This window comes from Rhamphochromis longiceps, linkage group LG7 (assembly GCF_057381845.1).
Source record: "Rhamphochromis longiceps isolate RC_006_pf linkage group LG7, R_longiceps_female_GT1.1, whole genome shotgun sequence".
In the NCBI taxonomy this organism is placed as follows: domain Eukaryota; kingdom Metazoa; phylum Chordata; class Actinopteri; order Cichliformes; family Cichlidae; genus Rhamphochromis; species Rhamphochromis longiceps.
Window position 1 is genome coordinate 16,688,608 of NC_140563.1, and position 120,199 is coordinate 16,808,806.

The following is a 120,199-nucleotide window of genomic DNA, read 5'->3' on the forward strand; positions in this document are numbered from 1 at the left end:
TGACCTAATCACCACATGCTAGAAAAGTTTAACATGAAGGGTAAGGGCTGCCTGCTCACTGAGTTTATTAGTGGATCCGTATGTCATGAGGCAAATGCAGTAACCCTGGTTCAAATATTCCCTGAGGCCAGTTATTTCCTTCCCCCGGTCTTTCTCCCAGCTTTCCTGGCTTCTCTCTCTCTCTTGGCTGTTATACCTGTCACTTAAGTGTCAACCCAGGGTGGAAACATTAAATTCAAATGTCAGCATACCCAAGATGATGATCCATGTGGAACAGAGGAAAATGAAAGAACAGCATTGCTTTGTATACAAAGTTTTCCACAAGTATAGGATAAGAACAAATATTCAATGTTATTATTTTAGTGTACATGCTTTTTAATATATATACATATGTGTGTGTGTGTGTGTGTGTGTGTGTGTGTGTGTGTGTGTGTGTGTGTGTGTGTGTGTGTGTGTGTGTGTGTGTGTGTGTGTGTGTTCATCTCTGGTAACACTGAGATTTCATGATTTTTCTTGGGAGTGACCAGCAGGGACAGGATTGAAAATCAGAGGGACAGCTCAGGTTGAGTGGTTTGGAGACAAACCTAGAGAGAAAAGCTTGATGTGGTTTGGACATGTGCAGAGGTGGAGTGCCACAGAAAAGATTCATGGATGTTGTGACGAAGGACATGCAGAGCATTGGTGTGACAGAGGAGGAGGCTGGGGTTAGAGCAAGATGGAGGCAGATGATCTGCTGTGGCCATCCCTAAAGGGAGCGGACAGAAGAAGGAGACCATCTCCGGTAACACCGACAGGACTGCTAAAAGTAAACATCCCCAAAAACTAATAAAGAACTGTACAGAGCTGGTAATGTTACACTAAAATCTGATATCTGAGAGAAGCAAGCCAGGTCACTGTGCTGTTGCTCTTATGTTCTCATCTTGGAGAGCCCAAAATATGACACCACTCTCCAAACCATCTAAATATGCCTCAGTTCATTCCCACCAATTTAGGTGTTTAGAGGTCAAGTGTGTTTGGTTCTTTTGTATTTATTTGTATTTTCAGTAAAATGCAAATTCTCCGCTGTTTACATTTTTCATAACGTTTAGATGGATTGTTGCTGTTTTATACGATCCTCGGTCTATCACGAGAACCAAAAAAAGACAGATTTGTGGGATTTATGAGTATGGATTTAAACTCCAACTTGCAGAAATTGATTTTTTTTTTTTACATCTAGTTTTGAAATGTTAAACTGTTGGAAGGCGCTCCTTTAGTTGTCCATAAAGATTAACTACTCAAGTGCAGACATCTGGGGAGACTTCCTCAGCAACTGTGATGCTTATGACTCTGCCTGCACACAGCAAACACTTGATGGCTTAAAAGGAGAGTTTGTGAAGTGCCACTTAATATACTGATCATCACCTACTGTAAGTGTGAAAGTCCAGGCATGTCGCTCCATCTGTTAAGAAGAAGCAGTGATTATTAGCTCGCGTTAGGGTTGTTGTCACTGCTAGAGCTGGCCAAAAAGCAATGTGTTCAAAGATTAACCTTAAAGCTTGGAAGATTTGTGCCAATGTTTGAGAGGGGGAGGGGGTCAGAGTACTGCATGTATTATTCAAAAACACTTATTTAATCATCAAAAAGAAAGAAAGAAATGCATTATTGACCAGTTGCTCCGCAAATAACTATGACTTTATTTGTTTGAAAGCACCGGATAGCAGTGGTAAGAATCGGATAACAAGCAAGGGCGCCGATGCAGTCTCCTCGTCTGTCTCTGATCCTCCTGACTTTCTCATCCCGAGAGTATAACCGTCATCTGTGGGCTAAGATCAGTGTCTTAGCTGAGAAGATCTTCTTTCCTCATATGCAAGCTATGCAAGTGTTTTATTTTGTGGGTACAGTCACAGGACGATCACGAATGGTGACAACCACGTATTTAATGATTGGTTGTTTTTTTTCTTCTATGGAAGATCAGAAAGACGTGCTCTATTCACACTAAGTTTTCTATAAAGATAATTTTGCATTTCTGCCACATTGGTTCTGTTAGACTGGACAAAAGTTGCACAGTTTTTGTTCAGTGTAATTTTGCAGAAATATTTCAATGATTTTTTTTTTCCTGTGGATGGCTGAAGGAGAATAGAACAGTCTGGCAGACTGTGGCATAACACTCTTTCTTATTTACATAATATGTCAAATTCACTGGAGAAGCAATGATATTAGAGTCCACTGGTGCTTTTGCAGCTTTTATTTAAATGTTGGGGGGGGGGGGGGGTTCTTGCTTCTCCATCACAGCAAGAACATTTTTTCTCACTTAACATAGTGAGATTACATATCCACTATGACAGAAAATAATACACAATCGACATAATCTTCCCTTTGCCTGGAACAGTGAGGAAAGAGATGAGCAGGTAGCTGATAGTGAAATAAATATATAAATTTCAGAATCAATTTTCCTCAAAAGTGTATGTCACAGAGTTCATCAAGCGCCATCTCTGACCTTAGAACTTGAGGCGAGTGAGCGCACCTACATGAATGAATGTGACAATTACGTTCAGGCTGCACTGCGCTTGCTGATCAGATCAGCCCTGTGTTTACATTCCTGATGCCTCCCATTCATCACGTGAAAAGAAGACTATTTTTTAAGCGCTAAGCATCACTATGAATGAATTATGCGATCGTTTTATAGCTGAACGTGGCAGAAGTCCTTTTTGATTTGCACTCCAAAGATAAAGAGGTGTGTAATTCAGCAGTGCTTTTGCTTATTTTTGTCACGGTTCTGGGTCCGTCGGACCCAGTAGTTTGAGTTTTATTATGTTTTAGTTTGCATCAGGGATTGTTTTCTTGTTCTCTTGTAGTGTTGATTATGATGATGTTTATTACTTGAGTTTCATGTTTCTGTGGTGTTTAGGATTTGTTCTTCAGTTGTGTCTGCTTAGTATTTGTCTAGCTCCATGTGCCATTTTCTGTCTGTCTCTCTATGTCGAGTTTGTGTCTTAGTGTGATGGTTGCTTGTTCCTGTTTTATTGTGATGGTCTGCGTCTCATGTGAGTGTGTTCAGTTTTACCTTTGTCTCGTCTTGTTGATTATTCCCAGCTGTGTCCACCACCTGTGTGTAATTCCCCTGTGATTCTCTGTGTATTTAAGTCATGTCTGCCGTCATTGTAGTTGCTGGTCCGTCTGTGTTTCCACCCTGCGTCATCTGTGTGTTTCCCTGCCGTCACCATCTTGTACCGTCGTCCACCTTGCTTCATGTTTGAGTTCCGGTTTGTACTCAGTAGTTTAGTTGTCTCCAGTCTAGTTTAGTTCGTGCTCCATTTGCTGTTTGTCTATATTTATTTCGTGTCCAATAAACCACCTTCACTCCTCCACTACTGCCTGCAATTGGATCCTCATTTATTATTTTTATACGGCTCATCTCACTCGCCGTGACAATTTTATCCATTTTATTTTTTAGACCTAGTCAGCCTCGTTGATTTGTATTGAATCTGGCAGAGATGCAAAACTCTTTATTATCTGCTTTGACTGGCTAAGAGCCTCAATAAGTGGATTGCATACATGTACAGATAGTAGTGCTATAATACGTAGATATGTAGATTAACTGAAATGTCATCTTTCCAACTTTCTTAGATTTTGCAGGTATTATGGGGATTACTGAAACATGCTGCAGAACACAACCATTCAGAAAGCGATGATAGCGCAACCATCAAATGGTCTCTGGCAAATCCTGTAGAGACCATATGTCAAGCAGTATCTTTGAAAGAGTTACAGCTGGGTATTTTCCTCGCACGTTCACATTTTCCTTCAGTACTGATGGCTATAAAAAAATAAATAAGAATAAAACTGGGCTAGTCTCTTGGCGCTAGGGGTTCCAGAAATACCTGCAGGTGATAACTAGCTGAGACTTTGTAGCAGGTGTCCTGTCACCTTCACCATTATCATAGCTGTGAGTGGAGGTGGTAATTAACTGTTTGCCTTTTTTTAGAATGTTGCCATGACAGCTCTCCCTGTCTCTCTCTCTCTTTTCACCACTATTTTCTCAATAACTGTCACCTACTTCCAAATGTCTCTGCTTCTACATTTTTACCCTCTAGCTATGTGCCATTACACTTGTTCCTCGTTGTTACATATTTTTTTTAAAATAAAGTCTGCACAATGCAGTTAAAATAGAATCATCTCATCTTACAAATGTGTGTGCATGTGTTTGTGTTTTCTTCAAATAAGGATGGTTTTGATGGGCTGACAATGTCATCCATCACGGTCAGGTCAGTTCATGCACTCTGCCCAGTGGGTGGTGGCCTGCAGGTAACAACAGCTGCAGCACAGTGTCTCAGTTGTCATCGGGGTACTGAACATCAGTGCGACAAGCCCTGCCCATGTCAGCCTGTTGTAATTCAATGGGCACACACGTAAAAACATCCCTGTTCTTGTTGTGCTCTGAGCCCTTTAAAGCCTGTTCTTTGATCGATGTTGATATCCAGGCATGTGGGTTTTAAATTACAGTCTTGCAAAAGAAGAGAAGATTTTTTTTATAGTTGGGTTTATTTATAACAGTTTGAAATGATTAGTAATTATTTGTTAGCTGAGAGACAAATGCTTAAAGGGGAACTATTAGAGTCATTTCTGGCTCCATATTTTTATTCTTGAACTCATCACAGGTCATCACAGCGGGCGGCTCCGCATATCGGATTTGGCTGATTTTTTACGCCCGCTGCCCTTCATGACACAACCCCCAAGGGATTGGTGTCTCCTCCGGGGGGCTTTCACTTGTCCTTGTTTATCTTACCTACTGAGCTTGTACTCGTGCAGCCCTTCAGTCCATCCACAGTCCAAAACAAGTCGTTTTAGCTCCATTCTCTTGAAGCCAATTTTCTTCTGACTGGCTGCACCTTGCAGGCAGTAGATTTGAAGAGCATAAGGGAGGGCTTGCTGTGTTGACAGCTAGAGCTGTGTGCCTGACATGACTATATGAAGTATATCTGCTCTCACTGACATGATTCAGAGCCAAGAAGAAAAAAAAAAATGGAGAGGTCTGACTCCCGATCTTTTCCTCACTGGGATTACTTGCACATATGCTGCCCACAGGATTTGAAACTTTTACCATGTTTAACATGACCATCCTCCATTGTTACAGTGCAAAGATGACAGAAAATACTGAAAAGCATATCAGATCTCTTCGAATTCTCAGAGTTTCTGCAGAAATCCTCGTAATTTTTACGGTCCACAAAGCTATTCTTGCGACCTTTTTCTTTTTAGCTCTTCCTCTTGTCTCATTCAAATGCACTTACTGCAAGTTGCTTTGGGCAAACGTAATTGTCCCGGGAATGTAATGTTAAGGTTCAGCCATGTATTGTGCTCAGAGGGAAATGGAACACTTAGAAATGATTCTCAAATAATCTGTAATCTACTGTACCCGTGGATTTGTTTTTTCTGTGGAAAGATGATTCGGTGTTGCTGCTGTTGGCTTCGAGGTTTCCTGCTCTGTGTGGATTTAGTCATATGCATCTTACAGCGAATAAGCATGTGGTACTACCTCTGCTTGTGCTTGTCTCCCTTCTGTAGCACTATAGCTAGATGCTGAAATTCCACTGTCTTAATGCGGGGATGAGGATGAAAAACGGGTGTATAGAGAGTGCAGGTGGGATGATGGGGTGACATTACTCTGTAATTTAGTGAGTGAGTAGCCCCGTGAACACCAGGCTGCGGCACACAAAAATGAACTCACTTCATATCGTTATGTATTAAACTCCTATTAGGTCAGTCCCAAATCATTCCGGCCCACTTCAACCCCTGACTGTGCTACCTCCCTTACTACAGATGAGTTTTTTTGTGATGACAGTTTGTCATTCAGAGTCAGTCACTGGTGAGTGAGCACCATCATAGCCATGATGGACAGGTCCCTTCGAGGGGACCCTTTCCCCCAAAGGAGCAGAAGCTCAGACTTGTCCAGGTCGAGTTTTCAGGCAGTCCATCTCAATCTGCTCTCAGATGTCAGCCAGGCAGGCATCAATCTGCATGGAGTGTAGCGTATCTGGGAGCAGATAGGTCAAGGAATATGAGGACAGAAGAGTCTGTAGCGGAATGAAGCTCTCGTGCTACTGCGAGGATAGGCAAACTAAACTGGTGGGGATCTAAGAGGTAAGCAATTCTGTTTTGGCCATTTGTGGGTCCAGTGTGTGTTGACAGTGTGATAGTGATAGCGGCAAATTTGACAGGAGTAGAAAAACCAGACAGGTTTTGATAGGGTTGGTCCAAAAGGAGAGAAGGTTGGAGGTGACAGACTAGTGGAGGATAGATAAATGGTAGCAGGTGGGAGCAACTGGAAGTCTAAATAGGAGGCGGGGTATAAGATTGGATTATTTTAAATGGAATTAGATTGTCCAGGTGTTACTGAATGAGCACGTTGTTACCAGTACAAATTGTCACATTAAAAATTATGTCTAACCTCTCTAGTTCAGTGACAAATGAAGTAATAACATGAAAATAGTGTCACGGCGAAATATTTGTTATTTAAAAACCAGGATAACAGATATTAATATTGTGACTGAAAATACTAGTGCAGCATCATCAAAAGGTGAGTATTAGTTGAAGAAGGAGATGATGCTTGAGTAATGATATCTCAGGTCTGCGAAAGCTCTCCTGTGCATCTGCTTGAACACTGGTGATGGAGAACAAAGGCGATAAAGAGCAGACATGCCAGCATTAACATGCTACTGTAAATCACTCAGGCTTTGGGGGCCTATTTTGTAGATTGCTTGCAAGGCTCAAGCGCTTGTTATCTGTACATGTTTTCACCATCAGAGAGTAAAAGGTTATATCTTCTGTATTTCATCTTCAGCTGGTTGATTGAACTTGATTTGATCCTGTATTCTTCTGTGCTGAAATTGATCTACCACAATGATGTCTAAAGTGTGCTGTGTTAAATCTAGCAGACCATAACTCAGACAGCACTGTAGCACATTTTAATGGTTTTACTGCTGGGAGTGTGCGAATGAGGATGATCTGTTTGGTTGTTAAGGATGTTTTACTGAATTAGACACACAGCCCCTGTGGAAATGCAAAATAGCTGTTTTCAAATCATGCAGACTCTTAATTCTAAATCTCTAAAGCAGGGGAGTCAAAAAAGTCAGTCAAAATTGGCCTGTAAAGACTCCAATCCAGCTAACTGAATGGCTTTAGAAAATGTGAAGGGGCGCATACATTTTGGACTTTCAGCTTTTGCTCCTCTATCATGGTCATTCAAAGAATCCTTTCTTTTATTTACCACAGCAGCATGTCTCTATCATGTAGAAAAACTGAGACGTACTGTTGATTTTGCATTTCTTATCTTAAGATATCTCTGGGATAAGATGTGTAGTTAAACTCTTTTACACTGACAGGAGGGAACGTTTGACTGCTCCAGCCCTCTTAAGATCAAAGTGGGCTGCATGTGGCTCATGATGTAAAATGAGTTTGACATCCTGCTCTAAAGAGACACGTATGTTTGCAGGAGCGCTACTAAAACTGACAGTAAATTTCATTCTCGTGATTCCCGCCAGACATCCGCGAGAAGCCGATATTCTGCAACAGCATTGATTTTTTTTTTCTTTCTTTTTTTTTTTGGTACGGTCTCAAATTACAAACTTCAGCTGGTGTTTTTGGAAATCTTTGTTGAATGTACTATATACACTTGATGGACAGACCCGATATCAAGGATTTAGCCATACCAGCGGGCTTAGAGCAGCAGCTTATTAGGTTTTCATTAATGTCTCCAAAGATTCAATAAAAGATAAAGCATCCAGATCTGAAGCAGTGCTTGCCCCTCTTCTTCTGTGTCCTTGGCACAGACTAATTCTCACTCATGCTGGCATATTTATGGTGTGAAGCACAGGTTGACTGCCAGGTTAAAAGATTTACTTTTGAATTTAAGAGGATGTTTGGAGTGAGGGGGGCTTGAAAGAAAGTTCATATTATGTGGTTGGGAAATAGGCCTGTATATATTGTGAGGCTATAAATTTACCAGTCTTCAGATATTTTTACTACACTGTTTACACCGTGACAGCTGTCACTTTTATAAAGGTAGCTTCGGATGCAGAAGGTCTTTGTGCACTATGTTCTAAAGTACTGAGGGCAGCAGCTTTATGGCAGTATTCGATTTTTCAGCCATTCTATGAACTCAAGGAATGTCACAATTGATCTGCCTGCCAGCCTGTCCAGAATAAAATCTCTATTTATTGGACGTACTGCTGAAATTTGTCATTTCTACGACATAAATCTGGATGTTTTTTGACAATGCCTCGATTTTTCAACCAAAGCTTTCAAGTACAGTTAATCTTTGCATATTTTATGGGTTTGTTGGATTGCCAAAAGTTATTTATTTTACTTATGCACAGTTTTCAGGTCAGAATTGATCTAACATCTATCTTAGGTCCATTGATGAAATTCCCTTTTGCTGTAACTGGTGTTAAGTAAGTAAGTAAGTAAAGTTTATTTATATAGCACCTTTCACAGACATGTGTCATAAAGTGCTTTACAAGAAAGGTAGGAAAACACAATACCGTCATAAAAACATCATAAAAACCCCGGTCTAATTAAAAGCTTTTTGACATAAAAATGTCTTTAGCTGCGTTTTGAAGGCAGAAATAGAGGAAGTGCATTCCAAACAGCTTGGAAAGATCGGTCCCCTCGAGTTCTGAAAAGAGTGTGGGGGACCACTAAAAGGTTTGGATTCGCTGACCTCAGGTTACGAGAAGAGGTACGTGTACAAATCAAATCAGCAATATAGGGAGGGGCCTGTCCCCGTAATGCTCTAAAGGTTAAAACTAAAATTTTAAAATGGAACCTAAATCTGATTGGTAGCCAGTGTAGCGACATTAAAACAGGGGTCATATGAGCTCCCTTGTTCGAGCGGGTCAGTAGCTTCGCTGCAGAGTTTTGAACAACCTGTAGACGAGCTAGCCCTTTCTTGTTTAGACAAGTAAACAGACTGTTACGGTAGTCGAGTGTTGTAGAGACAAAAGCATGGATTATCATCTCAAGTTCACTTGTTGACATGATAGATCTAAGTTTTGAAAAGTTCCTCAAGTGAAAAAAGCAGATTCTTACTATCTGATTTAAATTTCCCTCCAAAGAAAAAGCTTAATCAAAAATAGCATTTAGATTTCTAAGGTTATGCTTCTGTGAGGAACCTAAATCACCCAGTCGCTGTTTAATATCAGACATTGCACTGTCTGGTGCAATAATCAAAGTTTCTGAACTTTGATCTTATGAACTTCAGAAGGCTTAAATGAGTAGTATAGCTGAATATCGTCAGCAAAAAGATGATAAGATACATCAGGAAACTACAGTATTATCTAGCCTAAAGGAAGGATGTATATTGAAAACAGAATAGGTCCCAGCACGGAGCCCTGAGGAGCTCCCCACAGCAGCTATGTAGATTTTGACATAATCTGGTTTGCAGATACACTAAAACTCCTTTCAGATATGTAGGATGAAAACCAGTCTAGAACAGAGCCAGACATCCGAACCAGGTCTCTCAGTCTGTTTATCAGGATGGTATGATTAACTGTGTCAAAGAAAGAGGTAAGGTCTAACAAGACTAGGACTGTGATGATAAGCTGGTGTTAGTAGGCCAAAGGGCTAAGCACACAAGATGAACAGTTGTTTCCATCATTCTTTGTCATTATACGCATGATCTGCTGCCTCACAGACCTGCTACCGCTGCTGAAGACTTACAATATGCTGACAGGCTGCAGGGTCCTGTGTTCGAGTCTTGCTTCCTGTTCACCCTCTATTCTCCAATCAAAAAAAGGTTGATATATTCCTTTAAATACTGTATAGGAATACTTAAAATGACATGTACTTTAACAGAGGCTTTGGTCTACAATGAACCCCCCTGCTTTGTGCAAAGGCATTGTCATTGCCTGTCTATGGAAGCATACAAACACCACTACACACAGTCATTAGCGCTGAAATTCTCCTTTTAATTCATATGTAAATTGCTGGAGCCTGATTAAGTCAGGATTAAGATAATGAAATTAAACAGCAAAGGTTCAGAGATGGTAAAAAGGTTTTGAGAAGAGTGTGTAAGGCACCTGTGGGAGTTTAGTAACAACAATGTCTGGATGTCTCAGAGCAGCAGTGTTGTTAACCTGTATTGTTACCCTTCTCTGCGGCTTCCTGGGCTTTTGTTTGGGATATTTAGTATCGTTATGTAGTGTAACACAATAAAGGACCCACGCGCACAGGGTTGTAGGTTGAGTATTATTATTTTCAGAGTGTCTTTGCGGCAGCTTTCAGCTCACCTCCCCTTCTGTTTCACGGTGCACACAGTTTTGTCTTCTTATTCCAGCGACATATTCAAATGGAGAGACATGATCAAATGATGGAGGTCAGATGTGTGAGTCAGCCTCCCCTGACACCACACCCTGAACTCACTGCTCCACCCCTCCAGCTGAGCCACAAACCACACCCCACAACATGCTGATTAAAATGATTTCCTTCACAGATTCATAGTCAAATTAATCTCTCTCTTACTCTCACTTATTAGCAGTGCATCAGATGGTAGCTTATGTATTAGTTAATGAGTCACTCACACTTGAATTTATTTAAATTATTGCTAACATATGTCGAAATACAATATATAAGTCAATTACTGAGCTTCAAAGTCAATACTTGGTATGAACACAGCCTGAACTCTCTTACGTTTCTTTAAGTAGTCTTCTTGAAGGACATCCAAAGCTCCACTTTGCCTTTTTTTTTCTGTTCTCTGTCAAGATGATCCCACACTGCTTCAATAATATTAAGGTCCAGGCTCTGGGCTCTGGGGAGGCCAGTCCATGCCTAATAGTACCAGTATTCAGTTGTGCGTTTGGGTTCATTGTCATGCTGGAAAATTAAGCTATTGCCAGTGTGGCGTGATCCACATGGTATTGCATAACAGATGAAAATCTGACAGCATTTTTTTTCCACTCATACTTCTATCAGTTTTAACAAATCTGCTTCTCACAAAGGCTCCTGAGCAAATAAGAGGGCAATAACATTATGTTGAGGTAGTAGTGATTTAATTTAATAAAAGCATTTTTTTAATCCACCTAAACATATGAGAACAATCAATGAATTATATTTCCCAGTGAGACCACATTCTACCAGTATTTTATGGCACCTTATAGAAAAACTATTTATTAAGCATCCATTCACTCTCAGTGAACCCACTGGAACATAATGTGAGCAGAGTCTGATGCCTGACTCCATACGTCTCTCTTTCATGTCTTGAAGTCTCATTAGCTGCGTGCTCTAGGGCTATTGATCTCGAACAGACGTTAATTACATTATCAAAGCTCGAGTTCTATCCTTCGTTATAGTAAACACAGGAAATGAGCATATGAGGCTGGTTTTAGTCATGTACTGACTCGGGCCTCTAAGTGAACCTCCAGTTTCACTGCTTGAATAATATTAATCAATTAATATACGAGCAGCAATAAAAGCTCCTTGTATCTTGTTTAATATTTTCCTGTGAGAGATGCCTTTTGCTTTCTAGCTTCCTCTCTCTTACTTCCTTTACATTTGCAGTGAACTAACAGTATTTTTTCTTGATTGTTAGTTTTTGAGAATGAATCACTGCACCACTTCCTGTCCCAGTCCCAAGATCCACGCTCATTCTGTGGGTTGTTATTATTATATGTTGAATACAACACATAACAGGCAGTAAGCTGATTGGTATCACTTCTAAATACATTACCACTGAGTAGACTGATCATAAATGTCATCTGTGACAATTAAAGATTAATGGATTCAACAATCATACATCGTTAATGATACTTTAAATAGAATATCTACATTGTGTTACTGTGTTCCAGCAGCGTATTGGACCTAATGCAAGTTTTTCTTAGTTAAAGGCTAATTCATCAGTACAAAAGCTCTTTTCCCGTCCTGTTAGCACAGCTGATAAAAGGAGTAATAAATCTGGCTAGCTGGATGCCCGGAAGCATTACCCTGGTACAAATGTCTCAAAGTGGGGGAAAAAAGGCTTGTTTTAAAACTGTCAGAACACTCTCGGGGTTAAGAAATGCAGGCTACTTTTATCAAGGACATTTCCAAATTTCGTACAAACATTATATACTACTCTATTCACAGAACACCACAAAATGGGAAAATGGGTCTAACCTTAATGGAAGAAATGATGTCTTCTCTGGTTGAGAAGCAGTTGCCTCACATGACTTCAGCTGGCAGCTTTGTTAAACGGTACCTGCAAACCATCAGGATGTAGGCCTTCTCGCTGTAGTAGGACATAAAAAGAGTTGGAGTGACCCATGAAGCGAGGGATTAAGATAAACACAAGAAGACAAAGATAAAGAAGAAAAAGATATTAACAGCAGACAAATTAGATTCTAGATGCTTGGATCAAAATTAAGGACATCTGTGAACAGACAAAGACATGCTAGAGGAGTGCTTGAAGTCTTTTTGTTGGGAAGTCTAGATATTTACTGAATTATCCTGATATTTTGACCTGTACTGTAGTGGATCACAGTTGTTTTGGTGATTCTTTGAGTTTTTATGTCTCCTGATAGATTTTAACAACACTCACTAGATGAAGTGACGCAAAAATGACACATTCTAACAACTGTCCTCAGGTTTTCATGATGTTGACATTTTACTTTGTACCATAAGCAGCTTAAATTATATATTAATTAACAAAATTAATGTTTTAATTTTTCATTGCCCTTCTCATTCTCTGATCATTTCAGCCCCAGTTTACTTGGTTTTTAAAAGGTTCTGTAACCCAATTGTGACACAACTTTTTTTTCATACTCCAAACTCAGTCACGCAGAAAGTGTGCGTTGTTAACATTAACAGCTATCGCACATAATCCAGGGCAGCAGCTACTCTTTGAGCATTAGTGTAGATTAGTCTGAAACAGCGGCTTCTCTGGAGCAATGTTCAACTCGTGTGATTTCTGTCCTTTCAGCTGTTCTGTTGTTCAGCTGTCAGAGCAAAGTGCAAATTCTATCAGCAGGAGTTTATTCAATCCAGTTTTCCCCAGCCTGAAACCTGTGGACCGAGAAAATGGAACGATTTTCCCCCCTTTCACAGTGTTCACGCACCATCCAATTAGAGCGCCGAAACACAAGGGACAGCGCAATAGGCAGGCAGAAATGTGGGCAGTGTTAAAGGACAAAAGAATGGTAGTACGGCAGGTCATAGAATATTATTAGAGAAGGAAGGACACACAAAGAGGCGCAGAAGTGGTGTCCTTGAATGCCAATTATGTGCTTGTATATGAAAATTAATTGAATACATTAACAAATGAAAGTTCACTCTGTAAGTACATGTGTTTTCTATGTGGTGCAAAAACTGAGTATTTTAGAGCTAGGACCAATGTATTGCCCAAGATTTTCTTTTGGTTACTAAATCAGATATAAATGTTCAACTGCTCATTATTGCAAATATCCAATTAGCCAATCACATCTCACAACCAGCTCTAGTGTTTACAGAAAATGGTCCAAAAAAGGGAGTAAAATCTCCAGTGAAAGACAGGTCTCTGGGTGAACATGTCTGGTTGATGACCTGATAGGAAAAGACCTATAACTGAAAAAAACGATTACTCAAACTAAACTAAACAACCAAGGTATGCGGAAGAGCATCTGTGAACACACACCACGATAAACATCGAAGCAGAAGACCACACAGGTACACTGCTGTGAGCTAAGAACAGGAAACAGACTACAATTCCCATGGTTTTACTACAACTCAGCAACAGAAGAGGCCTTCCAGCTGTTCTGTTTTTCAGCTGTAATAGCTAATTCTATCAGTTCAATTCAGTTTTATTTACAGAGGCTTATATCACGGCTGTGTGTGTCGAGATGGGCCAAAATCTCTGAGGAATGTTTGAGACTTTAAATAGTAAAAACACTCAAATATCTTTTAAATCGATGTTTTCTTTCAACTGCATTAGGATTGATTTTAAAAGTCCAAGCTGTCTTATAATTTAATTATATACACTTAAATCTATAGATCAAGTTCCAAATCTCTGACATGAATAAAAATGATTAGTGTTGTTGCGATTTGGCACTACATGAATTGAATCGAACTGAGTAGTGCGCAGGATAGTGGATTTCTTGGTTTTTATACCATACGTGAATTCTAGGGTGCATGTCTTTGTGGCATGCACTTTCCCACCAGACAGATCTCCTGCTACATGCTGCCACTGCATCAAAAGGCGTCCCCTGAATCATCGTTAACCTCAGCGAGCAGAGATTTCGTGATGATAGGTGTCGGTCCTTCCCACACAGCACTGATGGAAAGGACCAACACCTTCTTCTTCCAGCGGTCAATTTTAAATCACAGGGGGTGACTGCGTTTCTGCTTGAGTAAGGCAAAAGTGGCAAGTTAACAGTCGCTATTCTTTTCTGGACTCTTTGCAGGTAGAACAAAAGCAAAGTGACAAATATCTTTTAGGGTCGGTGCTGAGCTTATCCATCACTTTGGTAGCAGAGCTGTCAAAAATCGGAGTGTTCGGCAGCCAAATTGGGATTTATGTTTTGTATTTTAGGGCAACTAAAAGAAATAAAAGTACTGACTTTTCTCTGACGCAACTAAAGTGTAGTTTTTTTTGTCTATTTCTAGTATCAGTTAAATAAAAAAGAAAAACACAGCAATGTGTTTTTCAGCAATGTGAAATTGGTAATATTAAAGTGCTTTTCAGTAGACTTAACACGGCTGAAAAAAGATGCAGGGGCATCTCACTCTTCCAAACCTTTTATTTAATATGCATCAACTCCTAATGAGAAGTTTGTGCATATTAGATAAAGATCACGAGCTCGTCTTTTTCTTAAATCCCAACCTTTAACTGTTTTTTATGTTCTCCGAGTCAGACTGTTGCGAGTGATAGCTTTGCATTTTAAAGCAGCATTTAAAATTATTCACTGTGCAAGTAAAGTTCAAGGAGAATTAAGCAACCAAGAAATTTTGTAGTAGGATGGGGGAAAAACACTCAGTGCAGCAATATATCCTATCACATTCTCTTGTGACATGTTATATACAAACTGTATGTTTTTGTAAATACATACAGACGTTCTAAAGAGAACTCTAGTCCCAATTTTAGTAATATCACCATAATGACCAACTGACTGTAAAGAAGAAACTCAAATAACAAGGGAAAACATTTCACTAAGCTAATTAAGCTGGCACATTATTGGAATTATACTTATTATTATTATTATTATTATTATTATTATTATTGCAATAACATTGATAATCCTTATACACACTGATGGAATGTAATGAATAAATCCACAAGTTTTGCTTTTTTTGGCCTTTGTAGTGTTGTGTTTATTTCTTGTATTGTACAAGTATCATGATGTAACCAAAATCAATCAAAAATTGAGTCTTGAAAATACATCATGAGATTTGGAGAATACTTGGTCACTTTGTTACAAATACCTTGTCAGTACCGAATTTGACCCTTTTACCTTTTGCATAGTTTCAACAAGGTGCTGGAAACATTCCTCAGAGATTTCGGCCCATATTGACATATTGGCATCACACAGTTGCACATCCATGATAGAAATCCCCTGTTTCATCACATCAAAAAATGGGTACACTGTCATAAAGGGATGGGCATATTCAGCCACAATAAGCCTGTTTGGCTCTGGTATTTAAACAATCCAGCCTCAGTTTCCTGCTGTTAGCTGACTGGAGAGGTCTTCTGCTGTCTGTTGCCAATCTGCTTCGTGAATGGATGTGTTGTATATATTTAGAGATGTTCTTCTGCACACGGTCTCACTATTTTCCTGTGATCTCTCACATCAACCAGGCATTTTCTGTTGCTCACTAGATGTTTTCTCCTTTTCAGACCATTCTCTGAAAACATTTGAGATGGCTATGTGGGAAAATCCTGGTAGATCTAAACTTTCTGAAACACTCAGACTAGCACCAACCAACAGCCATGCCATGTTCAAAGTCACTTAAACCCAATTTCTTTCCTGTTCTGATGCTCAGTTTGATCTTCAGAAAGTTGTGCCTAAAAGCATCGAGCTGCAGTCATGCGACTGGCTGATTAGACGTTTGCCTTGAGGAGGAGTTGAATGTGTGCGCCTCACAAACTGGCCAGTGAGTATATCGTGATAGTATCGTATCTTGTGCTCCCTTAATTCAAACATCTATCAAACAGACATGATTGTGTGGACTGGTGGGGAATAAGTGGACCTAGATTGCCTAAAAAGCACCCTTTTGTAGCTCACTTAAGTGACACATACGTCTTTCCCGTCACTACTGACAACCCAGTGAGCCTGCAAACATGTTCAGCTCTCTTCAGATGCCAAGGCAAAAGTGAGCTGCTGCTGATGGCTGTAAAGACTTGCCTTTTTACAAGTCATCTCCTTTTTTTTCCCTAAATCGTCAAAGCATCTCACACTGCGACATGTGACAAATAGGCCTCTTGCATGCATTCAGCAATCTACTCACATAATATCACACAATGTTTGTCCCACAGAGCTTCTTTTTTGTGTTTTACCAGATTTTAAAATGTGTAATGCTTAGTGTGTGTTAGTGGGGGGGGGGGGGGGGGGGGGGGAAGGCAGCCATGTATCCATAAGAAAAATGTCATTAACACATTACTGCCAAACACTTTGCTCTTACAAAGACACCAAGAGTCTGCTATCTCTCAGTGAATTACTAAAGCTAATTGCCCCTAATTAGAAAGCCTTGATTAAGGTGCAGCTTTTGATTCAGGAGGAAGCCAGCAGTGATGATCCCCTGAGTTTCTCGCCATTCTAATTTTTCATTTTAGTATTCGTCATTTCTTCCTGCAAAAATAAAGGGGCTTTATGCATGAAGGCAAGTCATTTGTCCATGATTGCAATTTTTCTGGATGGCTGTGTGGATTGCAACTCAGCGACCTCTCACATGAATTGTCTCTATCTTTATTCGTTTTCTAGAAAAATCATCCAAGATGGCATTTTTGTACGATTTTTTTAAGGGTTTCCATCCTTTTGTTAAACGTGAGAGCAGCAGACCTTTAAAATCCAAATGTGAGAGGACACAGCTTATGGGTTTTTACTGTTAGGTGTCAGGTTTGCTCACTGTCCACACCTTAATGTTCATAAATAAGACACCACAGCCGTTTCTGTGTTATCCTTATGGCAGTGATACATTGTTTTAATTTACAGAGCAGTGACAAGATTTGAAAAATGCTTTTAATTTTCCACCACAATTATGACATTCTTTAATTCTCCTTTCAGACGTACAGCAGCGTTCAGCCAGAAGCACGTCAGACTCAACTTTTCATTCCCCTCAAAACACCATAAAGTATTAAACATCAACTATTTTAGAGCAGTCTGCTATGGATATGCTATAATTAGATTCCTATGCTTGAAAGGCCTGCAGGGTGTTGATCATTGTTATTTTATGAGGCATGTTTTTCTCGCCAGTTTTAAAATTACCATTTTGTGCTAGCAGCCAAACAGGGACCCACAAAAATTTTTATAAGCATAAAAATGCTTTTATTTGAGCACCAATCACCCGAGGACTATATTACTCTTTTATTGTTTAATTACAGTAAGGAGAAAGGAAAATCATTTTCTTTCTGTTTTTCATGCTGAAGCATCATTTTGTAAAATTCACACATGCTTTTATACATGTTCCCTTTATGATGACCTAGAAATCAGGGTATTTTTTATAAAGAGAAGATTGACATGGAAGAATCAAAAAGCAACTGTCTCTTTACAAAAACTGGGTGATTGCACCCTCTGGTGGTAACCATACATATATATATGTAACGCCTAAAATGATTGCTTAGATTAGACAGACAGACAGACAAACGGGCGCATGCCAAGGTCAGATTCCACTGAGCATAAGATTCAGCTAAAACCTTTAACGCTGCTGTCATTCAGCACAAGAATGAATTCGGCACACTTCCAACTTTGTACATGGTGGCTTTGGTGTGGTAGACAAACAAAAGATTAAACTGCATTAACCTGTGATGAAACTGTCAGTCTTTCCCAGTTGGACTTTCAGCTCAGTGAATATTAAGAGCTTTTAAAACTTGCTCATGTAGGAAACTGATAATTACTCAAAGGATTACCAGAACAAGCTATAAACACGTCAAAATATATTCACACTTAAAGCCAATCACCAAAGAAACACACAGCTGGAGAGAATTTTAAAAAATTATTTATAATATGATACAAGGATATTTTGTGCAAGAGGTTGTTGGTGCTGTAAAACCTGTACATTATGAACAAAAGCATTTAAAACTTAAGAGAAACCTGAAAGCAGAGCATGGCTGCTGGGCCACGATTGTGTCAAATGGCTAACTGTCAAGAGACGAGCTGTATTATACAGTTTCCCCCTGTATACAATGGCTGTATAGGATTAGATTACATATTTATATAAAGTGCAGAAGAAATAAACACTTACAGTGAAAGCCTGAAGTGCTTTATGACTGAGTATAAACCCACCACCGCATGCGGAAAGCCCTGTCATCATGTGACCGGGTGGTCGGGCAAAAACGACCTAAAGACTTGCAGGGCAGTAATCACAAACTGTTCGCCATAGTTCAGCGGCAGAATATGCTGTATACTGTAATACAAAATGTTTTAATAGATTATCTATCTGTGCAATATACTGAATATTAAAAATATCACTATGAACAGGTTTGAAAAAGTTATCTGAAATTCCCCCTTTTGTCTTTTTTTTTTTTTGACTGAAGCATAGCACCACAGGCTCTCATGTTTTCCCACCACTAGATATGAAATAACCTGAAATTCATTCTTATTTCAGAGGAATAAGACCATTTTTGACATTAAAGATATAAGAAAATATATGCACTGTTAGTGACTAGATTAAATGCTTTGTATATATATCTCATAACTCTGTTTTGTCACTATAATGTTTCATGGTTATAAAAAGCAAGTGAATTCAGCATCACAGTCGAGTCTCAAGAATACAGGAGAGCAAAGAGGCATCAAGCGGTCCATCAGACTCTGTCCAGCACCTCTCCATGCCAAAACAACAGCAGCCAGGGATGTGGGTAGATTATCTAGGTCTGCTGGGAACCCTGTGCAAAGACAACAGGAGTTGTAGATACACAGCAGACTGGACCCATGTTTAAAACCATAAAAATGCAATGTCAGTGTGCAATGTGGAATCGGTTGTGAAATAGAAATCGGTGCGTGATATCTGATTTTGGTCCTTACCGAGTTGGTTCTTTTACGTTTCCAACAGTCTGGATTGAGCCTTTTCTGCTCTTCGGCCAGGGCCTTGGCCTCCATGGTGTACATCCTCCTCTCCTCGTTCTTCATCTTCTTCCACTTGTCACCCAGAATGACACTAATGGCTCTGGAGCGAAAGGTTAGAGACAAATCGAGATTCAGTTTTTCAGATTTTTGACATGCCAGAATGTGTCTTTGTTTTCCTTTTAACACCGTCCCGTTTGCTCCTTCTGTCCAGGATATAGAAAAAGCGGCCCGCATACGTTTGATTAAGAAGTGAAACTAAATGTCTTTAGAAAAAAAATGTAATTTAATTTAATCTAAACACTGTCAGCTGTCAGTGCTAAATCTGTGACAGAGTTTTAGAGTGGAACCCCAAGGTGTAGATTAGCCTCATCTACATCTAATGTTTCATGTCCACTCTAACTTTTGACCTAAGAAAATAAAAACAGCTACACTTGGTTTTACTATTGCTTTTTTAACAATTAAAGCTGGTAAGCCATCTGTGGGTGGAGAATAAAGCCTTAATTATAATGTGCTGGGAGACGTGTGTCTTCATACAGGGTTTGGGTTCCTAAATGAGAATAGAGTTTTAGTCCTTCTGGTTTTCTACGACTTGTTTACAGCTTGTCTACATATCAGAAATTCTAACCCACCACTGAATGAACAGCTTCTCTATCAGAAGCATGACCCACAGTGGCTCTGCTGTTTTGTTTTGTTTTTTTGTTTGTTTTGGGGGGAAAGTTTGGGTTTCTTGGAGTGTTATTTTATCCTTGCTGTCAGGGCTACAGTGGCCAATAAGGAATTATCTTTGTGTTCAACTACAAGGCAACCTCTAACACAAGTTGGCGTGGGAAGGGAGACACAAAGCGACCATAAAGCTGTGGGCATTTTGAATCATGTGAAACTGTTCCACATGTTCCTCCGTTGACCTGGGGTCACAATAACCCATTTGGCAAACAGGTCAAAGGGATACATTTTGATCCAAGGTCACAGAAAAATTCAAACTAAAGGTCTGATAAAAATTAAATAATTAAAAACATCTAACCAAAGAACATCTAACCATGACAGGGGGTTGGTTTATCAAGTCACTTAATGCTCACCTATGACTCATTCAAGCATTTAAAAAAAAAAAAAATTTTTTTTTAAAAATCCATCTTGAGCAAATCTGAAAGTCATGTCCCTGAAAAAAGTGCATCAAAGCTCTGGCTGTTAAGTTAATCCATCTATTGCTCAATGAAACCTCATCAGAAGTTATCTCAATTGCACTCAAGAGTCCATTATTAAGGAAGGGAAACAAGGAGGAAAGGCTGAGGTATGCCAAATCAGAAGTAGAAGTAAAGTGAAAATCAGTGAGAACAGGTCTGATGGATCCAAATGTAAAAGTTCAGGTTCAAATCATCGTCAATATGCACAGAGGAGGTAAAACATAGAGTGTCTACAGCCACCTGTAAAGTATGGTGGAGGCTCTGTCATGGTTTGGTGCTGCATTTTAGCCAGTGCTATTGGAGATCTTGTCAAAACTGATAAAATTATGAAAGGTAATGACAGATTTTGATCACAATAGAACACGAACAGTCATGGTTTGGGCTCCCCAGAGCTCTGACCTCAACATTGTTGAAGCAGTGTGTGATCATCTTGAAAGAAAACAAAACAAAAGAAAACATGCAACATCCAAAAAAAGAGCCTTGAATGTCCTTCAAGAAGCCTGGAGAACTATTCCTAAAGAAATGACCAAAAAAAAAAAAAAAAAAAAAAAAAAAAGAGTTCAGTCTGTATTGAAAAATAAAGATGTTGATACCAAATATTGGCTTTCAGCCTTGTTAGAATTGTACAGACTGAGTCTTTGCCTTACATAATCTATATATTTCCAACTATGTTTGCACGTTTCATGAAATTATTGCACTTTTTTCATATTTTCCTAGCAAAATATAGAAAAATTAGTGGTGGCACAAGACTTATGCACAGTGCTGTAACTGGGAATATCTGTAAGTATATTGTATTTCAGTGACATTTGCACACCTGTTGTCCTTTCCAGGATACATCTGTGTGTACTCCACCCTGTACTTCTTGGCAAAGAGCATGAAGGCATTCATTGGCCGCTTGCATTTCGTAGGTGTGGCACCACTGGCTATCCCTGAGTTGTGGCTCCTGTTCGATTTGCTACTGGAGGAGTGAGGGGAGCTGGAGCGCTCGAGTTTATCACAGTCTGGACTGACAGCACCCCCACTGGACAAGGAGGCCCTCCGTTGACGAGCCATGCTGCTCAGAACATACACCGCTGAGGAATCTAGTGGGGTAAAGTCATAGCTGCAGGAGACAGAAAGGAAGGATTCAATTAACCAATCAATAACCAGAACCTTCTTCTGGTGTGTGGAACAAACAGTATTTCTAAACAGCCAGGTTTCATGTGAAAATATTTACAACTACTTTGACTTATCATGTATCCAAGTGAATGTGAAACGACTGCAAAAAAATTACATGACCATCTAAAGAGCATACCTTCTGAAAGTGTCAAAGACAACTGAGTCATCACAGTTAATGGCATCTGGGTGGTTTGGCGGCAGGCACACATCACCCAGCTGCATCTCATAGCAAGGGATCCCATGGTGCACCACAGTAAGACTTGGATAAAAGGAAGACCACCCTGAAACAGGATATTATATATTAGTTTGATCCTAAAGGTGTTTACTGAAATGCAAAAACTAAATAGATTGGATTCAGCAAATTGTTTAAGTGGAAGATTCTAACAGCAAAGATCAATTTAAAAGGAAAGAACATGTGTTTTTGTACCTTTGTTTTTGACAAAAAAGGGGTGATCCAATCGGCATTCAGCTGTTAGCAGGCCTTCATCTTGTGAGCCCGGGTCAAAGGTCAGTTTCAGAACTGCCTGCCCAAAGGATAATGTCTCCTCGTGGTTCACCAGTTTAAGCCCATCAGAGCCATATCTCTGTAAAGGAAACATAAATGCAGATAAGAAATGTTTCTATTAACTGGAAAAACGTGCATGACAAATTCACTACCAGAGAAGAATTAGTGTAGATACAAATCAGTGTCCAACTGCTTAAAGACTCAGTACGCGAGACACCCACAGTGCTTAATGTAATAGACCACCTGTGATTAAATTATTTTTTTTTTAATTAAAAAAAAATTTAAAAACCAAATATTTTTAGAAATCTGTCAAAAACTAAAAATAACTGAATTCATGTTTTTATACCCAAACTTCAGCCACCACTGGAGAATTTAGAAATTACTCAAGCGTAATATTTGACCACTAAAGCTCATTTTTCTGTTCGGGAATGCAGTTAAATTTATTTTAATTAACAAATAATAATTTGCTTTAATATTATTAATATTTATTTATTATTTATTTATTTTGCAAAACCGGAAATTTGAAAATTTGTGGAGTAAAGACACTAAATTGATTAAACAGTTTGTACACACTGGTGGATCGACCATTACAGAAACATAAAAGATCATTTTAGTTATTACCAATACTGTTAATTTAGGACAGCTGTGGCATAAACCTTACTTGGGTGATAGTCTAATAAATTAGTTAATTACTTTACACCAACACACACATATATATATATATATATAAAAACGACCATTGCTGCAAATCATTTGAGACTCATTTGTGCACACAGTTACTCAAATTTACTGTCAGTCACTTTCTATAAAGTACAAAGTAAACTACATATTATAAAGCACCTTATACAAGTGTCCACAATGATTTACTCATCTAGTCAGACTATCAGAATTTGTAAGACATACTAAAGGCACCATACGTTGCCATACCTTGAAAGAGGATGAGGATGGAGGCATGCTTTCATCATCTGAGTCATCATCCGAATCCCCGAGTTCATCAGCTTCCTGCCACTCCACATTTGGACCTCGATGGAAGCGCAGACGAGTCCCTGAATAGCAACAGAACAATGAAGCATGACAAATTAGCATAAGTGTGCTGATGTTGCAGAGAGGATGCTAGAAACTGGATGCAATGCTGCTGTTTGGACACCAGAGGTAAGAACTGGTCTTCTTTGCAATTTGTGCTAATCCTAGTGGAAGAAAATGTTAACAAAATCATCCTGAATGAATCTCTAGTTGTCCTCAGCACATTTTGAAGGATTTTCCTGCCTTCATCAAGTGATGACATTTGAAAAAAAAAGTGAATTTTGCATTCATGTTTAAATATCAAGCAAACACTATGAGGAATTTTCAAGACAATTGTTTCAAGTACTTCAAACGTTCACCATTAACTCCAACATGTGTGACTGAATTGACTTCTAGGTGTGTGTGTGTATGCACTGACGGATGCATATGGTCATGTATTCTTATTTATGCACCTTTTAGGAAACAATGCCAGGCTGTGGAGGGCCAAGAGTGAGACCATGCCATGTCTTCATCATCAGAAAACGATGATGACATTGAGAAAACCCCAGACTCTGATTCACTGCTGGCCTGTTTTTGATAATTAAGAAAGACAAATTACAATCATATCAGCATTGAGACAGGTTGAAAATCCATGCTGAGTCTGTCAGAATGAATGATTATCAGGTTTTTGAGTGAGAATGTTAGAAATGAAAGGTTACCCTGACACGCCTGCGCTCCCTGAGGTGGCCTCTGGACGGGTTGGGTGCACTACTGGCTAACGGGGGCCGGGCATAGGAATGTAAACTATTGCTGTTGCCAAAGATGTGAACTGGAGATGATCTGAAAAACAGTGATAATGTCACAAACATCAGTAGTTAGTTTGTTACGCAAGTAGATATATTTGTCACACACTCAAATGCACTTATATGCAGCTTTATGTGATTCTTTTGTAATTAAAACAGATTTTGCTCAGTCTTGGTCATAATGTTGCATGTCCCAACTGCAGTTAAAAATCTGCACAATTTTAGGGGCTATTTTTGCTGTTGTTCTGCTAAACTGCTACTCTTAATCTTGTGAAATTACCCCCAGGTGTACTGGGGTGTACTGTTACTACATGTGTAAAGGCGTCTCTGTGTTTACATCACACATGCAGGCATTCCTTAAACATCTACAAACCTTTTGTGTGGGGCGTCCTTCAGTAGAGGGCTCTGAGGACTGGTGGCTATGTTGGCCAACTCGGCAAGCCAGTTGGTGCTAGGAGAGCAGCTGAGCTCCTGGTGAGACACTGCTCCAACTTGAAATAACCTCGGAGACCTCTGGTCCTCCTCCACCTCCTGCAGCTCTGGCATGTCGTCTAAGGAGATAATTCAGTACTTTTCATACGCATATCTGAAGGGTTCGGTTTGCTTAACTGCAGACTGCACATTCTTTTTGGCTAGTTTTACCATACTCCATGTGGCACCCAGGAGGGGAAGGCAGGTCCTCATTACACTTGAGCGGATCGAACGACTCGTCCATTTTCAAGATGTTCGGTTTCCTCTCTTTCAAAATAAAAAACGGGCTACTGTCCAGCTTACTCAGCATCCATCGTCATACTCTGACACATCATCTGGTTTTGGGCAAAACCAAAAGACAAAGTTAGAGCTAAAATGGAGCTACTGCTGTCATCTGAATCAGGGCTGTGCAATAACCAGTTGCACTTGAAGCCCTTGAGGCAACTGTTGTTGTAATTTTGCACTATATATAAATATATAAATAAAAATTTAGCTCCGTTGAATTGAAATATGAACTAAATCAAAATAAAGTCTTTGCAGTTATAAAGTTGTATGTATGTCTGCGTTTGTTTGTTTTTTTATGGTAATATGGTTTGAAAGAATAATCAACTGAAAGAAAAACACGACTATAACACCCATGAGCTATCAAAGATCATCACCACAGCAAAACAAAAACGCCACAGTTAGTACTGAATCATTGCATATCACGTATGACATCAATATTACGGAAAAGGCACAAAGCCTTTGGGAACTCCTTTGTCTCTGAATCGACACAGCAAACCTCTGTGAATAGTCATGTGACTCCCTGCGTGGAGGCCTTGTTTATAAACTTAAAAGGGTTTGACGCATGCGTACCAGAGCTCATTCATTCATAACTGCGCAGCGAAAGCGAAAAATACCAGAAATTCGTCTTAAAAAGTGTCTTACCGACGGTGGAAAACATCGTTTTTGAAAACAAAAGTATGTGAGTGTCAATGACAAAGTAAAATATATCATTCTTATTGGGAATTTATATTGTGTTAATCGACAAACAATGTATGGAAAATCGTTAAAATATAAAGGTGACCGTGACTTCCTGAATTTAACACATTTAAATGAAAAACTGACGAACACTAACGGTCTGCCAACCGATCAAAGGCCGCAGGTTCGGAGACACCGTTGTTTCGACTTCGTAAGCAAGGATACACGAACAACATAATACCGTTCAGAAAACGCTTCAACAGTCTTATATTGTCGAAAAAGACGGTTGGGGACTCGGCCTGCTCTTTCTCCAACATTTAAATGCAGCAGTACTTTCCTTCGCTCAAACCTCGAAGCTCTGGGGTCTAACACTGTAAACAAAAGAATGTCAACAAGTTGAGGCATGACGCAACATCTTTGCCCCGTTCAAAATGAATGACACGAAAACCTATAGAAGCATTTTGACGGCATTTTCACACTATTCAAAGCATATTCTACTAATTTGAAGACTTGTTTTAATACAAACAACTGCTGTCGGATGGGTTTCTTGCAACAAAAACAACGAGCGTCACAACGGAGAAAAAAAAAGCCCCACTGTCGATCTCAATCTTTTAGTCGACGTCAAATTAACGCGTGACAACCTCGCTTAAACATTATACAATAATTGCAAAGACACGAGTCTCACGTGGACCGAGTTAAAAATTACTTTCAACCGTTTATTTCTTCGAAAAAACTCACCAACTTCCCACTTACCAGAGCTGTCGACATCAAGTAACTCTGTGGCATTCACTCGAGGGGAGGGATTGAATGGCTCCAGAGGAAGCTCCCCATTGGTGCGTAACAACGTCAACAAGACGAATTCGGATATTCTATTGGTTGATATGTTTGAGAAAAATAGGAGAGGTGTCCCCTAGTTTGTTGTTTATCCTCTCATTGGATAAAAGTACACGCCTGTTACTAGCCAGTAACAGCTGATTGGCAATAAAAGGAACAATACATGACTATTTTTTATCTGCAGTGTTGCAGTTACAGCAAGAATCACATGGACACATCGTTTTAAAGATTAAATTCTCTTTTTCGTAACGAAATAATCTCGTAGAAGATATGGGGACTGCCATGAATAATGAGTGGGTCAGTAAGAAACTGACTCTTTCATTCTTTTAACAAATACTAACCGGAAGCACAAATACAAAAAAAAAAACTTTATTGACATGAAAAGTGAAACATACAGTACTTTTAGCCAGTATTGTGGGTATGCCTTCAAAAATGACCAGTCCTACGGGGAAGGGTGGGGGATAAAATCTGCATGTTTAACCAGTTAAACCATGTAAGCTGCAGACAAAATACAGAAGACCTCAGTTACTTTAAAAAGAGAGAAGTAGTAAGAGAGAGGACCCACTTTAGATTCCTGTTGAGCGTAAAACTGTAGAAGTTGTTGGCAGAGGTAGACAGCAAATATGGATGTCATAATAATGTATGTTTCACCTATGCAAAAACAGTATTACCTAAATTTTACATTGAAACACAGAAAAATGAGTTGCCTTAAGATGTTGCCTGTAATGACTACTGTCTTGTTGGGCAACTTATGAAGTTTAAAGTGGGCCTATTATAATAACAGTAAATACTCCGTTTTAAAATTATACAGCAATGTGTTGTGTGTTGTTACAAAACTATCAGCTATCTCTCTGAACTTTGCTTTTTTGAAAAAAGAAAGAGCATAGTACTCAGCTAACTGCCACAAACACTTAGCAACAGTGATACGTGGTTTATGAGCATGTATTCCAGGGACTCCATCTTATGCTAAACAGGAATGTATTTTTGTAGAAATTTTAGGATACTGCCAAGTTTTTTTGTTTTTTCATAATCAAAATGTCAAAGATTTTATCCTTTACAAACCGTTTACCCTTTCTCAGGTTTGGGCCCTTTTGTACATGTGACGTTTGCTCGCACTTATCCAGTAAGAAATCAGCTTTGGCTTTTGACTTTGACACGCAATGTTTAGAAATTTACAAACGATATATATAATGTTGTACGTGTGGCTATAACACTGTGGAGAAAATGTGAAAGTAAAAAAAAAAATGCTCAAATTACAAACAAGTAATGCACCCAACACCAACAAGTAAAATGCACACTTACATTTTTTTTTTTTTTTTTTGTAAGGTGAGTGTTGTGGAAAATGTAATTTAAACAAGCTTTAAGCAACTCTGCTTTGGCTTTACTTTTCGGCCATAACCTTCCGACAACGTGTGTTTTATATATCTGACGCTCAAATGGTTTATGTAGGTGGATATTCACATTTCTTGTAAGAAAATCTGTTTAAGTGGTTACAAGCCTTTTTCCATCCACCCATTTACAGTCCACTGCAGTCGCTTCATGCAGTCTGTTGCTCAATTTCAGGGCTACTTCCAAACAGGGTCACCAGCTGCTCCTCATAGTTAGCAATGTTTCTCTTCATGATGTCCATGCATGGGCCTAGCAATCTCTCAAAGGCTTGAACATCCATGACTGATAAAGAAGAAAACAGATACAGTCAGGACTTGGAGGTGAATTTGAAAAGGATGGTACAAAATAATATGTGTTTTACTGGGAGATGTGCATCTTTGGCGCGATATATGAACGAACGAGCACAAAACTGCACAAAATTTACCCAAGCATTTGACACTCCCCACAGCATAGGCAGATGCAGCTCTGGGTTTGTTTGTGACGAGAGCAAGCTCCCCAAAATACTGGCCCCTGGAGCATGTAGCGATGTCCACCTCCTCTTCTTCTTGGTCTGTTTTTGTCTAGCAGAGAAAAAGAAATGCGTACTCTAAGTTTCCAGAGATTTTTTTTTTTAATCAAAGGCTTGTCTAAAGGGTGGCGGTGCAAACTTACCCGACTTCTCTTCATAGTGATTCTAACCTGGCCAGATTCGACAATGTAGAAGCAATCCGCTAAATCACCCTATGACAAAAAGCAACACAGCAATTGCAAAGGAGCACAAAAACATGTAGAATTTAAAAAAAAAAAAAGTCCAATAAAAGCAGATTGTACGAAGACATTATTCACCTGAGCAATGATCTGCTGCGAGTCGCTGTACACCCTGGTGGATAGCACGTCAACTACCTTCATTCTCTCTGACACCTGTGCATGAAACATATTTGGTTTGCAAATGTTTTACTGTAAATATGTAGTACACTGTGTAAATGCTGGAGGACAATGTTAATCTTGACCTCTAAAGATGTAAGCAGGGGTAGAGTTTCAATGAATGCCTCATACAGCTTCCTCTTCTTGGCATTGTTTTTCACTATGATCCTCCTGAATGTCAGACGATCCTGAAACAGATTTAAAATAAGGCTTCATTAAACACAATTTCTGATGACACTGACCCTGGGGTTAGACAAAAACTAACAATTCACACATTATAAAATATTATTCATAATAGTGCTATACAGTAATAAAAATAATAATAAACATAATGATGAAAAATCCCCAACCAAGAAGTCCAGACTGATCTCATGTTGTGTTGTGTTGTGTGCAGTGCCGATGTGGGACAGTTTCCAAATTCGTTATACTATTGCACCAGGTATGACTGTGCAATGACAATAAAGAGTTATCTTATCTATCTTATCAAATAGCTCACATAAAACAATAGTGTGCACTTATAGTTTGAATTTAAGAAAAGAAAAGAAACAGCACCATCCATGTGTCATTATGTGAATGAAATGAATGAAAGGACACCAAGCCTGAACACAAAGAAAGGAAAAATATCACAGACAGCATGGTCAACAAAGCTTGCAGTAACATACTGTGCTGCAGGAAACATATGTGACTGCAGAGGGCGCCCTATAGCTGACAAACCTTTTTCCCCTCACCCAAAGGCGCAAGCAAGGCTGGAACCTCATGGTTTAAAGGTTGCTAAAGTTGGACCCACTTCAAGTTCATATCCTATCGCTTGTTTACAAAATGAACAAGGGCCATAAATAAATTTTCGACTGTTTGACTGGATGCATTTTTTGGCAGCACTCTTCCTCCTTGACCTAAACCAATTGGTGGTCAAAAGGGGCTTCCTGTTTGAGATTAGAGACTCAAATAAAAACAACCTACAAGTCCTCAGGTGAGCACAGGACATGGCAGCAACCTACCCAGCTGCACTGAGAGGACTTAACTGAGACGTTACCCGCAGTTCAGCGATGGCTCTCATAGTCACTAATAAACAGCAGCTTCTCAGAAACAAGTCAGACTGCGACTGGATACTTAACTGGATGTTTTGCCAGTTTTCCTTAAGTAAAATAGCATCCATGCTGAAATGTAACAATAAAACGAACAGAGCCTGGAGGTAAAACAGCTGCTTTCGCCTTAATTTGTGTTCACCTAATGATGGTTTCCACACCGTCGCAGATAAACTCCCTGCTTACTTAAATCATGACAGCTGACAGCACAGCATGCTATAAAAACCCGATTAAGGATCCAACTGTGCCATTGCAGTGGGGTGCGGTGTAATGGTTTACTCACTAGGCACCAAAGGGCTCCAGGTGAAGTGGCGATTATTGTGGCCGCCCTGGGGGTGTTGTACATCAGCGCCAGTTCTCCAAAGCTGCCTCGGTTGTCATAGCAGCCCACCAACTTTTCCGTGCCATCAACCTTCACGAAAATGTTAAACGTGCCACTGAATGGAAAGGCAGCGGGGAAAAAATATCTTCAGTTAGCACAAAACAATGATTTCAGCAATTATTTAGCAACTGTGTTCACTTTTTCAAGTTAAATAACCAACTATGATGCGATTTGAAATTCACGAGCAAGTTAAACCCACCTTTCGATAACGTAGAAGTTGTCCCCGTCATCATCTTGATCAATGATATGTTCCCCTTCCGTGCAGAACTTCTCGAACATGGCATCCAGCACCTGAGACATCTCTTCCTGTCATGGGGGCGGGGACAGCAGTCAGACAGTGAAAGAATCATGCAGAATGCACTCAGAGTTTGTTTTCGAGTTTCCAAAACAAATAAATAAATAACTATCTCTAAAAAAAATTAGGCACGGTGTACTGGGCATGCAGCAAAAAAAAAAAGAAGAAATTTACTGGCCTTGGGCCATGTTTCCCTTTGTTTAATTTAGGATATGGCAGGGCACAAACCAGAGAAGAGCTTATGGAATAATCCACTCACTGGATCCAAATTCTTGAACAGAAGAATGTCCCTACATGCTTCCTGTAGTCTCTGTCTCTGCTCGTCAGTTTTGGGGTAAGTGACCTAAAACAGATCACGAATCACACTTATAACCTCTGAACAGTTAAACCAGTTGTGTAAAAACAATAATCACTGGATGGATGCAGTTTACCCTTGGCTCTTTATCCTCATCATCTTCATCAGGATTGAATGCTTCAGCACACACTGCATGACACAAACACACGAATCACATTTACATTTCTCTTATTGATGAGCAGCAGCTATTTTGTCCATATAGTGTTTTCGACTCTGGGGCAGTTTTCTTGTTATTAGCGACAGTAGATGTTAAAGGTGTTTGTAAATAGAATTGTTAATTGATCCCTTATTAATTGCTTGTTTCTTCCCGTCCGCGAATTATAACGCTGAAGTATACTAGCATCTCTAGGGTCTCTGAGAGCTCACTTCCAGTGGAACTGTCTACCAGGTCTTTATTTGAAAAAGCTTCACTTTTTCTTTAAATGAACTTTTAGATGAATAACGACACCTTACATAACATCTGAAAAACAAATGTTCATCTTCAGGTGGCCCACGGCACAGACTTCATCCCAGTCAAACAAAAAAGGCAAATTCCAGGGATGATTCAGGACCAGTTCAAGCAATAAATCTTTCAATAAAAACAACTTTTCTCATCTTGAGTACAGGAATATGCGGTGATGGATGACAGCACTCTTACCACATTTCCTTCCTATATGTTAACAGAAAGATGGGGTAGTGGTATAAAAAACTTTCAACTTGACATAGGCTAACGTGGAATATGGTAAGTGACCAGCTTAATGTTAACTTAATTGAATCTGTTTTCATTTCATGTGCAAGATTTACGGTTTGCTAAGTAAAAGATGTTCGTTCCCCGTCTGAAGTGATAAGAGGTAAGGTAAATACCCAAGTTATTAATAAATAATTCTTTCCATTCAGAAAGGCAAACCAAGCAGCTATCCAAACACAACTAAGTTATGTGAAGCCGCAACTTTACTATTGCTACATTACTCACTGACGGGTTCGAGACAAAGTGGCTTCACAAGCTGTAACATATCAACACTATTACAATAAGTGGAAGACGGTAACAAAAGACAGATGGAAAAATACTTAAGTATCACTTGTACTGAAGCCAATCTGACGCAGCCTCGCTAGTCATGTGTCACAGAAGGCTTTATTTAATGTTTTCAGCTCAGACACTGTCCAGAGTTTCCCTCCTTGACACAACAGGAAGATGGTAACTCACCTGATGCTCTTCGGATGAATCTGTTTATCACAGGGGCTGGAGAAAAGAAAAAGAAAGATATATATCTGTATTTTTTTTTTTAAAGCATGTTAGATTTCACCATAAAAGATATCCATCCATCACAAACTGTTATTGCTAGTAAGGTTTGAGGCCGTTGTATTTCGTTATCTACAGCACAAGTGGAGCATTCTCATTAGGGTCTATATTCATCCGAGTAAAAACTGAATGGGGGACAGCTGCTTTGAAGTGGATTTTAGCCTTTGAATCAAATTTAAATGAGAAAAACAGTGCCAAGCTGCTACACAATAGGTCAGTATGAAATATACATTAGATAGGTCTCGTCCATTAATGGCCTGCCAGCCAGTGATGACTGGGGAATCTCATTGAAATATGGGAGGCATTAATGGTGGTTGGTTGGTTGGGGGGGCACAACAATGACCCAAAACACAGACGTTTAACAACTGCATGCGAGGCATTTCTCCTTATGTAACCATTGCAGCCAGTCTTGCAGAAGCCACCACTCATTGGGATGCTGTGTCAGAGCTCTGGGTTGCTTCTGGCTGCACCTCATTACACTCTGGCAGCAGTCACTGTGTTAAATACTTCAGGAAATGTAGGCCTGTCGACAGCACATTGTGTACTGCCTGCATCTATATAACAGCTAAAGCTATAGGCCTTTATATTTTACAAGCTTTGTCTTTTTTGGGGGTACATATGAAGGGGAGGCCCACCGGGCCTGCACCTGAGACAGAAAACATTTAAACGGTCCAGATGTTTTTATGACTATCATAATTATTTATAAAGCAAAATAAGCCGCAGTGTGCAGGTGCTATTCTCTGAGCAGAAACGTGAAGAGCATAACACGTTCGTGAACCAGCATTGAGCCTCGGTGACCATATATGGCAAATGACAGAGCCGTTGTAAATGTATGGCGGCAGCATCAGCGCGCTCGATGTGGATTTTCATTCTCTCCCACGGCCATCCATCCATCCATACATGCTCACAATTCAAAGCAAAGCATCTCGAGTCAAGTTCAGCATCCCCCCATGACAGAAACACGCACGGTGAATGTGTTAGCCCACCTATGAATTCCTCGTCATCGTCGTCGTCCTCCTCTCCGTTTTCCGAATCGATCTGCATGGCTTCGTCAATGAAATTGACCGCTTTCCCAAGTCTCGGGGCCGAATTTTGGTCATTGCCAAATGAGGCCTCTTTGGTCTCGTTCTCCTTAAGCTGGGTGAAATACTGTAGCGCAAACTCGAGCAAGTCCCTGGGCTGATTCCTCAACACTTCCACGGTAAAGCTCTGTAACAGCTCCGTCAGTCCTTCAGGAATTTCTATACTCATTCCTGTTATCAGTCTATGGATGTGGACAAAACCGGTTTGCTGCGAATTTCAGTGATTCAAAAGCACCCAGATCAGGTTTTCTTCCCGTCGTGTTTTTTGGTTGGCTTTTTTTTTTTAAAAGATGCCGAAATCAGCAGACGGGTGTGTAGTCAGACCACCCGCTCAGCAAGCCCTCCACAGCGGATCCTCTCTTTTTCTTGAATGAAAATGGCTCTGGATTTTTGGTCCGAACATCTTCTGCTGCTTCTGGCTAGGAAACCCACGCATGTGACCCAGGAATCCATGGCAACCACCTATCCAGAGATTGCGTACGAGCAGCAGCGGCGCAGAAACTGCAGTCAGTCGCAAAATACAAATGATGGGAAAGAGAAGCCCTGGGGAAGGCTCTTTCAGTCATAGATCGATTTTTCACTAACAGAGATTAGATCAAATATCCTGCGGTCTGGCATGTATGTTTGCCGTGGTTGTTCGCTCATACTTACCCTAAACGATTAAAAATGTGATTAAATAAGAAGGGCAACATCGCATATTATTTAAAAAGAAAAAACAACAACAGCAGCAGACATAGCAAGGATAAAGACAAAAAGGTACTGCCATGCAATGATAAACACTGAATCTGAGGGAAATGTACTATTTTTTGTTTACATGTAATTCATATTTAAACAGGTAAACATTAAAACCTAAGGCCTCTGTAAAGACCTACAAATCAATAAAGATTCGTTCTGTATTTTTATTTAGGCTTTCTTCTTTTTAAAGGCGCTAATAAGAAAAGATCGTTTATGATAGTTTAGAGAGTTTGGAGGCTCATTTCTTAGGGAGAAAATAATAATACATGTGCTGGATATTTTAATGTCACGGGACCTGTCAGAACACTTTGACCACGCCAGAATGAAGTTTCATTTCAGAATCAAACGTTCCCCCGTGATATCACGGACTTGTGTAGCTGAACATTTAGAAAAACGGCTCAGACAAAGAAAAAATAAGTCTAGGTCTCAAACTAAAGGCCATTAATCATAGACTTCATATGGGCATCTATCAAGAGATGAACTAATGATGCTTTTCTGTGGGTCACAATATGACTGAGCCACAAAAATGTACATCCATAATATGAGTTCAAATTTGGTTGACACTTTCTCATTCCAGAAACATTTGTAGGAGTGACATGAGTTCACAAGCCTGCAAAACTACATTCTGTCAAACAGCTAATCCAAAGAGCTTAGCAGAACAAGGGGAAGTAGAGCAAAACAAGGGGGTAAGGGTTAAACTGGAATGCAGAGCAAGTGGGAAGTCTGCCCACTTGCTGAGGTTGGGTGACCTCAGGTGAGTTTTAGTCATGGCATGTGGTGGCACTACTACTACAGTGTGAGAAATCCCCCCCAAAAAATCCCGTCTCATATTGTGTTGGAATTTCAAGGCTTCCAGCAGAGAGAAGGTTAGTTTGAGGGAACAGATAATAATTGTGCTAAAGGAGCACAGCTATTATCTGCCATGGTTATCATTCCACTGTGGCTCCACTATGACACCCCTCCCCCTGCTGTGGCCCATATCTGTCACCCTTTATTAAGAAAGGCGCAGCATTTTCTCACTCCGGCGAATGGGAGCATGTCGATGGAGCGACCTGTAATGCTCCACTGCTGCAGTTTAGCTGTTAGCTTTCAAACTCACTATTTCAGACCACTGTGAACTATAAGACACCCCCCCCCCCCCCCCACACACACACACACACATCTGAATACAGCACAACGCCATCATTTCATACTGTAAGAGTCAGCTGCACAAACACACACACTGTGCGTCAGCCCTGTTCACTGAACCATAGATCCTGAAGACTGTTTCTACTTTAAGCTTCACAACAGACCAGTGGAGCTTGCATTGGTGTAATTGTTAACTACACTTAAACAGCGAATATATATATATATATATATATATATATATATATATATATATATATATATATATATATATATATAAAGAAGATAAAAGAACACATAACTTCTAGCTACTCTTCATCAGACGTAGATTGGTTTTTTTAGGCCTGCAATTTTTTCTTTTGTTCTTCACTGGCATTCTTGCACGTGTATTTAAACTGAAGAAATGGGGGGAAACATGTCTTTTTGCAATACTTAAATAATACTTGCCAAGTGAAGTGGGGCGATATCAGCTTCGAAAGGGCTCCGTGTTTTTATTCTTTGGCTTTAACTCAAAAATGTAAAGCTGAAACCTCTTAAGTCAATTTAATGACGTAATGATTGAGTACGTCCTTCTTTAATTCATTGGCTGCTAGAACCCATTTTGAATGTATTAGTGCCACCTACTGGACATCCCACTACATTACAATGTATTGTTAAACTAGTTAAACAGTTGATGTTGCTTCCTGTTTCAAGTGCCATTAAGTTGCCGTCTTTCCTGAGTGTGTTGGAACAAATGTATTCCTTGGGTATTACTAAGGGTAAAATAAGCTTACTGTGTAAAATTAGATAATTAATTCAGTGGTGAAGCTGTTCCACATCCTTGTGGGTTTCATTGGTGCTTTCCTGTAAACCTTGAAAAGCCTGTGGTCTGCATGTTTAGGTCATTGTAACAGATTCTGAGATAAACCCACACAAGTAGATTTTATTAGATTTAGCATTTAGTGTACAATATTAATATAGTCAAAATCACTATATCCAACAATTAAGGCTAGGCACCTAGTTCTGCTCACGTTCATGAAAGAAAGAAAGGAAAGAAAGGAAGGAAAGAAAGGAAAGAAAGGAAAGAAAGAAAGAAAGAAAAAAGGGCATGGCTCAATGAAGACATCCTGTACAAGATGCATCAGTCTTCATGACATTTTACCAGTAAGCCATCTCCCTGGGGTTGCTGTAGAGAAGCCACAGGGGTGTCACCCTCAGTGCACTTAATTTTTTTTTTTTTTTAAATGCATCCTTCCTCATTAAATTTGCATAAATGTGCAACCGAAAAGAACAGTAAAGTATCCTAAGTGTAGAACAGCTCATGTCACCATGACTCTTTAATAAGAATAATAATAAGAATCACTTTATTTATCCCGAGGGAAATTCTTTTGTCATGTACATGCTCAAAGTAGCAGGAGAGACAGAGGAACAGATGAATAAGATATACAATATATACAATAAGAATAGTAGTATACAGTAATATACCGGTACAGTAGGATAGTGCAAGACATAGTATCAAATAACTCTAACGAAGTAATATATATAACTATAACCTGGAGAATAAAGAACTATCAGTGCAGGCGATTCTAGAAAGTGGCAGTATTGTGCAATAGAATAAAGGGAGTAGCAGCGTATGATGGGGGGATGAAACAAATATTCAATAAGGTACTGTTGGATAATATTGCACGGTCTGAAAGGTAACACAATAACGCTGGTAATAGTCTCAGGAAAATCACCTACAGAGTGAGGAAGAGTTATACAGTCTTATTGCCACCGGTAACGCGTTACTGTAATCCGATTACTTTTTTCAAGTAACGAGTAAAGTAAGGGATTACTATTGCAAAAACGGTAATTAGATTACAGTTACTTTCCCGTAGGAACGCTGCGTTACTAAAACCGTGATTTCTTTTTGTGAGAACATCTCATGACATTGGTGACAACAGCTGTGTGCAGATCAACAACGGATCATATGAGTGCGGGAGAGAGTATGAACATGCCGTGTTTAAAGCGTGGAAGTACTGACCTTACTTTGAGTTTGATTCCATAAAAACTGACAAAAACATTAGTGTCCATTGTGCGTGGGAAGAAAACTTCTTTTTACACCGAAGAAAAACCCCTAAACTTCCAAGCAAGCACAGAGTGCGCTATGACATAATGGGAAACTCACGGAGAAACTAGCGGATTCTTCCACTGACCGCTGCGGCACACCTGCACCAGGGTAAACCTCCGCCTACATCACTCCTGCTTTACAGGTGAAAATAGAGCAAAAGGACCGCTAGTCTTTGATGTTATTTATTTTCTGCTGTGTTTTACTTGCATCTATTTGAAAGAGTGTAAACACAAAAAATATTTTATTTTATGTGCTGGAATGTGCAGAAAATAGGTTTAAATATTAAACAAATTTCTTCCAGTCAGAGAATATTGCATATAATTAAATTTTTGCTTGATGCATAAAGTTAAAAGATTAAAACTAATAAAACAAGTTTTAAAAGGGGACCTTTCCGTTTGATTACATTTTGTATGATGGATTATGCAGAAAAAGTAGAATTGGGCTGAAAGATCTATCGCTTTTTCACCTATTCAGGTTGTAAATTGTGTTTTTAAAAACTAAGTAATTAATTACTTTTGAAAATAAGTAATCAGTAAAGTAACGGGATTACTTTTGGGGGGGAAGTAATCAGTAATTAGTTACTGATTACTTTTTTCAAGTAACTTGACCAACACTGGCCACCGGTACAAAGGATTTACTGTGGCAGTCAGTTCTGCATTTCGGGGCAATGAGTCTTTTGCTGGGTTTGCTCCGATGGTCCATCATGGGGGTGTGCATGGGGTGACAGGGGTTGTCCATGATAGAAAGCTTTTTTTTTTCTTTTTTTTTTTTTTTAAAAGCATTCTCCTCTCAGACACATCCAGGTTCTCAAGTCTGACACCCAGGACAGAACCAGCCTTTTTAATCAGTTTGTTCAGCCTGTTGGCATCAGCTGTCTTCACCCCACTTCCCCAGCACACTGCTGCAAAGAACACGACGCTTTCCAACACCGAGTGATAGAACATGGTCAGCATTTTCCTACCAACATTGAAAGACCTGAGTCGCCTCAGTAGGAAAAGCCGACTCTGCCCTTTTTTGAAGATAGCATTGGCGTGCTTGGTCCAGTCCAGTTTACAGGCCAAGTGTACCCCCCCAGGTACCGGTAGTCCTCAACGATCTCCACATCAGCCCCTCTGATGGTGACAGGGTTAGGAGGAGCCTGCTTCCTAAAGTCCATAATCAGTTTTTTTTCCCCTTTGTGATGTTAAGTTGTAGGTGGTTTAGCTCACACCACTCGACACAGCTCTCCACCACACTCCTGTACTCCTCCTGTCCATCCCTGATTCAGCCCACAATGGCAGAGTCACCTACCAGTGGGGCGTCCACCTGCATTTCCATGAGCTTATTTACATCGCTTCAGTCTGAAAACAAACTGTAAAAAGTGTCATGGCACCCTATGCATGAGTAGATGTATTACACTGCAAGCTACAGCCAGACCGTACTTTTGATATGTTGGGATTAAGATGACTGAAAAAAAGAATAGTAGCCAAGACCTGTCTGAAAGCAACTCTTTCAGTTTTGAATAAAACCAGAAACGATGCAAACATTTTTCCACGAAACATTTATTTGATCAATAGACAGGATCACATCTTTCCATAAACAGGTCAGTTAAATATTAACAAATTTACAGTCATGAGGAATGTAATACAAAAGAAACAAAAACAAATATTCGCTTTAAAAAACCCCAACCCAGGGACCCCACCCAAAATAATGTGACCACGGTGGCACTGAAACAGAGACTTAAGTCCATTTTCCAGCGCCACTGTTACACGCTCTTCCCTTCAGTGCTTCACAGTTCATCCTTGTCTTTTGTCTGCAAGCATGATTAGAGAAAGGTCAGAAGAGTAAACCACTTCAACATCTAGATTCTTAATTTTACATTGTCCTCAAGCAAGAGTGTGTGAAGTCTTCTTACCGTTTCTTCGTCATCATCCTCATCCACAGTCTCCTCTTTATCTTCAGAGTCATCTTCTGCTGGTCCTTCAGGCTCCTCCTCAGGTTCTTCTTCAATCTATAAAAGAGCCATGATTATTAAACATATCCTACAGTCTTAAAAATCACTGCACAAATACTTAACATTTTACAAAGAAGATTTAAAAAGCAGAGACAAGACTAAACTCAAAAAAGGCTCACTGCTGGAAGAGGAATCATTAGTTCAGACACCAAGACATCTGCTATGCAAATTAGTACACCATACAAGAGCTGCAGTGACTTGCCTGTTCATCTAGTGGTACATTCAAGCTGAGTCGGAGCATGCGCTCTATTCTGTCTCCATAAGCTTTTGTATCAGCGAGCTGGTATCCTGAGCGCAGTGTGGCTGTCTCAAACAGAACCACAGCCAGATCTGATGCAGTCTGGTCCTCAGCATCAGTCTGGGGGGTGTGAGGAAAAGAAACTGTTCAACTATGTGCTCTGATTGGTCCATTTTAAGTTTATTCATGTAATGAACTACATTTACTAAGTAATTTGATGGTAGTCTTAGTAAAGGACCATTACTATAGTACAGATAGACAAAAATGACAGTGGTTAAACTCACATTGACTCTATTAAGCAACTGCTTGACAAGAGGATGTTTGGGGTTGAGTTCTAGTGTTTTCTTCTGGCTGGCGTAATAACTGGAAAGATTAAATGGAAATACAGATTTAGAACAAAGCAATAGCAGTGGAAGTAATAAATGCAAAGATGAGCCCAGGATTAACACTCACTTTGTGGAAATGTCCTTTCCTGTCTGGTAGGCCTGTGCCTTCATGATCCTCTCCATGTTCCCTGACCAGCCGTACTGGCTGGCAACCAAGGCGCAGGGTGAGTTGGTTAGCCTCTGAGAGAGAACAGCCTTCTCAATCTGTTGGGGAATAAAAAAAGCAATGCATTAAATGTTGCAGACATAAATGAGCAGGTAGAGCCAAAATTAACTGCTTCTACAGCTGGCGCTCATGCCCCATTCTTTTAATGTCACAGAATTACCTTGTCCTTTAGAGCTTTGTCCTTCAGCCAAGTTGTGAGAGGTTCGAACTCCTTCTCCAGGGCCTCCCTCTTCTCCTTGGTCTTTTCACTCTCGTCAAATTTGACACCTTCCTTGGCCACGTTCTGGAAGCGTTTTCCATCAAACTCTGGCAGTGCCTGGATGCAGTACTCATCCACAGGCTCTGTCAGGTAGATGACCTCATAGCCCTTCTTCAGCAGCTTCTCAACAAAGGGAGAAGACTCAGCCTGTAGTGGATGGAAGAACAAGAGACATGAGAATTTCAGCTAGTGTAGGATAGTTTACACTTCTTTCTCCTGACCAATAAACACACATTCACTCACCTCTTTCCTGCTGGTGCCAGCCATGAAATAGATCTTATCCTGCTTCTCTTTCATGCGCTCCACATACTGTTCCAGGCTGGCCAGGTCTGTTTCACTGTTGGAGGTCTGGAAGCGCAGCAGCTTAGCGAGACGGGTCCTGTTGGAGTGATCCTCGATCACACCCAGCTTGATGTTTGTGCCAAACTCCTTCCAGAACTTATCGTTGTATTGTTCCTCTGCAATCTTCTTAATCATGTCCAGAGTCTTACGGACCAACTTCTTGCGGATAACCTGAAAAAGATAAAGTAGGTAATGACCATTTCATACTGCATTAAATCTAGCGTTAGTTATTCAGAATCTTTAATTTATGGTTTCATTTAACCATGTTCTAGTGCCCCCTGTTATTCCTGAAAGCACTTTATGATTTGCACTACATAAAAATTGCTTTGTTGCTTCATTATCCATTTTAATCAAAGGCTTCATTGGTTAATGATGACTAAATGATGGAATGGGAAGCGAACAGGGCTGCACGTTGAGCTCACCTTGAGCAGTTTGTGCTGCTGCAGAGTTTCTCTGGACACATTCAGAGGAAGGTCGTCAGAGTCGACCTAACAAAATAAAGTTTCCCTTAATCACAGTGCAGGTGATAATGTAGAGACCAAGCACATAACATTAGCATGAGACCAAATAAGAGTTAAAAATAACTCACCACTCCCTTGATGAAGTTCAGGTACTTGGGCATCATGTCATTGAAGTCGTCTGTGATGAAAACTCTCCTGACAAACAGCTGCGAATGGAAGGCATTTACTTTGAAACTCAGTTTTTGGGGAATTGCTGAAAAAGTTGAATAAATCTGATACCAAATATTGCTTAGAGTACACACCTTGATGTAATCGTTCTTCTTGGAGCCATACTCGTCAAACAGCCCACGGGGAGCTGAAGTGGGCACAAACAGGATGGACTTAAAAGTGACCTCACCCTCAGCTGTGAAGTGGATGTGAGCCATAGGGTCATCATTGTCCTGTTGGAAGATGGGTAAAGTTTATAAAAATCAGACATTAGTATACCAGCCTATAGAGCCGGTTTGATAAAGTATGTGTGCCTACCTTTGAGAAGGTCTTGTAGAAAGCCTTGTACTCATCTTCCTCAACCTCCTTAGCAGGCCTCTGCCAGATGGGCTTGATATCATTCATCAGTTCCCAGTCCCACACAGTCTTCTCAACCTACACATCACACAATTATATAACTTTTGAAAAATATACATTTTAGATCAGACATATTTTCACAGACTTCTATTTGAGTAAAATAGTCCACAAATCTTAATGACTCAGTGGGACTTTAACCCACCATAAAAACTGTTAATGATCACACTCACACATAGTCTCAACCACCATTTCTTCATCAACATACCTTCTTTGTTTTTGGTTTGTCTTTGTCTTCTTCTTCCTCCTCTACTTCAGCCTCATCTTCAGAAGCCTCTTTCTCTGGTTCCTCTGCTGCCTCAGCATCTTCATCAATGGGCTCTTCAACCGTCTCAGTCTTGAATGTTAAAAGAAATTATGCAACCGTTTGTTCATTTCCATATTTGTCAGTTTCAGTCTGGAATTAAGTCTGACTCATAGTGTTGAAGGAAATGACAAAGTAGTCACCTTGCTGGCCCACACATAGATGGGGAAGTTGATGAACTGAGAGTATTTCTTGACAAGGTTCTTGATGGTCTCCAGCTCCAGGTAGTCTGAGGCCTCCTCCTTTAGGACAAGTCTGCAATTAAACAAAGACAAGATTAAATGTAAAATTCCAGGCTTTAACATTTCAGACTCATGTAGCAGCATGAAAATACTCTGCAGTTCTTCTTCAATAGAGGCTGTACATTAACAACACATAGACATTAACTACGATTTCATAAGCTTTGACAAATAAAATGAGCCACGCATTGAAATTAATTTCACAAGAGCTGTTTAAAAAGATCAAGAAACCAAATCTGGTGTGGGCAAATGTTAGCACATAAATAACATACGTGATGGTGGTTCCTCTACCCAGTGTGTCCCCACGGGGGTCCTCAATGACAGAGAACTGATTTGAGTCAGACTCCCAGATGTGCTGTGTGTCATTGTTGTGCTTGGATGTCACAATGACCTTGTCAGCAACAAGGAAGGCAGAGTAGAAACCGACACCAAACTGTCCGATCAGCTCTGAGGTAGACTGTTCCTCTTCCTGCATCTCGGTCATCTTGTTAAGGAATTCGCTGGTGCCTGACTTGGCAATGGTTCCCAAGTTCTTTACTAGCTCCTCCTTGGTCATTCCAATACCAGTGTCAGTGATGTGCAGCATGTTCTTCTCCTTATCAGACTGGGGATAGAAATAATGAAATTCAATTAGTAGATGCACAGCTTTTCCATTAAAGGTGTCAGCATTCAGTAAGTTAATGCATACCTTTATTTTGATGGTCAGCTCTTCATTTGTGGCCATTGCATCCTCGTTGGTTAGGGACAACAAGCGGATCTTATCCAGAGCATCCGATGCATTGGAAATCAGCTCCCTAAGGAAGATCTGCAGCACAAAACAAAGTGATGAACTCTGTGAGAAATGTCTTAAATAAAAATATGTAGACACAGGTTTGAGTAAAGATTATTCCTGCCCACCTCCTTGTTCTTGTAGAGAGAGTTGATGATCAGCTTCATCATACGGTTAACTTCAGCCTGAAAGGCATGTTTTTCAGACTTTTCCCTGAGTTCCTTAATCTGAGCTGCATTCAAACCGTCCAACTGGATTGCCTCCTCCTCTCTGAAGGCAGACAGATGCAAATACAAACAGGGTAAGAGAGGAGAACGACAGCAAATCTTTGCTGCCAAACAAATCTGTTGTCCTTTCAGATAAGACTGAAGATGAAAGCAAGATACATACAACTTCCTATTATTACAGGCAACTTTACAGTAAAACTTACACACCTCTGCCTCCACTGTAACGCCAAAGTGGCCCTGAGCACTTGTACACAAGCTTTATCTTCTTGACCTTGTTCTGCTAAGATTTAGTGGACTTTTCCCTGATACAGTAACTGCAGTTTTCTAGAAAGATATATGGACTTACGGAAAGTAACACCTACCTCTGCACCACTTCATCGTCTGTTCTGGAGCCATCCCTGCTTTTACCCAAGTCCTCCTCTACTGTCCCGTCAACGTCAAATTCATCATCTGCCTTTACAGCGGCTGTCAAGGGAGAAGTTGCTCGATTAAAATTCATTATCAATTACCGGGAACATGTGGTAATTTTAGACTCATTAAGTTTTTAAAGCACTGTGCAAACACATGCTCACAGTCACCAAATTAATTAAGACGTAACGTCTGACCGTGTCAGCCTTTTAATCATTATTTAAACGTGCATGTATGCAACAGTGGAGGTTAGCTAACATGAGACAGCTTCAACACAGGTGGTGTTTCTGCTAGAAAGTTCTGGAAAGGCAAGGAGATTAACGGACACTGGCGTTACTCTAAAATAACAGGTAAATTAAATACGCTCTCCGTTGCTTTGACACCTGCAAGCCTTTTAAAGTCAAGTACAGAGAGAACGTACAAACTCCACAGTGAATGAAAAGAAAAGCAAAAACCAAGTTAGTGCTAGCATACGGGCTAAAGGTAGCTAAAATAATGAATAATTAAAAAAATACCACTACTCACCAAATGCTAAGAGTGCAAAAAGAAGCCCTATCACCCAGACTCGTTTCATTGTGAGATGCTTCCTGACTGACTGCCTGCCTGACGACTTGAGCCTTCAGTTGCTGAGACAATAGCCGGGAGATCAGCGCATGCAGCACTGGCTTTTACAACGAGGAATGACTAGCTGTCTCTCCCACCAAAAGAGTCCACTCGCCTTACCCCGTGACTACCGACCAATGGCTGTGCACCACGCACGACCGTCGACCAATCACAATACAGTCTACGGTACATGTTGTCCAATCAGTTTCTTCAACATATGCCTAGACCCGAAAATCGTGGCTGGACACCATTGGCTAGGAATGAATAATCAGCACATCACTTCCTAAAATTTACCTTTCATTGTAGGGAAAACATCACTGACAGCACTTTCAGTTAAAGTTCCAGAGCCAAGGAACACACTTAGGATTAATAATAGAAAGACGGCGAGTGTTTGGTTTATGGCTCCAAGGCCGTTTCAGTCTCTACAAAAGTAAATGATGCAATATTTCTTGCTGTGTATATGGCGCGTTATTCTGGAATTTTGCATTCCCTTTCCTTTAAATGACTGGATGCATCGTAATGCTGTGGAAGCATAAATTATAATGAATGAGTCTATTTCAAGTTAGTCACCGAATCTAATCCACTTGGTGGCGCTATATAGTTAGCAAGCTGAAATGGCAAATGCTAATGTTTCAGGAACTAGTTCTAAGTGTTCTCCCGCAGATCAGGATATCATTATTGTGCTGCTTGCTCAGTTTGTTTTGTATCAGGGGTGTTAGCGATCGTGTCAGCAGCGACATTTAATGTGAATCTTATTTTAAAAAAATGACAACCATCGTCAATACTGAACATCTCAAATGTATTACACTTGACTGTCTGACCAGTGTCAGCTCCTATTAAGTGTGATGTTTCTCCAAATGTGAATGGAAAAAAGATCAGAATTAACAATTTAAAGATAAATAATAAAATACTGGGCTAGTACTTTTTTGTTATAAGGTCAATAGTTTGATTTACTACATTACAGTAAGTCATAGTTCTATCTTAAAAATGATTTTTCCAGTCTAATACAATTTTCATAAAGCATCTTTTAAACAACAAAGATTACCGAAGTTCTGTACACAAAAAGGTGGATTACATAATAAAATACAAGATATACACATGTGCGCACATGCCCACACACATCAACCTAAAAGGACTGCAAAAAAACACAAAACAGCCTTAATGCCTTCAACTCTTATGCTGGGTCAAAGCAAAAGAAGAAAAGCTCGTTTCAAAGGTGGACTCAAACAAATGTTGCGCTTATGGCTGAGATAGCTTGATTCAAACATACAATGCAACATCAAAAATCAATTGTAAAATACACAGGAACCAGTGAAGGGAGGTCAGGACAGGGGGAATATGCTCCATTTTATGGGTTCTATTAAGAAGGTGAGGAGCTGCATTTTCTTTTTTTTAAGCAGAATTAATTTGTTTACCCAATTTTAAGTCATAATCCTTCTGCTTACCCAATCCAAGATCATAATCCACAATTCAATGTGAACCTACACAGGAAAAACATGCAAACTCCACACAGAAAGGTCTCAGCTGGCTGGTGGATTCAAACTCTGGACCTTCTTGCGTTTAAGTGTCAGTGGTAACCACTACGCTGCTATATCATTATTAGTCTCTATTAGTCTTAGTCTCTGTTCACAACGATTGATTAATTTAGAAAGCACAGTGGATTCTAAATCAGACAATCAATATGTGCTTGAAGTGCACACTTTCATCTTTAATTCACTGTGTTTAACAAACCCTTTGCAGACACTGTTTAGAAATTACAGCACTTTTTATACATAGTGCCCCATTTTCAGGAGCTTCATGGCCAGGTGAGGCCTGTTCCCTCATTACTCCATGACAAATCAAGGAGATCTGCAGTTCATTCCAAAGAGATATTGATGCAAGTGAAAAAACAACAACAATCATTACACTAAAACCCAAATACATCCATCAGAGAGATGGCAAAACCTTCAGGAGTGGCCAGATCAATGAACTGATACCTTCTTAAAAAGAAATACACTGGCGAGTTCAGCAAAACCAAAAGACCTGAAAGACCACAAAATAAAGTGGATGATCACAGACTTCTTTCCTTGGATAACTTTGATGAAAGGTTGAGTCTTTTCATTTGAAAAGCTCTCATACGTATGTGAGATACTTAATATCTATCTGAAAATGTTAAATGTTTGGACCGAGAGATTTTGCATTTTCTTTTCCTTTTTTGGTATCAACTAATGAGGCAGACTAATTATGTGATTGGTTTGGTAAGAGCATCCCAGAGAGGAATGATAAGTTATCAATTAAGGAATAGCTTTCCACTTACATTAATATAGAGTAAACTGAACCAGACAATGTTTGTTGTCTTTGGATATAAACCTTGAATTTGGAAAAATTAGCCAAGTCCCAGAGTATCTAGTGATATAAGACTCTAAGCCTGTTCACATGGGATTTCACAATTTCTGCTATGTAGCTAGTCCATCTAGCTAATATTAGATAGATGTGATGTCATCTGCTAAAAAAGTAAGAAGCACATACTGTATTAGCCTAATAGCTATATTGTGAGCTATCTGGAGGTGAAATAATGACTTTTGGTGTTGCACTGATCAAAAGTCTTGAGCCTTCTCTCCACCTCTGCATAGGAGGTGAAAGTTTTAGTAGCGTTTGCATGCATATGTGCACGTCATACTTTCAGTCTGTAAACACGATAGTGCCAAAGGTTTTGAATGAATTATGATAAAACTTTGTAGGGGTGTAGATGATGTCATGTTCACAATCCATTAAAATGTAGCTCACATCCACCAAGGTCTTCAAGGTCAGCTTAAGAATTAATTTATCAAAAATCATCCTGTCATGTCACATTTTACCTCTGACCTCTCCCTCAAGATCAGTAGATTATTCCGGAGGTCAAATTGATATAGAGCTACTGCAGTTGTTAGTTGGTTAGATATATGGGGCAGCAAGGTGGCATGGTGGTGGCACTGTTGCCTCGCAGCAAGCCTGAGTTCATTTCCACCATCAGGCCGGGGCCTTTCTGTGTGGAGTTTGCTTATTCTCCACGTGTTTGCGTGGGTTCTCTCCGGGTACTGCAACACACGTACACACCTGCTAAGTAGTGTTGACGGTGAGTATTACACCAACTCATCTTGACAATGCTGTACAAGCATACAGCGAATGAGTGCTGATCTTTATCCACTAAGCGGCACTATTTAGCTACTGACTTAAAATATACACCTTATAGTAAACACAAATGATAGAAAAAACACTGGTGCAAGTTTCTCCCACGAATGTGCATATTATTCTACTGCTTGCTCATTCTGTTTACATGTTTATGTGGGCAGCGGAACAAACAGAAGCTAAAAGACACACAACTCTTTCTGATAATCCTCGTCCCAAAAGGATAGATAGATAGATAGATAGATAGATAGATAGATAGATAGATAGATAGATAGATAGATAGATAGATAGATAGATAGATAGATAGATAGATAGATAGATTTGATTCAGCATTCAGTCTTTTATTGCTCTCATATTTTATTGGATTTCTACTCTCTAATAACACATTTACTACGTGTTGGCTACCTGTGATCCCAAATGATGGAAGGGCAGTAAGGAGCAAGCATAAAGTATTAGAAATATGCATCTTATATGCATTTATAAATATAGTCAGGCTATGGGAGGCACTGAACGTCAAACGCACGAGCTCCTGATTGGCTGGCTGGTCGTAACCTTACCAAACAGGGAAGTGACGTAAGAGCAACTACACAGCGACAGTTTCTGTTTTTGCCGAGGGAGCCCGTTGCCGCATGCAGTCGGCTGGGGAGTACACCGCAACCTCCGCACGGTCCGCCACGCTCTGAACAAAGCTATGGCGCCCTGGTCTTTGCCGCTCTGTTCTCTTCTGAAACACACGGACTGTCTGCAGAAGGCCAATATTTTTTGTAATGTCGTACAGGGGTTACACCACCACTACCATCCGGTAAGGTCTCGGTTATGGAAACGGAATTTCAGAGCGGTGTCCCAGGGAGTTGGTCAGCTACTCTCCCACGAGCCCAGAGCCGGAAAGTGCGCAGCATCTGTTTGTAGCAGCTCCTTAGACGGTCAGAACACGACAGAGAGGCTGTGGTCTGTTTACGATGAGACCAAAAGACAAACTGGAGGTAAGGTCACTGTTCACAGTGAGGCGGCTCCTCATTAATAATTACAGCCCTGCCCTAAATACAAAGCTGCTGTTTCTTTATAACTCTGTCATGGCTTGTGTTTCCTGCTGACTAACTACATCTCGCCATTGCTCTATATTAATAGCTTCTCAGACAGCAGACTCTAAATGTGGAAAATAGGTTGTACCTGTAACTTGATTTATTTGTGTATCACTGATGCTAACTGTTAGGTATTTTAGCACTACGGTTAGCATTTACTGGATATTGTTTTATAGTGACATTATGCAGGAAAACTCTGTCATTCAATAAGGCCCCTTTGTTTTAGTTATTTTTCTCTTTGACCCAAGAATTGATGTGTGAGAATCACAGGCTGGTACAAGGTTGAAATACCACAGAGATCACTCCCTCAGCTACATTAGTTTCTTAATCTTTTAGATGCCTGTTGAAGGCCAAATGGTTTGTTTCAGATTTCACTAATGAAAGAACTCTTCGTTTTGTGCCTTGAAAATATGTCGCTGAGATAATCACAATTGTAGCTGAACTGATAAACTACACAAAGGATGCTTCTTCACCCATGGGCAGGAAGACGCTCCCTTATCTTGGTCTGTACTGGTTTAAACTGATAATCTGCTGTCTCATGAATTTTACCCTCTATATAAACTGTTGTACTTGTGAATAAAGTTGAGTCAATTTGGGAAGACAACCTGAAGCAGTCTCTGTTTTCTTGTTCTCCCAAGCTGCTCCCGAGCTCGTACTAACACGCTGAATGGCATGCTTGAATGTTGCTTGAGAATATATTTGACTGTGTTACAGACTAAGGGACATTCTCTGCTGATAGGTGAAGGTACATTCTCTGCTGATAGATGTCCACGCCTCGAAGGAAGTCGATCCACGGATTAGGCCTTGGAAACCGTTTCCTTCACTAACAAATCCCCAATGTCTACATTTCGGAACCTTAAAACCTGCATGTTTTTATTTATTGCATTACTGATTAATGATCTTTTTTAAAGGTCAGAATTTGTTGGGAAGTTGACATTGAAGGGTTAAATCAACGCTGTGCTGATGTTTGACTGAGGTGTTCTTTTACACACCTTTTGTCCACTCCTGAATGAGAGTAACCTTGGGAGTTGGTGTGATTAGCACTGTTGCCTCACAGCAAGAAGCTTCCCGGTTTCCTCCACATGTTTTAGCTTCCTTCCACATTCCAAAGACATTCATGTCAGGTGAGTTGGTGACTCTAAACTGGCCATGGATGTGAGATAGATAAAATATTTTAGGTGCATAGAATCAAGAGCTGTATGAATGCATCCCCCCCCCCCCCCTTTTCTAATGTATTAGTTTTTACATGTTTGTCACAATTACATATTTTCAGATCCTCAAAAACTTATATTCACTTCTTCCGATTACTATAAATGATTTTAATAATGCTATAAATAAAATAGACGTGACAGTCAATGTAGGCAATATACTTATTAATTATAGATGAAATATATACAATAATGCAAGAATTTATTATAAATATTTTTTAAAAACACAGATGTTAATAATTGCTGTACATGTGTCTGTGCAAAGTTTTGCTGAGATTGGCCCACTTGTTAAGAAAGAGGTAGGATATATACAGATACATTCCTCATCTGTATTATTGTTTATATTTCTGAATTCAAATAAGCTGAAGAAAGCTCTTGTGTTTTTATTTTTCTTCTCAGATCTGATCTCCGTTATAACTGCCAACTCTGTCGACCCAGACACTATTTTTGCCAACAATGAGATGAGTCTGCGAGACATAGAGATCTACGGGTTCGACTACGACTACACTCTGGCATTCTACTCCAGCCATCTCCACACTCTCATCTTCAACATAGCACGGGACATCCTCGTCACTAACCACCGGGTGTGTGTTGTGAATGATTCTACAACCTGACACTACTGATTAAGTCACCCCTCCGCTCCACCATAACTGGTTGCCCACACATGGCCACCCATCCCTGAGCCCGGTTCTGTCCGGCTTCTTCCTTTGAAAAGGGAGTTTTTTTCTTTCCACTGTCACCAAATGCTTACTCGTATGGGTCATCTGATTGTTTGGGTTTAGGGTCTTTACCAAACAATCCAAAGCGTCTTGAGGCGGTGGTTGTTGTGCATTGGCTAAAAACAAAGCAAGTTAATTTATGTAACATATTCTTAAAGGTTGTCAGTGTGCTAAGGTCTAAAAGAAGCTACAACCCTGTTTAAGCTCCATGTGCAAAAGTACATTTACCTTTGTGGGTAATTTATGTTGCTCATTGGTTTTAAGTAAACCTAATGCTTTTCTTGTCACTAAATGTAAACCTTTGTTTTTTTTAAAGTATCCAGAGGGCCTGCGAAAGTACGAATACATTCCAAGTTTTGCTGTAAGAGGACTTCACTATGACGTCCAAAAGGTGAGAGTGGAGCTTCCATTGTCTTAAACTGTTTAGACAATCTAAGAACGATGTGAGGACCATCGGTATGATGATTATATTTAATCATTTTTAGGCATTACTGATGAAGATAGATGCTTTTCACTATATCCAGTTGGGAACTGTATACAGGTATGTGTGCACTTTGTTAATTCCATGTCTGAGTAGTGACCATTTATATGACGATACAAATGACATGCTGTTTAGGAATTTACATTGTTTAATGTTTTTGATTCAGAGGTCTTCATCCAGTTCCTGACGAAGAAGTAATTGCCATGTATGAAGGCTGCCATGTTCCTCTGGAGATCATGAGTGACTTCTATGGCAAGGTGATCAGCACTTCCACACTGTCATGTCTCCACACAGATACTGTAACAAACATAATAATTATGATAATGACTAGGGCTGGGCTATATCATACCGTTCACGGTAATACCGGTATAATGTTGGGCAATGATAGGAAAATGAAATATCGCGACAGAATATGGGTAAAACGGGCATGCGCCGTGCCTTTGCTTACATATGAACATGGCGGCGACGCAGAATGAGAAGAGCGAAAGCGGATCGTTGAATGAAACGGATGAACCAGAATTGGTTTGTAAAAATGCTGCAACTTCAGTGGTGTGGAACTGGTTTGGCTTTCATCCGTCAGATACACAACAAAACACTATTTTTGGTAGAGCATGCTAGCGGGCCGTCGTTATTACCGTGTTTTTTGGAAAATACGGCACACTTAAAATCAATCCTTTGATTTTTCTGAAAATCGACAGTGCCCCTTATAATCCCGTGTACCTTGTTTATGAATTCTGGTTGTGTTTACTGACCTCGAAATGATTTTATGTCGTACACGGCGCTCGAGAGTCTGTCAAATGTTTCAGTACGACTTTGCTAAGCTACAAAGCCGCACAGCTTGATGGATTGTCGGAGCATTACGGTTATCGTAGGCAGGAGCCTCGCGGAGTGATACGTACTGTGCTTCAACATAATATTACCGTATTGTATGTGTATAACCTCTTTTTAAGTTTTGTGGATATTATACATGGTTATGCTGAGGATATGTCGGCCAGTTTTCACTGGAAATGCCTTTTGGTTAAACTGTCAGCAAGGAATTTGCATTTGCACTGTTAATTTTTTATATAACTTTAATGCGCTTAAAACAGCTGCTTGTTTAAGTGAAAATACATTGATGGGTTTTTTTTGCAATTATAAAGTTGAGGAGTTGTAAAGTGTTTTGTCTAGTGTCAATTATATCATCAGTTATATCGTTATCGCAGATTTTCAAATGTATATCGTGATAAATATTTTTGGTCATATCGCCCTGCTCTAATAATGCAGAGTTCACATGGCCATACGATGAAACAGTTCATGGACATATTCTCCCTGCCTGAGATGACCCTTCTGTCGTGTGTCAACGACTTCTTCATGAGGCACAACATCGACTATGAGCCAGTCCATCTCTACAAAGATGTAAAGGTCAGCTGTCTTGTTATCGCTGTACCTTGTTTTAATGCAATGATTTAACAGCACTCTCTTTTTCCTGACTGGATCTCGAAAAAGGCCAGTGTGTGTGTGATGAGAATAAATCCAGCCACATGTTCATGACTGTAACTGTATTTACATGTTTCCAGGGAGTGCTGTGGTACTCCAGCCATTCGGTTCCATCTTATATTTAGATCTGAAAAGCAATGTCTAATTTTAGTCAAGCATGCTCGCTTGCAGCCATGTGCGTCTGTTCTCTGGTGGCTCCACGACTTCACAGGGAGACCGGCGAAAAATCTGATCTGCGTTCTCCCTTTGAGGCCAACTGTCATGGTGGGCTTCTCAGTTCTGTGTCACACTGTAGGGTATTTGTCAGATCGCTGTCTTTAAAAAGTCCTCACACTGACTCTCTGTTCCGCTAATGCTTCTCATGTTTGCTCAAGGACACCCCCTTCCTCCTTTTTTTAATTACTTTCAAGCCCATTTTATTATTTTTTACTTCTTTTGTGCATCAAACAATCTTTGTATATGTTAAACATCCTAAGTTTTCCCTGAGGGGATCAGGATTTCAGGGGAAAGTTTACTCGCACACTCATTGATTCAAACACTTTCTCAGTGTGTCACCAAAGAAACTAAACTCTGGGGCTTTCTTTCTTGATATTCATTTGTATTCACAGATGCACTTGCTTTGTGCTTCTAAGTCAACTGTTTATATTCACAGCAAAGTTGCTATTGGACCTGAATGTTAACATAGCGTCGCTGAAGTTATAACTTGTGGCTAAGGGCTGTTTACTTTTCTTCACAGGAAGCTATTAGGGATGTTCATGTCAAGGGCATAATGTACCGAGCTGTGGAGGCGGATATTGGTAATTTTACTTTGATTTATATTACTTAGTTTGAACTAATGAAAGAAACGATATGGCCACATCTGAATAGTTGCCAAGAAATAAAAACACAATTTAGGCTTAATGAAGCTGTGATTTACAATTAAAAGCATAGGGTTTCTTTTCCCCCTCTCTCTTTTCAGAGAAGTACATTTGCTATGGTGAGCAAAGCCACGCTGTGCTGAAGAAGCTGTCAGCGCAAGGAAAAAAGATGTTCCTCATTACCAATAGCCCTTTTGACTTTGTGTAAGTGAGAGCAAACAGAGTGCAAGTGTTTGTTGATGTGATTAATTAAAAATGTCGTGTATTGGTGTACTAATGTTTAATTGGTGCCGCTTTATAATGCCCCAAGTTTTATGGATGGGCAAACACACATCAGCAGGCTGGTGTTTGTAATTCATTGTAAATCATTCACTGTGAAGCCTTTTGAAGTGTCTTTTTTTCCAGAAATATAACAAGCTTGTGCGTATCCAACCTCGAAAGGTTGAAAAATCACTGAAATTATGTCTTTGATATAATATTTTGTTACACTGAGTTATCAGGATGGGCCTGATGTGTGCTACAATGTGCACGATCTCGTGTTTTTATTAATGTCGTAATTGGAAGAATGGGCTTCATAACTGTGTTAGTAAATGTGTAAATGTTAAAATGAGATGTTGATATTTTAATTAACAGGCAATCTAAGTTGTGCCCAGCTGGGTTTGGATTTGACTGTCCTCCATTTTTATGAATTAACAGGTGGACCAATTTGCAAGTTTAACTGAGTTTGCGCTAGCCTAGTGCTGCATTGACATGCTAACCCTAAGCTTAGTGTTATTGCACCCTCATAACGAGCTCTAAGGCGTTGCTGACAAAGTAAAAAGCGGAATCTTTGTTTGCTGCAGGGATCGAGGAATGAACTTCATCGTAGGAAAAGACTGGAGGGACTTGTTTGATGTTGTCATTGTTCAAGCTGATAAACCTAGTTTCTTTAATGACAGGAGGAAGTAAGTAATATGCTTCTCATACTATCTTCATGTTATGTTTTAGGGCACTTAAATAACACATGCCAGTGTGGCTACATTGTGTTGATCGTTGTATAAAAATGTGCATCGCTTTACTAAATATCCAATTTGCCGTTTTGTTTTAGACCTTTCAGGCGAGTGACAGACAAAGGTGTGCTGCTGTGGGACAGAATTCACAGGCTGGAAAAAGGGCAGATCTATAAACAGGTACTGTGCTCATTTAACAATTCTAATAAATCCCACTGGATACACTGCATGATGAAACAAATGGTTAATCTTTCTTTCTGTATGACTTTGGTATTCAGGGAAACCTTTATGAATTCCTCAGGCTGACCGGCTGGAGAGGATCCAAAGTACTCTACTTTGGAGATCACATCTACAGCGACTTGGCAGTAAGTTGCATATTTATAACAAAGCATTAAAACTACACCAAGGCCTGCAGTGTTAAAAATTATTGTACTATGAATACAAACAAAGAGTGGAACCCCGCTTTGACCATGCAGTGCTTTGATAATGCTCCATTTAGTGTGTTTTCCCAGAACTCAAAGGTCTCAGGCTGGATTATTCTTTACAACAATCTAAGTCTTACCTGTTCTGGAAGAAGACAACAGGGTTTGAAATATACAACTAAATGCACTGAAGCCTAGTTACTTAGACGCTGCATTGGGTTTGGCTGATAAATTAAAGGGAGACTTTTTAATAAGAGCACAGCATCAGGTCAGTTAAACTTTGGGGTATTGATCTGGTCAGTTAAGTAGCAGAGGGGGTTGTTAATAGGTTTTAGTTGCTTTCATGTTAATTACATTAACAACAGGTGCACTAGTGGAGCAACAATAAATCTACCCCCAAAACAGGAATGGTATTACAGGTGGAGGCCACAGAGATTTTTTTCCCTCCTCATATTTTCTGTCTGTTTTTCACTAGTTTTGCAGTAGTCCCACTCCTCCTCCTCCTGCTCCTCCTCCTCCTCCAAGTCCTCCAGTCATACATGCAATTTCCATAAGGTTTACTGTGTCTCCCAGCACAGTCTCAGGAGCATGGAGGAGATTCCAGGAGACAGGCAGTTACTCTAAGAGGGCCAGACAGGGCTGTAGATCTGTTTTTGCACAAAAGAGCAGATACAGAGGAACAGGATGAGAATGCCAGAGCTGCAAAATGACCTCCAGCAGGCCATTGGTGTGAATCTGACCAGACAAGTAGAAACAGACTCCATGAGAGTGGCTTGAGGACTCAATTGGCATTTGCCATAGAATACCAGAAGGGCACCCTGTGCTTTTCACAGATGAGGTTCACCCTGAGCACCTGACAGACATAAAAGGGTCTGGTTTGGGCTTTATAATTGTGGAGAACGTTATGCTGCCTCTAATATTGTTCGGCATGACTGGTTTGGTGGTGGGTCAGTGAGGTCTGGGGAGGTATATCCATTGAGGCAGGGACAGATCTCTACAGGCTAGCCGACGGCACCATGATTCCCATTAGCTATCAGGATGAAATCCCTGGACCCATTGTGAGAACCTACTCTGATGCAGTGGGTGCTGGGTTCCTCCTGGTACATGACAATGCCTCATGTGTGAGAGTATGCAGGCATTTCCTGGAGGATTACATAATTGATACCACTGACTGACCTCAATGTTCGGCTGATCTGAATCCAGCAGAACACCTCTGGGACATTATGTTTTAGTCCATCCAACGCAGCCAGATTGAACGTTAACTGTCCAGGAGTTCAGTAATGCCCTTGTTCAGATCTGGGAGATTCCCCAACCGTTGTCTCATTAGAAGCATGGCCCAATGTTGTCAGGCATGCATGTAACCACATGGGCACCATACAAACTACTGAGTGTAGATTGATCATTTTGATTTTCATCAAATGATCTGGCTTCCTTTCATTCCTAACACATTACACAGTAGGTATCAGTACAGATATCCAGTAGGATTTTTTCCCCCCATTGACATTTGATGTGTTTTTAAAGTGATCACTTAAGTTTGTATGACACACCTGCTGTAAAGATAGATAGATAGAACTTTATTAATCCCTCGGGTAGGTTCCTCCGGGAAATTCACTCATGAGTAGCACAGCACATCACCACCTCTTATCTTTTCATGCCTGTAACTCAGGAACTGGCAACAGCTTGGACAAAGCAGGTTACATATATGTATAAACTTGATTAGCAGTAAAAGCTGATTATGAGAGGTAGATTTTATATCGTTGGCATGATGCCTTGCAGGTGGCAGGCAGCCAGGAGTCAGTTATGTCGTCTTGCTTGTTTAGAGAGATGGAAGCTGGTATTTTGTAGTTTACACTAGTCACAGCTTACACTCAGGCTGTCTGGCTGTGGAATGACCTCATTGCTGCAAGTGGGCACAGAGTAGAAACATTTCTGAGTTTCCTCTTTTTAATTACTCAAGTCCAAAACATGTTCCCGCTTTGGATGTGTTGCAGATGGCATTTTCAGAGGTCATGTTCCTCTTAACTAGCAGATGAAATTGTTATAGTTTAGTTCTGGTTATCTGTCTTTACTTAGACATACTACCGTAAGTACTGAAACACTGTGTGTTCTGTGTTTATTATTGTTTAATCAGAATCAGAATCGTGTTTATTGGCCAAATATGTGCAGACACATACAGGGAATTTGGTTCCTGTAGATGGTGGCTCTCAAGCACAAGCACAGCAATGTAACACACACACACACACACACACACACACACACACACACACACACACACACACACACACACACACACACACACAAAGCTGTGTAAACCAACTATAAATAACTAATCTAAACTTATATACATAAAATACAGAAATGAAATGAGGTGGAATGAATACTACAAAATGTACATAAGGTGCAGTTTCAGTCTGGCAGTGGGAGCAGTGTGACAGGTCAACTGTTAAGAAGGGAGATGGCGAGGGGAAAGAAACTTTTCCTATGTCGGGTGGTCCTGGTCTGCAGGCTTCTGTACCGTCTGCCAGAGGGCAGCAGATCAAAAAGTCTGTGTCCAGGGTGTGAGGGGTCTGTGATGATTTTCCCTGCCCGTTTCCTGGTTCTTGAGAGGTACAGATCCTGGATGGAGGGCAAGGGGGCGCTGATGATCCTTTCTGCTGCCCGTACAGTCCGCTGCAGTCTGCTCCTGTCCTGTTTAGTGGCTGCACCATACCAGACAGTGATGGAGGAGCACACGACAGACTCAAATGATTTATTTCCTCCATACCCTGTGCTAAAGATTCACGGCTCAAGCCCCAGACTGAAGGAGTATATTTCTAAATTATTGGCCTATCATGATCATGAAGATGGATCTACTGATCTTTTGTTCAACAGGATCTAACACTGAAACATGGCTGGAGGACGGGTGCCATCATTCCTGAGCTGAGGAAGGAGATTAAGATCATGAATACACCAGAGTACGTCCACATGATGACCTGGTTACAGTCACTGACTGGACTTATTGAACAGATGCAGGTCAGAAACCTAGTATATCATCCCTCCTCTTAGTTTTTTATTTGTATTATTATTGTTATTGTACTTTATAAACTTTAATTTCATTCTTAAAGTTTTTTTGGTTCACATTTATGCACTGCTCTCTAACAGGTGCACAGGGATCCAACGTCTCGAGCTGTGGTCGAGGAGTGGATCAAAGAAAGAGAAGCCATGAAGTAATAACAAAATGTTTTATTTATCTAAAACCATTTTGGATAATTTTTAGAGATATTGTGGAATCGATCTAACCATATCTCGATGGTTGTGTTTTCATATATTACAGGCCTCATACCAAGGACATCTTCAATGCTCAGTTTGGAAGTCTCTTTCGAACATACCACAACCCCACTTACTTCTCACGCCGACTCTCGCGCTTCGCTGACATCTACATGGCCTCCATCAGCTGCCTGCTCAACTACGACTTCCAGCACACCTTTTTCCCTCGCCGTACTCCTCTGCAGCACGAAGCCTCCTACTGGCCCGAGCACGGTTCTGCCGGTTTAGGTGCCTCCTCTCCAGCTCCACAGGACCAAAGCAGAGTGTGATTAGCAACAGAAAACCACCGTAAAAAGCAAAACGCAGAGGCTGAATGATCTCAATCATTCGTTCATTTATTTAATTTTATTTTCTTCAGCATGCCACATTTTGAAGTGAGCTCCAATGGTGACAGTTGATGTAAACTGTTTATGAAATTTGTGCTTTAAATTAGTAATTTATGTCCTTGTAAAACAACAAGTCTTAAGATGAGTAGTTTGTGTTTGACAGAATTGTTTAATTAAACGAATAGATGATTTTATGCAGTACAAACAACAGGGGGCAGTCACGCACCGTTTTAGTTTTCTCCTATTTCGAGCTGTGAATTGCACACAAATCATCTATGCCTTTTATGTCCTTTGCATCTGTGGGTGTAATGGATATTTACAGTTACATTACAGACTGCGTTGCCTTAATCCCTTTGTTTACGTTACTGCAGTATTTACTTTTTGCAACACCCTGATATAACTTTGTTGCAATTAGCTTTTTCAGAAAAACATTTGCCAGCCACAATCTCCGTTGATGTCATTATTTGCTGCACATTGTCAAGCAAACTGCACTTTGATGTTCTGAGACGTTTAATAGTTTTAGGAGTTCTCACACAGTACAGCCTGTATGTCTCATTTTAGCACGTGAGAAATGTTCAATTTTCTCAGGAGAAAAAAAAAATTGAACATCATCGCTATATTTAGCATGAATGTTGCTTTTTGATGTGTGAAGGAAGCTGCGTTTTGGGTTTGTTAGGTTTTAGACTTTTGTAGGAGATGAGTAAAATGTTTTGTGCTGTAACCGTGGCTATATTTCATATATATATATATATATATATATATGTATATATATATGCTGGAGTTTTTAAAAAAGGAATATCAAAGGGAAAATTACAGTGGCCACAACCATGACCTCATAGTCTTGGTCTGTAGTTTAAATGATGTGTTTATGAAGTGTTTACTTACGGTCTATTTCATTATTTATTAAACTGGAAATGGCCTGATCCTAACCCAGTGATTATGTCGTCATTTAAAAGGGCATGATCTGATCTGCCGACTTAATTAGCACGTATGTGTTCACTGAATGAGTAATCCATTCATTCTTTGCTTATGTTATTGGTATTATTACCTATACAAACAACAAAAGGTTTCATAGTTGAAATTTAATTTTCAGGACTAATTGCACCGGTGTTAATAACCACTCGAGTTTCTAATTACAGTTATAGCAGAGGGTTTATTGGGATTAATCCCCCACCCAAATCGTGTTACTGACTAATTTACCGTATTGCATCTGGGGCTTTAACTGTCAGGCAGGTGCAGGCTCTGGGATCTTAGAAAGAAAAAAAAAAAGCCTAGTGCTTTGACAGGGATCAAAAATGATCAAACCAATGATATTGGCTCCTGAGCTGAGGAGAGAGTATCTGGGGGTTCAGTCCCTGACCTCATAGATGCTTCATTAAGGCTGGATAGTTTGGGCACCATGGACACTAACAGCACACCTCTGAGCTCCAGCTCTCCATTCCCTTCCATCCAAACTGAGGTGGTGACCGTACCACCAACCATCTTCCCTCATGTGGGCTACAGCATCCTTTCTTTCCTCATGTTCATCAACACGGTGCTATCAGTGTTTAACAACAGTGTGGTCATAGCCGTGATGCTGAGGAATTCGGCTCTCCTACAGCCAATGAACGTTTTGATCCTCAGCCTCGCTGTGTCTGACCTCATGATAGGCCTTTGTGGCTCCCTGGTGGTCACCATCACAAACTACCAAGGCTCCTATTTTATTGGACACACAGCCTGTGTGCTCCAGGGATTTTCAGTCAATTACTTTGGTAAGTTTAGTTGTTATATGCGGTGTTTTTGTATGTGTGTGTTTCTGGAGTTCAGACTTTCTGTCTGTCTTACTGCCTTTGGTCCATAAAATCACATTATATTCTACCATTCTTATGCAGGTGACACTCAGTTGTATCTATCATTTTACTCTGATGATGTAAATTCTGTTCTCAAACTAATGAGCTGCATTGATTGCCGTATGCCTTGAAACTTTTTACAACTGGACAGGGACAAGACAGAAATACTTGTAGTTTCTTATTTATTATCCCTGTCTCTGAAACACAGTGAGCAGTGAGCTGAGTCAGGGACCTTGGCATTATTTTGGACAGTGATCTCAGTTTTGATAATTACTCATTTAACCAGAACTGCTTTCTAGCACTCAAAAATATATTAAAAGTTGGAAAATTCTTATCTCAAACTGACTTTGAGAAACTGGTTCATGCTGTCATATCAAGGATGTTCGAATATTATAACGCTGTGTTTTCAGGACACTCCAAATCATCAGTAGAATTACTTCAACTCATTAAAAACGCAGCAACCAGAATTCTTAAAGGTATGAAGGACAATGATACCCCACTATTGAAGGCACTGCACTGGCTCCCAGTACAGCATGGAATTACCTTTTAAATCTTTTTAATAGATCACAAAGCTCTTAATGGTTTGAACACCCCCAGTACATCTCTGACTTGCTCACTGTTTATGACCGAGTCAGACCTCTCTGGTGATCAGGTGTAGATCTTGACGTTCCTAGAATCAGATCCAAATATGCTGATGGTGCTTCTTTTAGATACTGTTGTCCTGCTCTTTGGAACAAGCTGCCTGCTGACCTGAGATCAGTTACATCTGTGGCAACATTCAAAAATAGACTCAAAACCTTTTTTGTTCAAACAGACCTACACACAGAGGTTTATATGTTTGTTTCTTCTGTTAAGCACATTGAGTTTACACATAATAAAATGTAGTGTATGAATCCAGTTGCCACTGTCATTCTGTCACAGTGAGACATACTAATTAAAATTACTAATGCTTTAGATTTCAGTGCCAAATCACAACAACAGTTGCCCAGGGAGCTTCATATTATAAGGTAAAGACCCTTACAATAATCGAGAGAAAATTATCCTTGTAAGCAAGCATTTAACAGTGGAAAGGAAAAACTCAATTTTAACAGGAAGAAACCTCCAGAAGAACCAGACTTAGGGAGGAGCCTGAAAGCTGAAGGCTCTGCTTCCCATTCTGCTTTTAAATATCCTGGGAACCAAGAAACATTAGAAAATCTTACATTTTTGGAGCATCTTTTTTAGCATTTCAAGAAATGACTTTTGTTTCTTTTGTGTTTTATGAATGTTTTCTTTGCATGTAGAGTTTAGTCACGTATCAGATTTATCAGATATCTTCTTCATGACACCCGAGCATACTCAAAAATCATTGGAGTTGATAACTCTATAAAAGAAAAGAAATCCGAGTATGCCTTGAACTGTCTAAATGTCAGTTATGTTTTCTTGTTGTTGTCTTGTCTAGGTTTGGTGTCTCTCTGCACTCTTACTCTTCTTGCCTATGAGCGATACAATGTGGTATGCAAGCCAAAAGCTGGTTTAAAGATGAGGATGCGGAGAAGCATCTTTGGCTTGCTGTTTGTCTGGATCTTCTGCTTGTTTTGGGCTGTGGCGCCATTATTTGGCTGGAGCTCCTACGGACCTGAGGGGGTCCAGACATCCTGCTCACTGGCCTGGGAAGAGAGATCATGGAGCAACTACAGCTATCTCATTTTCTACACACTCCTCTGCTTCATTATTCCAGTTGCAATCATCATCTACTGCTACTTTAAACTGCTGAAATCCATGAATAAGGTGGGTGTGTAATAGCTTTTGCTTATTCATTACACCATTTAAGCAACATTTAAAATTCATGCATCTATCTATGTTTGCTTGCAGTCTACCGCATGCATAGTAAAACAAGTAATTAGCTTTTAATGTGGCCCAACGTTGCTCTCTTCTAGCTGAACAGGAGTGTGGAGCTACAAGGTGGGCGTTCCAGCCAGAAAGAGAATGATCATGCCATCAGTATGGTGTTGGCTATGGTAGTAGCATTTTTTGCCTGCTGGCTGCCCTACACAGCATTGTCATTGGTGGTAGTTATAGATCCAGAGCTGCACATTCCTCCTCTAGTTGCCACCATGCCAATGTACTTTGCCAAGACGAGTCCAATCTACAACCCCATCATCTACTTCTTTTCCAACAAACAGGTAAAAGCACACAGGTACTGTAGAACTGAGATAAAATCTTGATTGTGAACAAAGATTGAAGAAACACTGTTTGTGAAATTATTGCTCATATTTCCTGACAGTTCTTGTTCTTGGTTGTTTTTTTTTTCCTATCAGTTCCGTGATTGTGCTCTGGAGGTGCTGTCTTGTGGCCGTTACATTCCTCATGGGTCCACCAGTGTCAGCATCCGCATGCACTCTGTGAACAAGGGGAGCTGGCTGTCCTCCTTTGGCAGAAGCGTCAACACACACAGCAAGGTGTTGCCTCTGTGACAAAAAAAAGCTGTCATGGTTGTCAGCGTTCACTGGTGCCTCATCAAGAAGACAGACCAGGACACCTACAGACTCGAGTCTGTCACAGAGGTACCAACGTTGTTAGAGAACAGAATCAGCTCAGAGGCTGACAGGGATATTCAGAAGGTTGGACAAAAAAACGGGAAACTTCACAATAAAATGCTGTAATGCAACCCAATACCATGTAAATGTTGTGTTATTTTTTTGTTTTAAATGTATTTTCCTGACTAGAATATTATATTGCGTGGTTATTTTGTAGTCTCTTCTTTTGATCTGTAACATTTTACTAACAAAACCAGTGATGATTTTTACTTATGAATTGAAGGAGATATATAACAAACAGAAATACACTACATAAAAAATGTATGTGGTTTTCAATTTCTTTCCATTTTTAAACACACTATGGTTAAACACACCCAGACTGCAGAGAAAGACTGCGGGAAACTGAAATCCTAGACTTTTTTTCTTTTCTTTTTTTTGCATAAATTTAATGCAGTGGATCTTTTTCTACTCATTTTACTCATATAAGACGTCATTTCCTATTTTTCTTCCTAATATTGTTGAACTGTTGGGTAATGAATTGTTAATTCATGCATATAGTAGACTGTGTGACCCTTTTTACATTAGGAGGACTGTTCTGGGAATAGGTGATCTGTTTTTATGGAAACTATACAGCACACCATCCTCCTGTGTGATAGCATTATGCAACAACAACAAAAAAATTTGAATTAAAGTCAACAGTAGCCAGCTCCGTGGTCTAATCAATACTGACAGCTTGGTCAAATAATTTTATTTGTTTTTGGATTATGCAATAAGTCCTTCCTTTTCCCAACTCTCACACTTTCCAAACGTCTGCTGCACAAAAACATTGCTCCGGCATTATTTCTTTGTCGAGCGCCTTTGTGAATACACAATGTACTCGGTAAAATTATTATTTTTATTCTAGGGAAATAGCAAAGAAAAAATAATATGCTTAAATCAGTTTTTCTCTACCCACAAAATCGCATTAGGAAAACATGAGAAATTTCGGTGCACTTGTTAAGCAAGCTTGCTGCACAGCTCACCTTGTGCATGTTTTAACAATGAGTAGTCAGTCAGGCAGTAAAAGACTTTCATTTTACTTGGTTAGCCTGGTCTGTGGTCTGGCAATTTTTCATTTGTATTATTTTGTGCTTTTTCGTCTGTGTAGACAGTTCAAAGGGGCATTAGGCGGTTCAGAGAAGGGTAACATAATAACATCTCTGGGTCTGATTCAAAGGCAGGACATCGTGTCCCACGTGACACGTTCCTGAAGCAACGATGAGTCACGAAGAGAAAAATGCATTGCTGATTAACGATGGAGTAAAAGCACCCAGTTGAGGAGAATTTTTTTTCACTCTTGAGTTGGTGCTAACAAACAGGATAATTAATTTAAATCAATCACTGTAACAATCCATCATTAGTTTTACTCAAAAATTACTATGTGACAAGTCAAACTTCAGCTTTGAGCAGCTGGACCGTTCCGTCTGTGAGCAGCAGATCAGTTTTTCAGTGGTCCTAGTCAATGAAATCCAGCCACACAGTCTCAGGCTTCAGGAACAGCCACAAGCACGGCGAAAGAGCTAGTTTCCCCTTTGGCGCACTGTAGTTATAAAACTGTAGCAGTATTTTTAAATTAAATCTACACGTCACATTACATCACATTACACTGTGCACAGCTGAGTGATATCTTTCAGGTAATTGTTTAGTGCTCTGCTACAATATTTTACATTGTCTTTTTTTTGTCTGTATGTAAGCTTTGTTATATTAGTGTGAATCTGTTTCACTCTCTTGCTCACATTGTTCCCACCCACCTGTTTGGTGCGCTGTAAATATTGCAGATGGGCATCTGCTTCGGAATAAAGTGTTTTTGATCTTTTATCTTGTGGTTATAAGCTGCACATTGTCTTTGGCGTCCAGATATTGTCAGATGTGCGATAACTGATTTTGTTCTTTTCCAGAACTTCTGATTTGATTCCATATGTTACTGGAAGATATTTGATCAGCCTAATATGTTAGATGATCAAAAGCAAAATGCATTATATATTAATCTAATCCCAGATTTGGTGTAGTCCATAGCTTGCATATTTGAAGCAAAGAGCATTTCACACTTTATCTCCAAACAGGATTACACAGTGTCGTGCAATAATCCTGCAGCATTGCTCGCTTTATATCCTGAGCCAATTCAAGAACTCCCAAGTCATCCATCTGGCATGCTTAATGCAAAGCTTTTAACCTTTGTGGTGCACTGTATTAATATGACACGGACAGCTGTTCAGTTCGCACATATGCGCACAGTATCCTGTGCATTACAGTGCCATGCCGTCATCATCGCCGCATTATAGATTTGAACCCCTGCCTGGTTTTTTTGTGTTTTTTTTGCAGTTATATCAGGATTGAGACAATGGTGACGTAATTGCTATTTAATTAACAGCCATCGTTTCCCCCCAGTTGTCTCTGCTGTGAATACACTGCAGAGCTTTTAATGAATGTGAACACTGAGGACTCCCAGGTGACCCGCCGGTGCTGTCGAGTGATAATGAAAAGGGCGGATTCTTTGGCGCAAATTGTCTGAGCTACAGGTTTACCAGTTAATATTATTCATTCAGTGGCGATAAGGGACGCAGGCTTGACGTGCGTTTGGTCAGCGTGGAAAGAGTGATGATAAAGAACTAAATATGTTGGCTCTTTGAATCCAGAGATGAGAGGCGAGCCCACACCTGCACTAGACTCTGGGAACAATACAGCCTTGGAGGAATACGTTGAAATCGCATTTGTGCTGGCGAACAGCTTTATTCTCTCCAGCACTTCTGTTGTGGGGGCTGCGGCAAATGTTTTTGTCATACTGGCGGTGTATCGGCAAAAGTCCCTGCAAACTTCCAATAACGCGCTGGTGGTCAGTCTGGCTGTTATAGACTTTCTGAGATGTGTAATCGATTGCCCGGTTCTCTTAACCATCGTTGTGAGTGTGTATCGAAACAGAAAAGTGGACAGTTTCATCTGTGATGTACAAATGGCCTCTTTTTCATTCAGCTGCTGTATCCAGTTGTTAACACTGGCGTGCATAAGTGCAGAGAGATACCAGGCCATTGCACAGCCCTTCAAAGCCAATCAAAGGAAAAGGCGAATTAAGGCGCTGATTCCTCTCACATGGACCTTCGCTATTCTGGTGTCTGCTTTTTGTGTGATATTTTTGAGGGACTCACCTTTGCATATGAAATGCCAACGACAACAGAGAGAAACGTTATTCTCTTTTGACAAATTTGGGCTTTACATGCTATTCCCACTGTGGGCAGCGTGTTTTGGTGTCATCATTGGATTCTACGCTCGCATATTTGCCCTGGTGAGATCACACAGCCGTAAAATATTTGACAAAGGTACTTTTACTCTTGCTACAAAAGACAAAAATGAAGAGAAGCCGGAGACAGAAAAAGCCGCAGTGGTGGAAAATGAATGTGGAAGATTTGAGCAAAACCCCACTTTGAGCTTAGGCAATGCTCAGACACAAGCTGAATCAAATTCACCCAAAGAAAAATCAGTACAATCTGTCTCCATCAATTCAGAGGATAAGAAAGAATTTAAAGATACAGTGAAGATGAGCAATGCAGAAACAAAACAAGCTCGGCCCCTTCCAGTACAGGCTACAGTGCTTACTGAGAAAAAACCTTTAAAAACAGAGCAGTCAAACCCCCATGTCATGAAGGTTGAAGTGAATCTGTCAAATGGAGATGCTGATTCAAATGTTAAGAGCTTAACCACAAAGCGGGCGTCAGTCAGTTTCAACACACAGGAACAGTCCAAAGACAGACTGAAGTCTGAAGAAGAATCCAAAGAAAACAGCCTCCTGCAGCCCCCATCATTGCCTGCACCAAATGTAAATTCTCAGTCTACTACTATCTTACTGACAGAGCCTGACCAAGCCCTAAACAACAATGAAGGAGAAACACTGACTGTTGCCTCACAGGCTCAGGTGACCGCTTCACCTCCAGTCTCAAGCAACGTCCCCGAAACAGAAGCAATGCAACTCCCTGCAGCGGTAGAAGGGGCTGTTTGCATGATGCCTTCAAAAGCAAGTAAAGAGAGAGCAAACAAAAAGAAAGAGGGCAAAATGGCTAAACGTGCTGGCTATATAATTCTAACCTTCCTCTTATTCTGGTTACCACTGATCACAACGATCCTGGTGAATTACTTGGTTCACAAAAACACAAACTCACAGGTAAGTGCCTGCAGAAATAGGCTTGTGATTTCTCTCTATTATTGCAGGGTCGTTACCTTACAATACAAAACACGTCGGGGGGGGGGGGGGGGCTGTTGCTGTGATTTAGTGCTATGTAAATGAAATGGGATTCACATGAAAATCTCTGTTGTGTTATACAAAGTTAATCTAAAGATCTCTTAATTCTTAAAATTGCCTATTGTTTTTCAGATAATTATCATTGAAGACATGGAGGTCCTGTCAGTGTCTGTTGCCTGCATCACGTCACTAAGTGACCCAATCATATACGCTGCAGTAAACCCTCAGTTTTCTTCAGAATTTTATCGGCTGAAAAACAGGATGAAGTCCATATTTCATAAGAAAAGATAGACTTTCCACCCCTATAAACATCTTTTAAGTGGCTCTAGACCCAATGACTGTATTCATATTCGCTGTGCAAGTGAATATAGAATTTAATAACGTTTGTCTAGTCATTGTCCAAATATTAACTAAATTAAATCCCAGTTGTCAAAGTGGGATTTTTCTTTTTTTTTATTTGGGTATAAGAAGCTTATTATTTTATATGCCGCTGCGTTATCTTAGATTTTATGCAGGCTGACTTCTCAGCAGTTACTAAACACTGCAGAGCAGAGGCAGTGCATGCTGTGAGAAGCTGCCTGGACTAACGCAATCAGCTCTGCAGGGGGGGTCGGTGCTGCGCTCTCTGTCAAACAATCACAGAGGCCTGCAGTCTGCCTCCAGAGACCCTGCAGCCGCGACCCACCGCTGGGCCAGTCAGGTCTTCACATGTCCTCCAGCAGCACCTAATTATTATGCCATCCTGTTATAAAAGATGCTCTTTGAGTGGTCATGAAAAAAACATTATCAGATCTACCTAATTATTTTCTTTCTTTTTTTGTAAGAAAAGAAAAGACATGGGTCATTTAATGGATGTTTCCATAGAGCTACAGTATTTATTCTATCCACTGCACCAAATGCACAATGTGTGTGATCATTTGTCCCCTTTTCCCTTGCCGCTTACATATGTGGTCCGTGACAAGACTTGTGTTTCATTAAAAGCAGAATTTACATCATGACATACCAGGCTCACTTGTTTCCTTCCCACCAATCTCGTTTTTACTGACAAACCAACAAGAAGCAGAGACATACTTTAATAAAACAGAATTCGGCAATGAGAGCATGCAAATCCTTAATTCAACCAGTTAACAGACAGAAAGAGAATGCCAACAAGTGTCAACTAAATCTAGAAATAAGAGAGGAGCCAGCTTCAAATGCGGTTGAGAAAGTCCTAACTGAGATATTTACAACATGAAAAGTGTACAAAATGGCCCTTTGACACAGTAAACTCCACTGAGGCTTGCTTTTGAATATCATAAGAATTGGTAAGTCATTGGGATTGATGCTCAAAACTCTCTCATATAGTTTTCAGTCCAAATACCACGTGTCCACATTAGGGTTAGTATTAGTTAAGTGCTGCCGAGAACATTGACTTATGTTTCTACCTTGTGACCTAACTAATATATACCCTGTATAGTTCTCAGTATCAATTATTAACCAACGACAGCGGCTGTCACACAGATCCATATCAGGATGTCAAATATGTAAGCTAACACAGAATTCGTCATTTGACTTTCACTTTGCACATTTCACAAACATGGTCAGGATGCGTAGTATATTTTACTCGTCATCGAGCGATGTTTTTCAACTAGTTAATGAGTCAGTTAATGAATATTCACAACAGTTATCCATTCTGGTGGATGTACGATTTTTGGAATTTACAACAGTGAGGGGAGCGTTAGAAAACATGTCATTGAAGGGGGTTGGGGTTCAAAACAATCGATGTAACAAGCAGTGAGTGAAACGAATGTCCCGCGATGTGTAAAGGAGACTGATTTAATATTCACAAAGATCGCCTTCAGGCAATGAATATGTGTGCTTTGTCATCAGAGGCCATCGAGAATGACCTTTAAACATTCGCATTTCCTCCTTAAATCATAGACAACAAATATGACTACATTACATAATCAAAAATAAAGTTGTTTTTCTTTTTTCCTCAGTATTTTTAGGCAACGACGATGACCACGCGTTCCTCGCCCTCTTCCTTGCTCTTGCTGTGCTTGATGGAGCAAGATCTGCTGGTTCACTTCCAAGGCAGCTGTCCACATCATACTAATACCATGCAGAGTTTGACATCAGATGAGATAACAACTTCAAAAAAACCCTTGACCTCTGTTAATCTTATAATCCTTCTTAGATTATGGCAGGTTGATGCTCGGTGGTCCCTCTCCTCAGCATCTGGTGCTTCTTGAGACCAGTTAGCCAACCAGATAGGCGTGACATCTACAAGGCAGATACTCGGACAATGTTGCTCTGAGAGTATGCTGTGGTGGTGGAGCCGTCCCCGTCTGATGAAGTCACCACCGGGGCAGATAAGCTGACCATGGAGGGAGTGATGTAAGGTTCATCACATTTCAAGGGCACGGTCTCGTCGAGTTTAGCGTTCAGGCTGGCGCGACTGTGAAAGAAAACAAAGGAATTAAAAGAGGCTGAAAGGTCTGAGCTTGCAAAATGTACACGGCACAAACCTGTTATTTAATATGTTCTTGTACAACGTATACACGAGTGAGGATTGTATACAGGCATGAATACACGCCCTCTTTATGAAGTGGTTCATCCTGTGATGCGTATGCTGTAAAAATCCTACATTTTTAATTTACTGTCCGAGAACAGTCCTTTATTGTAAATACTGAAATGATGTTCCACACACGGTAGACGTTTTCAGAGCAATAGCACCAGACTACTCCACCCAGTTTGGAATCGCAGATTCTTTTTTTTTGACATTCTGAAGTAACAAGAACTGCAGATCATTTATATTGTACTTGCCTATGGGAATGGGTTTGCTCAGGGGAATCTGCTGCCACCCGTTGTAATGAAGAGGAAGGGTATTTAATTTGTGGTACTCACAGGGGGGGAGAAAAAAGACCTGTTACTCTGCATAATCCACTGAATGTGCTTTCAACAGTTTTCATGAGAGCAATTAGGCAGGAAGCAGTTCCAGTGAAAAACAGTGAGGATTATTCCGAGATAACAGGAATACTGTGCTGGGATAACAGCATTAACTACAGCACGTTAGTGCGTTTATGTCAATACAACCTACATACTGTATATATGCCAGCTGTACTGTCGATCTTTTTTTTCTTTCCTTGTGCTTGTAGCTGCTTGTTCATTTGTTGCTCTTTGCTGTTGCTGCATATCTCCACATTTATTGAGGAGGGAAGAGGTGACATCACTTGTAGATGTATGATCAAATCAAAAAACACACAAGTCATTCATTTAATTTCTCAGCATCCCAAAAAGCACTGTGAAGTCAGAGAGACTACATACCTGTTAGCCACTGGCCTCTCTCTTATCTGTATGGTGCTGAGCTCCTGGTTATTTGTGCTGGGCAGGCTGAAGCTGCTCTTCTTTCTATGGCGTCGAGAGCAGCATGAGCCCAGGCCGTGCGGAGACGAGGACACGGAGGAGGTCCGGGAGCCGGACTTGTTCATTACGGAGACCTCCATGCAGTTTGCCTGAAAGGTCTGCTCGTCCACAAACTCGTGATTCTGGAGAAGGAAAAAAAATTGGATTCAGTGTTGCTTATGAATCACTCTATTACATCGATGATTGGCTCTGCTCAATGATGAGTAAAGATGTTTCACAGTAAAGCCTAAACAGACTGAACAGAATCCACTGCAAAATTGTTTAATAATTGGAAAATGAATCATCAAGGGAATAGAAATATATTGGCCCAGATGTCCATATTAAGTGCCATCTGTGAGAACATTCACAACTGTTATCGCTGTGAAAAACGAGCAGAACTTGAAGGTCAGCCTTCAAGTGTGTTTCGGGCCCCGCCAGCAGGTGGCAGAGAGCGGCTGTGCAAGATCTGATGCCGTGCCTTGAATCTTATAGCTCACCTCTGTCACTCTTGGTCTGCTCTCTGTCTGTTATCTATAATGCACACTGTAAAAGACCTGATGTAAACCTTTTCATCGCCACGGGAATAGTGTGAAACCATTTTTTGGAACTTTTCCCAGATGAGAGGCAAGCCGGTTAATAGGAGAGGGATCATCTCATGACATGAAAAACTGATTCACTCCCTGCATACGTCTGTTTGCAGAGTTTAGATCTGCACTAGTGTAAACCTCATGTCAGAGCAAAGAATAAAAGAGGCCCCTGCATCTCTAAATTATTGATACAGTAAAATGAAGTACGCCGGTTTGTTTAGATGAAATAATCCTTGTGGATGGCAGAGCCTATCTTTAGCATGTCGCTGGCTCGGGGACTCAACATTTCCCAGCCCCATTTAAAGCTATTTTTAACTTAGCTGAACAGGAAATAGATTGTACAGTCTGAGCATAGATGAAAAAAAAAGTCACTTTGTTTCTATTTGCAACTCACTGTAACAGGTTGGAACTACTGATGATACAGCGCAGACTGTAGGAGTAATGCAATGAAAGGAGCTTTTTTCCCCCCCACAGAGAGCTATTTTAAACCGTGTGAAGTCTGTTACCAAGATAGTAAAAAATGAAAAGTACCAAAGCTTTCATCTTCCAATCGACATGGCTTTAAGGTCTTCTAAGATTTTTTTTGTCTGTTTTTTTTACCGTGGTCTTTTCCAGGCAGTGCAGCAGATGATGATGCTGGCTCTCGAAAGGAGGGCTGGGGGCCTTCCCCACCAGGGCTTGTCCTGCCTCCTTGGAAGCCTTGATAGAGTTAAAAGAGAAAAACAAAACAAAACAAAGAGAAAACCACAGCAGTGTAGATGAGCAGGGTTACATTCTGCTAGTAGACAGTCAACAGCAAGTAGCTCGGCGATGTAGTGGCGAGGACGCAAAAGCACCGAGAGTTGAAATGCTGATCTGTAGCATGGCAGCCAGTCCACTGAACCTAGTGACACGGCGACGTTTTAGGGGTGGGTGCACAGAAACTGCGACTAATCGCAGCGTCTTTACGCTGAGAACACTGGTTTTCTTATTCTTTCACAAATTTGATGATAAGAAGCAGGAAAAGTCCAATTCGAGGTGAAATCGCTTTCAATGCGGCAGCAGTGGCACACCTAGACACAGATCAAACACAGCGTACCAAACACAGCAACAGCATTCTGCACCATAATGTCACCACACATATGAGACACACTTTATGAAGCTTTGCGCGGCTCTGGGATGGACGGTATGCTGTATTAGTCTGCACTACAACCTGGGATGCTCTAGAAAATACGCACAAAACACACAGCAGATCCAAAAAAACACCCCCCCCCCCCCTCCCCCTTCAAAAAAACCCCTCCCCAAATCAAACAGCAACAAAAAACAAACCAAAACAGAGTTTAGAGGAGATGTGGGCTGAGCGGACAGCCTCCACAGGTGACATACTGTCATGTAAGCCTTTGTCTCCCTCCTTCCCCTCCAAACCCTGTTGGACAGACATGCAGAGCTTGGTTAATGAGTAAGTGTGAGTGTAATGGCTGAGGCTCCACCAGAAGGCAAGTATGCCTGCCTGGTCCTCCTGCTGCATGGACAGAGAGAGGGAGTGTTGACAAGGAATGTCAATGCTGCAGCTGAGAGGGTTGATGTAAGAGAGGACGATCACACTGAAGCACTGGAATGACAGCAGCCCCTGTGTTACAGCATGAAAAGCTTCCCCGTGTGTGTGTGTGTGTGTGCGTGTGTGTGTGTATAGTGTGTGGTGGCATGCCCCCCCACCCCCGACCACCCTACCCACACCCCTGAGCAGAGTGACATGCAAGCATCAGCGAGGCCCCGGTCAGTCAGCCCCCACCCCCCACCCTCAAGCCGCTGCTTGGCCCCCAATCCGGTTTACCTCCTCCAGTGAGTCGATCAGGAGCCCATTTTGTTTGTAGCGCATATAGGCATTAGTGCCTCGAATCTTCACAGCACGGATTCTAGCGAGGCGAGTTTTCTGTTTGAACAAACAGACCTCTGTTTTAGCCTCTGACAGTTTGTCCGTCACACTAATTGGCTACGTCTTCCTCCACCACCCCTCCTCCCCACCCCGCCCTCTCCACCCGCCCCGGCAGCCGCAGTATTTAGTGGAGAAAGGGTATGCCCAAATCTACGATTAGGAAGTTCTGCCTTAGCAAACACTTTTAGAAAGAAATGCACATATTGCTATCGAAAAAGCTGCTGACACAATACTCTGAAGATCATTTGTTCTGTCATTGTCATTCGCTCTTTTATTTCCCTCGTTCCCCTTCCACCCCGAAATATACTTAAGCAAGTCAATACACACATACGCTCAATAGACACACAATACGCAGAAGCACAATAAAAGACTAATATTCTGGAAGATAGCGTTTGCCCTGTCATTCTGTTACATGCGGATAAGACAGGGACAGAGAAGAGGGGGAGAAAAAAGAGGGCAGATAGAAGCAAAATAAAGACAGATAGGGGGAAAAGGAAGACAGGGGCAAAGGAACGGGGAAGGCGGGGAGCCAATACCCTCTGTGCTCGTCGTTTCTCTGCCCGCTGGCTTTGGTGGTAGATACGGCTGAAGTTTGACACTATGACAGGGACAGGCAAGGCAATGACCAGCACCCCACTCAGAGAGCATATGGACCCAAACACCTTCCCTACGATTGTTTTTGGCACCATGTCACCGTACCTGAAACACACACAAAACAGATAAGAGTGAGCACACTGGGTAGGAACACAAACAGGGAAAATCTTCCACTCAGGAGGTTTATTTAGCATGTCAAGTTGTTGCGTGTGCCTAACGGTATTTTTAATAGTCTTGAAGATAGTTACGGTGACCTTGGGATATTTCACACCTTCAAATAAAAAGTCACACATTTGAAGTGGGCGAAGAATAAATAGGACTCCCTCTGATGTCACCTCTCCCCGGCCTAGTTTCTACACGCCATTGCGATGTTCCTCTTTTAAAACACTGTTTCATATATAATTACACACCTGCTGGCATCGGCTAATGCTTTCACGTCGTGACCAAATGCGCTACATATCCTCCGTGACCTCTGTTAGCCAAACAGCTTGTGAAAGATACAGCGAGTAGTATCACGTTGAGTAAAAGCAAAAAGGGGAAGGGAGCAGTGTGATGCCGAACCCCGGAGAGATCGATTAAGTCTGTGGTCCTCGGCGACAGCCACCGGTGTGTTTTGTTCTTATTCCCACATTAAAATGGAATATGGAGACGCAAAGGGAACCCAAAAATTCAACACAAGGAGAAAAGAGCTTTTCTGGCACACATGCATGACACTGATGAGGAATGTTTCATGGTATACCTGAGCACAATTAAAGCATGTCATTTTTCAATGGTGAACAGGCTGCATTCAACAGATTAAAGGCTGCGCTTCTGTCAGGTTGGACTGACTCATCCCCAGTCCCATCAAATTAACGTGCCTGTCTTCTGCTAGAAAGCCAAATCCGTCTCTGTTCAAGGCAAACCTGAAATCAAACTGTTTTCGTCACCTCGTTTTCTTTACTTTAGCAGGCACCCTCAGCACCACTTACTACGGTAAGCACTAAAACCAAGGATACCAAACTGAAGAAGAGAGACACTTCCTGACTTTCCCTGAAACTTTGTTGTCTTTTCACCTGTTTTATAAAAGACATAGCTTTGGAGATACTAGGCCATTATATGCTCCTATTTTGATGACAAAATTTGATTTAATGCCAACATGTGCAACAAAGGTAATTCAGGTCATTCATAAACACTGTTATAAAATGATATCGCAAAATGTAAAAAATTTGCAATACAATCCCAGGCATGTCTGAAAGCAAGAGACATGCCTGAGGCTAATATGTTCACGAGCTTTTGAAAAACTGCCACAGTGAAGGTTTTAAAAACCTCAGTTTCTATTTTTAACATGTGGTCGAATAAAACGTGGATTTTGTCTCACAATGTTAAAGGTGTGCAGCTTTATTTCCTTTTTTGATGTTGGACTGTGTGCCGTGTTGAGCCTGGGTTATGCTTGATTGCGGACACGGACACAGATAGCTGGACGGCCGAGTTGTAGTTCTTATTATACTTCTTTAAAGTCCACTGCCTGGGCGCGTGCGTAGTTGGTGCACTGTTATCTAAATTATCTGCGCTGTCACAAAATTTGGACAACCTCATACTCAATGTTTGATGATGAAATTTATGTTATGGGGCCCAAGCAGAAATCGTGTGCACGGAAAGTAGAAATCTCGCTTTATTGTTTGTGGACTTTTAATTGGCCAATATTTCTTTACGGTTAAGGTTATATTACCACTTGTTCTTTTGATATGCATGAGATAATTTTTTGCATGTGGACGGCGACTTTTTTCATAACGAATTTGGAAAAAAGTCCCCGTTGCCTGAAGCCTAAAATGGGAGCTACTTTAACAACCTCTAACAAATCACAGTGCTTTGTAAAACACGCTAGAAAACTGTCTCCACTAAATGTGGAAACGATAAATTCAATTCACCTCATGAGGCACAAACACGCCGTCTATTACAAACAGGCTACAAGGAGGAGATGCTAGCAGCTGGTGATGTGCAAAACACATGTAAACAAATGACTCCACCGAGCTTCGGGAGAGGACTTGCTAGTTTCACTCCATGTGACGGGAAGAGCAAATGGTGGACGGAAATTACTGATGCGATTACAGGTGGATAAACAGGGTGGTTAAAAAGCTGGATCTAAGATACAACATCCCAGGTAGGAAACATCTTTCAGTTTTATAAGGCGACAACATTGTGCAGCTACTGAGAAGTTATTTATACTTGAATTTTCCTGGGAAAATGCTACCTTTGCATTTGACTTGCAATAGATTCACACTTCAAACTAGGTAATGTGTCATCAGTGAAAATGTGTCCTCATTGTAAAGTTTCTTCAAACATTGTGATATAAGGTTGAGGCTATAATGGCTGCCCCTAGCACTCAGGAGGAAATGCTGGAAAAAGATGGAGGTATTCCTTCTCAAAAAAGGCCAAATCAGATCATTTTTGTGTTTGCTGGGTGGTTAAACAAGCTGTAGCCCCTGCTACTATATACACATTTCAATATGGATTTTTGTATGGACGATGGATTTTATGTAAATAACATTTTTTCTAGTGCTTTACCAGCTCACTGCTAGTTTATTACAAATGCATCCAATGTAGTATATTATATATGAATTTATGTTTTTTTTCCTCATTCATTTATGACATGTGTGGGTTGCATAGACTACCAGATAGTCCCCCCTGGGACAATAAAGACAATTCAATCCAATTCAAACATTTAGCTGCAAACACAGTGACATCCTGTAGCCACATGCACATCTGATTACTTTTCAAGATTATTACTTTATCAAATAGAAAATCCCGATGTCTCCAAGGCAATTAACAGATCCAGGGAAAAAATCTGCAAATTCATTCGTATGAGCATAATCTGCATATTCACAAGCGGCTCTGTGCTGACATGCTAGGCCACCAGCAGCACTGGGACTTAAAATGAATGATTCAGGGCACGTATGTTTTCCGTGTCATCTAAACATCTCTCCGTGTGCTGCAGAGGACCGGCAATTCACACGTTCGCAGGTGGGTGAGATGAATGAGTGAGACCCTAATGCGCAAATGACCTGAGTAGACCATTACCTCCCGAGAGTAAGATGAATGCAGGTAGGAAGGAACATCAGCATTGCTCAGTGGCTGTGACAGTAGTCCGTCTCTCAAGTGAGGCAGGGTAATGTGAATGTATCGCTACACGGGAGGTTGACTATTTCATAAATGAAGTTGTCTAATGCCCACAGACGTCTGCTTGAGTCATTAGCTTCAGGTTTCCATCATGTTGGGCCCAACAGTCTGGGCTTTTACAGAGCTCGGGCGGAAAGATGTAAAAGTGGACATTTTAATATCACGCTTGATGGGACTTCATGTACAACAGTTTGCTTTCAAGTTGACTAATCTCGCACAGATGTCATTAGTTTTGCAGTTCATTACAGGTCAAGTCATTTTCCTATCTAATGGCAGACAATGACTGAAAGCAGGTGTCAATTATAGGTTCTGGATGTGCTGCTGAAAGCCTATTAAGAGATCCATAAAAAAATGGAAGACAGCATTCCCTCGCATGTACTTTACTGCGGCGAGTGGAGTGATGCAGGCACGTCTGTTGTGGAATACAGTGTGTTGCAGTGACTGTCTTCTTTTGGAAGGAAAGCCTAGCAGCGAGCAGATGAGAAAGGAAAGCAGCAAGCGCACTCTGGAGAGAAACAGTAACAGTGATGGATTGTTCATAAGGGAAAGCTGAGATACACAAAGCCTCGTGGATGATGGCAGAGGTAGGAATTAACAGCAGCTGCAGATTAAAGTAATGTTCCTACTTTGTTCTTGTTGTCTCTAAGTACCAGGTACTCACATTTGCTACCCCTGCTACCCTAAGCTGACACGGGTGAGACACAAAGACGGATGACCGGATTCTTATCCTCACTGCAGAGGATGAAGAGGAATGTCGAGATGACTGAATATCAATTCCCCACTTCCACCCACCTAAAACCATACCGTGCTCGCGCTGGCGCCGGCCTTTAAAAACAACGCATTCTGTAGAATTGTCCGACAGCGAGATGACAGCATTGCAGATGAAGCTCGGCGCGCCAAGAGAGAGTGAAACCGCGGGGTTGCCTCAGACTGTAGGAGAAATGTCAGACTCAAAGGAATATTTGAATTCTAGAAACGGGGGGATGAATGTCCTCACCTGGCTTTGGATAATAGACCAATCAAACATTCATGAGTCCCTGTATCAACCTGCGTGGCAGAGTTTGTGCAGTTGACCTTAAAAGCAGTGCGGTATTCCATCAGGGGTGCTCTGAGACACTTCTGTACATGACCTCACCGCCTCACAGCTAGCGCCAACACCTAAAAACAGGGACACGCTTGGACACACAGGAACTGACACACAGTCAAAACAGACGCTTGTTTGTGTGTATATGTGTGTGCGTAGGGCCTTTAATTTGACATATAGTTAAACCAATCCTCCTTCCTAAAAAAGCAATCTTGTTCCTTGATTGTCTTCCAGAACCCTGTGTCTGAAATCTGACTGCCATCTGGTTAGTGGGAAGTGAAAAAAAAAGATATCCGGATGACTTTGCAGATACGTCATTTGTTTATTTCTCTTTTCAGAGACAGGGCAGGTTCGTTTTTTCCCCCTAAAGATTAAACTAAATGAAATGAACCTTTTCAGGTAATAAACTATGCCTGAATGGCCTTTTCTGGTCATTTGTACCACTCTGTCTGCTGCACACAAATAGGGTTTGGTGGCTGATAGAAATTACAAATCCCTACTTTAAGCGAGCATAAGCTCAGGTTTCTGAAATAAGCACAGAGGCCTGAAGTAATCACACTGCTGTCCCAACAACTCACATTCCAGTTGTGATTACTGCCAACAGCTTACCAGTGCTGACAATTAGGATTCAAGGAGGGCTGCGGCAGATCTTTCAGAGGCTTCGTCAACAGCATCGAAGACCAGTCGCCCAGCGGCGCCTCTGTCGCGGTCTTCCTACCCTCCTTTTTGTGGATTTTAGTACGAAACTAGCTCACACACTGCACAAGTGACTATAGTAAAGTGCATTAATCAAAGCAAAGTGAATATCTAACGTTCAAAAAGCCTCACAGTGTTCGCCTGTGCCGATAAGCGATCAAGGTCAAGGTGTTCAAAGGAAGAAGAATCCTATGATTAAGATAGTGAAACTGCTGGACTGTGAGGTGACATCCTATTAAATCCTTCATGGTAAAGACATTAAATCTCACTTTCATCAAACCACACTTTGATCTACTCCAATTTGATATTTCAGTGAGAAGCAGTGGAATGAAACTAATTTAATTATTAACCGTTTTGATTCATCAGCTGATTAGAATACAGATGAGTTAAGCACACTGTCCTTATCTTGTGCGCCATCTATGCATGTTGTTTTATAGCAATAATTACAAAGGGACCTGCAATCTGAAAATCTGAATCTCAAATTAATTTCGGTCTCATTTTCTTCCCTGAGACTGATTTAACTTCACATCCCACTCAGCATTTGTCTTTTATGCTCGGAAAGTCACAATGAGCTTACTGTGCTAAAACAAGGCTTTCATATATTATAAAAAAAAAAGGACTTTTATCAAGCAATTATGTGCAGGTGAGCCACTTTTACTCTACATTTTCTTAGACTGGTAAACTCCCACCGTGCATTGTGAATCAAGTCTCCTCAACACGTCTTTGATCATTCTGGGAATGCACAATTTTCTGTTTGACCTTCACCGAACATCTCATGGCGCACCGACTCCCCATCATGCTTCCAGAGGTAATTCACTGGCTCCGTTTCACAGTTCAGTGGTTTCTACAGTGCAGACAAGCCCTCCAAACCTGTGAGACCAAATCCTGTCAATTATAGTGAAACTCTGATACTGTCACCGACTGTACCAATCAGAAGTTGATAATGACAGCGAGAGGCAATAAAACTGTGCGGGGACAACGGGACAGTGGCAAGGTCAGGAAGTATTAGGCGCTCTTGAAGTGAAGACATCTCTTGTGGGCAGTGCTGTGAAACGTACCACAGAGATTAAAGTGTCAGAGTGGACGCAACATTAAAATCTTCTCTAAGGACTTAACACAGACTCTTCCAGATATTAGCCTGACCAGTTGAAACAGTCTCCATTTCTTTTACAAGTCATGACAAGGAGCAAATGGAGCAATGCTGCACAACAATACTGCTCTCTGTACCTTCTCCATGAGGCTGAAAGAGCACAATATTCATCCGTGCTGACAGTTAAATAATAGATGTTACCCACCCACCCACCCCCCACAACAAAAAGAAAAAAGTAATTTTCCTCCAGAACTCTATCATACTATGAACTACGAATCGAGAATTTGAGGAAAATAGATTACACTGCCTGGATGTCATACAAGGCATATGAACATGAGTGACAAGAGGATATAGATTCTCTGACATTGTATTTGTGAAGACTGCAAGATTCATGGGTTACTGAGAGGTTGTAAGGGTGCTTATGTCATATTAAGAGCCTTCATTAAATGTTTGTTTCTAAAAACACAAATGAGCTGACCAGTCGGCCATTCTTTTATGTGCCAGTAGGTAGTAAATCTGACCATGTAGTAAGAAAATCGAAGCTGGATAGACATTCTTGTATGTACAGATATACAAGGGCAAGTGAAGGTAGCAGAATGAAAGAAAACTCCCTCTCTCTCGCGCTCATAAATTTATATCATTGATGCACCAAATGTGCATCTGTTTCGTGTTTAAAATAAATTAAAAATATTAAGGACATTTTGTATTTATCTATTTCCACCACGAACAGACTGCAAAACAGTACAAATTAAATCTTTGTAATTGCCAGATAGACTGGCACAATCTTTGGAGGCTCGCACTCAATACACGCTAGCACACCTACAGTATGTACCACTGCAATGCTGGGAGACACACCACAAGGGTTCAACAGTCTGACACACAATAAATGAACATGATCTCCAGCATGATCCCTGAACACAACATATCATTCCTGATGTTCTGCACCGCATCTCTGGCAAGAGGCCGGGAGCACAACATTCAAAATGCTCCCTCTCCTGGGTTTGGACACCACAGACTGATGGGATTAAGAGTGTGTGGGCTGATAGGACTCTGCTCTGATGCTATCCCTCAGATATACATCATTATAGAGAGGGGAATCCCACAGGCACTGGGATTAGCCCGCTAGATTTTCACTGCAGGTGATAAGGGAAAGAAGGAGAGGCTGGCAGAACTACACAACATAATGAGGAGAAGGAAGCACAGATAGGGGAGGACCAGAGGACCGCACTGCCTGGTGTTATGCATGCGGTAGGAAAAACAGGGTGCTCAGGTATGAGTAACTGCAAACAATAGCTACAGGGAAGGACAACTTTGTGATAGGTGCCTGTCGCAGTCTCTGCAGGCAGTAATGCAAAGGCTGCATTGTTCTGGCTGTTTGCTGAAATGCAGGGAAAAAAATCAAATTAAAAAAAAAGAAGTGTGGAGCAGATGCGCGAGATCATTTTTTATGATTTTCACAACCCAGCTGAGATCCGGTCTCTGCAGATTTGTGAAAGCTGACGAGTGGAGCCAAAGGTTGGGATGTGAAGTTTGTGGGAGCAAGAATGTGTGGCTTCGTGCCAGTCAGTGTTAACGCATAGTAAATGAAAGCTTTTGTGGTGCTGCAGTGTCTATATAACTTTGATCCTCCAGCTGAATGTTCACCTCAGAGTCTCAGGAACCACACAGACCTAATAAAGAGCGGCAAAATTCCTCTCTTCGAACCACGAAGACACAGATAAACCATATAAAATAATCCCTCACGTATGGCTCTGGCAAAGGCACCTCAGCTCTCTCTCTCGCTCACATATCAAACATGTATTCCCTCAGCCCTGCAAATCCCAGCTTAACCCTCACCCTGCAAAACCAGGCAGCTAGTTATCACCGCGGCTTTGACATTAGCATGCACGCCCTCTCTCATTTGGGAGATCTTCTTAAGAGTCAGGGATGATAAAAAGCTTTCCTCTTTACCGCTCTTCCGCTCCTGACTTTGACTCACCCTTCCTCTGCCTGGACCTGCCTGCCTCTAACTATGAGTTGGAGATGAAACGCTTCATTCACTTTCTTTTTCTCCTCCTTTTCTATTATCATGCAGTGCTAGCACAGCCCTGCTTGACATTTTTCTTTTCTTCTGCTCCTCTCCAGTCTCCAGTCTACACCTGCTGACACTTGAGAAACAAACGCAGTACTATGCAAAAAAGCGCCCTTTTCCCCCCATCACTGTATATGCCGAGTCACCTCTAGGCCCACTTGAGCTCCTTATGGTCATAATTACAACCATTTCCTTGTGCCAATTGCTTTCGATAACTAAATGAAAGGCTGTTTTGTATTATTAAAAGTTTTAAGAGGGTTGAGTGTTGACCTGGACCAAGAAAAATAGCATGCCACCGTGTAAATATGAGAATTATGATTTGTGGCTATTAAAGCGAGGCCTGAGAGATGCTTTAATCAGTCTGGACATGATGAAACCAAGGTAAGCCAACTCAAACATTGCTCAGAATCTTAATTTGTCATTGCATGTTTATATTTCTGCCCATCTGCCTTACATCATTCCAGAAAGCCAAGGGCTAAAAATATATTCCACAACGTCGGTATAATACTTTGATAATGCAATTACACTCCTTCGTGACTGAATGGGGAGGGCAAAGGAACATGAAAGACTGGGCTGAAAGCACGAAGGGGCGACAGAGCTATGGATTATAAGGGAACGTGATAATAAAAATGAAATCATCAGACACTCAAGCGATTATGCTAATGAACTCGTTCTGTATTCATCGTAGGTTAATCTGAATGCTGGCAAAAGAGCAGTGGCATTTTCTTGAACGCCGAAAGCTTTCATTGAACTGGCAGCAAGTTACCTCACCTCCGGAATCTAAATGCCGGAGGCAGGGTTAAAGGTGAAAACTGAATTTCTTAAGATGATCAATTAAGGAAAAACTAGCAGTAATGACAGCGGTTGCTGTGTTCGTGGCATTCGCCGCATTAATACTTGTGTTTTTTCCAGTCTAAAGTAGAAAAAAAAGTACACTTCAAAGTAAGATGTGGCTCTTAAAGGCAAAATGCACCAAAACCAGCTTTCCTTAAACTGAAACACAATAAACACCAAAACCAGTGGCGATGCTCAGCTAGTATTGACCAGACGAGATTTCAAAGGGAACCTTGTGACCTTTGTTGTCTGGTCAGGTGATGAAGCGGAGAAAAAAACGTGAAAGGTCTTGTGGATTAGTGCCTCTGTGTTGGAAAGGGGAACTGGTCCAGGAGCCTCATCACGCTGACAGCAGATTAGTGCTCCGCGGCGCCGCCAGAGCAGACGGCACAAGATTAACTTTGATGTGCGATTCCACGCAGAGCAGCCGCTGGATATCAGCTTCCTCCACCAAATGGCCCCTTTTGCCCTGACTTTGCAGAGTGTGCATTCACAAGCTACGTTATCTAAAAAAATCTGCTCATTTAACAGGAGAGTACAGCGTCACCAGGCAGAGGTAAAGATGTATAGCTCTTTTTTGGGCTATATGTCCCTTTAGGTCTGCATTTACAAGTTTCATTATGTATCAATTCATCACTTTAAAGGGTAGGGGGGGGTGTTTTGGGGTTTTTTAGATGACATAAGGGTACTCCATCAATTTTCCAGACAAAGATCAGTTTTATAAGGAGGAGAGCTACTTGTAAAAACAGCTGTGTAATTTTTTCTGTGGATCTCAAAGGAGGTTTATCTGGTGTATATATAACCCCTGACTATGTCACAGCAGTGTCATCAGGGTTATCTGTACTATAAGATAAAGCCAGAGTAGAATGGGGTTTGAAAGGTTTAATGAAACAGTCGCCCGTCGAATGCCTCACAACTGCACATGTAATACAAAAACGAGTAGGCCATTAATTCAGCAGCTGTTTAAACTATTGAATTAAAAAAACAAATTGGAAATGCCCGTCACAATATAGCAGAGCTGAAGGTGATGTGGCGATCCACCATTTCAAACTCAAAGGTTATTCGATTTCCAATTACAGAAGACAAATAAAAGCTGCCCATTTGAGAAGCTGACATCCAAAGTAGTCAGCTGACGTGTCAATTGATTCATCGTTATGACAAATGATGAAAATTGTGGTGTTAAAAGCTCCAGACAAGCTAACCAATGGACTGGCTTAAAGGGTTACTCATGAATCAAGTCGAAAAATGAATTTTGGTCTTTAGCTGCGGGCATGTTAACGTCATAACAAATGGTTAAAAGAAAAAGACTGAAGGTAGGCAAAATAAATAAATAACATGAAAAAAGTTGCAGGATAATACGTGTTGAGGAAGAGAATCAATTGTCCTCAGGCTTTAAAAAAAAGTTCTGTATTCTGTTTGAGCTGCAACTTTAAATTGTCTGTATCAGCTTTTTGCACCAAACAGCTGCAGCCTCTCATATATCGGTTCACTTCCTGTATACACAAGACTATACATACATTCAGGATGCTTTGTAAGTAGTTACAGTACTCAGGGCGTAAATGGCCTGTGCCAATGGAGCATTGTCTTTGAAATAAATATCAAGGTAGAAAAATACAGCTGTTAAAAATTATATATGTATATATAAATATAGGAGCAGTCGCCAGTTCAAAGGGACACTTCAAAATCTCACAGTAAAAGTGAGAGGAATAGCCGAGGTTGGAATGAGACGGAAAGAGTGGCGAAGCGTAAAAATGTACTGAGCGCGCTCTCTCCCAGAGAGTGTGGACGGCAGCCAGACCAGCGACAGCAGCGAGCCCAGATAACAGCGAGTACCAAGGAAGCAGCGAGAACCTGCAGGGAAGAATTGGGAAGAGCTGAAGCTCTCCTAACAGCTGCAGACTGGCCCCTGGGGCAGAGCAGAGCTACTAGCTGCGGCCCTATCTACCATCGCCCCACCTGCACCACGCTACATCACGCACATGGGGACATCATTACTTTTTCCATTTCACTCCTCGAGACTTCTCCTGTCAAATCAAAAAATGACATGAAAAGTAATAACTCGGGGGCCGTGGCGACAACAACAACACAAGCAAAAGGTCATTTTGCCAGTGAAAATTGATCTTGCATCCACACAATCTATCAGTCATCAACAGGTTTATTGCGATGTCTGCATTAACAGCAGGGGTGGCTAAAAGCCAGAATTAAACCGACCTAGGCCCAACGCGTGCTTGATGACACAACTCCCATTATTTATAACTTCGGCATCTTTGCCAGCGCTGAGGACGAGCTTCCTGGTGAATAATGATGTTCAAACTTGGAGGACAAGGCAGATAAAGGCACAGCTTTGGCCCCCACCACAGACAGCACATTCAAATGTACCGTTAACAAACGTGACTGAATGAAGGTTATTCGTTTTAATCACACCACAGCACGCCCTTCCTTCTACTATCCCAGGGGGGTTGCTATATTTAAGCACTTTTTCATTCTTTCTCCTTTTTTTGGTCTTGGCTAATGGCAAGGCAATTGCTATGTGGGATGTTTGCCCTTGAAGAATCAGACAACATAAGGAGACATTTATACATATTGTAGATGTGGCGCGAGCAAACTGTATCATATTCGGTGGCTACTTTTTTGACTGTGTCATGTTAAGAAATCAAATCCCAGCCTCGTTATCCTTTATTTCTCTTTTTTTTTGTGATGTTTTCCCTCCGACACGTGTTGGTTTTAATACCTGTGCTGAAAGAAAAGCTGTCTGTCCCGGGAGAGAAAGAGCAGGGACATTCATCTCTCATTTTTCCCACTTTCTAATTGGACTTCTCCATCTGTTGAGGTCTACAAATTGTCTTCTGGGGATGCTTTAGCTAAACCATCCTATCAAACACGCAAATACAGGAGGGACGCTCTTCTTGGAGCTCTGCCATAGCAGGCACTGAAAGAGTAGTGTGTGTGTGTGTGTGTGTGTGTGTGTGTGTATAAACCTGTATGATGTATGATTAGTCCAGCAGCATACTGCCTGGAGATAAGTAGATCTACGTGATGCGCTGAACTCTGATTGGAAGCTGGCAGAGTTGGCTTCTTGGGAAATTAATCTATCTAGCACGCAGCAGATCTGTCAGTAACAAGTGACATACTTTAATAAGAATTATTTCACCAGATGACAATGTGGATGGGTGCCTGAAAAACGGCGTCAGTAGTATTGACTGTTTGTCACATATGCATCTAATAAATGTTTCTCCTCTGCAGTCCCAGAAGAGGTTGAGCAAACAGAATCTAAATCTGAAGAATAGGCAAAACTTTTTTGGGGGCGGTGGGTGGATTCTTTTCCAATTCTCACTCGGAGCCGTTAATGATATGGGAAATTGTGTTCCTCATGCTTGTCACTCTTTACATCCCATTGACTGGGAGTTGAATACTCAGGAGCGAGCAGTGGAACGTGTGACAGTGTATTTGTGGTGATGATTACAGCCCATTAACTTTGATGGATGCCATTTCATAGAAAAGACGATGGGAGTTGAAACAACAGCAGCGCAGCTTGTTTTCTGTCTCTGACATATGTGCGCAAAAATCTCGGGGAAAGAAACTGCAGTTAAATCCATGTAAAATGGAATTTTTGGATTCAAAATGAGACCGTGTTTCCTTTGGAGGTTACTGAATGTCACATCTGACACTTTGATGCTGGATCAGTTTACGTGAAAGCTCGGGTATGATTGTCCTGCGACCTCCAGAGGACAGTCTACCACAGATTTCACCATATAATACATTGCCAGTGAAAATACTGTGAGACGCATATGTGTGCAATTAAATAAGGCTGAGCTGGTTCTGGAATTGACTGCAGTGTCTGCCTTTATTAAGGTTAACTATCTGGGCAGCTTTTTTTTCCTCTGCACAACTCACTTTGCCTTTTGGCCTCAGTCAAAGTGAGATACATTCCATTTGTCTGTGTTGGTTGTGTAAAGATAAGAGAGTGTATGCCAGAAATCTAACTCTTAAGCTCCTTCGTGGGATTACAGACAATTGGCTAAGAGGAAAATACAAATAATCATCAACTGTTTACGATTTCCCACTAATACCTTTGAAAAAGGAAAAAAAAAAGATGAAAATCCCCCACATGGAAATGCAGTCCTTAACTGAGATACTCCTGTGTAGGACACCTGCAACAAGATTCACAGGCAGGAAATCCTCTAGATGGGAGCTGGACCCACACTGCAGTAACACCCAGACAAGCAGAACAATCTACAGTAGCTACCGTCTATCCCTTTTCAAATAGCGCTTTCGAGTATTGTTGTTTTTACATCCAAGAAATCCAACCAGCAAAACATCAGAAGGCACTGATAGGCAAGATAGGATTGGAATTTCTCTCCCTCTCTCCTTTTGGACCTTTAATATGTCTGCCTTGTTTGACCTTATTAGTTTTCTGCCTAGCGTCCCCTGTGAGGCATGTAATCACTAAAATAGGGGCTTAAACTGTGGGCTAAGAATCAAGCTTTTTTTCCCCCCAATGATTAAGAAGTACTCTGTTCTTCTACACAGAAATACTTTGTTTGAACTACATGTTCAGAGGATAACACAAAGTCGTCCTTTTCAAAAGATCTGTATAATTCTATCTATTATATGGATAACATAATGCACCCAGTTAAGCAAAAAGTGTCAGCCTAAGCCGCTGTGCTCACGCACCTCTAACCGACAGTGTTTTCTCTGAATCACTGCCCAAAAATCATTCATTAGACACATCCAAGTGATAGATGGTTATGCATCTGTGGACTTGATATTAACTGGGCAATAATAAGTTTTTTGGGCAGACAACGATCAGCGATCACTTTCACCGCCGATTTCTTTCTCCAGAAGTCGATGAATTCGCCCCAAGTTGTTCTGTGCTGTAGCAGGTGACACATTATCAGGGGAACACAGACATCCCGCATGGGTGCTTTAAGTAATGCTCAGCACAGTAAAATGTGAATTAATCAAGGAGATAGCCAGAGAAAATACAGCTGAATACATTTCTCTAACAAGATATCCTGTAACACTGATGTCAAAGCAATCAGACGTGAAACTCCTTCAGTGTGATATTTGAGAAAATTAAGGGGTCTTAGTATTGAATAGTTATAGTTATATATTTTAACAAAACAAAGTAACAGGGTGTAATTGGATTACAAAAATCGGAATACTTCTACAGCAACACAAGCACTGTGAGGCTGTAGTCAAACATATGGTTGCTTTGAACAGACTACGTGCTCAAACCTGCAGTACCAACATGCTGGTGTTAAGTAATGTCACCGTTTTACAGTAGCATGTCAGGACGCTCATATCTGGATATTGCAGCTATTTTTCTTTTCATTTCATCATAAAACTTTATTGATCCTGAAGGAAATGCATCAGTGTTGGTCAGCGGTTCACACACACAATAAAATAAAGTGTTTGCTCTATAAAAAAGACGAGAATAAATCAAATAATAAGTCAAAAATATCTTAATTAAAAATACACTCGCTCATCCTTAAGGTCCATTAGGTCCACAAGGTGCTCCTGCACTTTTCTAATCCTTCCCCCTGGTAAAGTAATGGGAAAGTCCATTTTTGAAACAGTTCATGGATTTCTGTATTAGATTTCAAATCCCTCCATACATGTGCTAGAAAATAAATGTAGGGATGAGTTTGCAACACACAATTCCAATGTCATTTCCTTTTTTTGGAACACCTTTCAAAAGTAATTTCTTGTAGAAATACAGTGGTGCACGAGAGTTTTATTTTTGTTGGGGTGGTACAAATGTTGTTTTTCATGCACTTTGCTACTAAAGTTTTGTTATTTCTCTGATATAGTGAGGAGCAATCATAAGAGTTTTTATAAGTTTCAACAAAATCTTTTAGTGGCAAACAAAAGCAAGATTTTGATTGTGGCAGTGGTGCCTCTGCCAAAGCTTTTGGCCACGATGCACTTCCTTTCACTGCAATTCTTCATTGTGTTCATTAAACAGTTTGTGTGTCATTAGTTCAGTTGGACTGTGTTTTTTGTGTTGTGAAAATAAATGATCAGAATTCACAGCAAAAGCAGATTAATTTTAAAGCCAATTCCCAAACTTTTTCTTGCAACTGTAGATGTGACTAAAGTGGCGCACTGACTTACAGATCAGCTTTGCCATTCATGAAGCCATGCCAGTAAATTGGCTTAAACAACTTCTGCTTCTAGCTGTTTATACAGAAACCTGGAAGGAAAATACTATGCTTTATCACAGTGGGACAGTAAATTACGCTCAATACACACAAGAGACTGACACTGATATGTGCTGCTTTCCGCCGGTCGTGTAGCTGCTCTGAGTTTACGGTGGGTGGGCACAATGAACCAGCATCGCCGGTTCCCTCTGTGAAGATTTAATGCTCGGTTCTCGAGAATGTGACAGCAAAGAGTTGATTTAACACTCTTTCTGCAGACCGTAGTTTGTGGTAATTTAATTGTGTCACAGCGTTGTGTGTGACTGAAATGTTGATGAGCTAAAACAACACCTTTCTGAGACATTAAAAAAATAATAATCACACAATGAAACACTATAATAGTCACAAGCTGATCCTTATTGCAGGCCTATTGCGCCGGGATCATTCAGACTGCCTTTATTTACTGCCTCAGGATTTTAGCTCTACAATATCTCATCAAAATGTTAAAATTATAGAAGAATACTAATGAAACCTGTACACAATTGTTCTTTAAAGATTTTTGAGCGTGCATTCGCTCAGCTGAAGCTCCGAACCTGACGTAAAGTGATGGCGCTGCAAAATCGCAACCTAATATGTCATCAATCCACGTTGGACAGGAAGGAGATAGTCACAGAAGGATAAAACGGTGAAGATTTGGTGACACCACCGTGCATGAGAAATTCGTTTGAGGTGAAAGGGAAACATATAGGCCCAGAGCTCATGCCCTGTTTAGTTTCTGTTTGACCAAATGGCCTACATTAGGTGATATATTTAGCTATTTATAGTAGCTGGGGCAGGCAGGAAACAGCTGCCATGTGTCAGGGTGACAGGCTGACATCCCTCATCTCAGCAGGACCTCCCTGCCAGGCAGACAGGAGGAAGCTCTTTATACCTAAACTGAAATGGGACATAGCCTCTTATCATTCATGCTGCATACAGAAACTAATAATCTATGGAGCCTGTGGCAAAGACTCAACAATGAAACTGGGTTAACAGTGGCTAGCATGGGCAGCTCGATTCAAAGCCAGACTCGTGAGCTTTGCACAGCTCTGTTTTCTTTCTGTTTTTTCTTTTTTTCTTACAGAGAACACTGTGGATTTCATTCAAGCCGGATCAGTATTGATCACGAGGAGCTTTTATTGTGGCATCTTGGCGGCGTAAACTGGCACAAGATTCCTCAGTTCTGATGAAATAATGTGTTGATTCACAAGCGCTGGAAGAAACGTTCAGGCTGACAAACGGGCAGAATCAATATTCACGACTTCGCTCGAATCTGCAGGCGTTCAGGTATTACGGATGGCTGTAAACAAAGTTTCCATTAATGTGCTAGCGTCAAGGTCTTATTGTTTTCTCGAAAAACTCATGAAAACCCATGCCTTACGTTTGTTTGGGGAACATGAAAGTCCATATTGATTTCAGCTTTTTTGCAAAACGCATGGCATTAAATGGCGTTAACATAACATACTGCTGTACAATAAAAGTCTGACACAGCCAAATGAATGTATGCCGTGTAGCTTTTAAAAGTAGAACCGCTTTCTTTTTAAAACCTTATCTACAGTGAAATCCTATCGCTCTTCAAATGAAGTGTCAGAAAAAGCACGAAAGCAAAGCGCGACTTTGAATGCTTTTTTGTTTCTGTTTCATTCACGCAACAGACTGATTGTTGCTGTTAGCTATAATCTCTGAATCTCTGCTGATCACAGATGTAGGCTTGTTAGCTGAGGGGTATTTCTGATAAAGAGACAAATGTCAGGGGGAGGGAGATTCGCACTCTGGCATTACAAAAGCTGGCACCATTTCAAGATATTATGTTTGCTGTGCTGTCCCCAACGCTCGAGAGAAATAGTGGGTGCAAAGAGCAACACATTTCTCCCAAGCTCCTCACAGAGACGGGCGAGCCTATCGTTGCCATCGTCTGCGAAACTCTTCCGCCCCACGCCCGTGCTGCGACGTCGGATTTTGAGGTCAAGAAGGGTGCGAGGGCTGGTTCGGTCTTGAAAAAGCAGTATGATGATTGCTAGTTCCACATTTATTGTAGTGACGGTGGCATCTAAAAATTTAAGAAATAAAAAAAGGTGACATTTTCTCCCTCAAACTACTCCATGTTGCATGCCAATATGGGCGCTGTGCAGTGTTCACATAGGAACAGTGGGCATTAAAAATGTTGCAGCTCACCATGAAAACAAACACAGCTTGTACTTTGTATGCTGATTAGTTTGAGAGCTACACAAAGGTAATAAGTGCAAGGGCATTGGCTTGCATATGTAAAACTCAACAGTTTATTATCAGTGACTTTTTTTCCCCCCTCCGCAATGTTAATGTGACCATGTGGCTCATACCAATTAATTCCTTTGTTGTTTCAACACCATATTGAGCTGATAATGAGTTTGTTGACCTCATGGTGAAACCCACACCATGAAATTTTAAACAAGTAAGTGGTACTCGCTGTTTTTCTCCAGGGAAACTTTTTAGTTGCTGTTCTTGTAGCTATAAAAAGGGGTCTGTGCAATGTGTGAACAGTTTTGGTGTAGCAAGCAACGACGCTACACTTAAAGCATGGTTTGGTTGATTGGCAAGAATCACTTGATTAGCTCTGAATCATGATTATGTTAGATAAGCACTCAGCTTAGGTAAAAATAACTATTTTGGTAAGGTACCTAAATGATTGCAGTAAAAAAAAAAAATTCTCTCACTTTTTTAGTGCTACTTGCTGAAATTATCGATGCTGTCACTGTTATTCGGAGGACAGTGTCAAATAAGAAAACTGCTTCCACTCAGTAGTTGTTTGCTGTAACCAGCTCCTGTCAAGGTTGCTCATTAAGAACATATATGGGTCATATCTTTCTTCAAACACAAGCAAACGATGCTGCAAAGAAACACAACAGAATATGACAACACACACACAAAAAGTAAAACTACCTCGTCTAGTGTATCAATACATCATCATCAGCAGGATCAATAACGCACAGGCCGGTTGTTCCTTTATTGCTGTGCTTGCACATGGCAGTCGCTTTGCTGGTTCATAAAAGTCACGCAATATTATTTTCTTGTTTATCATTAAAATTGTCTCGCACTTTAGCGCACGTGTAGTTATTTTATTAATAAAGAACTGAAAAAAATTAATGAGCAACGTCGGAGATGGTGAAGATATCCTCAGAAAATATATTAGCCTCATAAATCATGACAAGTGGTCCTCTGCTACATATATTACCTCCGTGAATATTACCACCTTTATAATGAAAGGCCTCTAATTGATATGGGTGATTCTGGGATTATCGCAATAATAATGCATTGCACACCCTCTGTGTGTTGTGCTGAATACATTTTTATTGATCTTGATATGATAACTGAATTGATCTAATGCTAAGCTCTTTGTAAAATATATGATTAAACCTAAGAATCTATTTAGAGTACGTTGTACGTTTCAACAAAGTGATGAGGAGGCATTATGTGCGTCTGCATGGCAGACAAGCCATTTTCATCTGCATGTAAATGCTGAGTATGTAAATAAGCCATGCAGCACCACAGAGGGAAATAGCTGTTGGGCTTGGAGTTATCATTTGCAAACTGTTTGATCCTCTGATCTTGTGGCACATATACACATCCGATGTCTTTTTACAACATATCAAATTTCAAGATCATACACAATCACATAACAGGCGATATTTCCTCGTTTCATTCATTCACTCAGGCTGGATCGGGGTTTCTTGGCTGTTAAGATCGGGTGGGAGTGGAATCAGGCATAACAAATGCTTTCTAGCAACAATGGAATCTAGGTGATGTTTTTTTTCTCACATATCTCCTTATTTCCTAATGCAATGATGCCGCATTCATACGGTGCAACTTTAATCTTGTTCTGAAAAATTCCATTAATCTCGTACGTTGCTCACAATACAAAAGAAGAAATGCTGAGGAGTTGCAAAAAGAAAAGAAAAAAAAAAGACACTGGTGCCATATTTTATATCCTCGCACTGCCTTGCCAAGGCCCAAGTGCAGAACATGCTAGTCGATTTCCCTGCTTAATGCAGCACATTGAAAGTGAATTAATGAAAATCCCCCCTCGTGGAATGAGTGTTATTGGGGCTGCCTCGAAGATGGGCTGTCAAAGAAATCGAATCAAATGGGGGGGACAGCCATTTTGTCCTTGCCATATAGATTATTTATCAATCTGACCATCCGCAGTGACGCATGCCTGCTTTTAGAGTCAGTTCACATACACAGTAACCTGACATCAACCTACCAGCTGGCCATAATCTGTTTTTCAGTTCAGGGTTGACTGACCGCAAATGCATTTTCTTTCTGACGCTGGATTTTTTTTTTCAGTGAAATATATATAATTGAAAACTCATTTAACACCCAAATAACCAAATAGAAACATCTACCTTTCAAAGCACAGGAGTATGATGTAATAAATATGCAATATGTGAATGGCCTTAAGATTTTAATCAATCATTCCACTTCAAACCTTCAAAGCACCCTTTTAAATCTCTAACTGCCAGAGTGAAACTGTTTGAGCAAACAAAGAGGAGAAAGAAAATGCAGGGGCTTGCGTGTTTTCAATTTAGCACTTTTTTTTAATGGATTCCTTCTTTCACAATGATCTTAATCTCCTCTGAAGAAAGCTGCCTGGTACCCTCCCCTCGCTTCCACTCCTCCATTTCGCAGTCATTTGCATGGGCAGAAAGGAGCTCGCACAGAACACATTTCAGTGCCAGGTTCCTCTCATTAAGTCACCTGTCACTTCAGGACTATTATACCAGCCTCGTATTAGCGTCACCTCTCCTCCCCAATAAAGCACCTGGAGGACCGCCGTGAGCCCACAGGCTGACGGCGGCCTACACATTTCACATTAGCCACTTCTGTTTTACACGGCGCCACATCACGTCGCTCAAAATGGATTGCTGATTTTCATAATGTGCATAACATACACAATGGCAAGTGGTGTAATTTATTCTACTGAACACAAAAATTACACCAATTGCGCTACATAATCAAACGCACCAAATGTTCTCGCTGACTGCCGAGCTCAGAAGGGGGGAAAAAAAGAATTAGAGGAAAAAAAAGAGTGAAAATTCTCTGCATTGGCTGCCAGGGGCACGGCAACTTATCCAACCGCATGAGGACTATATCATCAAGAATGCGTTTGTTATCTCTTGGGTACAGATACAGTAAAAGGCCCTCCAGATTGTTCCTGCACGTTTCAATTACATTTGACATGCGGTGAAGGGTTTCGACTTCAAAAAGCTTCGCTCTCTGCACCACGCTAAACCGTGAAGCTGATGCTTTGCGTTGTAGTTTTCGATCGCCAGGGGGGCTGAGGTGTCAGAACTGGCAAGCATGATAATGGTTATACTTCTGCTGGCTTATGGGCCCTACAGTGACCCTCGTGTCTGTTAACCTTGCTTTCTCTGTCTTATAAATCCTATCCTGAGAGGTTTATAGGGCTCACTTGTCAAGCCGTTCCGGTTGTATTTGGTGGGTGGAGCTGCAGCACAGACAAACGGCATGGTGATAAATTCTGCATCTGTTGAGTGACTACAGCGTACACGCGTATTTGTTACACCGCAGGACAATTTACATAGTAAATGTCACAACAAATCAGTAATTATAATGACCATTCCTCCTAGGCATCTTGGCGGGCAACGAGTACATTTCAATATATGGAAACTGTGTGTGGGCTTGCGTGTTTGAGTCAGAAGCTCGAGCCTATCGTGTCTATCAAAGGTAATGTTTGCCAGTGTCCAGAGGAACGTGTCTAGGTTTAGCCTACGCCAGACTAAGCCCTGTCCTCCCCACTCCTCTTCCCCTGTGGGTTGCGCTTGGCTTCCACCGTTTTCACAGCTGCTCTCAGCAGTGCACTCCATTACACCTTAAATCACTTAAAAGATCTGAAGCACCAAAAACTCCCTCTGCAGCTAATTCACCCTGACCATGTGGATCATCCAGAGAAAATAAGAGCAGGAAAACACTGCAATGTCTGATTCCAGCCTAATAAAGTGCAATACCAGCTTAAATGAACAATATTAAATCAAGACACTAAATTATACCCTCAGACTCACTTGCCGTTATCAAAGATACCGCAAAGCTGCAGATAAAAATCTCATATTTTACACCCAGTTCTTGAAGTTCACGGCAGAAGCAGATTCCTCTTTGTTGGATATCCGAAAGCAGCCACAGAGATTAGGCTCAATAAAGAAGGAGGGATAAGTGGGTCTTGTCCTGTGTTTGGTGGCACAGAGGAGTAGACACACAGAGGCATGACACGCAGCTGCACAGTGCTATTGATTCTCCGCTGGTCTCCAGGCACCCTTCCCTTTCATTCAGGCTGCCTGCCAAGTGCCTCTGAACAGGAGCCCCTGCTCTCCCAATGTCTGCACGTCTGCTTAAGCACAATCAATGGGCCATCAGCAGGGGAGAGAACGCACACCACAGTCTTTACTTCCACGGGGTGCAAGTGAGGGGAAATTGAAAATATATGTAGTGGAAAGGCATCATGATACCATGCAGGCATAAAGCATCATTGACTAACAGAATGAAATCAAATGCTTTCAAAGGCTTCAAATGGAGGTTCCAGCCAGTAGTGCACCCGCTAGTCTCTAAATAGCTTATTTGCCAGCGAATGAAAAGACAACCCCATTCATATGGGTCTAAATACCTATTTGTTAGACGTGGATCAATTTTTCTCCATGCTGAGCTCTGATACATACCATCAGAATACCTCATTTCCCCTGATCAGATAAGCATCTGAAGGTGATTGGAGAAGAATATAGCAGATGCTTTTCTTACATCGCTGTATCAGTAGACATGACTCTGGTTTGTAGGCTTGTATGAGATGTGTTTTTTCAGAAGCACGCCTTTAAAGACAAGGATGGATCGTGAGAAGGGGCTGACTTTGTCTTACACTGATGAGTATTCAGCCTCTCCAGCAGTGGTCCACTATGCAGCATTCTGCAGCACTGTAAGGCTTCGGTTCAGGTTGCGAATCTGTCAGCCGGGCTGTCATGGATCACAATGGAGTGACAAAGATGTCCCCATTACCAAGGACATTTCAGTTTTGTTCTCTCGCGGCAAAAAACATATTTTTCAAATCCATCTTGAGCAACACAAAGACTCCGAGCTGAATGCAGCAATATCTTTGTTTCTCCCCAAAGATAAATAATGAACCCTCTTACACAACTCATCCTTCACCCGCGCTTTGAATCCAAATCGAAAGCACGGCCGATGCAGCATTGTGTACGAGGTGGCTCGCTTCAATCACCAGATCGTGCCCATTACTAATTATGCTCTCATTGGTCATTTCGAGGGTGAGTGGTAGTTCGACTGATATTGAGTGAGCACAGAGGGAAGAGTTGTATGCCATTAAGAAGACAGAAAATCCACTAACTCAGTGTCACCCGCAGCATGAGCACAGATAGAGGGAAATGTCACCGTTTAATTATATAACAATTACAATAATGATAATAATAACAAAATATGCTGCCTGCAGAGCTGAGGGGTACTCAGGTGCTGAGTGGCTGCATCAATGCAGATGTGAAGGAAGACAAAAACAAGAGGGATTATTCCCCCCCCCCCCCCCCCCCAATCAGGTTGCGCGCAATGTGGAGATCCCTGTGTCAGTTCAAACCAACAGTAATAATGATAGTAGTACAAGAAGGAATACATTTTGAACTTAATATTCTCAGGACTGTGCCTTACATAGCTCCAGCTTATGCACTGCTGCAGACACACACACAAGTACACACTGCCAGAAGCAATTTGTTTTTGTAGTGTTTGCTTTGCGATGTTGTGATTTTGAAATTAAAACCCGGGCCCTAATTTCTGTGTCATCAGCGAAGAGGAGGACTAACACTGGCTGAGCGGCTGTGCTCAACCTCATACGAGCAGCAGCAGCGAGTGCTGAAGCAACCGGTATACGTTGTTGTGTTTTTCCTTTAGTGTGATTGCGATTCCCCCGTTGCTTAAACTCCGCATTACCTTTTTTGTTGATTTTTGTTTTGTTTTGTTTTGTTATGCGAGCAGGCATCAGGTCAAACATATCGACGGTGACAAAAGTTTGCAACACACAGAGGTGGTCCGAAAGCGCATCACCAAAGAAGACTGGGAATAATGCTCATAACAACAATAATAATAATAATAACAGCAAGCCACACAGTGCAGCTGAGCGCGCTCATCAATACAAATTAATTTGATGTAATCGTCCAACCCGAGTTTAATTATTCTATGCTACATCAGCACGTGGTTGCGACCGGCGGTGTTCGCGAGCATGAAATTGGCATTCAAATATTTACTGCACCTTGTTGAAACGGAGAGAGGGGAGCTAAGAGAGGGTGAATGAGAGGCGGAGAGGAGGCGGTGCAGGGAGAGGAGAGGTGTGTGTGTGTGTGTGTGTGTGTGTCCCCTATACGTTGCTTTGCCTTTAATTTGGCCTGTTAATGCGGTATGTGGGAGCGTGGTCAGTGAGCTGTAGTTTGTTTGCTCCTATAGCTCGACAATAAAAGCGCCTTTTTTAAAGACACTGCGGTAACCTTTGGAAAGGCATTCGGTAACGACCCTCAGAAACCGGCAGGGACGGTAGCTTACCCTCAGAATGATAAGAGGTGCTTGTGAGGGGCAGGCTCGCTGATTGGGGAGCGAATCGACCACGGAAGCTTCTATAAAGCACACTGCTCCTGCTCTCTGATTGGCTGAGCATTAATACGTTCAATGACCCACACCTGTGGCCCAGCTACAATTTTCTAAAATATTTTTATGCAAATTAAGATCTACTAGCTAATTGTAAGTGCTCGTTGAGAACACTACTACATAATAATTGTTTAATTGTTGGTATTATTGCAGTAATATTAATTTTGAATTTTTTCATTGTTGTGTGTTATGTGTGTTTATCGACACAGTAACAAAGCCGAGCTGGTGAGTTGTGGTGTGTCTCGAGCGCTTGAAGGTTTTTTTTTTGTTTGTTTCTTTTGTTTTTTAATGGACTTTTGCAGCCACCTACCCCAGTGTTGTCATGGTGACAATGGTGTACCAAAAGGCTGCGGGGATACTGGTGAACTTGCTGGCCGTGGAGCCTTTCTCCGCATAAAACATAACCGTGGCAAAGATAATGATGGCCATGGTGAGCGAAAAGAGGAGGAAGCCCAGCTCGGAGGCGCAGCTCTTCAAGGTGTAGCCCAAGATGCGCAGCCCAGCGGAGTGCCGGGAGAACTTGAAAATCCGAAAAACCCGGAAGACTCTGAGGGTGACGAAAGCACCGCTCACCTGGTCGTTGTCGGTCATCACCAGGCCGATGTAGTAAGGCATGATGGCGACCACGTCGATGACGCTCATCACACTTTTCATGAACTTGTACCGGCTGGGCGCCGCGATTAATCGGAGGAGGTACTCGACCGTGAAGATCATGACGCACGCGGTGTCCAAACAAAAGAAGGCTAGAGCGTAACGGTCTCCACAGGAAATCTCCTTTGACCTGTTGGGCAAAGACCCACAGGGAACCGTCTCCACCACGTTGGCCATCACTGATATGGCAATGAAGAACCCCGTGACATAGTAGAAGACCAGAGCCAAGGTGCTGGTGTGGGGGTTTTCAAAAGCCCGCCACAGGTACTCCCGGAACGTCAGGTTGACTGGCGTGACGTCATTGTTCATGTCCATCTCCTCGTCATCCTGAAGCCTCTCCGCGTTTTCGCGCCTTCGGTCTTTGTACTCCTCGTAGCAGCAGTCCCCGATGATCTCGGGAATAATACCAAAGAACGCGAGCTCCTCGTCGTACGCGGATATGCATTCTTGGCGCGGATAGTGTAGTTTCCCCGTGCGGTAGAAATTGAGGATGTGTCTGAAGATGTCAGGGTCGCGGTCGAAAAAGTATTCGTTCGTCTCCTCGTGGAAAAAGAAGTCTCTCTCCGTGCTCCCCAGCAAAGTGTCCGGGTACCTCTCCAAAGTGGTTCGCCACGTTTGAAACTTGGTCCCACTCACGTTGAGGATAATAAGTCCGTCCTGGGCTTTCCTCTTGTCTTGAGGAGGCATGGGCATCGGGGTGCTCGCCACGGGCATCCATCCTATGGCCGCTGCTCGGGCGAAGGGAAGCCATGCCGCTACACCTGCTGCCATGCTGACCTGTAGTTTCTTTTTTAAAACGACCCTGCTCCGGTTATCACAGTGCTACGGCTCGGAGATGAATTGCATCTGCAGGAAGAACAGATAGGGACAGTGACGGTTATAGGCTTGTGGAGCAGAATGTGATAAGAAAACGCATGAGCCCATTTACTTTTACTGATACTCTATGGTGTTATGCGCAGTATCACTCTCCACAGCCTTATCAACAGTGTAACTGTTCAGTTATGGAAGCCCACTTTGCGGCAGAATATGAATTAGATTTCGATCATCATCCATCAATAAAAGCAGGCGTGTTTCTTCTTCTTTTACCCCCGGTCTCAGCAAAAAAAAAAGGGAAAAAAAGAGTAAGAGAAAAGGGGAAAAACACCCACCTTAAAGAAGGTTTCTCTTTAAACTGCATCCACGGCGAGTTCAATAAATACCTATCATAGGAAGAGAATACTTGCGATTCCGCCACCCATCTATGTGTCACTGCACCCAGACGAGAAGGGGGGGAAACAGTAGAAAAACGTTGCATCAACAAGTTAAACAATTCAAGCGCCAGTGTTTCAACAGAGCGGTCATCTGTCCAGGCGCGAGCCTTTCTTTTTTTCTCTTCTTGACATCCGCAAGGCTCATGTGCACAGGCTTTTCCTCCCGTTGCAGCTACTCCTCAATAAACTCCTGTTCCTTTCGTCGACTGCAAGACCATCCTCCCCCTTCCTCACCAACAAGCCCCGACTGTGGAGAGAGGAGAGAAAATCGTATGCAGAGAGAGGAGTGGTCCTATATCTGCACCCAGAAATTCCTCTGCTGCTTCACTGTGGGGGGAACTAATCAATGCGTAATGGTGGTCTCAGTAGGCGGCATCGCCAAAACCTCAAGTTAACGCTTTTGTTTGTGTGTTTTTCCTCTCGTTGCACACCAGGGACTTACTCTCAGCCGTATATTACTCCGCTCTAATATTATGCATATTGTATAATGTCGCCAATATAATGACATGTCTTAGATAGAGTGGTTTGTTTTCTATGGAGGTCGTAATGAACATCGGCTTTATGTCGACGCATTAACGCACATATAGTTCCTCAAGGCGCATTTTTTTAAATGTACTCGTGTATTTTTTTTTTTTTTTTTACCAATTTAGAGGGAAAAAAGTAAACCTGACACCACTCTAGCTTAAAGGAACACGTGAGTGCGCGCATACTCGAAATTTTCTGACTGTAATCTTCAGCCTGAGTTTGTTTAATTTTTTTCTACATAAAAACAAACATCCGATCTCAGATCTGCAACAAATCCTGATCAATACGGTTTCCTGGACTTGCACTGTTGTGTAATGCTGTTGAACAGAGTTACACAGCTTAAAAGGTCAACATCATTGGGCTACACCGCTCTACTGACATTTTTCCAAAATAACCATAATCAATTATATGTCTGGCGTGCTCTATAACGTAACAACACTGGCTTTCCAAGGGAATCGAGACAGCTGTGTCCACTGTGTAACACGTGTTTAGACTCAGGCCATGTTTGGCTGTGAAAACAGCAATTTGGGACATAAAGAGCACGTTCCCAGTAAGGATTTAGCTCCCGTTTTAGCCAGTTTTGTTTTTCAGCACCGCGGACAGCACCCGTGTTGTCCGCTTCTCGTGCAGACGCCTGCGTGCAGGTTACAGATTACAGGCGTGTTTTGCCCTGCAGTCACATAATTGTAGAGCTTCTCCAGCTTCAGCCAAACGATCATGCTTAAGTAAACGCGGCTCCTTGGAAATGGACGGTCAGTGCAGATATGTGGATTCACTCACTTTGGCAAATTTACTGCAGCTGTTGCTCTTATGTAAAGTACTGTAATTTGTAGCAAATGAATAGGAAGGGGCTCCCTTTCTTGCCAAAGGACAGTTTGGCACTATAAATGGCTCCTGATGGACACATTAGATGTTGCACCAGTTTGACCTGTGGCCTTTTACTTTCCAGATCTTCAGCCAGTGCACTACATTCACACCCAGCCTCTGTTCCCCTCTGGCACCATGCCGGGTTTTTGTAGGATGAATGCACAAGACTGTCAGAAGTCCCATTAGTGTATGCTGAGCATGTCAGAACACACTCGGTGTTCAGTTTGAGCCATCGGGCCCAGGGGCTATGTATTCATCAGGGCATTTAAATATTCCAGCGGTTGCCAAATGGCACCAAACACAGGCTGAGGTGGTTGCCAGACTAGCTGCAAGCTTGTCACATCTCACATAGCATCAGTGTTTTAGTTTAAAAGGAGGTAAATGTGGTTGTTTAGTATCTACATATGGTATAATTTAGACTGCACACGGCATTTATCAGAATTTCTGCCATTTAATAGTTGCTTTATGAAATGAATACACGATGAAGCAAATTAACAGCTTGGGTTTTCCTTTTTTTGCCTTTTGTTCTTTATATTTCTGCTTGCATTCAGTTTGTAAAATCAGTCATCCCAAGATATTCCAACAAGTGAATCCACCATTCAACCATATGTTCTTTTTGAAAGAACAGTACGAACCTGTCATTTTGCACAGTTTCAGTCTGTAACATGATAGGAGGGTCAGAACGACATCATCCAAAGTGCCAACGTGCAGCACTTTATGAGCACACTAATTTTCAAGAAGCTCCAAGGTCATTTCAGATGGCTGGTGTTGACACAGAGCTGTGCAGATTATTTAATTACAATGTCTGTGTGTTTATGGATTTAGTCTTTGAATCATGTAATTAGCATTTGTCCTTAACAAGGTTGAAAACATCATCCTGGTGTTTTTGTGGTATTTTGTTTGGACGTCGGGTCATAAATGGAAATCTTTGATGTGGACTTGAAATGAATGCATGTATATTTTTAAAACAGTCTGTAGTATTAATAATAATAATAATGATGATGATGATGATGCATATAATTACACTCTTGTTCTGACTATCTAGATTGTGCTTCCTGACATTTTGATGTTGTACTACTGAAGTGACTCGGAGGCTTTAAGGATTAGGTTGTGTAACAGAATAAATTCTGTAAACGGTTCCTTAAGTGTCGTAACCCAAAGGCACGAACCCAAAACAAACACACACTGTCTGATAAACCCTTAGACATTCATGTGGGCTTACACACACGCGCACACACATACACAGCTATATTTTTTTGGATTTGATCCATTGACAGTAGCAGTCTGCCCGCTGTAGTACACTGATGCAGCCCACACTGCAGCCTGTTTTCTGTATTCCATATTTAGTTGGGTCCAGCTCAGTGATTGAGATGATTAAACAGATGAGTCCCCTTCACTGGATATGCGCCAGGACTTGTTAAGGAAAAAGCCAAGAGGGCAGCCACCATTTGATTCGGGTCATCAATAGAGAAACTCCAAATATTTGAAACTATTGAGGCAGTCTCAGAAGTTTAGGCCAGAAATAACTAGTGAGCACGATGAATCATCTGCAGTACAAATACTCACAGCAATGCCTACACCGCCTTTAAGGAGAACCCCATAGGCGAACACTCTCCAAAGGCTTTGATGGAAGGACAGTGGGCTAGTTTAACCTGATAATAAACTTTACATTTATAGACTTCTTCAATGAGATGCGGGTCCATGACAAGCAGTATAAAGGTAATAAATAAAAAACAAAAGGATGAGCTGTAAAAAAAAAAAATCCCAGTTAGAGAGAAAATGTCAGAGGAGACTTAAACAGGCAAACTGCACGTGTAGTACCCCATTTCGGGCTTGGCGATGCCCGGGCACGTTTTATGAAATGCTGCTAAATGAAGTCATAATTTGTCATCATGACCTCTGAGCACAATGACACGCTGATATCCTCAGGTGAACAGCCCACAGTCACACCGCCCATCTCCCACCACGTCATCTCCCTCAGCTGCCTCTGCCTTTTCCTTGGCTCTAATGAGTTATTGACCCCCTGCGGATGTGTAAAATAGAACAGGTCTTTTTGTCTTTTTATTGCAAATGCCAGCTGGTGTGTTAGTATCTGCATCCGTGCGTGCGCGCATGCGTGTAAGCGCACATTCATGTGTGAAGCTATTTATATGCATGTTCATGTGCTCCAGTATGTACTGCAAGGAAGGGAGTTGCCCAGAGTGGGAGGCTGATGCTTGAGGACTTTATGACTAGTTTCATCCCTGTCAGGATTGTTGGGATAATCTGTAATTTAACAACTGCTGGTTGTCAAGAAGCTGCAAATAGGACATACAGGGTATGTGCGCTTCAAAGTACCTGTATTGTGTCATTACAAGCATATCATTATTTTTGTTTTATTTATTTTCTTGACTTGACACTGCTGACATAACTAAAACAATGAAACTAACAGCACTGGGGAAAAAACATACATTTGCTGTTTACAAATCTACTCATTAATTCAATTTATCATTTCTATTCAGGACTTTCTGCTCGGAATCAACAAGAAGGGGACAAGCGTTTCGCCCACTGGCGCATTTTTAATTGTTTTCACCCAACTCTTTCTCACTGCGTCTACAGGGAAAGTGGCTCTTGTCATCTGGTGAAGAGGTGTAGAAGGCATTGCAAGGGGAACGGAGGTGTCTGTCACTGTGAGTGCTTGTGCCTATAGCTAAAACAATATGCTGCAGCATGTCTGGGGCTCTGAGAAGTGGAGTACATCACTGCACCATCAGCTGTGTGAGTCCCTTAACTACTAATGCACAAGGGCGCATCAGCTGGAAAATGTAAAGCGTGGCCGTGAGACTGAACTGAACCGTACTTTCCCTTACCTTGGCTTGTCTGTTCAACCTTTTTAGAATCTCTTTTGGCCTTGCAACGGCACAGAGGAATGCATTATGTGTATGTCTCTCAGTGTATAATTAAAAACCAAAGCCAGCATGGTGCCCAACTGGCAAACCCTTGTCGAAACAGTAATTCTTTGCAAGGGCATTGAGTTGTTTACCCGCCTCATCTGTTGATTGCGTTCCCCATTGCAGAGGTGCTGAGCAGATGCTCTGTGTGGATCTAAACACAAGGCTTTTAACAGGTTCTCACTGTCTGTGTGTGCAGACGCAGCCTCCAAACGAAAAAGAGCTCTTTTCAAATGTGGCAAGTGTTAAAACCTTTATGTTCCAGCTGCTTCTCTGCAATGAAGTGATGGTGAAGAAAGGACTTGAATTAAGAAGCTTAGAATCAGATCACACATTCATCAGCACACTGTTCCTCACGTGTGTGCTCGAACTGGAGCACAGGGGATAGCAGTTGGAAAAAAGGGGAAAAAAGATCGACTCTCCTTCAGTATAGAAGTCATATTTGTTTGGCAGATGTGAGGTACCATTTCTCCGGATCATGATTGCATTGCCATTTCACTTGATTGATACGTAAATGTCACTGGCTTTAATAGTTCTGCCTCAGACAAAGGTATTCTTTTTTTATTCTCCTTTCCTTTCTTCTGTCTTTCTTTTAGATTATCTGGGTGACCATCCTCCCTTTAAGTAATAGGATACATTTCTTTCCCTTGATTTTGAGGATTCAGCTCAAATCCAGAGTGACTCGAGTTCGAGTATCATGCTAGGAAAAGCTTTAATTCCTAGATTACCATCGCCATCATTACAAGGAACCGACAGTGCGACAAAGGGTCAGGAGGGGATCAGACTCTGTGGAAGGGTTGTTTATTTGGGCAGTGGCAGTGTGGGCTTCTCCTGACGTCATTTGTCGGGACTTGGCATTGGTTGGCCTGACCAGTGACATTTGCTTTCCCACCATGTGGCCCCTGTACTTTGAGGCCAGATGGCAGATGATGCCTCCGAAGCAGACGACACACAAACACCCAAGCGAGTGTATCCACACACACACACACATGCACGCACATGCGCATGCACACACATATGTGCACAGACAGACATGCATTTACATAAGCAAGCACACACACATGCACATAGACTGCTCACAATCAAGTCTCCCTTCTCTCAGCAGAGGGGGGGGGGGCAACAGATCGATTTGTCACCCAAAATAATTTATAAAGTCCTGATAGAATGCCAGAAAGTAAACTTGGGGAAAAGTGGATGTATTATGATTGGAGCCGGGTAGATCGATGCTTTCCTCTCTCTGTGAGGCTCAGCTTGTTTGTTCAGGGTGAAATATCATCATGAAGGCACAGCTCACAGCTCTTACACCTCCCCCTTTATGTGCACTGCAAAATTTGTTCTTCGTTCGCTCTCTGTCTCATGTCCCCTTCTTTTTTTTTCTGCTTTTATCCATACCTTTGTCCCACATGAAGAAACGGTCAGTCATCTGTGAACAGCATACAGTGGAACCACCGAACAGGGATTTGTCATTGAACCAGGTATCTGGTGATTTTGTCCAGGGAGACAAATGTTGATAGGCACGCTGTACTTGAGCGTTGTTGTTGAGCGCACATAAGCGTGGCCTATTAACCCGCAGACAGGAGGCAAATCAATTTACTAGCTCTGAAAGTTTTATCAATCATAAGCATCGCGGCTCGGAGGAAGACGGAATGAAGAAGGGCTTTCTCTAAGTACATCATATCAGTAAACTGCGATAAGCATCAGCACTTTAATCTGAAGCTTCTTTGAGCCGCTTTTGTCAAATGATTTCTGCCTTACTAGAAACCGCACAAACCACAGTCGCAGAAAATTATATGGACGGAGGGATGATGACAAGGAGCGCGCATGGTGATTAATCCTCAAGAAAAGCCAATTGTGAGCTGCTTTTCTTAGCTTCTTTAATTATTTCTAATTTGTCTTCCTGCCGCATGTTGTGTAACTTCCGAGGCTATAAATGAACAATTCTTTTTCAGCGAGAAATTGATTCCGAGTTCACAATTTGTGGAGGTTTATTTTTAACCTATAAAGCACAGTGTGAACTGGTAGCATCATTATGAGGTCACAGAGGAGGGTATTGGTAAGGTAACAAATCAAGCAGAGGAACAGAGCTGCACACTGGAGGGGAAAACAATTCATTGCTTTCCACTAACTTTGTATTGCATATAGGTTCCTTCTTGTCGATTCTTTCTGCTAGCATAAGAAAACCTAAAAAAAAAAAGGCCTTTAAGTCTCAGCCTGATGGGATGCACTTGCAGCAGTGTAAAGAACCCCAGCTAAGCAGGTGAACTGAAAAACCGAGCGTTTCAGGAGACAATAGTGGATAGCAGCAATGAGATGTGAGGCATCAGCAGGAAAAATGGGAAAACTGTGGGATCTGAATGCTCAGTATGTCTACGTGTGCTGCAAGCAATTTGTCAGTGAAATGTCCTGGCATCATGCAAGTTGTATGAAAGTGGAATTTAAATCATTTAGAAAGGTATGAGTAACATAATTTGTGCCCTAGAAAACTACAGTAGTTTCCTGTAACACATAGCTACATTTTTTTTAACCTCTAGCCAGTTAAAGGGTTTTTGTTTGTGTTTCAGACCTCAGTTGCATATTGTAGTGGTGCCTGTTTTACACTCCAGTGGGTGTGGTTTGGTGGCAGGAAGCACTCTGTCATTATAAGAGCTGAACTGTAATGTCAGTAGATGACCTGGGTGCAATTTGTTGGGGGTGGGCAGCTATGAATCAGCTCATCTCACTTTTGTTTCATAAAATTATGTATTTATTTAGTTATTCATTTTAAGCTTCAACCTCTCAGATTCTCACCTTTTTTTCAGGGATGATGGTGATGATGCCTAGCAACAAGAGATTACAGGTTCTGGCTATGATTTTCGAACAACAAGGTGAAAACTCCAACAATGAGAGCACCATTCAGTCATCCACCCATTCACACACTGGTGATGGCAAGCTACATTGTAGCCACAGCCGCCCTGACAGAGGCGAGGCTGCCGGACACTGGCGCCACCGGGCCCTCTGACCACCACCAGTAGGCAACGGGTGAAGTGTCTTGCCCAAGGACACAACGACCGAGACTGTCCAAGCCGGGGCTCGAACCGGCAACCTTCCAATTACAAGATGAACTGCCAACTCTTGAGCCACGATCGCTCATATCATATATATATTCTTGAATGCCAGGCAATTTGATGAATACAGTGAGTACATGTATCAGTTGATAAATAGGTGAAGGATGTTCTTAATCTGTGCTAACAATTGTTCATTGATCTAAAGTCCTGAGCCACTCAACTCTTTATATTTTGTAAGAAAATGGGAAATAGGTGGAGTGATTTATTAAACCTACAGAGAAATAGTCTGCAAGGCAGATTCTAATGGTCTTGAAAGTCAATATTTGTATAACCACCTATATTATTTAACATAGCCTGAACTCTTAGGCCTCCCTTCTATAAGTAGTCTTCAGGAATCCTTCTCCATGGCTTCAAAGCTCTTCTTTGGCTGCCCTTCTGTTCTGATCCCACTCTGCTTCAGCATGTCATACTAGGGGTTAGCATTGGTGCACGAAGCAGGCTCTGATGAGAGTTAACATCTCTATTTACAGTCAAGTAATAAAGCACAGATAAAGTGGTGGGGGTAGTGGGATTGGACTGGCATTAAGGTTGCACACACAGGAGCTCTGCAGAGAAGAAGACACAAAGTTGCTTAAATGGAGACTGTGTCTTTTTTGTCTTACTTGTAGGAGAGGTGAGCTTGAGCCCCTGGTGCAGCTCTTGAGCGGTGGGTCTCCAACAGAAGTGGAAAAAGTACAGATATTCTATACTTAAGTAGAAGTACTGATACTAGTGTTAAAAAAAAACTCCAGTAAAAGTCAAAGTACTGATGAAACTTATTTACTCAAGTAAAAGTAAACAAGTACTGGCTCTTAAATGTACGCAAAAGTTAAAGTAGCTCTTTGGTTTATACCTGCTGTTTTTGTGAAAAGCTCACTGAACCGTGTGCTATAGTAATGTAATAATAATATAATATTAGTAGATGGGAATACAAACTTTGTTTTAGTCTAAATTTTAATAGATGTACTCAACTTCAGTCAGTTAGTAGGAGCATGAACAGCAAAGAAGAAGGAAAATGTAGACGGGGGGCTTTGCTCTAAACAGGAAAATGAGTATGAACAGGGTCAAAGTGGTTAAAGTTAGGCACATGGGGAAGCCCTACAATCAGTTGTAGTGGCTCAGCATGGGGAAAAGAATTACAACAGAATCATTTATATTGAGAGCTATAGTGAATTTTTTTAATGTACAGACTGCGATTAGCTGATTTGGGCTACTGCTGCTCTGAGGTTTACTGCTCTTTGTGGATTTACACAAACTAACCCTTTTATCCTGCATTAAACTGCAGAGTATTTTGTCACATGCATAATGTCACATGTACAGACCCAATATCTGATTTAAAAACATGAGGCGTTACTTGTAGGAGTTAAATTTTCAGTTTATCAGATACCACTGAGGAGTCCTTTTAACATCTTTCTTATCTTTCTCCATCTCTGAGTGAAGTTAGCATCTTTCTTTTCTCTCCCTGTCAAAAACAGCAGCTGGACCTTTAGCTAGCAACACAAACTGCAAACAAACACTTTGTGTGTTTGCTGATGTTTCTTTAAACTGATAGAAATGCTGCATTTAAATTTAGCTGCCACTTTAAAAATGTTACTCCCTTTATGCTCATCTTCTGTAGGGCTAGCTAGAAGCTCAAGTACCTCAGCAACTTATGGACATCTGGACTCGTTCCAGTGTTGTGCCAAAATAAATAAATAAATAAATACATAAATATGTCCCACTTTAACCCCAGACTATGGGACACGGTGCCTCTTCCATCCGTTTTTATGCAACATCCGCTGATAATATATGAACAGGACTGTCTTTCATGTGTTACTGTTTAGGCTCAAATCAGTTTGATGTTTGAAGGCGTGCGGTGACATGAAATAATAACTCTCCTCAACTCCTCAACAATAACTCTCCTTACTCTTTTTTCAGTAATAAGAGAACAAGACAATTAATTGAAAGGAACAGAGAGGCTAAGAGTTAGCTGTTGAAAAATACTTGTTACGGGATCAGAGTCGGTGGTGAGGAACCAAGGCAGCCTTCTGCTTCAAGATAACCTCCACACGATGAGCTGATCTGGAGCAGGTGCAGAAAGGACTGGAAACTCCACCCAAGGACGACTAATATCAGTGAAATTAAACTTAGTGTCAAAACCTCACCTTGCAGCACCACAACCTTCGGGCTCCAGGGAGGCCAATCTCTGACTAATAGTCTTCCATTTTTGTGTTTTTCTGTCCAGCTGGGTTTTTTCTGTATTGGCAGTGTGTTTGATATCATTGTCATGTTTTTAAAAAAAAATCACACACAAATTGTGTACCAGAGGCTCCGATGACTGCAGCAAAGCCAGACTGCAAGCCAGAACCCCGTATGTCTGATTTATGTATAGAGTGGATGTATATCACCAAATTATTTTAAATGTGGGGTTGTGGATGCATTACTATCACTTAGGGGGCTAATGGTACACTTGATATGATAAAGACACTACAATATCTATCTATATATATATATATATATATATATATATATATATAAACAATCAGATGATCCCTTTTAACAGGAAAACACAGAACCAGGCTCAGAGGTAGCCATCTCCCACAACTGGTTGAGGGTGAGGGGAAAGATAAGAGAGAAATGGGAGGCAGGACAAAAGACCCACTACTGAAGGGAGAGCCAGAGTTTAATAATTACTAATGATTAATGCAATAGCGGTGTATATCCCTGTAGGGAGTGAAAAGATGTGATGTGAAGAAACGCTCAGTGCATCATCAGAAGCCCCCCAGCAGCCTCAGTCTACTGCAGCATACTCAAGGGATGGTTCAGGGTCATCTGATCCAACCCTAATTATAAATTTTAAGCCTAATATTTAAAATAAAGAGGGTGTCAGTCTCCTGAATCCAAACTGGGAGCTGGATCCACAGAAGAGGGGCCCAGAAGCTGAAAGCTCTGCCTCCCATTCTACTTTTAGGAGCTCTAGGAACTACACGTAAGCCTGGAGTGTGAGAGGAAAGTGCTTTGCTGGGATAATAAGGTAGTATGAACTTTTTAAAGATATGATGGGGCCTGAAATTAAATTAAATTTTGGATTTAACAAGAAGCTAGTGAAGAGAAGCTAATGTGGTAAAAATATAGTCTGTCTTACTGGTCCTTGTTAGTACTCTCTCTCCAGTGTTTTGGATTAAGTGGAGGCTTTTCAAGGAGCTTTTAGAGTAGCCTGATAATAATGAATTAAAATAGTTAAGCCTAGAAGTAATAAATGCATGAACTAGTTTTTCAGTATCACTCTGAGAAAGGACGCTTCTAATTTTACAGATGGAAAAAGCAGCCCTACATATTTACTTATGCACGTTGAAGGATATATCCTGATCAACAATGACTCCCACATTCCTCATGGTGTTATTGGAGGCCAAGGTAATGCCATCCAAAGTATCTGTTTAGAAAACACGCTTTTAAGATTTTTAAGGCAGGGTATATGACCCCAGTTTTATCTAAATTAAAAAGTAGAACACTAGAGGTGATCTAGACCAGCAGTCCCCAACCCCCGGACCACGGACCAGTACTTGAGGCTTGGGCGTGAAATTTATGGTTTTCAGGGTTTTTATTGGTTTTCATCATTATTTTTTTTAATCGTTAACTCGGTTTCTCTGGGTCTTTTGCCCTGTGTTATGAATAAATCTTTATTTTTTTGGTACTGGTACTGGTTTTATTTTGTTGTATTTATCCGCGACACCTTAAAGACCGGTCCGTGAAAATATTGTCGGATATAAACTGGTCCGTGGCACAAAAAAGGTTGGGGACCGCTGATCTAGACCTTATGCCTGTAGTTTAATTAATTAGCATCATGTGGCTTTTTGGATGCTTATCATCTACGAAGCAATGACAATATATACAGAGTTTTTTAATAATATTATCTTGGTAAATGCATTGAGGAAATCAATGACTGGTTGTGCCACAATTTTCTCCAGCTAAACAAAAACAAAACTGAGGTAATAGTCTTTGGCGCCAAAGAAAAACGATTACAGGTCACCAGAGAACTTCAATCTATACATCTAAAAACCACAAACCAGGCGAGAAATTTGGGTGTAGTGATGGATGCAGACCTAAACTTAGAAAAACACATTAAGACAATAACAAAGTCAGCTTACTATCACCTCAAGAATATATCAAGGATAAAAGATCTGATGTCTCAACAGGACCTGGAAAAACTAGTCCATGCATTCATCTTTAGTAGGCTTGATTACTGTAACAGCATCTTTACAGGTCTACCTAAAAAATCAGTCAGACAACTACAGCTCATTCAGAACTCTGCTGCTCGAGTCCTCACTAAGACCAAAAAAGTGGACCACATCAGTCCAGCTCTGAGGTCCTTACACTGGCTGCCTGTCCGTCAGAGGATAGACTTTAAAGTTCTGATGCTGGCCTATAAAGCTCTGAATGGTTTAGGACCAAAATACATCAATGACCTCCTGACCCAGTATGAACCATCCAGATCCCTCAGGTCATCTGGATCCGGTCTTTTATCAGTTCCCAGAGTCAGAACCAGACACGGAGAAGCTGCATTCAGCTTTTATGCTCCTTATATCTGGAACAAACTCCCAGAAAGCCTCAGATCAGCTGAAACACTCAGTTTATTTAAATCCAGGTTGAAGACTCACCTGTTCTCAGCTGCATTTGAATAAAGCACCAAATCCACACTTTAAGCTTAAATTTCAAAACTTACATTTAACTACTGATTTTATCTCTGATTTTATCTGTTTTGATTTTATATACTGTTGTTTGTTTGTTTGTTTGTTTGTTTGTTTGTTTGTTTGTTTGTTTGTTAATTAGTTAGTTAGTTTATTTGCTTGTTTTATTCAATTTTAAATCATGCTTTTTATTTGTTCTTGTTTCTAATGTCTCTGTAAAGCACTTTGAATCACCTTGTTGTTGAATTGTGCTATACAAATAAACTTGCCTTGCCTTGCCTTGCCTAAAGAGAGTATGTATAATGTGAAAAGTATTGGTCCCGACACAGAACCTTGTGGAACTCCATGAATAATTTTTCTGGGCGACAAAGGCTTAAATTATATTAGGTTTATATGCACAAATCAAAATCTGTCAGATATACTCTGTAGTAAAATTTTGTGATTAATTGAACATTGTACTGAGGTCTAACAGGACAGAGATGAGTTCATTGTCAAAAGCTATAAGAAGATCATTCATAACCAGGGGTGCACATAAGTGGTCCGCAGGTGTGCACGCGCTATCAAAATAAAAGACGTGAACCCGATAAGAAGTTGTAACACGTGTTTGCGTACATATAAAAGGCACTGTTTTTGTCCACTAGAGTGGGATTTTTACGGCATATTCTGCACCACATCTCTGTGTGTTCATTATTTGTTTGAAGCCAGCTCACCTCCTGCAACCACTTCTCCGAGAATACACACTTCTTCTTCTTTTCTTTGGAGGTGGAGGAACACCAAAGTAATTGCTTAAAGGAGCTTGCTTCTCCGACATCTTTAAGAGTTCTAAACAAATGTCTGTCCTCCTCTAGAAAATCTTATGTACGCAAACGCGCGTTGCTGCTTCTTATCTGGTGCGCGTCTTTTCTTTGACAGCGCATGCGCACCTGCGGACCACTTATGTGCACCCCTGGTCGTAACCTTCACTTGTGCTGTTTTTCTACTGCTATAATGGATTCAGATCCTGACTGAAACCCTTCAAATAAACCATGCCTCAACTGATTATCCAGCAGTTTCACAACTACCCTTTCAAGGAATTCAGCATTTTGAAAAGAGATAATGAAAAATTAATTAAAAGATTGATAGCACTCATATCTCATTTTTTAATAGAATGATACAGCCTGCAGCAGGTTTGCATACCTTAGCATAAATACTAGCTAGACCGTCATTGTTCAAACATCACAAAGTCTGCCTAGAATTTTACACCATATTTGTTTATCTGTCCAAAAAGGACAAAATTTAAGAAGAGACTGTTTGTCATACCATGTAGAGGTATGTACCACTTTCTTTCCTATTTTCACTCTTGGTGCAGAACTAAGTTAGCCAAATGTGGGATGGGTAGATATGACAGCCATGGTAATCTTCTCATCTTACTCTCAGCAAGAAGGTAGGCAAGTGTGTTCCCACAAATGTTTATTTATTTATTTATTTATTCATGTGAAGCATCAGAGTTAGATATAGTTATATACCACTGAGCGAACCTTCTAATCGGCATCTTTAGCAAACAGTGTGTATAGAGTAACAGGGAAAAGACCAGTATGGGTATATGTCATAAACTCAATAAAACTCAATTGAAATTCCATTGAAGACACGATTGTCTTACCCTTTAAAGAAAATCTGTACATGGAACAGCTTGATACAAAGATAATGATGTATTTCAGTCTTGCAGAAAGAGCAATATAACAACTGAATGGGTGAGCTGCAATGAATAACGAGATAACCTGCCTATTAAAGATAAAGCGGAGGTGTTGAGGTCGTCAGCTCCTGAGCAGCTGCTATTGGATGGCAGTTCAATTTAAGAGGGGGTGGACCGTCCTTTGAGAGTTTTGTAATTAATCAAAGTCCCCCTTTAAACTCAACTATTTCACATTCAATTTTATCTGTTCGTCTCCCACGTGCAAAGCCCTTGTGTGATGTGAGCCCATATCTTAATTACTCTCAGATCACTGATACCCCCCCACACACACTCACAGTATCTCTTGAAGAGACAGAAAATCATTTTACAGCTGAGCAGATAAGTCCCCGTGCTCCCTTTAACAGTCGTCGTGTCCCCCCCGCTTCCCTCACCACCACCACCACCCCTCGCCGAAGCACATCTGACAGTGTTTTAATGACAGACAGACAGCGAAGGGCCTTGTTCTGATAATTCCTCAGCTACATATTCAGAATACCCCCAACCCCTCCTTGCATTTGTGATGGATTTCAAATGGAGCCCTTGCAAAAATATTATAATTTCAAAGCAGACATACATCATTAACATGTTATTAATGGCAGAGGCTGGTGGAAGTTGGCTGCTACTGTACAAGTTTTTCAAGTTGAGTGAAAGATCATTATGGAATGTGTGTTTGAGCATGGAGCATGGATTTTTGAGCGTTTACTGAAGATGTGTCCGGCGTTATTATTGACCTACTCCAGGGCCACAAATCACTGAGTAGAATTCGGTGTCATGTTCTGCTTAATGCACCATTTTATCACGTTTTGTAAGGGGGGGGGGGGGCATTTTATGTTTTATGCTGAGCCGCCACCTCTAGGTCAGCATCAGTTCTAGCTTAGTCACCCAAAGAGTTAAAACTTAGGCATGGTTGGATGGTTGGATGTTTCTTCTTCTTCCATTTTTTTGTGGTGATGCCTTTAACTTTCATATCATGATCATAGGAACCCTGTCATAACTTCATCACTGAGTGCTTTCATTTATCTTTCACAGGGAATCAAATATTTGGACACATCCATGAGCTACTGCTGTAGAAAGTAATTGAAGAGGGATGTTTCTGTTCATGAATATCTAAATGGAACAACGTTTGGACAGAGAGCATTACTGAAATCACATGAAAACATTGCCAGAGTTGGACTCTTGCTCACAGTGCACACAGTGAAGTGCCTGGAGCTGCTTGTCAGATGTTACGATGGCAAGGAGCACATACAGACTTTAGAATGACACAGCGCGTGCCTTTTGATGCTGAAATAATTCTAAAACCTTCATTCTATAAATAAAGCTGCCACATTAAGACGCAACATTTTGATACGCTAAGACATTGGTATCTTTTTTTTTCCTACAGAAGGGAAAAAAGTGCCCGAGGGCAACGCTGAGGCTTTGAGAGCAGCTCAGGGGCTACGCTACAACTCAAGCATGTGGTTAAATTAACCAAGAGGCTGAAACAAACACAAGGTGAACGACACAAACTGAACTGCTGATATTAAATATATTTCCACTTTCTGATCTGCCTGAGCGGCACCATAAAAGCACTTCCATTTCATCCTGCCTCGGTGTGCCTCGCGTCTAAATTAGAGTGGTAAAAACCCCATTTTATTACAATTTAACTTTCTCATTATGGTTGAGTTCACCACCAGGTGTATAAACATCATTAGATCAACTTTTGCTGCATAAAGCAACACAAATATTCACCTGCAGCGGCTTGGTTTTTTTCCCCCACTGGCGGATGAATCAGCATGCCGTTGTCTAATCACCTCCTTTCGCTCTTCCAGCTTGTTACTGGCTAATCATGCTCATTTAAATAGCTCACATGTGTAATTACTGCTGTCAAGCAGTCCCAGACCTAACAGGTCAGCTTGCTCAGAGGGCCAAGCCCATTATGGAGACGTTAAGTTATGATCATAGCTATAGGCCAGCTGTAGTAATACAGCCCAGGGGAACAAATGCCAGCGTCTCTCACTGGGAAAATAAAGTGTTTGTTTAACATAAAACAAGGTGCTTGTATGGTGTGTGTGTGTGTGTTGCTTTGATTAGCATAAATGACCATAACTCATTTATGGCTCATCAGTGGTTGCTGTTTTCTAATCAGACCATTTAGGTAAAAATCACCAGGCTCTAGTAATGAAAGCGGTGACTTTGTGCTTCTGTTTTTCTTCCAACAGCAAATACAGTTCAGTTTTGTTGGTCAGAACAAAAGACGATGATGATGAAGAGTTGATTGGTTTTATTTTTCCAAGGTTGTGTGAGGTGGGCTAGAGCCTAGTCACATATTGGGAAGTGTCTGCAAATACCGTACGAAAGGTTGTTCTTATTTAGGATGCGGAGAGTGACACTCTGAGGATTAGCCGCAGCTTTTTCCGTATGGCAAAAGCACTCTCAGGACACCTTCAAGTTTTTCTCACTTTTCTTTTACTCTCTTGCCACACTCCCAGGAGGTGAAAGAAATAAGCCCTGAACTGCTGGAGGAGAGGAAGAATGGGAAGTGAGAACATGGTGAACACAAATTCACAAGGTGTTTCACTGAGACGTGGGTGTGTGTGTTAGCTGCATGTATGGGAATACACAGGCAGACATCTGGGGATCTACTGGTTCCTGCAGGCGATAAAATAATGTTAAAAAGCAGTGCAGATCTGCAGCTGACTGAACCAGTGTTATGGCTGCTTTATGAGCTGTGCCCATCCAATCAGAGCTCTAATTAAGCAAGAACAGTGGTGGTGGAAATGGCGAGGATGTATTGTTTACCAGAGCCTCAAGACTGCACTGTGTGAATGCTGCAGCACCATGTTGACACGGCCGTTTTATTATAAGCAAATAGCTCCGATTTTTTTTCCTTTCTTTTTTTTTTTTCCTAGCGTCTTCTCTGCTTTAAAGACTCTTGGTGAGGTACACCCAGGAGGCTGTACATTCTATTTCATTTCCATTTGAAAAACAGCGCAGTGGAAATGACAAATGCATGAGGCCTATCGAGAAGCCTTCAGGGCAGTAATGTAAATAACAGAAATTAATCATCTTCTCCAAAGAGAGAGAAACACGCCTCACAGTCACAACAAAGGTCACAAATCTGGCCTATGCCTTCACATCTTCCAAACAAGAAATGACAGACTTCTGACACGCCACTAATGCTTGAACGTGTGGTCCGTTTGTGTGTGTGTTTCCACAGCGTGTGTTTTCATGCGTGTGTGCAATCGTCTTCCTGTGCATGCCTTATTTTTGATTGCGCGTGCGCATTTTCGAGCTCGCCTTTGAATTTGTTTCGTTTATTTGTGTGCGAGTGTCAGGTTGTGCACGTGCATCTGCGTCCGCACACACCTCTGTTGTCTGCGCGAGCGAGTGTTTGGTCGCACATTCTCAGAATACCTTTTTCTCCGAGGCTGAACCATCTACTTTTAGCTGACAGCAAATAGTTGAGCAGAACCAATTTAATCTTGTTTTTCAGTCCAGGATGACATACAGGGGAATAAAGCAGTGAAGCTTGTCCTAACTCTCCTGGTGGAGGCAGCCACTGCAGGCAGACATTCACTGAGGAATAGATGGTAATTGCAATGTGTTGATTTGAACTTTATAGGCATCATGGGAAGCTATGGCAACGCAGTGTAGTATTACTTTATACTGGGCAGAGACACTCTTCAGCCCTCTTATACTTAGTGTAACAGCTGCTGGGGAAACTAATTTGCAGCTCGGGAAAATACTACCTGACAGATCGATTCACCAGTTGTGCCCACAATTAATGGACGACTCACTCTCGTGGAAAAAAGAAAGAAAGAAAATAAATTCCTCCGGGTAGCTTTGGCACAGGGGAAAGGTGGCATAAATGCTGCTCTCCTACAACTCATAAATGTCACAATTAAAACAAACCACAAGCTCTGTGTGCATTACAAAGCCTCTCAAGGGACAACTTGACATTTGGACAATCAAGTCAAGTTTCTCATCGCGAAGAAAGTCGGCTTTTTATGTACCCTGGCGAGAGCTTGTGCGTCGCAGCGTTACTGCACTCATTTGGAAAAAAGGAGGCAATTGCGTCGGAAATAAAGCGCAGGAGAATGTTGCACATATATTCATAGCACCAAGAGCAAACCGAAATAGGCTTTTTCAATGACAGCGATCTATACATAGAGCTGGTCTGTGCTGAAGTGTTGGCGGTGAAGAGCACACACCAGCTGTCAGTGTGAGGAAAGAGAAGAAAATAGCTTTCATCGCAGAGGGGAGAGGACTGTCGGGCCACTCGGAGGCAGAAACTGAATCAGTCATACATTTTCAAATAAATTCACATGGGAAGAAGAAGGGAATGTGCAGGAATTCAGAGTGCTACGTAACGCAACCTGATCTGCTGATGATCCCCGGGAGGAATCTGCAGATGAACCGAGTGGAGCCACAAACAACAAATCCTTTGAACTCCTGGAGTCCAAACCAGATTAACAGTGGCTGTGCACCAAAAACAGTCAATGAAATTTTAAAAGCAAAGCCTCCCTGATTGTTTTACATAACACCGGGGTAGCTGCGTTTGTGTGTCGACTCCGTCTTGACTTCCTCCGTTCGCAATGGCTGAAGCTGCAGCTTATTCTTGCCCTGTTGCTTCTGTTTTTGTTGATGGACAAAATTATGGGATTTGACTAAGAGGATTAAAATGACAGCAGTTAATGAGACACAGCTGGGACTGGATCACAACACACAAACTGTATCGCACCCCCTCACACTAACCCCCCCAGCACCACCATAAATATAGACAAACACACACACACACACACATAATTTGGGCATGTACATCAGCGCGCGCACACATATTTGAGCTCCCTCTTATTTTCTTCACCTAAAGACCCAACGACAAGCTGCCAATCACTTTCACATAATTCTTATTACACAGGGTTTATTATCCCTGTCAAATGAACCAGATTAATTATGTCTTTTCTGATGGATTTGAAGTATTTAGCCTAACAGGGCACACTGGGAATAATAGCGTAATTGTAAGCTCTCCCTAACCCCCTCCCCTGTCATGTTAAAAAAAAAAAACAACCCACAACAAACAAACAAAAATGCTCCATTAAATGTTCGTTATAGAGAAAGGGGCAATATATGCACATGACAATGAGACTCCGGATGTTGCAAATGAAATTCAAGGTTGAGCCACATCTCATTACCCACTTGATCCATGTTATTATGTCTTATAAAGTCTTCCACCATGACAGGATAAAAAGGAGAGGCTGGCATCGGCAAGACAACATTTTATTGCTTTGTTGTGATGTAGAATTAATGCCCGCCCGGCAGAATTGATAGTGACATATTATAATCTTGTAAAGTTGATACGTGCTAGCAAACAGCTGTCTGTTTGCACATAAAGCAGAGCTTAAGCAACACTGGGGTTATGTTTCAGTTCGCACTACAAGTGCAGTTGGTGTTTCCTCGGCACGCAGCCAGCAGCAGTAAATTCGGGAGCTGTAAAACTAAAGCAGTGAGCTGAAAGACGTCAAGAGGGTCCAGCGCTCTGAATGGAAACAACAGAATCAGATGATAATTTTCTGTGGGCTTCTTTGTCTTTAAGAGTGGCTCATTTCACACTTCATAAAGTCATCCAACCCACTGTTAATTATTAAGGGTTTAAAAGCAAATGATCCACATAATCCAGAAGTATTTTTTTAAAATGAAGACAACGGGGTTGTGACAGGCATAGTTGATACTCATACCCAAATAAGATGTCTGTCTTTACTCGTGGATTAGAATGTAAGAGTTAGCAGTCAGGGGAAAGCATACATGTTTAAAGTAACTGTGTGTAAAATCTCACCACTAGATGTCAGTAGATTGCACATTTCGAGGCTTCCAGGTTTAAACCTAGATCGTTAGTGAATAAACTCTCGTACATTGTGAGAATGTAATCAAGCTGTTTATCAGAGTTAGCTGACATAATGTTAGCTTAAAACCAGCCGGGTTGTTGTCAGCTCTTCATTGGTATTGGGGTCACATGTCTAATCTGCTGGCAATAAATATTTATGCACGTTTTAATGTCCTAGAGCAGCGGTCCCCAACCCCCGGTCCGTGAGTCGTTTGGTACCGGGTCGCGAGAGTTGAGGCTCAGGTGTGAAATGTATGGTTTTCAGGGTTTTTATCGGTTTTCAGCGTTATTTTGTTAACGTTTTTTATCGTTAACTCGGTTTTCCTGGGTGTTTTCACGTGTGTTATGAATAAATCTTCTTTTTTTCGGTACTAGTTTTATTTTGTTGTATTTATCCGCGACACCTTAAAGGCCGGTCCGTGAAAATAAGTGAAAATAAGGAAGTTCAAGTTGTTTCTTTCACATCTGTGGTGAAGGGAAACCCATCTCTGACGATTAAACAAGCTCTTTCATAGCTTGAATCTGAAGCTAAAACATACATAAAAATTTGCACATGAACACTTACGAGTTCTCTTGTCCTCTGCCTTTGGCGTACTAAATGTGTGACTGGTCTCTCTCGGCCCCTGTATTCAAGATGGTGGGACAACATGGCAGCTTCCACAAACTGGCGCTCGCTCCTGTGTATAATGGTTTCATTGCACGTTTATGAGAACGTGCGAGTTCGTTAGAATACATAATCACCCACTAATTAATGTGTATTCATGAGTACAACATTGTTTTTTCTATTAAGTAAACTCAAAATAACAACTGAGGGTGCCTTTAAGGGTTTATGTTTACTCATCTTTAATTGAATTTAAACACTTTATTTTGTTAAATCACCACTTCTGCTGTACATGAATAAATATCTGTAATCTGCATGGTTGCGCTCTCTGCCTGTAGGCACAACAATGTCTCTGTGGTATGTAAATGTCACCATGTGATATTCAGTGCAGCAATTATAATATCCTATATATGGAATAGCTTTCGTGACAATATTAAGGATTGATTTTCTGTGATGATCATTGTCATGATTACATCTGCCCCCAGATTTCCAGAAAGTCAATATTTTCATTCTTCTGCCTTCATCAGTCCACTGTCAAGTAGTGAAATCTACTGAATCGTTCTGATGAAGATGGGGGAAGGGCACGAAATGTATTCCGCTACGTGACGTCTTTATGAGCAGCCCGTAGCATACTAAAGACAACACGCTTAATTAAATTCATGGGGGACTTTGATGGGCATACATGACAGTAATGTGGCCTGGACCATCTCGATAATGTAATATGCATGTTAATAAAGAGGCCTCTAGTTTAAAGTTTTAAAATAATGTAAGCAACACGCTATTAAGCATGGCCCGGAGCATGTCAGCGAGAAGCTGCACTGCATGCTTTTTGGTGGCTGCCCTATGCTTTTGTGTGTGTGGGTGTGTGGGTGGGTGTTTTAATCTATGTGACTTTGATGCATTATATTGCATTTTCTCTTACAGCAGTCAAAAAAGACATTACCTGTGCGAGTTTGCTGCGGCGTGTTATTTCAGATCCCTCTTATCTTTCAGTCTTACAGAAAGCCCACCATGAGGTTCAGGCTGTTTTGTGGTACAGTGAAAAAAGGGGTGACTGTAGAATAATGAAACTTTGATATAACTAGTTGTGGTTCATGTTTTGAAGCGATGCTGCGCTGGTCAGTCGCATACAAAAGATAAAATGAAAAGTAGGGCTTTAAATCAGAGGGAGCTCACAGCGTTAAGGCTGTGGCCGCGAATTCTGGTTACATGGTGTGATGTGGGACCAGGATTGAGCCAGCCAGATCAGAGGGATAACCCATTGCTTCGCAGTTTTCCTGTGGTCAAGCCTGCATGACGGGCATGA

General features: G+C 41.1%; 7 protein-coding genes across 9 annotated transcripts; 3 read left to right on the plus strand and 4 right to left on the minus strand.

The window, feature by feature from the left end:
* Positions 1-18,104: 18,104 nt before the first annotated feature.
* On the minus strand, positions 18,105-26,102 carry hbp1 (HMG-box transcription factor 1). 2 transcript variants are annotated; one of them, XM_085412542.1, is made up of 11 exons: positions 26,027-26,102; positions 24,485-24,648; positions 24,216-24,393; positions 23,759-23,879; positions 23,513-23,627; positions 22,965-23,083; positions 21,960-22,116; positions 21,669-21,813; positions 21,189-21,476; positions 19,152-19,293; positions 18,105-19,012 (listed from the first exon to the last, which is right to left on the minus strand). In XM_085412542.1, exons 2-11 carry the CDS (start codon positions 24,621-24,623, stop codon positions 18,995-18,997), a joined length of 1,422 nt encoding a protein of 473 aa, XP_085268668.1. In that variant the 5' UTR covers positions 24,624-24,648; positions 26,027-26,102; the 3' UTR covers positions 18,105-18,994. The 2 variants fall into 2 exon arrangements, with proteins under 2 accessions (XP_085268668.1, XP_085268669.1); XM_085412543.1 differs by having other exon boundaries at positions 26,012-26,034.
* Positions 26,103-26,484: 382 nt separating this feature from the next.
* prkar2b (protein kinase, cAMP-dependent, regulatory, type II, beta) lies at positions 26,485-33,347 on the minus strand. Its single transcript, XM_085412545.1, has 11 exons — positions 32,782-33,347; positions 31,700-31,735; positions 30,593-30,645; positions 30,421-30,504; positions 30,066-30,172; positions 29,768-29,921; positions 28,486-28,587; positions 28,322-28,396; positions 28,148-28,216; positions 27,921-28,056; positions 26,485-27,778 (listed from the first exon to the last, which is right to left on the minus strand). Exons 1-11 carry the CDS (start codon positions 33,044-33,046, stop codon positions 27,645-27,647), a joined length of 1,215 nt encoding a protein of 404 aa, XP_085268671.1. The 5' UTR covers positions 33,047-33,347; the 3' UTR covers positions 26,485-27,644.
* Positions 33,348-38,349: 5,002 nt separating this feature from the next.
* Positions 38,350-43,928, minus strand: hsp90b1 (heat shock protein 90, beta (grp94), member 1). The gene is made up of 18 exons (XM_085412544.1): positions 43,765-43,928; positions 43,194-43,296; positions 42,733-42,874; positions 42,524-42,640; positions 42,108-42,439; positions 41,740-41,851; positions 41,501-41,629; positions 41,197-41,313; positions 40,974-41,111; positions 40,800-40,877; positions 40,633-40,698; positions 40,112-40,381; positions 39,770-40,015; positions 39,511-39,647; positions 39,342-39,420; positions 39,022-39,177; positions 38,721-38,816; positions 38,350-38,618 (listed from the first exon to the last, which is right to left on the minus strand). Exons 1-18 carry the CDS (start codon positions 43,811-43,813, stop codon positions 38,595-38,597), a joined length of 2,391 nt encoding a protein of 796 aa, XP_085268670.1. The 5' UTR covers positions 43,814-43,928; the 3' UTR covers positions 38,350-38,594.
* A 3,657-nt stretch (positions 43,929-47,585) lies between these two features.
* Positions 47,586-58,706, plus strand: nt5dc3 (5'-nucleotidase domain containing 3). Its single transcript, XM_085412546.1, has 14 exons — positions 47,586-47,972; positions 49,679-49,863; positions 50,315-50,389; positions 50,484-50,539; positions 50,646-50,736; positions 51,743-51,880; positions 52,692-52,752; positions 52,914-53,016; positions 53,655-53,756; positions 53,900-53,981; positions 54,080-54,166; positions 57,095-57,235; positions 57,365-57,429; positions 57,537-58,706. Exons 1-14 carry the CDS (start codon positions 47,681-47,683, stop codon positions 57,796-57,798), a joined length of 1,740 nt encoding a protein of 579 aa, XP_085268672.1. The 5' UTR covers positions 47,586-47,680; the 3' UTR covers positions 57,799-58,706.
* A 206-nt stretch (positions 58,707-58,912) lies between these two features.
* Positions 58,913-62,242, plus strand: parietopsin. The gene is made up of 4 exons (XM_085412547.1): positions 58,913-59,606; positions 61,126-61,454; positions 61,604-61,849; positions 61,985-62,242. The coding sequence occupies exons 1-4, from the start codon at positions 59,255-59,257 to the stop codon at positions 62,138-62,140; spliced, it is 1,083 nt and encodes a 360-aa protein (XP_085268673.1). The 5' UTR covers positions 58,913-59,254; the 3' UTR covers positions 62,141-62,242.
* A 2,577-nt stretch (positions 62,243-64,819) lies between these two features.
* Positions 64,820-66,791, plus strand: LOC146665097 (uncharacterized). Its single transcript, XM_085412551.1, has 2 exons — positions 64,820-66,395; positions 66,606-66,791. The coding sequence occupies exons 1-2, from the start codon at positions 64,881-64,883 to the stop codon at positions 66,762-66,764; spliced, it is 1,674 nt and encodes a 557-aa protein (XP_085268677.1). The 5' UTR covers positions 64,820-64,880; the 3' UTR covers positions 66,765-66,791.
* Positions 66,792-66,811: 20 nt separating this feature from the next.
* Positions 66,812-98,873, minus strand: LOC146665098 (A-type voltage-gated potassium channel KCND2-like). Of its 2 annotated transcripts, XM_085412548.1 has the most exons (7): positions 98,548-98,873; positions 97,059-98,245; positions 72,896-73,058; positions 72,258-72,356; positions 71,045-71,143; positions 69,780-70,000; positions 66,812-68,910 (listed from the first exon to the last, which is right to left on the minus strand). In XM_085412548.1, exons 2-7 carry the CDS (start codon positions 98,168-98,170, stop codon positions 68,736-68,738), a joined length of 1,869 nt encoding a protein of 622 aa, XP_085268674.1. In that variant the 5' UTR covers positions 98,171-98,245; positions 98,548-98,873; the 3' UTR covers positions 66,812-68,735. The 2 variants fall into 2 exon arrangements, with proteins under 2 accessions (XP_085268674.1, XP_085268676.1); XM_085412550.1 differs by lacking the exon at positions 72,258-72,356 and having other exon boundaries at positions 66,813-68,910.
* Between the last annotated feature and the right edge of the window lie 21,326 nt (positions 98,874-120,199).

What these genes read in the sequence shown, in the direction of transcription:
- hbp1 (XM_085412542.1), bottom strand. Translation starts at nt 24,623, where the DNA reads ATGCTGAGTAAGCTGGACAGTAGCCCGTTTTTTATTTTGAAAGAGAGG. An exon ending in TGGGTGCCACATGGAGTATG is followed by an intron (nt 24,394 to 24,484) that starts GTAAAACTAGCC and finishes TTATCTCCTTAG; the next exon opens with ACGACATGCCAGAGCTGCAG. An exon ending in CATCCTCATCCTCTTTCAAG is followed by an intron (nt 22,117 to 22,964) that starts GTATGGCAACGT and finishes TTTCCTTTACAG; the next exon opens with AGATATGGCTCTGATGGGCT.
- LOC146665098 (XM_085412548.1), bottom strand. Translation starts at nt 98,170, where the DNA reads ATGGCAGCAGGTGTAGCGGCATGGCTTCCCTTCGCCCGAGCAGCGGCC. An exon ending in AGAAACGACGAGCACAGAGG is followed by an intron (nt 72,357 to 72,895) that starts GTATTGGCTCCC and finishes TTGTTCAAACAG; the next exon opens with AAAACTCGCCTCGCTAGAAT. An exon ending in TGATCGACTCACTGGAGGAG is followed by an intron (nt 71,144 to 72,257) that starts GTAAACCGGATT and finishes AACTCTATCAAG; the next exon opens with GCTTCCAAGGAGGCAGGACA.
- nt5dc3 (XM_085412546.1), top strand. Translation starts at nt 47,681, where the DNA reads ATGGCGCCCTGGTCTTTGCCGCTCTGTTCTCTTCTGAAACACACGGAC. An exon ending in CAGTTGGGAACTGTATACAG is followed by an intron (nt 50,540 to 50,645) that starts GTATGTGTGCAC and finishes TTTTTGATTCAG; the next exon opens with AGGTCTTCATCCAGTTCCTG. An exon ending in ATCTCTACAAAGATGTAAAG is followed by an intron (nt 51,881 to 52,691) that starts GTCAGCTGTCTT and finishes TTTTCTTCACAG; the next exon opens with GAAGCTATTAGGGATGTTCA.
- LOC146665097 (XM_085412551.1), top strand. Translation starts at nt 64,881, where the DNA reads ATGAGAGGCGAGCCCACACCTGCACTAGACTCTGGGAACAATACAGCC. An exon ending in ACAAAAACACAAACTCACAG is followed by an intron (nt 66,396 to 66,605) that starts GTAAGTGCCTGC and finishes ATTGTTTTTCAG; the next exon opens with ATAATTATCATTGAAGACAT.
- hsp90b1 (XM_085412544.1), bottom strand. Translation starts at nt 43,813, where the DNA reads ATGAAACGAGTCTGGGTGATAGGGCTTCTTTTTGCACTCTTAGCATTT. An exon ending in GGAAAGGACATTTCCACAAA is followed by an intron (nt 39,421 to 39,510) that starts GTGAGTGTTAAT and finishes TAATCTTTCCAG; the next exon opens with TTATTACGCCAGCCAGAAGA. An exon ending in AGGATGATGACGAAGAAACG is followed by an intron (nt 38,619 to 38,720) that starts GTAAGAAGACTT and finishes TCATGCTTGCAG; the next exon opens with ACAAAAGACAAGGATGAACT.
- parietopsin (XM_085412547.1), top strand. Translation starts at nt 59,255, where the DNA reads ATGGACACTAACAGCACACCTCTGAGCTCCAGCTCTCCATTCCCTTCC. An exon ending in TGCTGAAATCCATGAATAAG is followed by an intron (nt 61,455 to 61,603) that starts GTGGGTGTGTAA and finishes GCTCTCTTCTAG; the next exon opens with CTGAACAGGAGTGTGGAGCT. An exon ending in ACTTCTTTTCCAACAAACAG is followed by an intron (nt 61,850 to 61,984) that starts GTAAAAGCACAC and finishes TTTTCCTATCAG; the next exon opens with TTCCGTGATTGTGCTCTGGA.
- prkar2b (XM_085412545.1), bottom strand. Translation starts at nt 33,046, where the DNA reads ATGAGTATAGAAATTCCTGAAGGACTGACGGAGCTGTTACAGAGCTTT. An exon ending in CCCTGCTTACATCTTTAGAG is followed by an intron (nt 28,397 to 28,485) that starts GTCAAGATTAAC and finishes TTTCATGCACAG; the next exon opens with GTGTCAGAGAGAATGAAGGT. An exon ending in TCACTATGAAGAGAAGTCGG is followed by an intron (nt 28,057 to 28,147) that starts GTAAGTTTGCAC and finishes TTTCTCTGCTAG; the next exon opens with ACAAAAACAGACCAAGAAGA.